General features: G+C 32.2%; 4 protein-coding genes and 3 long non-coding RNA genes across 8 annotated transcripts; 2 read left to right on the top strand and 5 right to left on the bottom strand.

The window, feature by feature from the left end:
• The first annotated feature begins 18,535 nt into the window (after window positions 1-18,535).
• On the top strand, window positions 18,536-21,080 carry LOC25497052 (myb family transcription factor IPN2). Of its 2 annotated transcripts, none has more exons than XM_013596615.3 (6): window positions 18,536-18,882; window positions 18,994-19,070; window positions 19,380-19,446; window positions 19,567-19,633; window positions 19,817-19,859; window positions 20,147-21,080. In XM_013596615.3, the coding sequence occupies exons 1-6, from the start codon at window positions 18,705-18,707 to the stop codon at window positions 20,840-20,842; spliced, it is 1,128 nt and encodes a 375-aa protein (XP_013452069.1). In that variant the 5' UTR covers window positions 18,536-18,704; the 3' UTR covers window positions 20,843-21,080. The 2 variants fall into 2 exon arrangements, with proteins under 2 accessions (XP_013452069.1, XP_039686561.1); XM_039830627.1 differs by having other exon boundaries at window positions 18,559-18,882; window positions 19,380-19,437.
• Window positions 21,081-39,058: 17,978 nt separating this feature from the next.
• On the bottom strand, window positions 39,059-39,572 carry LOC25497054 (uncharacterized). Its single transcript, XR_003013350.2, has 2 exons — window positions 39,441-39,572; window positions 39,059-39,332 (listed from the first exon to the last, which is right to left on the bottom strand). It is a non-coding gene; the product is annotated as an uncharacterized lncRNA (long non-coding RNA).
• An 11,377-nt stretch (window positions 39,573-50,949) lies between these two features.
• On the bottom strand, window positions 50,950-51,764 carry LOC25497055 (uncharacterized). Its single transcript, XR_003013086.2, has 3 exons — window positions 51,620-51,764; window positions 51,451-51,519; window positions 50,950-51,344 (listed from the first exon to the last, which is right to left on the bottom strand). It is a non-coding gene; the product is annotated as an uncharacterized lncRNA (long non-coding RNA).
• Window positions 51,765-52,311: 547 nt separating this feature from the next.
• LOC120578374 (uncharacterized) lies at window positions 52,312-53,288 on the bottom strand. The gene is made up of 2 exons (XM_039831058.1): window positions 52,456-53,288; window positions 52,312-52,381 (listed from the first exon to the last, which is right to left on the bottom strand). Exons 1-2 carry the CDS (start codon window positions 53,286-53,288, stop codon window positions 52,312-52,314), a joined length of 903 nt encoding a protein of 300 aa, XP_039686992.1.
• A 7,301-nt stretch (window positions 53,289-60,589) lies between these two features.
• On the bottom strand, window positions 60,590-61,361 carry LOC25497056 (uncharacterized). The gene is made up of 3 exons (XR_003013055.2): window positions 61,205-61,361; window positions 61,054-61,095; window positions 60,590-60,950 (listed from the first exon to the last, which is right to left on the bottom strand). It is a non-coding gene; the product is annotated as an uncharacterized lncRNA (long non-coding RNA).
• Window positions 61,362-101,266: 39,905 nt separating this feature from the next.
• LOC25497057 (uncharacterized) lies at window positions 101,267-105,271 on the bottom strand. Its single transcript, XM_013596620.3, has 3 exons — window positions 104,840-105,271; window positions 103,925-104,272; window positions 101,267-102,089 (listed from the first exon to the last, which is right to left on the bottom strand). The coding sequence occupies exons 1-3, from the start codon at window positions 105,158-105,160 to the stop codon at window positions 101,595-101,597; spliced, it is 1,164 nt and encodes a 387-aa protein (XP_013452074.1). The 5' UTR covers window positions 105,161-105,271; the 3' UTR covers window positions 101,267-101,594.
• An 11,056-nt stretch (window positions 105,272-116,327) lies between these two features.
• On the top strand, window positions 116,328-117,216 carry LOC25497058 (uncharacterized). Its single transcript, XM_013596621.2, has 2 exons — window positions 116,328-116,476; window positions 116,697-117,216. Exons 1-2 carry the CDS (start codon window positions 116,419-116,421, stop codon window positions 117,023-117,025), a joined length of 387 nt encoding a protein of 128 aa, XP_013452075.1. The 5' UTR covers window positions 116,328-116,418; the 3' UTR covers window positions 117,026-117,216.
• Window positions 117,217-121,896: the final 4,680 nt, after the last annotated feature.

Genomic DNA, 121,896 nt, shown 5'->3' with positions numbered 1-121,896 from the left:
CAATGTTGGCTGTGATTAGGATTATTTGAATCTCCTCTATTTACTTGTTGGATTTAAAAGATAAGTCCTCATTTTGTTATAAGATAAGGGTTCTATTTAAGTGATGAGTTCGTGGGACAGTATGCCCATCTAGCTGTTGAGTTGCACATAATTCACCTAAGGTTATACACAACACTAAAGGGTGCAGATTTTTCAGTCCAATAGTGGTAGTCAGTAGGCCAACATACGGGATATTACAGTGGGTCATACTCTCTCGGAGGTAATTGAAACATTAAAGAATTGAGATTCCTAAATTGTCATCTCACGACTCAAAGTTTGTCTATGAATCTTAGAAGTTTAATCACATACTCACTACCTTAGAAGTTATACAAACGGATAGCCGTCTGTCATCTACCATACTAATGGGAAAAAAATAAAATTCAATATGGAACATTTGAAAAAGAGAGTTCGCTCGATTCTATAATTGGACATTGGCACTAGGTATGCCATACTCACAAGGTCAATGAAAGCATTATGACTATTACAAAAGAATATTAAGTAGAAATTATAACATAATTGAATAAGAAACTTAAATTAAAAAATTCAACAAATAAATAGAGGTTCATCTTAAAACCCTACCCAATTAGGGTTTAGCTACTTATGGTAACAAAAGACAAAATTACAAAAGAAATAAACTAGAGACTAAGGTATATGAGAGAGACTCCTCCCTTGAAGTTTCTAGTGCTTGCCTTCCCATTGAACCTCTTTATGTTTGAATGAATAATTGTGAATAAAAGGAGTTGTATTTATAGGTTGATTTCCAAGTGGATTTGGGCTGAAAATCTGGGCTTTTGCACCAAACCTGTAGCCAGAAAACAACATTGATCTGTTTTTTCCGGATGCGCATGTGCCCCATGTATGGGATAACACCCCTTGCAAGTGCACCTTCAGCGGTGCAAATATACACTGCTTTGACGCACCCCCGGGGGTGCAGACAACACTCATGAGGCTTCTGGGTCCGATTTCTTATGTGTTTGTGCTTGTTTCTTGGTCTTTTTGAGTGTTTTCTTTCTTGGTACTTGTCTTGTGACTTGGAATACTCTCTCTCTCTCTCTCTCTCTCTCTCTCTCTCTCTCTCTTGTAATGTCTTCAGAGGTGTCTTGAATCTTCATTCATTATATTCCTAAATCAGGACGTGGTGCTTTGCTTCGTCGATTTGCATAATTTTGCATTGAATTACATCAAAAACACCTAAGAATTGCTTGGTTTCAGAAAAACTAGAATTACATGATTTGAAATGAAAACATTACAATATGTCTGGTAAACCATAACGAATCGTTCTAAAACTTTTATAACTTGGATCAAAACTTAACTGAAAGGATTGAAAAATATGTTAAAAATGACGTAAGATGACCTATCATCACAACCCCAAAGTTAAATTGTTGCTTGTCCTCAATAAGAATAGAAAATGAATTTTAAACTTTGCATATTTTTCAAGGAAACCATGAAGGTGAGAAAAACACAAGAAGGGGGGTTGAATTGTGTTAGATTTTTCTTCTTTTTAAATTAAGTCCAGGGTCTGATAGAGTTCAGAATCTTGAACAATGTTCAGAGTCTAATGCGATAGATAAAGTAAGGATAGAGAGAGAAGAGAAAGACATAAAGCAATTATCCTGGTTCCTTCCACAATCCGGAAGTAGTCCAGTCCCCCTTGCACTTTCAAGGAGATTTCACTAAAATCATGTTCTGATTACAAATGCTCAAGCACACAAGCAAGATACTTCAAATACTCAAGCATAGAAACAAGAAATTTCCTATGCTCAAGCACCAAAGCAAGAGACTTCTAAACAGACAAATTACAAAGAAATAAGTTTGGTTTGAACAATTGATATACAATCAGTGGTGTTCATAATACAAATCAAATAAAGACTCTTAAGACTCTAGAATTTCTAAGATATGACAATTGTTAAGAAATTATAAGTGTTTGATGCACAAAAATTTCAGCAGAGTTTTGGCACATGTTAAAATGTTGTTTAGTCTCTACAAATCTTTAAGTCTTCATTCCTTTATATAGAGGTATGAAAGAGACGTTGTAGAAGTGTCAGCACATCAAAGAGTCGTTGTAGAAGCTTGATCAATCACCAATGATCCGATGCTTGATTTGGTTATTGTCCTAAGAGGGAATAATTTGAAATTCATTCCTTTTTTTGGAGAATTAACCAGCGTAGACACATATGTAGCTTGTACTATGCGCAGACATGAGTGGAGTAGTGGTTGTACAATTGTACTATTGCGATTTCTCTGACCATTTTTCAGTGGATAAACATCCAATGTCTTTTAATTCCTCTGAAATAACTTGCTCCAAGCTTCTATTCTTTCTAAAAACTTATGTCTTCCAATGATAATATAACTAACTCCAGGTTCAGACTCTGATGGCTTTAGACTCTGATTGTCAGCTTATGATTGTCTTAAGACTCTGACTTCTTCAAACTCTGACTTGCAACATTTGCTTCCTTTGAAAATTCTTTTGCTCCTATATGTTCTTCCAGAACCGATACCTTGTTTTAAGACTTATAAATTTTAGTCTATGGTCCTGTATACTTGAACAAATATTAGCATATTCAATTGAACTTTTAATATATTGTTGTCATCAAACCTAAAGGTGGCAATGTCAAACACATTTTGTTCCAACAAACCATACTTTTATGAAGAGGTTGATAAGATCAGTGTCTCCTCTCATTTCCAGACTTGACTAACTTACCACTTCATTGCAAGCGGAATAAGCTTAGAGAAGATAGTTCATACTCTCAACCACACTATTTCCCAAGATACACATATGTATCTCTTAAAGCCAATAGAGCTAGTCACGAAATTTTCCAACTCTAGTCGTCACATGAATGTACCTTGCTATAAATTTGAAACAATTCTAAACAAACATTCAAATCATGTTATACACACACTTTGAGGTCTTTTAGGGTTGTAACATGGCTTAAGTTAAGGTGGGATTTTTTTGGAAAAGTAGGCTATTAAAATGATTTGGAGTTAGATATAAACCTACATATTCTTATTAATTACATTTAAGGATTTCCACCCACCTTGCTTGAATCAAAACATGACCGGTCAAAGTATAACTTTTTATCTTTTTCTTTTTTTAATAATAATAATATTTTTTCAAAGACCAAATTTTTTGATGTTTTTGCCTCTTGAATTTTTTCTTTTTCTATTTTTTTTTGTGTAGACCCATATTTTTATGGTTTATCTACATTTTTTTTTTCATTTTTTTGATGAATAAGTTATGCTGCTACCCCACCTCAAACTTAATTTTAAATCATATACAAAGTTATATAATATTCTATATCTATCTCTAAAAGAAATCAAATAGATGATATTAATGTTCAAAACTTGTGACTTGACTTATCACTTAGTAACAACAAAACAAATTATTTTATGAAGACCGAAAGGGGTTAACAAATGATGATGATGATGATGATGATGATGATGATGATGATGATGATGATGATGATGATAATAATAATAATAATAATAATAATAATAATAGTAATAGTAATAGTAATAATAAGGGTGGCTTGAAAAGGCTCAAGGCATCAAAGAAAATTTCCTCATGTGCAGTATAACATGACCGATAGTCCGTAAAGAAAGGTCGTAAATTCGAGCAAGAATAACATTCTCATGAAACACTCAAAATAAAAAGAGTTATAATAGAAGGGTGGAATGTATATTTGGCTTAAAGTCCAACCAGATATGCTATACAGAAAAAGAGGTGGTGATATGATGAGTATCTTTCCTACCAAGCCCTAATAGTTATCGCACTCTTGAACTTCAGAGGGTAAGCTAGCCTTCTGCTGTAAATGCTCTGAAACAACTTTCTAAGACTATAAAAATTTAAAACTTGAAATGTAAAAGTTATATATGTTATGCAAAATTTAAAATTGAAAATAATATCGAGGAGTAGCAAAAATTAAAGCAAGTAATTGTTAAGGACAAGAAATATTAACTTATTAAAATCTTAACTTCAGCGCTGTTTTACGTCTCGAGCCTGACGTGTATGTTTACGTTGCATCTCAAAGATACATATCTTTCACCTTAAACATTTCTTCTTGATTCCACATATATCGTTTAAGGCTCTGTCCATTTAGCTTGAAAGTATCATTGCAAGCAGGATCTTCCAATTCGACTGCTCCATATGGTGAGCCTTTAAAAGGGCCTTTTCATTTGGATCACAATTTTTCTTGGAATAGCTTAAATTTGAAATTAAAGAGCAAAACAAGTTGACCTGGGTAAAACATTTTTTTTCACCAGGTGTTTATCATGATATGTCTTTGTTCTTTCCTTATAAATGCGTGCGTTTTCATACGCATTTAATCTCATCTCTTCTAGTTCATGCAGTTGAACGATCCTTCTTTTTCATGCTGCTTTTGTATCAAAAGTCAGAAACATTGTTGTCCGATATGCTTTATGCTCGAGTTCAACCAGTAAATAGCATGCATTTCCATAAACTAACTGATACAAAGACACTTTCAAAGAACGTCGTCCAACTTGACAGCCAAATCCTTCCGTGAACTATTTATTTTTTATATTTTTTAGAATTAGCTTTATTTGTCTATTTGACACTTCGACCTTCCCACTTTTCACACCTCTTTTAACTTCTTAATCTATCTAATTTATATTTAAAATAAAAAATATTTAATAGAAATACTATATTAATGTTGATATTTTGAAAATGATCATGAGTTTTTAAAATTTTAACATATCGACATTCTTATATCGTTACACAAAAAATTTCTTCTGCAAATGTACGCACATAAAATTCATAACGAGTGCGACACAAATATTAAAATAAAAAAGTCGAAACAATACATTAGTGTTGATATTTTAAAAATTGTCATGATTTTTCAAAATTTTATCATATCGGTTTTCTCACGTTAATACATAGAAAATATGCTTCTACAGATATAAGCATATAAAATCTGCAACGAGTGCGGTGAAAATATTTAACAATTTTTTTCTATTAAAACAATCTTAAATAGAAACACTACATTAATGTTGATATGTTAAAAAATAATAATGACTTTTCAAAACTTTCACTTATCAATAAATAAAAGTTGCTTCCGCAAATATAAGTACATAAAATTCAAAATGAGTGTGGTGCAAATATTTTACGGTGTTTTGCTTATAAAATGAAAAAAAATATTTAATAGAAACACCACACATCACATTAGTGTTGATATTTTCAAAATAATCATGAGTTTTCAAAATTTCATAATTTTGACATTCCGATATTGGTATATATAAAACTTCTTCTATAAATGTAGGCACTTAAAATTCACAACTAGTGTGACGTAAATATAACAGGATTTTACATGTAAAATAAAAAAATACTTAATAAAAACACTACATTAATGTTGATATTTTGAAAATAGTCACAAGTTTTAAAATTTTATCATATCGACATTCTCATATAGGTAAATAAAAATTTTCTTCCGTAGATATAAATAAGCACATAAAATTAAAGAGTGCAGCGCAAATTTATAACGGTGTCTTACATATAAAAGAAAAAATTAATAAAAAAACAACATTAATATTGATATTTTGAAAATAGTCATGAGTTTTGAAAATTTTATCATATTGAATTCTTCATATCAAGACATTTGTTTTTTCATATATATAAGCACATATTTAACTGTGTTTTATATATAAAATAAAATAATTTAATAGAAACACTATATTAATGTTGATATTTTGAAAATAATCTAGATTTTTCAAAATTTTATCATATCAACATTCTCATAATAGTACATACAAATTTTGCTCTGCAGGTGTACGCACACAAAATTCGCAACTAAGTGTTGCGCAAATATTTAACAATGTTTTACATGTAAAATTAAAAAAAAAGTAGAAACACTACATTAATGTTGATATTTTATAAATTGTCATGAGTTTTTAAAATTTTATCTTATTGGTTTTTTCTTATCAATACATTGAAATTTTTCCGCAGATATAAACACATAAAATCTGTAGTAAGTGCGGTGCAAATATTTAACGGTGCGTTGCATATAATGATTTTTTAAAACTTTCTCATATCAATATATAAAAAATCGCTTCCATGGATATAAGTACTTAAAATTTGAAACTAGTGCAGTGTAAATATTTAACGGTGTTTTGCATACAAAATATTTTTTTTTAATAGAAACACTACATTAGTGTTGATATTTTCAAAATAGTTACGAGTTCTCAATAATTCATCATATTGACAATATCATATTGGTATATAAAAAATTTCTTCCATTGATATAGGCACATAAAACTCTCAACGAGTGCGGGAAAAATATTTAACTATATTTTACGTATAAAATAAAAAAATACTTAATAAAAACATAACATTAATGTTGATATACATCTTTCGAAATTAGTCACGAATTTTCAAAATTTTATCATATCGATATATAAACAATTTATGTCGTAGATATAAGCACATAAAGATCACAAAGATTGCGGCGCAAATTTTTAACGGTGTTATACATATAAAATATATAAAAAATTAATAGAAACACAACATTAATGTTGATATTTTGAAAATAGTCATGAATTTCATAATTTTATCAAATAGAATTTCTCATATCATTACATAAAAATTTGCTTGTGCAGATATAAGCTTATAAAATTTGTAACGAGTGCGGTGTAAATATTTAACGGTATTTTACTTATAAAATAAAAAAATTTCTCAGAAAAACTACATTAATGTTGATATGTTAAAAACAATCATGAGTTTTAAAAAATTTATCATATCGATATATAACAAACTTCTTCCGCACATATGAACACAAAATTCGCAACGAGTGCGATGCAAATATTAAACTATGGTTTTTTTTTTTTTTAAACTATGGTTTTTATATAAAGCGAAAAGGGCGATTTTTGGCTGATGGTTCTCTGCTAGGGTTTGGCCGCGTTCCCAATTGTACCACTCCGCCCTATGTAGCTCGTTTTGCCCTAGTTGATTGGTAGTTCTGTGTGCCTAGTCATGTTTGACTGGCAGGCAGAGCTTGCTCCTCCTTCCACCCCTGCGGCGACTCCATCCTGCAATAGTAATGATGCTACAGCTGTCCCGACACAAATTGTTGCTCCTGCACCGATTGCTGCTTCTGTGCAGTCTGCAAAACCCTCCTTCGCACAAGCTTTACGTGGCACTCCGTCAACGGCTGATCCTCTCATGTTGCCCTCTATCCGTGGAGAAACGCTATCCATATCAATTACTCCCACTGCTTACTCCAGGGGGTTAGATTTCTGTAAAATTAACCTCTGTGGTCGTTTGGTATTAAACAAAGGTGACAAACCCTATGCAACCAAATACATGACTGCCAAACTTCAGAAATTATGGAAAGTCAAAGGACCATGTCATATGCTTTCCCTTGGCCGAGGTTTCTACGAATTCTTTTTTGCATCACAAGAAGATATGCGTACGGTTTGGGCAACTGGCACTGTAAACTTGAAATTGGGGCTGCTCAGACTTTTCGAATGGACCAAGGACTTCAACCTACACACTCAAATACAAACTCACACGCAGGTATGGATTCGGTTGTGGGAACTCCCACAAGAGTATTGGATGGAGAGGACTCTATATGAAATTGCGGGCGCGGTTGAGACACCGTTACTGATTGATAACGTCACGCGGAACATACTTTATGGACACTATGCACAGATACTCGTTGATTTGGACATTTCAAAGAAAATATTTTACGAGGTGATGGTCGAATGTGAAGGTTTTGCTTTCCCCATTTCTATCGAATACGAGGGTCTCCCAGACTTCTGCACCCACTGCCATAGTATTCGTCACAACATTAATTCATGCTGTCGCCTACACCCTCAAAGAGCGGAAACACATGAGCACCATACAGACGTTGGAAAGAAAACTATTGATAACGGGAAGCAACCGGTTCATTCATAAAGATCAAAACAAACGTGGAAGTCTAAGGATAATCTGGAGGGCATTGGATCTTCAAAGGCCTTTGCCTCTGTGGACATTAGTCAGCAAGATGTTTCTATTCCCAAGAGGGTATTGTTGGACAAGGATATTACGGTTCCCACAGAGCAGCAGGCTACAAGCATAGTCCCTCATTAGTTGGCAGCCACGCAATTTACAAATGAGGAGGATAAAGATACAAACAACGGATAAAGATACAAACAAAGCCATACCAAATGACACAACTCAAATGGCAGTACCTCATAATTCTGTCAATAAAGAGTTTGAAGCTACTTACACATTTGGGGATCAGACAAAAGTTACTACAACTCGCACCGACCGGCTACCTAGCACTTCTCTACACGTGTTGGAGGAGATAGATGCTGAGGAGAACATAGTTGATCGGGAAATGAGCAAGACTCCACTGCTGTAGATGTAGAGCCTTTCAACTCCAACACGCAGCAAACAATATCACAAATGACGCATAGGTAAATTTATCGTTTCAGGTCCCACCCATACATCAATAAGTACACAGCAGCAGGAATATACATAATGGTCATGATTTATGGGCCAGAATCCGTGAGTATGACCAACGAATGGCTGATGAAGGCTTCACTCAAGTTTTTACAAAGTCGCAGAAGCAAAATCTTAAAAAGCAAGTCATTGGCAAGCCCTATCAAACCCATGCAAAGGGTGGTCCTCCTCCATCTTCCAAATGATTCTGTTATATTGGAATGTCCGAAGTATTGGTAATGTCGATACCAAAATTGCTTTTTCGTGAAGGTAACAGCTGTGCAGTCAAATTGGCGAATATGGGTCATGAGATTCAAGGTTCTATATGGTTAGAAACTCTTCTAGACAAGTTGCATATGGATTTCTACCGCGACAGAATTGATCTTCCCAATTATAGATTTCCTTAGTCATTTATTTATTTTGCATTGTTTGCTTTTCTGTTTTGAGCGTTTTGGCCTAGTCCCCCCTCTCTCTTTGTACATACTTTTTCCCCTACTTTTTATTGGGATGTCGGTGTTGTCTCCTGATGTCTGTCTCTCCCTGCTTAGGAAAAAAAAATACATAAAGTGAAAAAATATTTATATAAACACTAAATTAATGTTGATATTTTAAAAACAGTCATGAATTTTCTAAATTTTATCATATCTATCTTTTGATATCGGTATATAAAAATTTGCCTTCGTAGATATAAACACGTAAAACTCGCAAATAATTTAGTGTTTTAAAGCTATATCACCCTTCCTTAAGTACTCTCTGATCCAAGTTAATTATTCTCATTGCATGAATTTGTTTTACAGCTATACAAAAGGAAGAACGAAAATAAACAATTTATTGGATAACAAATTACTTAGTGGTTTTTTTTTCTTCTCTTTTTAGAAATCAAATGTCTCTTTTAAATAAGTCAAGGACCGAATAATCCATATTTCGCAATGATTCAAAATTTTCTCAATAATACAAAAAGTTGTTTATTTAGAGACTAAATTAAGTCTAGTAGTTTTTCTTAGAATTAAAATAGATATTTTTTTTATAAGGCAAAAACAAAAAGACATGAAAACGAATAGTGTCCAACTAAGTTGGTACCCTACTCTAATCTATTGCCAATTGCTCATTATATTATTTAAAAAGGGGAAAATTGCATAAAAACGGGGGGACATAAAACCTGACCCAGATAATCCAAGTGGATCCACCCTAACGGGTAATACATAAAAAAGATCAACAAAGTAAATCCAACCCGAGTAAACTCTAACAAATGAACACCGTTAACGATAGACGTTTGTGAGTCTATAATTTGGTGAATGAATCGATCGTCAACACAACATTGAATCACGTATCATCAACTTCATGCAACAACGACAACAAGCATTAACGACTCTTTCGAGTCCACACAGTCCCATGTCAATCAAGGATGACTTAGATACGAAACCACAAATAGATTCTTGAGAGTGGGGGGTGGATTCGACTACCAACACTGTAATTAGCGAATCCACACGCACAAACTATTTACTGCTATATGATCAACAACAACTTAACAACCATGGCCCAACCACAATACCGCAACCACTTCCAAAGAAAGGAAGGCGGCGACAGATTCGAATGACCCACCAGAACCAACCCACTCGACGGCGAAATAGAGGATAACAAATAGATCCTTTTGGGTTTCAACAAAACCACCGCATAACATCACGATGATGAATTCCCACTGGAACCAGCAAAAAGAATCAAAACACCTGACACACCCTCGGCCCTTACGGGTTATTTGAACCAACACACAAACAAAAACCAGATCGGTGGTGACAACCATTGATTAACGAAAACCAACAACTCAACAACCACCACCCGTGGCAGATGTGGTACTAGTTGAATGGAAACCAACGACGCAGATCACCATGAGAGCCGTAACGAGGATGGTGCAGAGGCACGATACCGCTCGTCGCATCACCGTCTTATGCTAAAAAAATAGATCTTCACTCTAAAGTTAATTAATGAAAATTAATTTGATGATATTTTACTAAAAAAAAAGGAAAATTTGATGATCAAAAACAACTGAATAGTAGATAAATATTTGCCTTTTTATTTCCAAGCAGCTTGAATTGATATATGCTAGAAAATTTGTAACCAAAGTTTGATTATGTCAAGTAAGTGAGATTAATGTTCTAAATTTGTATAATATATGTCATCCATTTTAATCATACACTCAACCTCCAGTATAATCCAAGTTTCATGGCGCTAAAGAAAGATGCCAATTTAATTTGGGGGGTAGGAGATAGGGAGACTTTCCAAAAGATGGAATTAAACATAAAGACGGGACCCATAAGTTCACATTGTAGAGGAATATATTCATACGGTGGAATATATTCATTTCTAGCCCATAAAGATGCTTGAAACTCAAGCAAACAGGTCCTTAGAACACTAAACCCAACTCACTTTTATCCCATAGAGTTCTACCTTTTTAAACTCAACAAGCGAAAAGTGAAGTCTAGTTGCTTTGTTTGGTTAAATCAAATAAGATCGCAGAAACTATTATAGTAATTATAATCATACTTTTATAAAAGGAATAATATGTCCATAACAAGTTGGGTAGTTTGCAAAACAAATGGGAAATTTGTGTCACAATATTACTGTTAAAAAGTTTAACGGCAAAACTCACACATACTAAATAGTGAGAAGTGGTGAATTGTCGGATCGAACTTGCCTCCAATATATAGTGTTCTTGCAATCTTTTACCATACGATGAGTTGTACTTACGAGATTATGATGACGGTATAGTAGTATTGCCTATGAATCGAAACAAACTTAAAATAACCTTAAAATAACCTAAAGTTAAAGTATGCATGAGAGAAGAAATACGAAGGCTATGGAGAGTCTTAATCATCTAGATTTCATTGTTTATAAAATTTACTAACACTTGTAAAACATGTATTGGGTTTTGATGGTTGGTTAATTCATATGATCTAGTCAAAGATTACTAATTGGTGGGATTCTTTTTGGCAAATTTTGACGGTTTTGAATAAAATGAGAGTTGAGAATTTGGCAATTATAAACTATTTTGTTTGTATATAATCAAATTTACACATTTTGGGCCCGAATCTTCCTTTTATTGTCAAAGAAGAAAGCATTTATTCTCCATTTTGATTTGAATGAAAAGAATGCATTTAGCTTTTTATTTGAAAATAAAAGGCCCAAAAACTTGGTAAAGTGGAAATAGTATAATTAATTATAAATTATATTCAGAATTAACTAATTTAAAAACAATTAATGTTATATATATATATATACACACAATTAATTCTTCTAATAAAATATATAAACAAATTCCTCAAAATATATATATATATATAAGTCTGTTTTTTTTATTTTTTTTTAGTAAAGTCGTTTAGTTTTTTTTTTCTTCCATAAGCATAAATTTCCTATATACTACCTACCTATTCCAAACTCATCAATTAATGATGTCAATTATTATTTTATATTAATTACATTGGTATTACATAAATTTTACTCCAAAGTTGTAAGATCCCTAATTTAAAAATTAATAATTATGAGAGTTGAAAAAATATGCACTAGCAATTTAAAGTTTTCGTTGAAAAAAAAACCAATGAAAAAAATTACATCAACAACAATAATTAGAAAAAGGAAAAATATATCTATTGTAGTTAATAGAAAGAAAAAAATATAGATTAAATTTTTCCTCTAAAGTTTGTCTCTAATGTTAGTAACAAAGAAATAATTATAAAAAAATTCACTACGACTTTTTTTTTTTTTTTTTGCTAAGCAGGGAGAAAGACAAACATCAGGAGGCCGCACCCACATCCCAACTAGGTTGGCACATCGGGAAGCCTCCACACTACGAATTTAGAGACCAATTTAGATACCAAAAATATCAAAATAGCCACTCTAAGGATTTGACAAATTTTGATAAATCACTCTCTAATTATTTGTCACAAACTCATTTTGCAACTGATTTAAAGACCAAAATACTGATGAAAATTCATTTGTTAAATTGGTCTTTTGATCTCTAAATTGGTTGCAATATAAAAATAAAATAATAGTGTAATTTTTTTTTTTGAAGGAAGTGTAATTTAAATTTTTAACTCTAATTATTGCCATAGATTCAATCTTTTAATTGTGGTTAAAGTTTCATTCACGTCTCATTTTTATTCAATTTGAATTTACTTTACTTTTATTTGTTTGGATCGAGATGTAATGAATGCATTCATATACATGTATGATAAGACAAACTTCAGTTTCACGAAAGTTATAAGGCTATGAGCTCTAAAAGCTTGATAGAATTAAAAGGTCCCCCCACTCTCCTAAATTCAAAAGCTCCACATAGCAATATCCTTATATATTGATGTTTACATCCTCAAATATTACCAACCACATGCCCTAAAGTTGGGTTCCATATTACGTTGTTGTTTTGTGCTTTCTCATCGTGCATGGTAACAAAACAAATTTGGTTGTTGAAATTTGACTTCATTCTCTTTATTTTGAAAAAAATATATATATACAAACTCTTATCTTGAGTGAGACCTATTGAGTCAAAAAAAAAAAAAAAAAAAACTTGAGTGAGACCCCGTAGACATCTCTCAAATTTAAACTCCATTTCGTGTAAAAAAGAAAACGGTTATTGTAAATCTTATCATGAAAAGAAATTCCAAAATTTATGTCTATTTATGGAAGACAACAAAAAGAAAATGATTACTTAATTCTCGATAAGGAATATGTCTTTCGTGATCTCTATGAATTTAGGTATTCTATGGACAATACTAGGTAATTGTCGAAATAATTAATCAAATGAATTGTTTCTCGATTGTTATATGCACTTAATTTGTAAGATAATTCTCAAATTGGAAACTTGATGTTTGATTGCTTTATTCTGTGGAAGTGAAGGTTAAAAGTTATATTCTACATCCAAAAGACCATGCACGCTTGAGGAAAAGAACATACATACAAATGCATGCTCATGATCACTTCCATGGCTTCTTTTAGATTCTTGTTATATTTTTGTACATTTTTCCTTTTATTTGATTTTTTTTGTCAATTTGGATAAGGATAGTACACCATTAAATGCATGTGTAGTATTTGTTAAGTAAATTGAATTTATGGTTGTTTTTGATGGAAAAGTAAGGGTTACTCATTTTTTGAGCAACAAAGAATTAACAATTGGGAATAAAAATATTTAAAGTACAAGAGATACTCAACCAACATACAATTCATAGATCAACACTCTACTCCCATAATATGCAGTGCCCTCTTTGTCTTAGCAAAATATATTTCCAATATTTGATTTGAATATGTAACAACTGTTTCGAGAACCTTCACCTTCAATCTTGATGATATTCTATTGTATTTGGTAGCTTGACTACTCGGACTCTCTGATGTTTCTAGATCTGTTGAGATTTGCAAGTTTCTAGTCGTCTAGTAGTCTTACACTAGTATTTGATGCTCGAAAGAGCTTTTATGTTTGCTGTATTTTTAGGGAGCTGTTCACACTTGAATTTTGATACTGTGTTGGTGGTCGATCCATTCGCCTAACTTAAACCCTAATTATCTGTTTTCGCAGAAGTTCACTTTCATATAGTTTTGTAATAGTAAATCATAAATCTAAAAAATAATCCACTTAATATTTTATAAGTATTTTAATCTTATGAGACTATTAATATTAAAGGTTTCCAGAAAAAATGAGTAAAATGATATCAAGTCTCACTTATCACATCACTAAATTTGAAAATCAAAGTCATTAGATAAAGTAATCATATGTCACAATGTTAAATATTCATAATCTTAAAAATGGGGAGATGAAAACAATTTGAGAATCAAAATAAGTATAATTTTCTAAACAAGATGTTACAGAGCTAAAAAATATGTATGTAACAATCACAAATTGAGGTTATTTTCTTTAAACTACAATTGTCTCCTTCAGTCTGCAATATGTATGTAACAATCACAAATCACAAATACCAAAGAATCAATACATAATTAACAACAACTTAATATCATAAAATCATCGAGTTAAATTAAGCATCAATACATCCCACAATGTCTAACAAGTGAAGTCACAATTCAAGTAATGATATCACTACAAGAAAACAGCAAACTAGTCTCGAATTTTTGCGTCGGTCCCCAACACCAACGCTACTAGTGCCTGACTAGAGTCGGCCTAACCCACTCTATTGCTGAATTCACAATTTTTTTTTAATTTTTCGTTAGTTTGTTCACAAAGTTAAAGCTTAAAGTATGCATAGCAAACCGACGCTACATTAGCCTCGGATGCTAGAGAGCCGACTCTATCCAGTAGCTTCAACATTTTTAGCCTGCCCCAACCCTGACGTTAATCTGACGCTAAATTACTGCTAGCGTCCGCTTTATCCCTTTTAGAGTGGGTTTATGTCCGACGTTAAAACGTCGTTTTCTTGTAGTGTATTCATTCTCTTAGATTATACTTCTTCTCTTTCTTTGGTTTTATTCTACTTTGAAGTACTTGATAAGGAGGCCGTTACACTACATCACCTCGCAAGTGAACGAACAAGTCAATGTTCTCATATGTAGATTCCCCTAACTCAACCAAAGACACTTACACGCAATATATAGGCTATGTGTGTGTTTCATGGCAGCTTTTGGCATTAGGAAATTACCCACTAAGCCATTTAGGAATTCCCCATCAATATAGGTCCAATGTACACAACCTCTCCTCATGGTTAAATTGTATTCTTCCATGATTTGGATCAATTACAATATAACTCCCTAACAATGTTTAAATTTGTCAAAACAAACTTTCTAAGTCATCTAAAAAACTTGTAACCAACTTTCTAACCATGTTTTAATCTCAAGTAACTTGAGTTAAAACCATCTAACTTGAATTAAAACTAACATTGTTCCTTAATTCAAGTTTTCTAGCTTCACCCTTCCAATCAAGCCTTTTAGCTTGTTAAACCTTTCAATCTTCACAACCTTTGTAAACAGATCAACAAGCTACATTTCAGTTGAACAATGTATGACTTTGAGAGCCTCTTTGTTCACTTGTTCTCCAAGAAAGTGGAACTTTACTTCAATGTGTTTTCTTTTTCCATGCAGCACATGATTTTTGGTTAAGTTTATGGAAAATTTATTGTCTATAAGCAATGCAATGGGCTTGCATGCTTTAATCTTTAGTTCCTTTAGCACAAAGTCTAGCCAATCTTCTTGACATGCTGCTAAACACTCTGCAATGTACTCAGATTCACAAGTTGAAAGTGCCATTATAGGTTTCTTCTTTGTACACCATGATATAAGAGCATTCATAAATTTGAACAATTAGCATGAAGTGCTTTTCCTATCTTGCCTATCTCCACACCAATATACATCTGAGTAGGCAATTAGCTTTAAAATAGCTTCACTGATACATTTAGGAAACAATACACCACAATCTAAGGTTCCTTAGAATTTCTAGGTTCACTCATGAACCTGCTGATTATAACCACATCATAAGCTATATTATGAATGCTATTGCACAAATATCTCAAAGATCCTACATATTTTGCTTGAACAATGTAAAATCAACTAGCTCTTCGTTATCATCCTTTGCAGTTTTACATTTACTTCAGCCGGTGTAAACGAAGGATTGCAGTTCATCATATCGAGCCTTTTAAGAATATTAGAAGCATACTCCTTTTGATGCATAACCAGACCTTCAGAAGTTTCAGTGAATTCCATACCAAGGAAGTATGTTAACTTTCCTAGGTCAGTCATATAAAACTCTTTCATCATCTGACCTATAAAAGCTTATGTCTCGGCCAAATTGCTACTAGTTATTATTAAATCATCAACATATAAGCAAATGAGTATCAAATCACTAACTTTGCTATTTTTCACATAGACACCATATTCAGCTTTGCATTTGACAAAGTATTGCTGCACAAGAAAGTTGTCAATCCTCTTATTCCAGGCTCTTGGAGCTTGCTTCAAACCATATAGAGCCTTATGTAATCTAAATGCCATATCTTCCTTTTCTTTGACTTTGAACCCTAGAGGTTGTGTGACATACACAACTTCATCTAGTAGACCATTTAGAAATGTTGACTTCACATATAAAAGCTACAAGTGACAGTTCCTTCCACGAGCAATATCAACTATCAATTCGACTGCTGTCTCAAGTCTTTCTACAAGAGCATATACTTCAATATAATCAAGTCTAACTTTCTGCTTAAAGCCTCTAGCAACTAACCTTGCCTTATGCTTAGCTATCTCACCATTCAGTTTCATTTTCAGTTTAGAAACCCGTTTCACATCAATAGCTTTCTTATTTACTGGTCACTTTGTAAGCTCCCAAGTATTATTCCTGCTTATTGCATCTAACACTTCTATCATAGCAATTTTCCACACCTTATCAGATAATGCAAAATGCACAAAGTCCCCTTCCTCATTCACTTCATTATTAGGAATGACTTCATGATCAGCTAGTCTAGAAGATGCAAAACTTTGCCTTTGTGAGACTTAGATGTTTTGATCAGCTGTTATGGGAGGCTCCTGCCGAGTCTCATCTTCTTGTTGATACTCAGCAATGCAAGCTAGGGTTTTTTTTATGAATTTAGGGTTGTGAAAATTGGGAGAAATTAGAGAAGAAGAAGAGTAATGATTGTTATAAATTGTGATTCTCATTAAACCTTTAAAAACTATTTACAACATGCTTATATATAGAGCTTATTTACATAACTTAATCAAAACAAACTTAACTAATTTGTTAACTAATAGCTAAGTCATCTAACAAACTTTTAACCAACTTTCTAACCATGTTTTAATCTCAACTAACTTGAGTTAAAACCATTTAACTTGAATTAAAACTAACATCAACATCTCAAAAACCTCGGGTTTTGTTTAATCCTCCCTTTAACATAAAAAGTAAATGTCAATATAATTTTTTTAATGGCTAATATCAAGTTAATTTGATTTATATATGTATTGAGTTATTACTCGCATAATCGAGTAGTAAAGTGTAGGTAATAATATACCACTCATTCAACAAATCAATCATAAAGAAAAATTAAAAAAAAATCCGTCAGATATATGATTGAAAACTTTTTCATGGTAATGACATAAAGCCAATACTTTCCATTATTACCATAGTAGCTGAGAGGCCACTGATATCTTCGTACTAATAATTATGCTAAAAAGGGTGTCGTACCACGAAATACCCCATTCATACATAAACAGCCAAAGAAGAGATTATGTCCATAATAATGCTTTAACCAAATATTGTTCAATATTTCATGTAAATAAATAATGTAGCCATGAACACTATTGTCTATACATATTGTCCATCATCATCATTGCTTGAGGGCCTCCTTCATGATGCCTCAAAAAGCTCCATATCTATACATATAAAATTTAATAAAGGGTGTCTCTATTTAAAATTAATGTAATAAACTATACATGCATGGTATAATAATTTTAATGGATTTTTTTTTTTTTTTATATCATGTGCAAACTTGCGTAATATAACAAGTTAAAAGAAATTATTTAGAAATTTGTACACTTAATATTCAATACATATTTTTATAATAAATAATTATTGTTTTCAATAAAATTTAACATTTTTCGTTGTTTTAACCCATTCAATATTGTATATGATAGACAACCCATATTTTAATAGATAAATATTACTTCAAAATTGAAATAGGGACCAAAATTTAGAGACAAAATATGCCAAAATCCAATATGGTCATTAATTACGAGTTAGAGATTTTAAATTTGATTACAATTTTATTTTTCAATTTTCACGTTCTCGTCGTTATTTCAACTTTTTATTATATCAATGAAACATTAATATTTAGCTTTATTAGAGGAAACATAATTTGTTAAAATCATTGATAAAATTCTAAACATCCTTCATAATACTTATTCGGTGTATCAAATCTTACCATTGTACCACACTTTTGTGAACACATGCATGATATAGTAATTAACAAGGTGGCAATGTTAGAGAGAGAATAGGGAGTTAGATGTCTTTTTATAAAGTAAGGTATGCATGTTAGAATAGGTTAACTTTATTTCTTTTTATAAATAAATAAATAAAATTCATAATATTAAATACATTCTTTTAAGTAAGGCTATAGTTAGTTCCTTCTCACTTGCTTTATACTTTGAGAAGGTTAACAAAAACCATTCACTTCCATTTTCTCTTCTTCAAAAACGCACCATATTCTTCCCTATTTTGCATCCGCATTTGTTCTTGAATCTCTGCGGTATTCTCTTCACAGAGATGGAAAGAATGTTCCCTCCAAAGAAGCCTTCAACTATGAATTCACATGATAGACCCATGTGTGTTCAAGGTGACTCAGGTCTTGTTCTTACAACTGACCCAAAACCTCGTCTTCGTTGGACTGTTGAACTCCATGAACGTTTTGTTGATGCTGTTACTCAGCTTGGAGGACCTGATAGTACTATTCTTTCACTACTCTTTTTCTTTCTCTTCTCATGCACCTTTTTTGTTATTTTTATATGTTTGAATCAATACTAAGATATTTATGATGGTTTCTTAAATTTTTCAGAGGCCACTCCTAAAACTATCATGAGGGTTATGGGTGTGAAGGGTCTTACCCTTTACCATCTCAAGAGCCATCTTCAGGTTTGAATACAAAAATGAAAAAATAAAAATTTCATTTGAACTTCTTTTTTGCTTTTTTCTTTACAACACTTTAATATGGACTCAGAGATCATCTCCTACGATGCAGAGGTGCAGCAAAATTTACTTGTACAAAAATTTGCAACCGCATACAGTAGTATGTTGTTTGAGTTAAAAATTATTTTGCTGCACCGGTGCGCAGTGTGAGAGATGATCCGAGTCCCTTTTTTTATGATTAATTTTTTAGGTTTGTTTGATGTCTCTCTCTTAATTTATATCCTTTTTCTTTTCTTTGTTGTTTGTACTACATAGAAATTTAGGCTTGGAAAGCAACCCCACAAGGAATTCAATGATCACTCAATTAAGGATGGGATGAGAGGTGACACTTCTTTCTTTTCTTCTAGGTTCCAAATCTTTTTTATTTTATTTTTTGAACTTTATGATCCTTACACATGATTATGTATTATATTTATATTGACAAGATCTTTATATATGGCAGCTTCAGCTTTAGAACTGCAACGGAATACTGCTTCCTCTTCTGCTATGATTGGCCGCAACATGAATGAGTATGCATTCCAATTCCCTTCTTCTCACTATACATCACTTATTTTAATTTGAACGAACTTGTATGTAAAGAAAATTTTGAGAGAATTTTCAAAATTCTTCTTGCTCAAGTTTTTGTTTTGAATCTTTTTCTTGGGGGGTGGAACTCTTTCAATTAGTAACTCACACAAGGTTGATGTAATTAGGATGCAAATTGAGGTGCAGAGAAGACTACATGAGCAGCTTGAGGTAAACACACAAACTTTACAAAAGCTCTACAAAATCTTTTTATAAGTGCACATATATTTGGAATCTTGGCGAGTTTGACGAAATTATAACGGTGGCACCGTGATTTTGTTGAACCTTCTAAGTTCTAAGTGCATATTTTTCCAAAATTAAACCTAGATCCTTTGCAACCAGTTGTATGGTGCAATCAATTGTATATACAGTGCATCCGGCTTTAGAGAATCCAATTTGTTGCATAATTAGTATTTTCAATGGACACGTTCTAACTTGAATTTAGTTGTATATTTCAGGTACAAAAACACCTTCAACTAAGAATTGAAGCTCAAGGGAAATACATGCAAAGTATATTGGAGAAAGCTTATCAAACACTTGCAGGTGAAAACATGGCATCTACAACTAATAACTTAAAGGGTGTTGTTGTAGGACCTCATGGAATGGCTGAAATGGGACTATTGAAAGAATTTGGTTCACCTCTTAGTTTTTCATCTTTTCAAGATCTCGACCTATTCGGAGGCGGCGGCGGCGGTGGTGATCAACTTGACCTTCAACAAAACATGGACAAGCAAACCCTAGATCATCATGGATTTATGCAAATCAATGAGAATTTATGTCTTGGCAAGAAAAGGCCTAACCCTAACACTAACCCTTATAGCGGAAATGGAAAAAACCCATTAATGTGGAGTGATGATTTAAGGCTTCAAGATTTAGGGACAGCTTCATCATGCTTGGATGATCCTTTCAAAGGTGATCAAATACAAATTGCACCTCCATCATTGGATAGAGGAAGTGATATTGAAACTATAGATATTTATGATACAAAGCCTTTACTTCAAGGGGAAATTTTAGGTGAAAAGAAATTTGATGCATCTATGAATAAACTTGAAAGACCTTCACCAAGAAGAGGGCCATCTCTTCATGCTGAAAGAATGAGTCCTATGATTAGTACTGGTACTATGGCACAAGGTAGAGGTTCACCATTTGGATAAAAATTAGTTATCTAATGTCTTTAGATTATTTGATAATTAATTATGTTTATGTAATTGTTCCTTTGTTGTGAAACTCTCTTAGGTATGATATCTAGGGTTTTAAATTTGGTCTTGGAAATTATCATGTTCTTATGAGGTATAATGCCTTGCATGGCAAACCAAAGTTTCAATTATTCTAACTATGATATAATTAAAGCACTTTAAATGTGCCTAGTTAATGTGAGCATTCTCACTTGTATGTTTTACTTTGCATCTTTAATATGGTCATTTTATATTAAATTTTTTGTTTTAACAAATTTAGGTGAATGCTTGTCTGCATGGTGTTATGATAGATGAGAAAAACTCGAAGCAAGCATATAAACTTTTCTTCTTTTTATCACCGATGATTTTTCTTTGTACTTTTTCTCTTGGACCCACTTCTAATGTTTTTTATTCTGACACTATGTGTGGAACATTCCCTGCGTCACTCTTAAGCAGTTTTTTTTCCTATATATATATATATTTTCTTCCAAGAAGTGAGATATTTTGTACATTAAAATCGGTAGGATGACATATATATTATGTCATAGGAGTCATTTACTGTTACATTGATTTTATGAGGTTTGAAAATAAATGAAATAAAATTAAAAGTAAAAAATTAATTTGAAATGAAAATATGAGTAATATTTTGTCATTCAGAAAATAAAAAAGATAATTTTTTTATTATTATAAGTAAATATATTAATAAGAGTACAAAGGTAGTACAAATCTCGTATATAAGCTAAAAAATTCAAGTAGTACACATCTTGTATATAAGCTAAAAAATTCAAGGTGAGATTCTCTATATTTTCCACCAATTACAACAAATATAAAATTAGTTAATGATATAATTATTGATATTGATAAAAAAAATCTGTTTAAATTGAGTTTCTTTAGGCTTTTAAGGTGATGATGACTTTGTTCAATACATGCAAGTCATAATTAGCCTTTATACATATAAGTTAAACACTAATCATTTGAAGTTAGTTGGTACAAGTTAGTTACTCAATGATTGAAGACAAATCTCTTGGGAAAATATAAAAACAACCAAAATAGGTTTATTTTATCTATTATATTTTATTTATATTAAAGAGAGACAAATCTTAGAGTACTCAAGGCATATATATAAATTGGAATATAGAAAGATATTGCAGAGTGAATGGAAGAAAGTTAAAAGAGAGAATAATCAACTTTAAAAAAATGCCAAGTCATTTTCAAGTGAAGAGGTACACTGCCACATGATCTTAGCTTTCTCTTCAAGTTCCTAAGGGATATGAAGTTGAAACCGACAGAGAGTATCTGTCTTTCACTATCTTTCCTCTTCTTTACTGCTCTATGTTCTTTGAGAATAACATGATCAGGACAACATGGTTGTATCTTATCACACAAGATTTCACTTCAAAATTTTAATTCTACCTTCTATTTTTGTCTAATAGGAAATTGCTTCCTTTACTAACTTTGTTTTAATAAAGCAAAGAGTGAATGCTACCGTAGTAGACTAACATGTGATGATCTAATACTTTGGTCTAGATTTAAATCTTGAATTTAAGTGTGCAAAAAACAAATATATACATAATTGGACTAGTAATAATATGCTAGGTTGATGATCTCTTGTGAAAATTATTTTTTTGGGGAGATCCTACTCTTGAAAAGTAAATACTCTTATTGTAGTTGCATGTGATAGTACGATAATTGATCGTTTTTTATTCACAAGAGAGGAGTTATATGGAGATGATTTCATCAAACAAATAAGGTGATTAATTAGCAAAGTAGAAAAAACAATATTTTTAAAATTTTGATGTATAACATTGGGCACGTTAGGAAAAAATAGGAGTGCTTATACACAGACACGTATAGGTGGCATACACCCCTTAAACCCCCACACATAAATGCAAGATGTGGCAATGTGGGTCCAAAATGACTACATATCCTTTATTACACATTACCAAAATATCCTCCCACATAGTGTGTGTACAAGAGTGGTATGGAAAAAGGATGTCTATCTATATTTTCCCTTTACTAACAGTCCACTTCTAGTTTTTGTTTTTTAGGTATAATAAGATAAACAAGAATCATATTACTTACTCATTGAGGATTTACAATGAAATTTTTTATGTCTAAATAAAGGGCATAATTTCACATTTAAACAAAAAGTTACATTAAATATGTGAATGTTAACAAAATATCCCTTTTATGCATTTTCCATATTACCTAGTTATCAAGCAAAAGGAGGGAGTAATAAAACCTTTAAAATCCAGAGAGAGATTAGAAAGAAAAAAAAAAGGAAGGACAATCCTTTTGCTGATATGTTCTTTAGATAATATGTAGTAATCTTTAGGTACATTTAATTCATAGATTTATAAAGACCCTATATGGGTAGCTTTGCCTTCCAGCTTGTTAAAACTTGCTTTAAAAGAACTATAATCAATATATAAACAAGCATACACACATGCATAAACCTTCACCTTGTCTCCATTTCCTTATTGTAAATTAGAACCATGACCATGAAGCTTTTCTTTCCTAAGAGATAAAAAATAAAAGGGTTGCGCTGTTACCTTTATTGGTTGCAGAGAAAATTTTAAGGCACACTGCAAGTTGTTAAAGAAAGCTCTCTCTTGCTCCACTAATGTAGTACTCAGAGAGAGAGAGTGAAATAGGAAAAGTTAATAAAGCCTAAAGGGGTTAGGAAGAATACAACGCACTTCCATGCGTGCAGTTATCGAGGAAGCTTCTACCTTTATGTGCTCAAAGTTATATGAGTCTTAACATTTAAAGGTGAAAGAAGATGGCATCATCAAATATACCACCTTTGTTTTTTTTTGTTTTTTGTTTATTGCTATTTCAAAGCAATCTAACCCATGTTGATTTTGGAAATAGATCTTATATAACTGACAGGGGTTTCTTTTGGAATTAATGTATGGTAGTTGTGCAGTCAAGCATGCACGTTCTTCCATGCACATGTATATCATTAGCAAATTGTTGTTGAACTTGAAAGGTATTGGGGTAAATCAGTCATGTGCTCCAAGGAGTGATTTCTTCAGAAAAAAATTACGATTTCATTAAATACTCAAAAGAGTGCTAAGTCACATACACATGATAGAGACGTGTCTGGTCTAAGGGCCAAGTCACCAAACCAAGGTTTTAATCCTCAAGATTTTTTGTTAAAAAATTTCTAAAACAAATCAATTTAGTTATAAGTATATATTATATATTATGATATATTAATAATCAATATTTGTTAAGTTTAGTTGGTCAATTTTTAGCTATATTATAAATTTTTAGGACTAACTAAACCAAACAAATATTGATTATTAATATGTCATATTATATACTTATTTTCACTCCTTCACTCTTAGAGCTAAATTGATTTATGAAATTTATTTTCATCTAAAAAGGCTATAAATATTTCACTCTTTCTCGCAATTTCTTTCTTTTACTTGTCATAGTTAGATAGGTTAGTAAAATACTTGTCATGGTTTGAAGTTAAGTTTGGGATTGCTGTTTGGAGTTAACAACATTCTAAGTTTAGGGTGGGGTACTAGTAAAACTTGGTTTTCAAAAGAAAAAAAATGAAAAAGAAAAATGTAGGTTAAACATCAAAATGATGGCCTAAAAAAAAAAAAATAGAAAATCAAGATTAAAAAAAAAGTTTAGTCTCTTAGTAAAAAAGGAGTTCTACTAGTGCCTAAATTGTTTGAACTGGCTAAATAAATGAAAGCTAGTACCTCATAACAATGGTTGTGACACAGTTTGAGAAATAAGTTAAAGGTTTAGATGACAAAGATCGTCAAAGTATTTCAAATAGGGAATCCTTAGGAACTAATTAACTCCAAAGTGCTTCTTTGCCTACTTTCCCAAATATATCCCACCTTAACCTCAGCCACGTTATAACCTTGAAAAGTCCTCTATATGTGTGTATAATGATATAAACCTTGAATGTCTATGTATAATTGCTTCAATCTCATAGCAAGATACAATCACATGACAAGTAGAGTGTGGTAAATGCTTTGACCAGTGCCACAAGCTTTAGAAGATACATATGTGTATCTTGGAATCATATGTGGTTGAAAGTAAGAGTATCCTCTCTAAGTTTGATCCACTTGCATTGAGGTGGTATGCTACTCAAGTTTGATAGTGGTAGGAACGAAAATTTTAGCAAAGCCTCCGGAAAGGCATGTTTTATTCTTTTAAATTCATGTGAATTCTAACTTTTTGCTATTGTGTTACTTAAGTTTGGGGTTATGATGACAGAACATCATATGACATTTTGGCTATCTTGTTAGTACTTTTTCTTTGCATTTGAAGACAAATAAGATGAGATTTAGAGGAATTGTCAATGTTTGAGGAACATGTTATATTGTTTTCACTCTAGTCGTTGTAATTTAGTTTTAGCCTAGATCATGCAACTCCATAGGTTTTTTAAGTGTTTTGTAGCGAGGAATCATGTAAATTAACAAATCAAGACATCACGTGAAGGATCAACGATGAAGAATTGAAGATCAAGGGTTCTTAGAAGGTCGTTGAAGACAATACAAAGTGAAGAAAATTCATTTCAAGTTCCTAGGAGATTTTAGACGGAAGAAAGATCGAAAACAGGATGGAAATGTAAGAAATCGCACCTGCGGGGCTGCCTCAGGTGCCCCTGTGCCTGTACCATGCATCCCTACTCATGAGATATCATTCCTTGCTCCCTAGGCACCCATGCACTCCAGCGTCTATAAGCAAAAAACTAACCACTTTTTTCTTGTTTTCCAAGCTAGATCGGCGGATAAAACCCAATTTTCTTCTCTTAATCCCTAAGTAATCTCATTTTATAAATGAAGACCCTTGCAGACTATTTTATACATTCAGAAAATTTTGACGGGGAAGGTAAATGTCAAGCATCAAAGTTCTAAGGCAGGATTTCTCCATCTTTTGTTCTCTCTTGGGTATGTTATTCTATTGTTTTCTTATGATGTTTGTTGCCATGAGCAACTAAGCCTCTTGATTAGGGTTCCACGATGAACCCCTTCTTAATTTGGAATTTATTAATAAAGTTTTTATTTAGTTTATGCTTTTGATTGTGTTGAGATTTAAATTAGAGTATGCCCGTTCATTAATGCTTCGTCAATTGGTTAACTACTATTGTAACCTTAGGGATTAATCTGTAGGATTAAAGTAAGCACTGACAACCCAAAATTTTATCAGTTCATTGGCTTTTCTAGTTACTACGTTTATAGAGGTTAGGAAGTTAAAGTTTGAGTCTTTTTCGTCATCACTCCTTTCTTTAGAAAAACGTAGTACATAACTCTGGTTGGTTCTAAACAAGTTATCTAAAGAAACTAGTGCAGGTTTTACAGTTGGGATTCATTAAATTAATGATGCGCCACATAAGTTGTTTGATTTCTTAAAAGATAATTTCAATAAAAGCGAAGGGGGGATTCAAGGAAACACTAATCATCGTTACTCATCTTAATCACAAAAATATAATCTTGCATTGGGCAGGGAAATTCACTGCAATTCTATTCACTTTTATTTACTTTCGCTTTTGATATAAGTTTTATTAGTTACTAAGTTGAACGACAATCCCTGCGGAGAACGATAAACTGACTACTTTATTACTTGTTACGATTTGATGCACTTGCCAATTTCGTCCATCAACAACTCCTCTAATTCTCATCCTATTTGTCTTTAAATTCAAAGAAAAGTACTAAAAACATAGCCAAAAATATCATATGATGCTCCATCATCTGAGCAAAAGTACTAGAATAAGAACATACCTTTTGCTCAGATTGTCACTCATCCCACCGTCAGACGTAACTATATTACCATTTCCATGCAAGAGGAACAAACTTAGAGAAGATACAATTACTTTCAACCAAATAAAATTCCAAGATACACGTATATACCTCCTAAAGCCGGTGGGGCTGGTCAAGGCATTTGTCACACTCAGCCATCATGTGATTGTACCTTACTATGAGATTGAAGCAATTCGAAATAGACATTCAAGGTCTATATCACCATACACACTGGAGGCATTTTCAAGGTTATCACGTGGTTGAGGTTAAGGTGGGGTATATTTGAGAAAGTATGCTATGAAACACGTTGGAGTTAGTTCCTAACGATTCCCTATTTGAAAAACTTAAAAAAAAATTGTCATCCAAACTTGTAACTTCATTCACAAGCTGTGTCACAACCAATGTTTATGAGGTAATAATTTTCAGTTTTAGTCAGTTCAATTATTTGGGAACTAGTATAACTACTTTTTTTTAAGAGACTAAACTTTTGTTTTTCTCTCTTTATTTTCTATTTTTTTTGTAGACCATCATTTTGATGTCTTATCTACATTTTCTTTTTCACATTTTTTCCTTTCATAACCAAGTTCTAATAGTACCCCACCTCAAAATCTCACCAGTTATGCTATACATAATTGTAATGGTGCCTTTTTCTGAGTATCTTCCACAGCAAGCTCCAAAATTTATTTTGCTCTTGAACTTTAGAAGTAAGCTAGCTCTCTGGTGACAATGGTTGGAATAATTCTCCAAGTCTAAAACAAATTTTTTATTATTTTTGAAAGGAAAAGTTATGCAATTCATGTAAAAATAATGTGCCTAGTCGCGAGTTAGCAATAATAAGAGAAACATATTATGAGATGGAGCTGCTATGAAAAATAAATGACTGAAAATTAAAATATGGGTTGCCTCCCATTCAACGCTTGTTTAGCATCTCGAACTTGACTTATTTGTGTAAGGTGAGCTTGAGAACCCCAAACCTTCAGGTTCCTTCTCTTCTTCTTCCTCGTCTGAACAATCTCCTTCATAATCTGACCATTCATAGTCTTCTTCTGGTTCTGACTATCCATAAGCTTCTTCAGACTATGAGTCTTCTTTAGATTTCGACCCATCAGACTATTCCACAAGGGCTTTGAATGTTTCCCACATTGTCAACATGCATGATAGCCAAGTCGTATGCATATGATGGTGGAGTCACCTTGTAGCATTGATAAGAACTGTTAGATCTAATGAAAACCTCCTTCTTCTCAAAGTCAACCAAAGCTTTAGCAGTCACCATTAATGACCTTCCTAGAATCACCATGTCGTCTTGCTCTCTTTTATCCTGTGCAACAATAACATCGATTTCAAATTAAAATCCATCAATATCAACCATCATATTTCTCACCATACCTACAAGTTTTGTTTCACTGCCATCTGCAAGACCAGCATTCATAAAACAAGGTCGTAATGTTAATCCTCTAACCTGGTTGAAGGTGGATAGCGACATAAGATTGCCATCTACTCTTAGATCACACAAAGCTTCTCCTACAAAAATATTCCCTACAGTAACAAGGAAATTAAAACATTCAGGATTTCCTTCTTATCGTGGTACCTGAAAATCATGAATCGACAACAATTTTGGGTTAGAGAAATAAAATCTTCATTAGAGGGCTTCTCCTTCAGCTTCAGGATCTCCTGCAAAAATTTCATACAACAATGACTCTTTTCGACAATTTCTTTGATGGGTATATTTGCTTTAATCTTTTCTAAAGCTTTAACGAGCTCTTGAAAATTTTCATTTTTTTTATGCTCACTAACTTCTACTCCCACGCCAAGAATCTTGCCTCCTTTAAGATCATGTTGTGTATCTTTCTCAACTATTGTCTCCGATACTTCAACATCCCCCTTGTTTTCCATCTTCCTTCTATTTTTGTTTTTCTTTAAAGGCTTCTTTCCTATCATAGACATCACATCCATGGTTGGTATTATTTTCTCTTCATAAGTCACATCCTTAACTACTTCCTGAGTACTAGACTTAACCTTACTTATATTCTCCTCCTCAATCAAATTCTCCTTAGACACTTCCTTTATGGCCTCCTTCTTACTTTGATTACTTAGCTCCTTACTCTTCCAGTTTTTATCAAACCTTATTATCCACCATTATGATTCCCTTTGTTTCATTTGGCGGTGTGCCATTCTTTATGCTTATTCGATTACCCGAAGTTCACGTTGTTTGGCTAGAAATCTGTTTGTAAATCTTAGATAAATAAGGTTATGTTCAATAGCATCAATGGTAGACGATAGACTTTTAGCAAGTGTATTAAAAATATATCGAAGGAATAAAATTTATAAGTTCGTATCTACAGGGACTATTTCAATTTCTACTCGGCAAAAGCGTTAAAATAAAGGATGTATTAAATTTATGGGTTGCCCTAGGCAGTTGGATTCGGTTGCATAAAACTTAAACAAAGTAAATAAAAGGTTTGATAATTGGATTAAAACAGATGATCAAGCCTTTCGAATCCTCTATTGCTTACTGTGAGTAATTTGGCTCTCTTCTCTCTCAAAGAAGTTAACCTAGCTTTTCGACGGATTAACTAAGTGGTTTTGATCAATCTCTTGACTCAAAACCCTTTCCTAAGTTATAATCTTTTAATCTCTTAAACCGATTGAATAACCACGGAAGCATGGTGAGAACGTTAATCCATAAGTCATAATTCTCAATTTCTTATCTCTAGGTTCATATGTTGAATTAAATAGATTTACTATTTCATGATTAAAATATAGGGTTAGTAGTCATTCAATTCCTAAGATCAATTTATATGGTTGAAAAAAGCATTAATTAAGCACAAATAATTATGAATAAAGATTAGGGTTTCATTGATGTTAAAGAGAGTTCTTAACAAATTACACCATCACAGATCGCAAAGATTTATCTCATAGCTTAATTAATCTAAGAGTTTAGCTACTCATAACAAAACAATCAAATACATAGAAAATAGTGAACATACATAAATCAGAACCAACTATGAGTTGGGTGAGATCTACTGCGTGTTCTGCGGTTTCCTGGTGCCGTCTATGCTCTATTTAGGTCTCCAAAATCGCACCCTAAGCTTATGGTCGCTTCTGGATTTTATAGACACAAAATTAGGGTTTCAGAAAGCCCACCATCGTGCCACGTTACGAGACCATCGTGGTACGATTTGCTCATTAATCCTACATGGCAGCAAATTTACTCAACCATCGTGGCACGTTACACATCCATCGTGCCACGATTTTTCCAGCATCTTCAGGTAAATTCCACGCTTCAAATGTGCCACGATTCAGGTCCATCGTGACATGATTTTTCCAGCATCTTCAGGTAAATTCTTGCATTTTTCTCCAATTTGTGCAAAACTTATCTTTTATGAATCTTGGGCTGATTTAACCATGTATACAAGCATTTGACTCTCAAAACATTACAAAAAGGACAAAAATATAACTAAAAAACTAGTGTTGATGTACTGTCATCAGCAGAGTGATATTAATGTCTTATAGAGTTTCTAGGAGTACCTGTATTTTATCTACTTTTCTTTCTCTATTTTTTATATTTCTCAGTTGGCACAATTAAGGGGCTTAATTTACTTACCTGGTGTTTCAGATTGTCACCTCCCTCAATATTAGATTCTTTTCGACCACTTTCCTCATTCACGATTATCATGCACTCCTCACTTCTTAAGTTTTCAAGAGTTGTGATTTGTGTACATATTTTCCCAATTTGAGTTTCCAAATTCTTAATTGAAGCATCAATGTTTCTTCTAGATTCTTCTTGGTTCTTTGAAAGAGATTCAATTTAATTTTGAGTGACCTTCATGTACTGGTGAAGAGTTTCTTCAAGACTTTTCATTGGTTGTTGTTAGTTGGTGGCTTGAGATGGTTGAAAATTATTGCTTTCACCAAAAAAGAAATTTTGATGATTTGGCCAACCAGAATTAAAGATGTTAGAGATAGGGTACCTTTGCTTCCTAGCAACAACTCCCATGTATTTCACTTTTTCCTCGGATAACCTTAAACTTCCTAGAAGACATGTTCCAGTTTCATGAGCTTGCTTGCAAAAGTTGCATCTGATGCCATTGATTGACAGCTTCACCACCTCTTGTGCTTCCAGCTTCTTAGCCATTTCTTCAATTATTTTGGTAAGAAGCTTGTGTTTTCTAAGCAAAGCATCATAGGTTTTGAGTTTCAGCAATTCTTTCTTTTTCACAACATTCTTATCATTACCTCGAGACCTATACTCGTTCAAGGACATTTCGTCAATAAGTTCTAGAATCTCAGCGACTGTTTTGTTCTTCATTGAACGACCTGCAGAAGCATCTAAAAGCATTCTAGTTTGGGTTATCTCCATTTCAAAAAAATTTCCCTAGGCACCCCTTAAGTAGCAACTTATACCTTTCCCATGCATCATAGAGATTTTCTTCGTCTTGTTGAAAAACGGAAATTTCTCGCGTCTTTACCATGTACTTTATAGCTGTAAAAAAAGTGGCTGAGAAAGCCCCTTTTTAGCTGGTCCCAACTGGATATGCTATCACTTGGAAGTGCATTCAACAAAAAATATCATATAATGCTCTGTCATCAACATCATCATGAAATTTCTCAAGAATCTTGAATGTGGATTTGGAATCTATATCTCTCAACTAGTGTGCAATTTTTCTTATGACAAACATGCCACAAGTCTCTCCCGACTAGAAGTGTCTTGTGTCATTGGGGGAGTTATTTTAACTCTTACTTTCCCTTTCTACAATGAAGATGAAACCATTTCCCATTGACTAATGTTATGTCCACGTCCAGGGTTTAGTGATGTTCAAGAAATGTGTCACAAGGTTGGTCTAGAGAATACTTCAAAGATCTCAGCAATCTTAGTGGCTGAAGTAGGCATCTTAGCTTCGTCGGTAATATGGATGGATCACAACTCCTTTGAAGTACAAGATCACAAAGTATATCTTTATTCAACTACATGTTTACAAGTCTTCATTTGGAAGTCCAACCTCCCACTCCCCTAGAACAACCTGTGAGGTGTGTTGGAATAAAGGGGATGGAGATGCAATGATTCTCAATGTGGACGGAAGTGCTCTTACTAATCCAGGGAAGGAAGGCTTTGGTGGCTTGGTGCGTAAGCATGATGGAACATTTCAATTTGGTTTCTATGGGAGTGTAGGTTTGTCTAATATTCTTCATGCTGAACTTTTAGTGTGCATCAGACTTTGTTGGCAGACGAAATTTAGGGAAATAATGTGTTTATCATATTCCTTGCATATGGTTAAACTTGTCACAAAGGGAACATCTCAGTTTCATCATTATGCTAATAAGCTAGAGATAATTATAAATTTTCTTACATAGAGATTGGACAATATATCTCCATCACACCTTTCGTGAAGGAAATGCTTATGATGATGTGTTATCAAAGCTCGGAACTAATAATGTAGATCATCTAATTGTGCTTCAGGAGCGTCCATCTAGTTTGTCATCAGCTTTGCTAGCCGATGTTGTGTAAGGATGTAATTCTTTTTTTCCTTTTTATTTCTTTTCCTTTTCTCATGTGACAAAAAAAAAAACTTCTAGAAAATGAGTTAAAGGTGCACTCTTGATTTTAAATATGTATTGTTTTTTTGGGATTAATTTTGTATAGCATGTTAGTCCAATTTTTTATTGGTATTAAGAAATTTAATATAGTTGTCAATCACCACTAACAACACGAATAAAAGTAAACTTGCTTTTAACATGAACCTTGAAGAAGTTTAAAAGGTGCGCCTCAATATTTTTAGTATACTCCATCGTTTTAAAATAGTTATCTCTTTATAATTTTTTTATTTTTCTTAAAATAATTGTCATTTTAGAATATCAATGCAATAATTATTATTTTTTCACTATCATATCCTTATTTATTGAATTTCATTAAACTTAACCACTTCACTAACTACAACAAGTAAATGTATTTTAATAAATGATACTGATTTTACCATTGAAATCAACACAATTAATCATTCATTTAAATATTGTCTACAAATCTTAAACGACTATTATTTTAAGATGGAGGAAGTATATATAATTGGGGAAAAAGGCGTAGCATTTTACTTAAAATAACGAGGTTCCATATTTAGACTTTTGGAATGATTGTTCAAATTGATACTAACTCGTTATTTAGTGGAGATCGTTAACTACTTGAACTCAATTACCTCGTTTCTTTTTTAGTTTCAACGCACCCATAGAAGAATGTTGTAACAAACTGAAAAATGGTCGTTAACTACTTGAAACTCAATTACCTCGGTTCTATTTGTGCTTCATATTAAAATGGTACAAATCTACCTTAAAACTATTTAGGAGATCCCTATTAGAAATCTCAAATATAAGATGTATACTATTGGGCAAAACCCAAAATATGAAGAGAATGCTAACGATTGCGTTATGCATATTATTAGCAATTGCCAATCTAATACAAGCGGTTATGTTCAACTACTTCTTTTTTCTGTTGAATAGAGTTCAACTACTTTCTTTTTCTTAACAATCCCAATCACAACTTTGGGTCTCATTAAAAAATGTTCACATTATTTCTTAACAAAAAATGTTCACATTATATATCTCAATCAAAGTAAAGAACATAAACTTCTTTTGTCCCCACAACCCTTTCCTCCCTCCTCACAAACACTCAAAACTTCCTTAAGTTCATAGGCTAGAAAGATTCATTCTTTTGTGTTTTTAATTTTCAAGTAGAAAAAGAAACCAAACAAAGAAACAAGAAAACATACATGACATAGCAAAATCTACATAACATGTTGTAGTCTTGAAAGTGCTTTGTCACCCGGAACATTGCCTACTTGTTGGCCAATTAGAGGATTCAACTTATCAAATTAAATTAAAAGTAATGTTGGGATGTCATTAAATATTATACTATATGCTTTTGTTATAAAGAAAAAGAAACAGGACAAGGAAACAACTTTTGATTAAGATAGGATTACGGTAGTTTCGTAGTTTTGAATTGACGATATTAATTACTTGCTCTTAAATTTTATTTTCTTGTTTTTCCCTGTTTTATCATCTCTCTTCTTTTGGGAAGCTTTTTTTTTTTTTTTTTTTTTTATAAAAGCTAAACATAACTTTTAAAAAATTGTTCTTTAAGCTTCGGAAATTGCTCTCACGTACTCAAATTTACTTTCACTATCTCCAACGGCAACTTATTGTCGTTCTCTCCTTAACATTTAGCTTAAGAGCGAACGACAGTTAACTGCCGTTAAAGGTATTAAGATAATTACTGAGTGCGTAAGAACAATTTCAAAAGCTTAAAGAGGAATTTTCCAACTTTAATAGAGAAGTTTGTTTAATATGGATCTCTTTAAAATGGTTTAAGAGTGAATCCTTAATCAATTTTAGTAAAAATAAAAAATAAAAAAAATCAATCCTTTGAATATTTTTTGAATAAAATCTTTTGAAAGCAATCCTTTGAATATTTTTTGAGAGTGTTGGATATGTGGAACTAAAGTGAACTGATTATTAAGAGAGTGAATTGAGAATTCTAGCAAATGGATATCATTGTGCAAGAAATTATGTTATTCATCAATTGAGTTTGTTACAGTGGTGATGGTGAGTTCTATTTATACGCTATCTCAAGTGTAAGCTAACTATGATGATCTACTGCACAATATATGATAGCCTTTCTAACTGTCATAATAGAAGTACAAGCTTATGTGACAAGTAAGTTAGAGCTATGGTAGATGACTTGTTCCTCAAGTAATCTCTCTTCTTTTTTCATTCTTAACGGTCCCCCACAAGTTCCTGCTCGATATATGAGCCCGTTTGTTATAGCTTTTTTTTTTAAATATATTTTTGTAGTGTAATATATTTTTGTTATAACTCTTTTAACAAAGAAATTTTCAAGGAAAACATCAAATGAAAAATCCCTTTGAATAGCTTATCTTAAAATGTCATTCTAAGTATTTCAGCATTTTGTTATAATTTTTTTTTAAAATCTAAAACAAACGGGCCTATTTCTACCATGCCTAACATGGATAATAGAGCAAGAAATGGTTTCCGATGCACTGACTTGGTGAAGAAGTCAGCTTCTTGTTCTTCACTTGAATTAGGAAGAAGTTTCATTGTTCCATCTTGAACTTTGTCTCTTACAAAGCATAATAGTCAATTCTAGATAGCGGTGTGTCGCGGATGACCCCAAAAGTGGGATAACATGATAACATATAGCGGTATGACAAATAGCAGTCACTGATATTTAATTAGATTTTGGAAAAATTACATGAATAATACCATAAAGTATAAACAAAACTGTATTTAATATAAAATTTAAAATAACACTCAAATATCATTAAACATTGATAAATCAAAACACTGAAATACAAAAGACAGATGAACAAATAAAAAAGTATAAAACAAGAGAAACCATAAAATAAAAGAAAACATAGGAAGAAAAAAATAACAGAGAAAGATATAAGAGATCCTCAAGTCGTGTTTTTCAGTTGGAACATAAAAGAGTGTGTTTTGTGGCGCAGCTGAGAAGAGAAAAAGAGTTGAATAATGTTAGGGTTTACGAAATCCATAAAATGCCCTAAAAAAGTTTTTAAAAATAGGGTCAATTTGAAAATTTCCTACTAAAATCAAATGGCGGCTGAAGCGGCCGCTATCCGCTACCCTCCGCTTCACCGCTATATCAGCTGAAGCGGTCACTATTTGATTATGCACTGCTACGATGATTACCCTAGAGGTTAATCAAAGTTACGCTATGCGCGACCGCTATTGACTACTGTTATAAAGTCACAATCTATTTCGAGATTCTCTGTTCTTTCATGAAAAACTGAATTGGGTGCAATGTGTGATGCACTATGATTATCATAGTACAAAGAAGAAACCAAGGAAGAAGCATAAACTAGTAATGGATCTTTTTGTATATACACACCCTTTCCAGTCAACATCAGTGAAAGAATAACCCCTTTCCAAGACAACCCTTCGAATATTTATAACTCTACATGTAGCATTGTAATGAACTTTTGTTTGTGCTAATAAAAAATGATTGGACTGCTGTACTACAAAACAATTTCTTTTTTTAGGGGTGTACTACAAAACAAATATTTTGTCTTATATTAGTCAAATACAGAAATATGCTTGTAAGCATGTGATATGAATATATATCTTCGTATAATTGTTTCCCATCGTGGTGCAACTTGATAGAAAGATCCATAGAAGTAGTAACAAGTTTGGAGCCAAGTAATCAAAAGTCATAGAGTAGACCCAAGAAGTATTTCCTTTGAAAAACATAAGTAACAGGTTAGAGTAAGCAACATCAAGGCCAAGGAAATATTTTAGCTTTCTTAAATCCTTGATTTTGAAAGTTTAATCAATCATGGTGTTAATCCTTGTAATTTCGGTAAGTTAATTTCTAGTTAAGATAATGTCATCCACATACACAAGTAGAGTAGTGAAAGATTAGTTGATGTATGAACAAAAAAAAGTATGATCTATAGATGCCTGAATGTATCATTGTTGAATAAGAGAGATAAAAAGTTTTTCATACCATTTTCTACTAGTCCGATTTAAACCACACAAGGATTTTCTATTAGTCTTGATTTGCCGATTTGCATGATTTCTTTGTGAATTACTTCAAAAACCTCCTAAAATTGCTATGTTTCGGGAAATATAGACAAAATTACAAATTATAGACAACATTACAAATTATACTAATTCCTCCCACAAACCAAGTGTAGTCCAGTCTTGTTGCATTTCAAAAGGATTTTCACTATAATCTCTAAAGGTTACAAATGCTAAGGAACACAAGCAAAAGACTTACAATGCTAAAGCACACAAGCAAGAGACTTCTAATTCTCAAGTACAACTGAAAGAGACTTCTCGCTATCTAACTTAATCAAATAAAAGGTTGTTTGATTTTACACTTGATATACAATCAAAGGTGTAAACAAATACAAAACAGAGTAGACTCTAAGACCTAAGAGTTTCTAAGATATAAGGTTTATAAGAATTTCTCAGTTAAAATTGCCCTTTGATTTTAACTGAGTAATGACTTTTTTAAAATGTACGGAGTCTTGTTAATTTATTCAAGTCTTTAGAGTCTTTGTGAAGCTTGATCATAGAAATTGGTATGTTTCTTGATTTGGTTAATGTTGTTGAAAAGACTTTTGAAATTCCTTAGTTTCAACTCCAATTATCTGTTTCATTCATTTTGTCCTTTGAATTTGATAGGCACGTGATTCAGAATAAGACAAATTGTACTTGGTCAGTTGTTGAAAGCGACCCTTCTTCAGAAGAATACAAAGTTAACATGTCATTGAATCTTTAGAGTATGATGTCTTTAGATTTTGATGCTCTAGAGTCTGATATTCTACAGCCTCTGAGTGCGATTCATCTTCTGATCCAAAGGTTGACTTCTGGTAGACGATTCTTCAGATCTTCTACTAAGTCTTCAACTTCTCTTGTGCTTCAAATGTTATCGTATATGTTCAAGGGATTATGGAATTGTAATTAGAACAAGGGAATATGAGACAAGGGTTTAACCTGGGCTATTTTCTTAATTATCGTAAACTATAGGAACAATTATACGGTTTAGATTCAGATTACCGATTAGTGATGAACAAATGATTCGAAAGACCTTATCCTTTCTCTTAACTTTCTTACATCAAACTTTTATCTTTCAGTTGTTTATTCTAAATTGTACCAAATTCAATTGGCTAAGGCATCAGAATTTTGATGAAATTGCTAAGTAGAGATATGAACAGTCCCTGCGGATACGAGTTTAATTATCAGCGATATAATCTATAGTACACTTGCTAAAATTGTATTAGGAACCATCCATATTGACTTTGATATAACCATCAGTCAGTTGGTGCTAACGAACATGATGAAGGACAGGAAAATCCACATGTCGAGCAAGAGCATTAATCATAGAAGAATGATATGAGAAAAATATTATTAACTAAAACCCGATTATCCTTCTTAATATTTTGAAAAATATCGTCATTTATATGCCTCCATATCTCCCAACATATAACTATGAAAAGTGAACTTGTCTTAGTCATAGCATGATGCTTGAACCAAATCTGACAATTGGTAATAGAGAAATCAGTCGGATAACAGGAATCAAAATAAATCTATACATACATAGGTTTAGGGCAATCAATCCTTGTGTATAGTGTGCCTTTAATATAGTCTTCTCTTATAAAAAAAAAAAAAAAAAAAAAAAAACTTTGTATTTGATAAAAAAAAATAAATATGATTTTATCCCTCTTGATCAAAATACGTACTTTGATAACTTTTTTTTTTCTTTTTGAAAGGATGCACTTTGATACCTAAAAATAAAACTTAGTACTGTTTGCCCGACTTTTTTATAGCTTCTCTTTTGTTTTAAGGAGAAGTTCAGTCAAACACAAATTAAAAAAGCCCTTAAAAAAATTAAGGACTTTTTTTAATGAACAAAACCAATGTATAAGGAGTTTGAGAAAATGTAATAAATTTCAAATAGAAGAAAAATAATATGTTTTTAAAAATATTATTCATTTATTATATCTTTTTATGATCAATGCTTGCAAAAATAAAAAATTAACAAAAACTACAAAAATAAATCAAATTACATATATTAGTTTAAAGATAAATTTTAAGTTTTCTTTTTACAAGATAAATTTTAAGTTAAAAAATTATGAAATTATCTAACAACTTTAACTTTATTTTTAAAGAACTTATATATTTCCTTAACTACATAGTTATTTTTGCTGAAATTTTAAGAGATATTTTTGAAAATAAATTGAATTGGTTTCAAAACCGTCGATAAATTTTTACCTTGTTTATTATCTTCAAATGAGTTTGGAACTCAATGAAAATTAAATTAGGAGGTTTTTTTTTTATATTGTATTACGGTAAAAATTATTATCAATAGAATTTATCCGTAAATTTCAACATAACATGTTTTTAACCAAAAAATCTATATTTTTTTTTGTAGTGTGTGTTTCAAAATTTTTTAAAAATTCATTTTGTTAAAAAAAAAACATTTTTAGCCTCAAAATGATAAGTTATTCCTACTAGCCTCTAAAAACAAGGAACTCAAGCGTAAAAGTTTCAAGTATTAAAAAATTATTTTAATGATAATAAACAAACAGAAGTAACTTTGGATTTTTTAAAAAAACTCAAAAAAATAATCTCTAAATTCTTTTAACCTAAACACTATTTTTTAAAAAAGCTGAAACAAACACACATTTTATTTAATTAAGGGTCTTGTTAACAAGTGCTTCCGAGACATTCTTTAAGGATATCAAATTTATAAAATATTCTTTAAAAAAATTAAATGTTACAAATTTCAATGCATTGATTACATAATTTTTCATAAAAACTTACTGTTAATGATTCTTAAAGAGTGTCCAGGGGCACTCGTTATAAATATAACATAGATGGCAAGGGAAAAGAAAAGTAAATATAAAATCCATTTATTTGATACCACCACAATAATTAAATGATAATTGACACTCATATAATATTCTTGCAGATGGGAAATAACATAGATCTTTTTGCTAGTGCAAAAACTCATTCATCCACATAAAGCTTTTGTGTACTTTGTTGAAGCTGGTACTCTTAAAAACCAGTTGGGCATAGACACCGAAAATCAATACACTTTATACGACAAGAAGAACTACACTTCTTTATCACACAATCAGCATCAGTAATACATCCAGCAAGTGCTATTATGAAAAAGAAGAATAAATCAGATTTGTTAAAACAAGAAAAAAAATATTGTGTACAAAAAACAACGTAAAGAAAGACAATTGAAGGGTAAATATTTTTTTTACCGTCAACTTTGGTTGGAACTACAAATAGGAAAATAAATAGAAACATTGTGTAAATAAATTTAATGATTGCAGCCATATATTTCCCCTCTTTTTATGTAACAGATAGAACAGGTTATTTTTCTTGTTACATAATAGAACAAGATTTGATCACTTTATAGTAGGTAAAAATCCTAATAAAATAAGAATATTATTGTCTCTTCAATTAATCAATTTGCTGTTTGTCCCTTCAGCACTTTTAGTAAGTAGGTCACGTAAACCACTGTCTAATTATAAGAGTTAGTGATTTTTAACCAAATTTTAATTTGTTTTTAACCTTTCATAAGAGAAAAGAGGGAAAATGTTGGATAATGTTAAAACTATATGCAACTGTAACATCTCGAAAATGTGATTTAGGCAACTTAGTATTTTTTTTTATTATTTTTTGGATATCATGATATTGATATAATTAATGTTTTCAGAGGCGTTTATCAGGGGTACATAAAGTGTATTGTACCTTCTCAACTGGATTTTTTTCATTCGCAAGAGTCAAATGAATTTCATATATTGCATGATAAATTGAGTGTTTTTTTTGTTTTTTTTGACAAAAATAAACGATATTCATTCATTCAAATTGATAGAGTACATCGATACAATATAAATCCAAATTTGCTAAAAACAAAAAGGATGAATCTGTGAACCAACTCACAGCATCCATGTTAATAGCATAAAACGGCAAAGTACGTATACCTACAAATATGACTAATATGACTATATTCATGTCTCCGGATCTGCAACATTGACGACGCCAAAGCCATTGTCATTGATCGGATTTGCACTTGCTCAAAGCTAATCTTTCAACCTGAATCAAATAAACACCGCATTAAGACGGGAAATCAAAACAAACAGAGTCGTTCAGAGACGACGAAATCACAAAAGCAAACGAAAGAAAACAGAAAATATGTGAAATCACTTATTCAATTAGGATAGAAGAAAAAACAATTCAGAGGGGTGATTTTTGGGTCAAAATTGACCCTAAATCACCCCTCTGAAAAGAAGAAGAAGAAAATGGTAACGACTAGGGTTTGAGAAGGAGATAAGAGAGAGAGAACAACACTATGTAAAGAACACTTCTTGATAAATTGAGTGTTATATAGATTAATAATTGTAATAATTAACAAATTACAAAGGAGTTGGATAGTTTAAGTGCTTTGAGTTAAGAGTTAAAGAGTTAGAGGTTCAAAGTTCATGTTATGCAAGGAGAACAAAAAAAATTAACATAACAAATCACAAGATGCATTTAGTCAAAGCTCTGTTTGGTCAAAACAGTGAATAGTTTATAAGCTCGCTGATAGCTGATGACTGATAACTTATAGCGGATAGTTGATAGCTGATAAGCTAATTAAAGTGTTTGGTAAAAATTAACGGTTCAACTAACTGATAAATATAAAATAACATAAAAATACATTCCTGATTCATAATAAAATCTATATTAACTAATAGTATTTCAGATATTTGAAAAAATCTTGTTTTTTACAAAAATTGGTAATTTAAGTATTTATATATTATTAAATTAGTTTCTTTTTTTTGCTAAAATTTATTTTGAATTATTTTTCATTTCAGCTTTTATGCTTTATAAAAAATTAAAAGTGTAAAATTTTATTTTAAATCAAAATACAAAATAATATACCCATAAGAAGATACAAAAAAAAAAAAATTGCTAAAGGAAAAAAACAAAAATGCATATATATTGAAGGGACAAGTTGTATATATATACAACGATAACATTTTTTTTAGAAAAACAAATTGCTATAAAAAAAAATCGTATATTAATTTGAAGTGCCCACTGGGTGTTGTACCTTAAGGTAATAGCCTCATTTTGTTTTAAATTATAAGTAATAATATTATTATTATTAAGGGTAAAAGTGGATTTTAATTAAAATAATAAGGGTAAAATTGGAATTAAAAGTGACACGCTATAAGTTATAAGCTCAAACGCTACTTGAAGTAGCTTCTGAAAAATAGTTTATAAGCTCGTGAAATAAGCTATAAGCTCGTTGTAAAAAACCGTTATCAAACATAACTTTTTTTATCAGACGAACTTATAAGTTATCCGCTATAAGCTCTTTTTTGGGTGTTACTAAACAGACCCTAAGATAAAAAAAATAACATAACAAATCACAAGATACTAATGGACACTGAAACTAGGGGTGTATGAAAGTTCTAGTAAGGAGGGAAAAAATTAACATAGCAATTAATATACTAACATTGATTATACAAAATTTATTAATTAATTAACAAATCATCTAGTATAAGCTATTAAATAGTATAAACTAGGGGTATATGAATTACAATAAAAAGAAATAAGAACAGGGTCGATTCTGCCTTCCGTTGCATCCAAATTTTCCTCTTCTCTATTTCCTACAATTATTCACTGTTTATTATCTCAATAAACTACATTGATTTTGAAATTGCATAAATAGTATTAAATTATATTTGATCAACTATTGTTAGTGTATAGGTTAACAAGTTAGTTTGACGGATTGTGAGTTGGTTAACCTAACTCACTCTATAAATAAGTCTCTTATCATTATATCATGACTCATTCTTTGGTCGATCTATATTTATTCCATATTAATCTCAAGAAGTACTCTTTCTTTCTTTTATTCTTTTTTATCATAGTTTTTATTTTATTGAACCACAAAGATTGGCAAGACAAAATAGAAATAACCAAGTTTCTGCATACTATGAACAGTGATTCGCAAGATAAAAAAAAAAAAAAACAAAGGGCGTCGTATAAAGTCGGAACACCCAAAAGAAAATACAAAAATTAACCACCAACATCAAAATCAAAACATAACCTCTTTACAAGAGCATAAACCAAAACTAAGCCAAATTCTTCAGCCTTCATCGCGAATGAACACCAATACTAGATCCAAACTACTATTTCCATTGCTCACAATCCCTCAGGAAAACCAACCGATCCACCAAATCCCTATAACAACACCTCACATATTCTCTTCATAAGTTGAGCCAAATTAAACATCTTAAAATCACTTTATTTAGACACTCATTCAAATTCCACCATCAATTGATCTCCAATCCATCGGAGAATACAACAAGCAAGCCCAAAAAACTTAAGTCTAGAAACTGACTTCCGGTCTCGAAGCAGAAGCAATTAGCCCACCAGACTCCATAAACAAATAATTACGACATCCTTCAAAACTCCTAACCCACCGGAGAATACATTGCAACTAGCCCAAAATCTTCATTCTATACAATAATTTGTAATTTCAAAGCAAAATTGATCGACCTAAAAGAATCCATAAGACGAATCCCTCAGAAAGTCAACAGTTGAGTGATAGCATAAACAAAACCAGTTTGCTCATTGTTATGTATCATACAAACCTGGCAATATTTTCTATCAAAACAAACTAAGTACGCTTCAGACGAAGGATATTTTGGTACTTTCATGCAGAGGGTATATAACTATCACATGGCTAAAAGTTTTCATTTTGAGATGGACTTTCTCTCTCTAGGTTAGAGAAAATCAGAATTGTGCTCTCCCTCCTCTTTACCTCACGCCTTCCCTCTCTCCCTCTCTTCTCCAATCCTTCCAAAACTACATTCCTATGACGATTATGTTTAAGTTGTGGTTCCCTCATGATCATGGAGGTTTGTTATAGCTTGGGTTAACTCATTTTCCATCTTGATCCTCATAAGAAGAAACTCAAGAAGCTTGGGTTTGGTTTGGAAAGAAGTTGGAAATTGGAACTTAAAGCTTGAAGCTTACGATGGAATCAGCTGTTCATAAGTGATTTCTCTAGATAGCTCTTTCCTTGGGTTAATGTGTGTAATTGGGTGAGAGTCTATATTATGCTAGATTTATGAATTAGGAATGTAGTGACCCATATGTGCCATAAATTGCCAAAAACATGTTGATTGTTGCCATGCATTCCAATTTATACTGTTTTTATGTGTTCTGGATGTATAATGAGCATTAGGGACTTGAAATTGAGGTTTGTGATGCTAAAACACGTTTCTGCATTTCTGGAACTAAAGAAACACGCCATAAGCAAGTAAACTCGCTTAAAGCGTGTAAACTCCAAAGCCAACTCACCATAAGCGAGCCTGGGGCAAGTTTCACAACTTTTCAAAAAGTTGTGGACTCGTCTTGTGGTCCAGTAGTGTCGTATGAGGCCGTTTCTTGCAGTCTTTTCCAACTTATGAACCCCTCAAGGTCAAGTGTCTAGTGTACATTACTACCAAAGATTTCATTAAGAGAAATGCATGGGCACACATCAACATTCTTCGGTAATATATGGTACACGAGAGTAAGACATCACGACTCATGTTCGGGTAGCAAATAAATGTCTTTATAGACCCTTGACTTAGATAGTCAAGAATAACCATGCTATTATGTAACCTAAGCACATTAGGTCTAGGTCACGTATGAACAAGAGCAAGCACGTAATCAATAAAGTAAGTATAGGTTATATGTCTCTTATGTACGAATAGCTCATGTAAAATATGAACATGTCATGTCTTTCGTTATCCACTCTAGGGGGATACGAGAGGTTCACGTTAGGGGGACGAGATACGCTCTGCAAGGTAGGCCCGCACAACATTAAGAGGAATCCGGTGTTAATCTCCGATAGGAATTTCACCGATCATGTCATGGAATTATATTCCGGGGTTACTCCACTCGGGATTAATCCATAAAACGGACCAAGATAATTATGATTATTCAACGCTAACCTCTAACATAATAGGAATAACTCATGCAACAAGTATATGATAGGATTATGTTATCACACATATATGTATATGCTCCTGCAACAAGTTCATGATGACACACTGTTGACGATCTAGGTTTTCCCCCGATCATCCAGTCAGGAATATGTTATGTATATGATATGATTAAGCCATGATATTGATGGTTTTCAGACTTAGCGGTCTTAGTTTCCCCTGACCGCCATGATATGCAGAGCAAGTAGTAAGACTTGTAGACTAAGTATATGTAGAAGCTTATAATGACATTAGTACTTGCACAATCGTTTGAGTATGCAAGATTTCACAAACGTATAATCAACCGAATGGTTGTGTTGTAGACATGTGGTAACTATAGGTTTCCCTGAGGTTTCCTATAGCCTAGGATTAGGTAGAACTCACTGAGACATTATGTCTTATCCCAATCCTTTTATGTTTCAGATCAGCAGGTTTTGTGGCAAGAGGCAGTAGGCGGATGGCTGAATGGATTATCATCAAGTACACGTTCATATCAGTCAAAGATTATTGTTATGGATTCAAGTGTTTAACAGAAGTATGTATTGGATTTCTTGGATTTAAGTATCAGATGTACGAACTTGTATAAATGTTTATATTCATTGAAGCGTTTATGTTGTAAATTTTAATGTATCCAGTACTAAAATAACACACATGCTAACTATTCTAGATACATTTAGTATGGGTGTTACATTTGGTATCAGAGCAGGTCGATTCAGATCGTGCCATGAGTCATTAAATTTCAACTAATGTAGTGGGGCCATTGGGTTCCGGATATTTATTCTAAGTGTCGTTACTAGCTGAGCCTGATCAACTCAATCTAGTATATGACAGTTAGAAAAGATGTCTGAGAGCTGAATATGACCTAGGAGGAACGAAGTGTATAACGGAGATGAATCAGGAAGTCAGAACTCAGAACAAGTGATGGTATGGAAATGCTCAGTGCCAAAAGGTGGCCGATGGACTGAGAAGTTGAAGATAGGTTCCTCCGGAACATCGAGTGATGTTAAGAGTAAAATGGAGTACCCCAATAGTGTTGGACACATTGTTGAATAGTACTTCGTATGTGGAAAAGTGAAAGATTCAAGAGTATCCAAGGATTGATCTGACACCGTACTAGAAGCCGTAGTTGAAAAGCAGGAGTGTGATATAGAGAAAAGTTATACTCCTGAACGCAGATTCAAGGTTACAGGATAAAGAGAAACTTAGGATGAGGAAGTCAACATATATGGGATAGAGTTAGTAAGCACTCAGAAAACAGTGGATTATGTATGGAACTAAGGACTTTGAACGCTTAGAATGGATGACATTCTGATGACTAGTACGTTAAGTTAAGCAACTAGGTGATAAGTAAACTCTTGGGTGGTATACGAAGTTAACTTCTTATGAGGTAACTAAGTAAGCAACATAGTTAGCCAAACTCTGTCAGAGTGACCGCACCTCCCGAATCTTAAGTGTCAGACCTATGAGTCAAGAAGTGGAATGTTATGGAGCATGAAAGTCAGGATGAATGAATATTTAAGTGATGGAAGGACATTTCACGAATCAAGGTAATTTCGAATGCATGCCCAAGGATAAGAGATGGAATCAGATTTCTCTAGTATTTTTCATGAGGTAGTAAGTTGGGTGGACTAAGAAAACACAAGTGCAACAGTAAGTGGAAAATAGAATCTTTAGGGTGGATTGAAACGAGAGGTGATCTCTCGATTCTAGGGAATTAAAGAAGGAATAATAAGTTAAGAAGGTTCAGTAAGTTAATGGATGATTGAAGTCAAGCTACCATGATGGTGGGTCGAGGATGAGAATATGTTAAGGGTCAGCCGAGATCTTTGGATTGAGTCTTGAGGTTCTAGTATATGATAAGTATCGCCAATATGATGATGTTAAGCAAAATTTAAGTAGCAAGGGTTTATGTGTCCTTTGATGGTACATTCATGTACAAGTTATTTTGAACCTAAGGAGTAATCTATCGGTTATGATATATCCTAAGGGTCGAAGTTGCTCAGAAAGAATCTTAAGTGTGAATACCACAATATCAGGAATGGGATAATGCAAGTAAGCTCAACCATCAAGTATGTAGTATCTATTCAAGGGGAAAGCGGAACGACTACATGATACGTAGGTCTGATGAGCTAACCTTATGAAGCAGTGAGAAGTGCAAGCTAGCCCCTCTGGTCGCGGCATGTGAACTCCCAGGATAATTTGGAAATTTGATAACAATGTAGCAATGAGAGTGTGAAATTTCACGAGTCTCACGGATTAGTGAATATGGCTACAGATGACTGAGGAATCAGAGTGGCACAACAGAAATTGATCGGCAAGGAATTAATAGAATACACAAAGCCTTGTACTTTGGAATATGAGTTTCATGAGATACGATAAGTAGTGGTCAGTCAAGCTGGTAGCCGTTTCCAGTGAGAAGTGTTAAGAGACGAGTAAGAAATTTTTGAAGCGCCAAGTTCAATAATGAGAAGACTCAAGTAGTCGATGAAGATGCAGTAAGAGCATGATAGACGTAGTTCTACCTGAGTAAGTCAAGAGAGTTTAGAATACACAAAGCCTTGTACTTTGGAATATGAGTTTCATGAGATACGATAAGTAGTGGTCAGTCAAGCGGGTAGCCGTTTCCAGTGAGAAGTGTTAAGAGACGAGTAAGAAATTTTTGAAGCGCCAAGTTCAATAATGAGAAGACTCAAGTAGTCGATGAAGATGCAGTAAGAGCATGATAGACGTAGTTCTACCTGAGTAAGTCAAGAGAGTTTAGAATCGTCTCTAGTATGGTAGTCCAGTAGTTCAGCTCAGTAAGCACAAGGAATGTCAGTCAGCTAGAAAGGAGTCGTGTGCGAGGCAAAAGAATGAATGTGATATCCAGAAGGCTTTTCTCAAGGCTCAAGGTAACGTTTGAAGTAGCAAGTGTAGTAACATGAAATTGAAATGGGAAGACGCCACTCAAATAAGATTGACAGTATCCAAGCCTTATCTAGATGTGGAATACGGACAGTCCAACCTCGGTGTTCTTGAAATATAGAAAAGCGATGTCGTGACGCAAGTTAGAAATCTTCGTGACCTATGTTATGTGGTTATGTATGTTTAAGCTATATGCGAGATAAGAGGAAGATGAGATTATTAGTTTCTTTATACTAACAGTTGGGAGATGTTGTTCACAGACGAAATCATGTATTCTAAAGAAGTAGGTGTTAAAGAGGTATTAAGATGTAAGAAGGATAGAAGCTCAGCATAAATAAAGGAATGTTTTATGTACTCATTAGGTGGTGTACTAACACTCGGAGAGAAACCATGCTTTATGTATTTGTCAAGTAATATATTTGTATTCAGATATGATGTGTGGACTGTGCTTGTTAATTAGACATCCTTTAAATGCTATTATGAAAAAAGAAGAATAAATTAGATATGTTATAACAAGAAGAAAAAAAATTGTGTATAAACAACAACGTAAAAAAGGACAAAAAAAGGGTAAAAAATTTGTTTACCGTCAACTTTGGTTGTAACTGCAAATAGGAAAATAAATAGAAACATTGTATAAATAAACTTAATGATAGCCATATATATCCCCTCTTTTCATGTAACACACAGGATAGGTTATTTTTCTTGTTGCATAATAGAACAAGATTTGGTCATTTTATAGTGGGTAAAAATCCTAATGAAATACGTATGTTATTGTCTGTTCAATTAATCAATTTGTTTTTGGTCGCTTCAGCACCTTAGTAAGTACACGTAAACCATTGTCTGATTATTAATTTTAACAAAGTTTAATTTTTTTTTAACCTAGAGATTAACAGAGATAAATGTTGTAATAAAAATCTTCTTATCATTCAAAGACATTTGGGTCTTACCAAAACTTCTACTTTACCTTTAGGAAATTGAAAATCATAATTCACAAAACTTATTTGTTTGCTATTGATAACAAAAATTAGGAAAATACATTTTTAAAGCAAAATTGGGGTTAATGCAATTATTTATATATTTATATATAAGTTTAAAGATATATATTGTGTTCAAAAAAAAGTTTAAAGATATATGCAAAGCATTTACCATTTTTACAATTAAACAATAGAATAATGTGGAGTGGCTTAAACTAACTTATTTTTTATTGTCATTGCTACTATCTTCCTTCCATGTACACATATGAATAAAAAAAAATTAATACCAGTAAAAAAGAAACAACTTTAACTTTTTTTTTTTAACAAACATTAACTTATTATAAGAAACAAAAATACAGTGATACATGTACACATCTCATATTCCGTAACAACACCCCATTTTCATCTTCTCAATAATGTCCTTACCTTTTTTATCAGGTATACTAACTTCTTCTTTCTTCCTAAATCTCTGTTGTTTATTTCCTTGCATTCTTATTGCGTCATGATGATGGAAGGCACGGTCGGATCCCTATTGAGACACCAGGTGTCGTGGCACCCCCTAATAATATATATATTTTATATAGAAAACTACTATGGTATCCCTGAGACACTTTTAGTTCACACTTGTTTTGTCTGAGTCTCTCTCGGTACCCCCTCTCCACTCCCTCCTCACATATCAAAACGCGATTCTCACCTCTCATGGTCTCCCCACTCTTCACCTTCGGCAACACGACGGACGACGGCAACATAAGTGCATTACGGCAGCGATGTGGAGGCAGCAGCAGCACGATGCTCCTCCGAACTCTCATAGACGTGACCTCAGTTTGTTGTTTTCTTGATTTTCAGTTCAGGTTTGTTCTTCTCCCTGTCATTCTATGTTTCATTCCTTTGATTTTGATTCCTTTCATTTCAGTTTGTTCTCTTAAAAGTTATAATTTCATTCCTTTGGTTTGATTCCTTTCACTTCAGTTTGCATGAACCCTAGAAATACAAAATTGGGGGAAACAAGATCCTTGATTTTCTATGTTGTTTGATTCAATTCTATTCTATTCCTATGTTGCTGATTCAATTCAATTCTATTTTTAGAACTTAGAACATAGTGGCTTAATTCATATTTTGAACAAGACATGATTATGTACTGATTATTACTCTTTGTTTTGTGTTCTTTTATAATGTGTTTTTTTTTTTAATTACTTGCTCAAGTCATTGTTCATATTCACCATTTCTAGTTTGATTTTGTTACTTGTAATTTATGTGTGAATTGTGCATTTTGAAGGAGTATGAACAAAGTCAAACATAAGAAACTTGAAGCATTTTATAAAAGAATACTTTATGTCCCTGAGGAAGATGCAAATTGTATAGCTTCAACATCAAATCTCGAACAGAACCCTTCCGGTGATCAAACAGTTCAACCGGACGAGCAGCCTTGCAAGATTCAAAGAGCCTTGTAAGTCTTTGCTAATTTGTTTAAGCATTTTATTTAGTTGCTCCGGTTGGTTGGTCGGGTTCCAAACTTGCATCATGGAGCATATGTAGCAGTCTGGTGCGATTGTTTTTCTATTCTGCACATGGAAAGCATCTGAGTAGGCTGGTTTTGATCCTCTAAGTTTAGGATAGGTTATCTCTCTAGTTGGTATATAGTATATTTGGAGCTTTAGTCTCGTGTCTGAGCTATTGCGGTGATATTTTTTGGATGAAATTGTATATAACTTTTATGAATTTCAATTATAATATTTAGTTCATATTTACCGCACCCCCAATATTTTCGGCAAGATCCGCCACTGATTGGAAGGGGTAATTATCCTTCATTTTGATAGTTCCCTTGAGAGTTTGTGTGGTGAGGAAGTTGATTAGATGTTTGTTGATTGGGATTCTGTTCATTGAGGGAGATTTATGTTTCTTTATTTCATGAGATAAAGAAAATTAGTAGAAAAAAGAAAGCATGTGAAAAAGAATTTGAGAAGATAAAAACAATAAGTATATGTGTTTTGTCCGTGATTGTATAGGGAATAGTTAAGTTGCTGGTAATTTTACTTGTTTTTTAAAGGAGTTAGAGATTGTTAGATACCCATTTTACCAAAAATTAAAGTAAATTAAAAAAAAATATATATCATACTTTAAAATGTCTAATAAGCATGTATTTCATCAATTTAACATAACACATCTACAATTTTTCATTGAAACTTGCCATCAAAGATTAAAAGTGAAAAGGTGTTTAAAATAATAGAAGTTGGATGAAAAAATTCTCATGAAACATAATGACATTCTAAAACTAAATTTTAATATCAAAAATTAAACAAATGACATCCAAAAAAAAAAAAACTAGTTCATCATAATGTTCTTACCATCGGGTACTCTACATTGAGTTTGATCATCACTTTAGACTAAAAGAAACCACATATGATATTGACATCACATATTCAGCCTAAATCTTAAGACATTAGGTATATTGGTCATATCATTATTATGTTGCTCAACATCAACTGTTGCTTTCAATGTCGAACTTTTACTCACATTTAACACATTAATATCTCTCCCACTCGCGCTTCCGCTACAATGTCGAACCGAGTTATTGAAGACGGGTCATCTTACATTATTCGTAGTATGTTTTTCAGTCGTTTGTAGTGGGTTTTAGCAGCAAAACACAGGAGTATTAGATCAATTTCCTATAATTTCGATACATTTATACTCTTTTTATATTCGAACTTGTAATTATTTTCTTCCCAATACATAGCAATTTTAGGGTGTTTTTGATGTAATTCACGAAGAAATTATGCAAATCAGGCAAAGCAAGACATCCGAAGATTTATGTGGTCCATGGAAATATGAAGAATGAAGAAACAACTAATTGGAGGGAAGAAAACGTATAGAGTGTCATTTGTAAATTGTTGTTACTAGAGAAACCTTACTTTAATACATATAGTAGATAGATAATAGATTATTTTCTTAGAGTACAAAAGCCATAACAACAAGTGAAAAGAAAAGTAAACATAAAATCCATTTATTTGATATCACCGCAATAACTAAATGACAATAGACATAGATCATTTTGTTGAAGCTGTTGTTAAGAGTCCCACATCGGTTAGGAGTTGGTCTGATAATTTGTTTATAAGTGGGGGCAATCCTCACTTCACAAGTCAGTTTTGTGGGGTTGTGTAGGTCCAACCAAGACGCATCATGCATACACACCTAGAATTAAGACAAATTCCTCGGCAATTATCGCACTCTGGATGCTTACATTCGGCATCACTAATACATTCACCTAATTTATGAAAAAGAAGAATAAATTAAATTTGTTAAACGAAAAATAAGAATAAATATTGTTAAAACAAGAAAAATATTGTGTATAAGTCGTGTTGATTTGAAACCTCGTAAAATAGGTATTGGTTTGGAACCTGGGAGTGGCATGTTTCTCAGGGTCTCATGTGTGATTCTTCCTGATGTCAATTTAAGTAGGTTAATTTAGCTTGTTCAAAAAATATTGTGTATAAACAACAACTTAAAAAAGAACAATTGAAGGGTAAAAAAATTGTTTACCGTCAACTTTGGTTGGAATTACAAATAGGAAAATAAATAGAAACATTGTATAAATGAACTTAATGATAGCCATATATTTCCCCTCTTTTTATGTAACACACAGGACAGGTTATTTTTCTTGTTGCATAATAGAACAAGATTTGGTCATTTTATAGTGGGTAAAAATCCTAATGATATACGAATATTATTGTCTCTTCAATTAATCAATTTGTTGTTTGTCTCTTCATCACCTTAGTAAGTAGGTCACGTAAACCATTGTCCGATTATTATTTTTAACAAAGTTTAATTTGTTTTTAACCTTGCATAATTGGAAAGGGGGGAATTGTTGGAGGGGAATGATGGATGGTGCGAATGCATTGCAACAAATATCGACGAAAAGCATTGAAATACCGTGTTTGTAATAAATTGTTTTTTTTAACAAGCAAAAATAGATTATATTAACACTGCCATAGCAATCTTCACAGCACAAGATGTACCGAAAAGACTACTATAAAAGATACAAGTTGTTCTAAATAATTACAAGAAGTGGTTAACCAATGCCTAAACACGACATGGGGCTCGACCACCACAAATGACCACCAAACATAAAAACAACCTTATGTGCTTTCAACCACTATAATGAATAGTATTTTACTTTATCTAATAATTGATCAATAGAATTTTCTTTTTGTTGAAAAATCCGATGATTTCTTTCATTCCATATAACCCACGTCGTGAGTAACCGAATAAGTTGTAGAAAGGATCTCCGGGATTTCAATCCACCTGTATAATGTGAAAACTGAGCACAATGATTTAAAATATCACAATGATCAGCCCCATCAAAGCCAATCCAAGACCTCACTAAAGGCCATAAAGAACCAAAGTAGCTGCAAGACAAAAATAGATGTCGTGCATCTTCCAACATGCCGCAACCTGATACACATAAACACGCCTGAAAATCCAAAATACCACGGGTTGCTAAGTTAGACTTAGTGGGAAATCGATCACGAAGCAACCGCCAAGCAAAAATAGACACCTTAATCGGAACATGGTTATGCCAAACCAAATCGTCCCAAAGCATATCCTGCGGAATCTCCTGATTAGTGAGCATATCATACACACCGCGAACCGAGTACCTATTGACGGGATCCGGTTGCCACTGCCACACATCATAAGAAAGAGGCTGCAAAGAAACATTAGTAAGTAACAACCTACACTCCTCTAAAAGCTCCTCCTCCCACACCCACAAAGCCCTACGCGACTGCCACCCATCACCTGTCGTCCCCCAACCAAGAGAAAACATATCTTTAACAGTTATTGATTTATTCAACGCTAAACCAAACAATCTGCTAAATCGAATCGGGAAAGGGACATCACCACACCAACGATCATGCCAAAACAAAGTACCCTCACCATCACCCACACGCCTAACCACACAACCCTCAAACCAGCCATCACCGCCTCCACTGATCCCATCCCTAATCCTACGAACCTCCATCCACCAAATAGAACCACTCCGGCCCCCATCCTCCAACCTCCCATCACGCACACCATACCTAGCAACCAACACCTGATACCATAACCCTCTTCTATCAACTAATAATCTCCGACACCATTTCCCCAACAATGCCTCATTGAACTCTCGCAACTGCCTAACTCCTAACCCCCCGTACTCCTTTTTTATATGCATAATATATTTAAACAACTTTTTTAGTAATATATCATTATCATTTAACAAAATACTCGAGATTATAAACACTATATTATTATATATATTAGAAAAATTAAAGACTTTTTAATATCTAGAAATTAAAATTGTTATTTATGTGTCTTTATATTCAAAAAGTATGGAAGAAATAATTCAAAATTTTATTTCAAATACAAAGACACATTTAGGATCATGTGACACATTTAATTCTTATAAAATTAATGTTATAAACTCTTTTTATAAGATAGTTTTCTATTTAATATAGGGGCAATATATTATTTTAAGAGGGAACAATGATTAAAATACAAAGTATTTAACAAGTATAACATGATACTAGTCGGGAGAGTTGCCCCCAATTTAATATAAGTAGATATGTCACTGCCTGCACACAGCCTTGGTATCATGACGAGAAGCAATTTTAATGCTCGTGAGATAACTCACTCCCGGAACCTTCATGGTCAGAGCCGTTCTTAAAATTTTACAGGTCGTTGGCATAATATGAGAAAAGGACCCCTTATATAATAAATCATAAATTTTTTTAGTTTATTGTTGTGTTTTTTTAGGTCTTTATTTTGTTTTTTTCTTTTCACTTTTCACTACGAGATAAATGTTTTTTAGACAACATCTGAAAATAAATCAAATACTTCATAAACATTAAAACAAAATAAAATATCATAGAAGTAGAGAACAATAGCACCTGCAAAGTAAATTGAAATTTTAGCACCTAAGAATAATAACACCAAAAAACTTTACATTACTATATGTATATCATGATCAAAATGTGTCTCACATCGGTTTCATGACCATGAATATACCTCGCATGATTTTACATTACCTAAGACTACTTTACAAAGCCCAAAAGTTACTCAGAAGGCTGACCTCATTTCCGCACCTCCTGAGGAATGTTGATTCTCCTATACAAATTGAATGCGAAGTCTTCACACTCAATCATTGCTTCATCAAATATTCTTTTAGAGAGGTCCATATCATCAACGGTGTGAGCATAGTGACCGAATGTCCGTTATAGTTCTCTAGCTGCCTTTTTGTTATGGTTTTGAGGATGTTCATGGTAATGTTTTATTCTAGGTAGTTAATAGAAAACTGGTTAGTTATGTTAAAAGTACCCTAGCTAATATATGTCTAATCATCTACAATAGCTAGCTACTCTTAAGTTTAGGTATTTCTTTTTTTCGAAGGGAAGTTTAGGTATTTCTTACTATTAAAGTTTTCTGATGACTTTATGTTTTTAAAACACTAACTTTAGGGTCTTCACATCAGCTTCTGATAAATTTCAGATTCTCGGTGATCTTCAGACTCTAATTTGCAACTTGACTTTTGTCCTTTCATAATCAAAACTTTGTTTTAAAACATGTCAATTTAGTCTATGGTCCCGCAAAAACTTTAGCAAATGGTCCCACACTTGAATAAATATTAGAATATCCAATTGAAACTTTAATACTTTGTTCCAACACAAACCTCCACCGTAACCGTTTTCTATTACGCGCTCCTCCACCATAACCATTCTTAGTTACATGTTCCTCCACCGCAACGGTTGACAGTTACTGCTCCATCTACTGAAGTAATAGTTGGAACTCATATGAGAACCATCGATAACAATAGATGACGCCGCTTCCGTTCCCACAAAATTTCGCAAAGGTGGTGGAAAACCTCCTGACTATTACGATAGTGGAAGTAGTGGTTCGAGGTAAACCGTTAGGCCTCCATGGAGTGAAAGACTCTCCCCCACGCCAAATCCATCAAAGGAAGAAGGATTACTCTCCAGAGCTCCATCACAAGATCCACCGCAAGAGTCCCATCACCAGAAATATAAAGGAGTATCCTATCCCTCACGTTTTTTAAAAACTGCCTAAGTTGGAGACTTACAATGGCATCACGGATCTTGATGAACATGTAGAGAACATAGATAGCGTCCTCGATTACCATCAGAAACGAGGAGCGGTGAAATGAAAATTGTTCATGTTGACGTTGAGGGGCGCCGCCATGACCTGGTTCAAGGGGCTGGAGCATAATTTTATCAACTCCTAGAGATAACTACACGACGAACTCGCCTCTCACTTCATTGCGAGACAGGAGAAACCAAAAACCACGACCGCACTGAAGAAAGAAACCCTCGGGGGTACGTCGAGCAATTCACACGTGCTGGCGTAGATTTAATGGCGCGCAAGACAACTTGAAATGTTTTATTTTCGAAAACAACCTCAGTGATGATTGTAAGTTTAAGGAAGGGATGTAACTTAGATCTTCAAAGGATATGAGCGACCTATTAACCCGCGTTCAACCATACATCAAGTACTAAAAGAAGAGGTTGGCGGAAGAGGCATATAAAAATAAGCAGTCATGCAAGAACAACGACGAAAAACGACATTTTTTGGGGAAGTTGTGGAGAAATTTTTACTCAATGTTGTGAGTGGCTTTGGACAGGTACCTTTCCCAAATATGACTAATATTGCTCTTATTTTGAAAGGAGACTACCAAGTCGCAATGAATGATTGAAGACATATTGCTTTGTGTAATGTTGTTTATAATATTGTTGCCAAAGTTTTAGCAAACCTGTTGAAATTAGTATTGGATAAATGCATCTCAGATAGTCAATCAACTTTTCTTTCTGGGAGGTCTATCTTAGATAATGCGATGACTGCTATTGAAATAATTCACTAAATGAAATCAAAGGTTAAAGGTAGAAAAGGGGATGTTGCTTTAAAACTTGATATTAGCAATGCTTTTTTTTTTACAAAAGCAAAATTAACTATTATCATTAATTAACCAATGTTCAATACAAGAAGGATAAGAATAATAAATATGGTGACTAGCCCAAGAATAAGCCGCCCTAGCTAAAGCATGAGCAACCATGTTCGCTTGTCTGCTAACAAAATTCACCTCGAAGTTGGAATGTAAAGATAACTGATAAATAATACTAGAAACAATAGCATAGTGTTCTGAATCACCATGACCTAGAGACGATAGAGCTTGCACTAGAGTAGCTGAGTCGGACTTGAAGACAACCCGGTCCCATTTGTTCCCATCAACAAAGTGAATGGCATCGAGTAAGGCTACTGCCTCCCCCTCCAAAACTGTCATGTTTTCCCGCTGCCATTTTGTTTGAGCCCGAATAAGTTGCCCATGGGAGTCTCTAACACAACACGAAAAAGATGTAATATGGTTACGATCGTGAAATGCGGCATCCACATTGCACTTCAACCATGTCTCGTGCGGTTTCTCCCAAACTGAGTTGTTAGTTGTTACCTTGCACTCTATGTTTCCCGTGTTGCATAGCCGGTGGTGAGTGTTGTTTATGAACCTCCTGCCATTGTTGCCATGAATCTAGTGATGTCCTACCAATACTTGTTGAAGTATGATGATCGTCATTCCAAATAACATCATTACGTGCAGCCCAAATTTGCCAAAGAAGTAAAGCCACCCGACCAGCAATGTCTCGACTTTCAGAACAACATATGTCAAAGACAAAATTTGCCAAACTGCTCAAAGTGCCAACTCGCGCTTGCAGCACGGTCGAAAGCCCTGCCCAATACCAACACTCATGCGCCACCATATAACCCACAAAAATATGTTAATCATCCTCAACAGCTCTATCACACCAGGGAAAGATCACCTCACATTGTACATGTCGTGATTGTAGTCGGAGACGCGTTGGAACACACCCCCTGCAAATCCTCCATAACAAATTACATGCTTTATGAGGGGAATTTACCTTCCATATTCTATGCCACTCTCCTTCAACATGGAATCGATCAGTATGTAACAACTCCATCATAGCCAATTTATAACCAGTTTTAATAGCATACCTCCCATTACGTTCCATCATCCACACTATTTTATCATTCTGAACTTCCGCAAACAGTGGGGTGTCGAGAATAGGTTGCACCATATCATCTGGAAACAAAGATTCAAGCTTATCAATATCCCAAACCCGTTCCTCGTCAACTATCAAATAAGACACACACAAACTATGCAAAACTTGGATTTGTGGGGATTGAATCCAGCTACCATGAACACCTCGAACCCATGGATCATTCATCACGCTCACACGAATTCCAAATATTCTGCCAAGCAAAGCTCGGGTTATATCCGAGTTTAGAACCCAAAAATGAAGAATGGGGAAAGTAGCTCGATTTAAAGACTCTATTAACCAGAGATTAAAGTTTAGACAGAAAGCTCCACCCTTTCTTAGCTACCATAGAGATATTAAAAGCTTTGAAATTTTGAAATCCCATTCCACCAAATTCTTTAGGGCATGCCACGCGTTCCCATGCCATCCATTTAATCCCTCGGTTGTTACTCCTTCCTCCCCACCAAAACGCATTGATCATCTTCTCAATATCATCTATAATTGAATTCGGCAGAAGATAAATACTCATTATGTATGAAGGAATAGATTGTAACACAGATTTGATCATAACTTCCTTGCTCGCCTTCGATAATGCCTGTCCCCTCCAAGCATTTATTCGTTTCCAGATATCATCCTTGATAAAAGAAAAAACTGACCTCTTATCTCTACCAATCATCGAAGGTAATCCCATATACTTGCTGGTACCCATGACATGTCGGACACCAATAATGCGTGTCAAATCCTCCTACGTCGCCCCACTCATATTGCGATTGAAAAACACATCCGACTTTGATAAGTTAATTTCTTGTCCAGATGCTGCCTCGTAAATTTTAAGAATAGTAAGTAAACATTGTGCCTCCACCACATTAACCCGGCAAAACAAGAAATAATCGTCTGCAAACAACATATGGGACACCACAGGTGCGCCGCGACATACTTGTACCCCATGAATATCACCTATATGAACTGCCTTATGTATTAGAGTCGATAGGCCCTCAACCACCAATATGAATAAATATGGTGATAACGGATCACATTAACGCAACCCTCAGCCGGGTACAATAGGTCCCACCCTATCAAAGTTCATAAGCACCGAATAAGTAACAGAACTAACACACATCATCCACTAGATCCATTTCTCATTGAACCCCATTCTCATAAGCACACCACGAAGAAACCCCCAATCCACTCTATCATAAGCCTTGCTAATGATATTAGAAAAACTTATGACATGATTGATTGGAGTTACCTTCGAGGGGTTATGACAAAGATGGGGCTTTCTTATCGATGGGTTAAATGGATTATGATGTGTGTTGAAACGGTGGATTACTTTGTTCTTGTTAATGGTAATGCCACAAGTCAAATCATCCCAGGAAGAGGTTTAATACATGGAGACCAATTATCCATATATTTGTTTATTATTTGTGCTGAAGGTCTTTCGCTTATTCGAAAAGCTCAAGCGAGGGGTGAAATCAATGGTGTGAAAAATTGTAATAATGCTCCAATTATATCTCAACACTTATTTGCTGATAATTGTTTCCTCTTTTTGAGAGCCAATGTGGACCAAGCAATTAAAATGTGAGCCACTTTATTTACCTATGAGAGAGCTTCTGGTCAGACAGCGAGCCTCCAAAATCAGAGATTTTTTGTAGTAGAAATGTTATAACTACATATCATAATAATATTGCAAGCATTTTGGACATGCATGCAGTTCTAGTTACTAACAAATATTTGGGGCTCCCTTATACGAAAGGCAGGAGCAAAAAATCAACTTTCAACTTTATTAAAGATAGAATTTGGAAGAAGATAAACTCATGGAGTAGTAAAAATCTTTCAAAATCCAATAGTGAAGTTCTCATTAAATTTGTGCTTCAATCTACCCCTACCTATTGTATGTGTTTTTTTCACTTCCCATGTCTCTCTTCAATCTAGATATGTTAGGAAAACAGGGCTGAAGACTTATGACAAATCATGATTAGTTTGTAGCTAGACTTTACATGGCCAGATATTATCCTATGTGCAATTTCTTTGAGTCGACTTTAGGACATAAGCCTAGCTTTTTATGGCGAATTATACGTAATTATAAATTTATTCTCAAAGTTGGAATCAGATGGAGGATAGGTGATGATGATGATATCTCGGTTTGGTATAACAAGTGGATTGCAACTGATGTTACACTTATCCCACATGTTGATGGAGATTTTTCTCTAGCTGATCTAAGAGTCTAGGATTGCATGCTACATGAACGCAAGGACTGGAATCTACCTTTCTGGCAGTCAATTTTTTTTATCACCAGCTAGTTGAACATATAGTGAACACACCGCTCTACCCATCAGTAACAGAAGATCGACTCATCTGAAAAAAAGAAAATCATGGCGAATACTCTTTTCGTAGTGCATACCGTTTTTGTGTGCAAGAATTACTTGATACATTCCATTTCAAGGTACAAGGGTCTTGGAATCTAATTTTGAAGCTCAGGATTCCTCCAAAGGTAAAAAAATTTATGTGGCGAATTTGTAGAAATTGCTTACCAACTTGTGTACGTTTAAAAGATAAAGGAGTCACATGCTTTATGAATTGTACATTGTGTACGGTGGGCAATGAAGATACACTTCATTTATTTTTTCAATGTCCAAGTAGCTTAAATGTTTTGAGCATGCCTCCTTTCTTTTCTTTTATTTCTATTTTGCTACAACAAGATACGGATAGGAAGAATACTATGTTCAAAGCATTACAAGATTTATCTAAGGACGATACGACTTTATTTTGTTGTGTGTTGTAGAGTATCTGGAAATAGAGAAACAACAAAGTGTGGAATGAGGTAGTTGATGCTCAAGTTTATGTTGTCGAGAGAGTAAAAGTTATGCTTCATGATTGGCAAGATGCACGTTGGATTTTTAATACATCTTGTGCACAACCGCGACAAGAAGGAAATGTGAAATGGATCAAACCAGCTGATTAGAGTGGGAATATGAGTTTGTATAAGGGATGATACATGCACTTTTGTTTTGGCAAAAACTGAATGATTTACTCCAGTTTGTGAGCTACATGTTGGTGAAGATCTTGGATTGTTATCAGCTTTAGAATGAGTTCATCACTTACACTTAGGACCTATCGATTTTGAGCTTGATGCGAAAAAAGTGGTGGATAGTTTTTCATCTGCACATCAGGATGTTACAGAATTTGGGATGATTATCCATAATTGTAAAACTATCTTTGAACAATACTATGTCAACTCTAGTGTTGAGTTTGTGAGGAGACAAACAAATGAGGTAGCCCATAGATTAGCTAAGACGACCACATCCTCAACTAGTATCCAGATTTTGATAGAAACACTAGATTGTATTGAACACATTTTAAGTAATGAAATGATATAAACTTCTTTCACTAAAAAACCAATTGGAGGAAAGTTTAATGTATAATAGAATGATATTTGTAAATTATTGTAATTAGAAAAACCTTACTTTAATACATCTAGTATATATTGTAGATTATTGTCTAGTACAAAAGCCATAAAGGTAACGGAAAAGAAAAGTAAATATAAATCCATTTATTTGATATCACCGCAATAACTAAATGACAATAGCCATAGATAGATCTTTTTGCTAGTGCAAAAACTTATTCATCCATATAAAGTGTTTGTTGAAGCTAGTACTCATAAAACCAGAGGCATCATAAGGGGCATTGACACTCAAAACCAACACATCGTTTATTACAACCAGGACTGCACACCTCGTCCACACAATCGGCATCACGAACACATTTACCAAATCCTCCTTCAAAAGAAAAAATATAAATTAGATTTGTTAAACGAAAAAGAAGAATAAATATTGTTAAAACAAGAAAAAATATTGGGTAAAAGTGGTATTGATTTGGGACCTGAGACTGTACTCCTTGTTGAGGGATCATGTGTGATTCTCCCTAGTATCAATTTAGGTGGGTTAATTTAACTTCATCAGAAAAAGAAAAAAAAATTGTGTATAAATAACAACTTAAAAAAGAACAATTGAAGGGTAAGAAAATTGTTTACCGTCAACTTTGGTTGGAACTACAAATAGTAAAATAAATAGAAACATTGTATAAATAAACTTAATGATAGCCATATATATCCCCTCTTTTTATGTAACACACAGGACAAGTTATTTTTCTTGCGTTACATAATAGAACAAGATTTGGTCATTTTATAGTGGGTATAAAACCTAATAAAATACGAATATTACTGTCTCTTCAATTAATCAATTTGTTGTTTGTCTCTTTAGCACTTTAGTAAGTCACATAAACCACTGTTGGATTATTATTTTTAACAAATTTTAATTGGTTTTTAACCTTGCATAATAGGAAGGAGGGAAATTATGGATGGTGGAAATGCATTGCAACGAATATCGACGAAAAGCATTGTAATACATTGGAATACCGTGTTTGTCCATTATAATTACTATATCACCCTTATTTGCTCGGTTGTTTTGAACAGTCGTCAAATTTCGTGACTATATAATGTTGGGTGAAAATTGTAACATCTCAAAAAAAATATTTAGGAAATTTAGATCATCCATAATAGTGGATGCTTAATCTATTTAACACTACCACATTAAATAAACATCCTTATTGTGGAGTAAAATACATGGTTGTCTGTGGAGAAAGGTGACTATGGAAGCACACTCTCTCTTTATTTTTTATTGGTCCTATATAATAAATCTTAATAAATTAAATAAATTTTGTTGAAATGTAATGATATAAAATTATTTATGGGACCTATTTAATAAGTTGTTTAGTAGAGGCACATCTGTATTTCAAATGTAAGAGTCAAAAGAACTTCATGTATTGCATGATAATTGAGTGTTATATTAATTAATTAATAATTGCATACTAACATTTTTTAAGAAGTTGGATAGCATAACCGCTGTGAGTTAAAAGTTAAGAAATTGAAGGTCCAAATTTCAAGTTCTACAAAAGGAGAACAAAAAAATAACATAACAATTAATATACTAACATTTTTTATTCAAAATAAATAAATTTAATAAATAAATTTACTAATTAACAAATCACAAGATGCATCTTATTATAGTATTAACTATTAAGTAATATGCCACCACAAAAAAAAAATTATTAAGTAATATAGATGATGTCATCACAATATCCAAACACATTCAAATATATTCGGTTTTTTGCGGTTTTTAATTTTTTTAGATCGATTTGAATTTGAACACCCTTAGATGATGATGCACACACTAAAACCGGAGTGTAGGAAAAAACAATAAAAGGAAATAAGAACTGAGAACTGGAGTGGGGATTTTTGGAGGACTCTTTTCTATTTTGACTTCCCAATTTCCTCTTCTCTATTTCCTACAATTGTTCACCGTATATTATCTTAAGAAACTACATTGATTTTAAAATTGGCATAAATATTCATTACTCATTCTTTAGTTTTTTTATAAAAACAAAACTATATTCATTCATTCAGATCGATAAAGTACATCATTCAACACCACTAAAAACGTAAAAGATGAAATTTATCATTACTTATTCTTTTATCGATCTATATTTATTCAATATTAATCTCTCTTTCTAATCATTTATTTTTTTAATGGTAAAATTTATTAATAACCAAGTTTTTGCATAAGACGTTGATAGATCGGCAAGACAAAAAAAAACAATCAAATGACACCGTATATAGGCGGAACACCCAAAAAACAAATATAAAAATTAACCACCAATACCAACACGCCAACACCAAAATCAAAGCATAACCTCCTCACAAAAGCATAAACCAAAATTTAGCCAAAATCCTCGCCCTTGATCGCAAATGGCCATCGATACTAGATCCAAACTCCTATTTCCCACTACTTGCAACCCCTCCAAAAAAACCAACCAATCGACCAAAACCATACAATAACACCTCACATTCACTTCGTCTGAAAATCATATCATTTAGACACTCAATCAAATTCCACCATTAATTAACCTTCGGTCTGTCGGAGAATACATGCTTAGTGCAGAAAAATACACCAGGACGCCCCGAGCATGGACCACGTGCCTCGAGGATGCCTAGGCGCCCCGAGTATTGGCTAGGCACCGCTAGTGAGCAAAAAAATGCACTTGGGCTCCTCAAGTATGTGCCAGGCCCCCCGAGTATTGCAAAAATACACATGGGTGCCCATCCATGCGCCCTAGGCGATAACTGATCTTTTGCTACTTTTAAGTGGAAAAAGCCCGATTTTTAAGCTCAACTTCAGGTGGAAACTCTCCCTATAAATATTACTCATTCATAATTTCTCATAAGAACAAAGCGGTTTAAGAGGACGGCACGCACTAGGACCTTCAAGGGAGGAGTTTCTCTACTCACTCCAAGTATCTAGGGTATCTTTTTATTTCTTTCGTAATTTGTCTTTAGTTATCATGAGTTACTAAATCTTTTTAGGATGGGGTTCTATGATGAACCTCTATTTTTTGTTTTATATTTCATTTAATATAAATTTTTTATTCAATTATTTTTGGGTAATTTGGAAGGTGGCATACTTAATATTGGTGCATAACTCCCCTAATTAGGAAGTAACTAGGATATTGAGTACGGTAATTAGCGAAACATAATTAATTATGACTTAAATCAGCTCAAAAACTTCATTCTTCTTTCATCCTTGGTAAGGAAGACGAGATAGGGTTGTCCATTTGCAGAACTACCGAGAGAGAGAGAGAGAGAGAGAGAGTGTTGATGTCCTTTTAAGATTCAAATGACAAGGGTACATTTTGGACACCGAGAATTTAGGAACCCTAATATCCGTCATTGTTTCAAATACCTCTGAGAAAGTAAGAACTTACACGTATCTCTACGTGCGTAAGTGTACCTCCCCACATTACTGAAAATCCTAAACGCTAAAACACGTAGAAACTCCGGTGGAAGGTTGCAACTGATAGCTAGAGGGGGGGTGAACCCAAACCTTTGAGAGAGTAAAACCCCACACGTACATACACGTGTGATCAGCAGGTGCAACTTGACAGCTGATAGGTAGTTAAATTTCATGAACTCGTCAGTTAGGTAGAAAATGCTAAAAACTGAATAAGGCTTGACTGTTAGCTAATTCCAACAAATGAATATAAGAGATTTGAAGAATCCCAACTGTCGTTAACATCCTGCAATCAAAAACCATGTTAACTTATAAACTCTTGCTCTGCTGCAAACAAACTAAATTGCAAACATCTTTACTCTCTTTATCTTTATTTATTTGTTTTATTTCTTTCTATTGTTCCCAAATAAGTAACGTGAATTGCCTAGTTGGAACAACAATCCCAATCCATGTGGATATTATAATCTACTTATACTTTATTACTGGATAAACGATTTAGTACATTTTTCTAAATCCGACCATCACAATTCAATCAATAAATTAATGATGATTATTCTTGGCTAGACCCTCCTTACCTCATGGACAAACTACGGATTACCGGTGACCTTATTCCTGAAGTAACGAAAACAAACAAAAAAATTACCATATGTTTATGGTGAAATTAAATATTTCTACCTATGCCGCACATTAAAGGAATACGATTCTGTTAGTTACCCTAGACTCACTTGATTAAAAAATTGTTTTCAATCTTGGTGACTTGGGATTGATAATTTGTTGTGTAAACTGGGTATCCTCCACACGCAACTGTGAAGACTAATTCCTAGAGCATTGTGGGACTCAAATAGGTGGTAAGTTCTTCCGAAAAGTTTTAACGTTGCTACATGTCCAAGACTGAATTCGAACCCATGACATTGGTTAAGTTAGAAGAGACTCGTTCCATCTCATATAAGCGCTCTTGGATACTTGGGATTGATACTTTGCCACACCAAGGAAAAAAATCTATTTAAAAAAATTTATTATATGCAATCAAAGGCTTCATTTTAAAAAATAAGGCAAATGTATTACAAAAAAAAATATTTTAGCAAAAATTGTAACTGCATTTTAAAATAAAAAAATAATAGAATTTGCTTTCATTCCCATTTAATTTTAAATTGTAACTGCATTACAAATATATTTTAGCAAAATTTTATTTTATAAAAATTACAAACTTATCTTAAAAGGAAGTAAATAATTTTAGTATATCAAGTAATCAATGTTAATTATATGTCATGGGTTTTAATACATCAATCATGTAATCATAGTTTTTTACCAACGTCAACCAATCAAATTGTGTCATGACTCGCATTTTAATTTGTAAACCAATCCAATTATAACACACTTCACGTCTTAATTTGTAAGCCAATCGGATTTTAGCATGTGTCAATTTTTCATCATCATATCATATTACATGTTAGGGTTACGGGTTCAAATATAATTTGATGTATTTTTATCCTATTGGCTTATTTCATTTTTATCTGCTTATTTCATTCATACATTGTTACTAAATTCAAAAAAGTTGTCTTGGCACCAAACTACGAAAACATATTTGAGATCAATCATCCCAGTCAAAAAATCTTGGAGCATAATCGTGCAAATTTTATAAACCGTGACACAACCTTTTTCATTGGATATGGTTGTGCTGCATATGAATCCCCATGTAAACAATAGAAAACATGTTTTATGCGGATAATTGATTCTATTTATCGGTGCATCATATCCACTTGGGCTTTATTTGCGAGTTTGGAGGAGGAGAAGAGAGGGAGAGTTTAGAAAAAAAGGAGGAGCAAGTGAAAGAAATAGAAGACATTGGGAGGAGAGGGTTTTGGGAGGGTCATTTTTCTTCACAATACAAAAATCTCATCACTTGGGAAAACTCAAAAATTGTATTGGAGAAGGGTTTTAAGGGATTTTGGAGGGTTTATATGAATTCTTCAAATTTAATCTTTGTTATAATATTTTAAAATTAAAAATATATTAATTATAAGCATCAATTTATTAAAAAAAATTGCTCTTTCAAAAAATATGAAACATTTCTCCATTTTCTCCAATATTTTCCACCTTCCTAAGCCCTCTCCTCTCCTCCCCTCCCCTGCAAACTAAGCCTTAGAGTGTGTTTGGATGAGGTAATTGATAAATTTTAAAGAATTTAAAATATTAGGCAATTCAAATGAATCAATTAAATTACTTTCATTTCTCAATATTTTTGTTTGGATGGAGTAATAAAAAATTCCATTGTCATCATTTTGAGAAACTTTTATAAATTGAATTTTGTTTGGGCCAAATTTAAAAATTGAAATTAAAGGTCAATTTGTAATAATTTCAAAAAATTTGAGGGGTCAAATTATAATTTTTGAAAATCTTGAGAGGTCAATTGCAATTTTTTGAAAATTTATTGGGGTCAGTTTGAAATTTTTGGGACCAAAATGTAAAATTTGAAAAATTATAACAATGAAAAAATTTAAAATTCTCTAAATTTAACTTGAACAAAATACTTCATAAATTTGCATCATTTTAAAAATTCTTTAAATTATTATCCAAACAATAGAATTCACCTCAAAATATTTAAATTCCCTCACAAGTCACAATATTACATTACCTTAAAACATTTCCTCTTCCAAAAACACTCTCGGTGATTTTACCTTTAATGTCACTATAAAATCTTTATGTAAGAAGAAGAAGAAATAAAATCTTCCAGATTAACCCCTCTAATTGCATACTTTTGGCTGAAATTTAATTCTTATTCATAAACACCTAAAAAAAAGATCAAGAGTCAATTTGTTGTGACCAAATATAAAAAAGTTATCTCTAATCTAATGGCCAGTGAATCTGTGGTTACACATATCCACTTTAATGTCATAAATAAATGGCTTGCAAAATTTCTCAAGTATACATGACTCTTCTCTTTTCTAAAGATCATTAAAGTCTACTTCACCTCGTAAAAAAAATATTACAAGACACTTCTCAGTTGGCTATTCGGAAAAAATATTACATGGTATGATGGTACTTCTCATTTGGCTATTCCACATACTATGTGAATTACGTTATGTTTCTACAAGGAAAATCTATTTTATTGCTATTCCGAAAGAAAGAAAAAAAAGTCAATTATTGTGATGAAAATTTTATAATTAATTATCATTTTACCATTGGACTCCCTTTAACCAAATTGCATCATTAAAAAAAAATTCAAACAATGGTTTCCATATGGAGTCTTTGAAGCTGCAACTCTATTTCCAATACTTTATTTCAAAAATGACTAAAAGTCTCTTTAATGGGTTCCTTTATATAACCTTTAATATTTTTAAGATGCACACATAAATGTCACAATTCATATGCGTATGATATAACCTTTTTAAGGACTCTTCATTGGAGTTCATATTAGTGTATTACAATTAGAGTCATTGAATCATCAATAAGTATTTTTATTAATAAATTATAAAAAAACATGTGTACATGTGTGATCTATTTAAAGAATCCATATTAGTTTACCACCATTGTGGATGCTTTAAGAGTGTCCTCCTGGTAAAATAGAGTGAGTTTTTGTTGAAACAATGGTTTAGTCCATGGAAGTATTGAAAATAGAGCGAGTTACTGAAATTTTCATGGGTTAGTTAAAACAGATGGAGATTTAAGAGTAAATATTTCATCAAAAAATAGACTCAATAAGAAAAAAAGCAATATTATTTTAAAATATCTAATAAGCATGTATTTTTTTAACTCAACATAAGACATTTGTACTTTACGATTCTCGTTACCAAAGATCAAATGTGAAGGTATTTAATATAATATTGGCTGGATAAAAAAATTGCATGGTTGACAAAAAAAAAATTGCATGAAAGAAATGACATCCAAAAACTTATATTTGATATAATAAAATAAATAAGCAAATGACATTCAAAAACTAAAATAACAGTTCATCATAATGTTTGGAGTTCTCAAGGGGCCTACAATGGGTTGGGCAATCACATTAGACTAAGAGAATCCCCACAAGGTGAGATTGACACACATCTTCACCAAAAATTCTAAGAGGGATGTTTGTATTGTTTCTTTCATCAGAAGAGATAAAGTAAATTAGTAAAGGAAAGCAGGTGAAAAATGAATTTGAACTTGAGAGAAATGATAAAAGATAAATATAAGGAGAGTGTGTTTTATCTGTGAGAGTATAGAGAGAGTATATAAAATATAATGATTTGTTGTTAATTTTATAAATTTGTTTAAAGAGTTGAAAATCATCAGGTAATTATACTATCAAAATATTAGACTCATTCAAAAAATGTCATATCAATTTAAAATGTCTAATAAATATTTATCTTGTCAATTCATCATAACACATCTACATTCTTTTATTGTAAGATTTCCAAAATATCAAAAGTGAATGCACTTGAAATAATAGAGGTTGAATAAAAATATTTGCATGAAAGCGAAATGACATCAAAAAACTAACAAAACGAATCATCATGATATTTGGACTTCTGTGGGAGCCTATGTTAGGTTGTATTATCACATAAGGCTAAGAGAAATCACACAAAAACATAAGGAGAGTGTGTCTGTGATAGTATAGAACATATAATGATTTTTCTGTTAATTTTATGTATATGTTTATAATAATTTTCTGTTAATTTTATGTGTAACGCCCTCTCTAATTATTTGAATATTTTTAATGAGTTTAGAATACATTTATATGATTTGTATGATTTATATGATTTATTTTGATGAGTGATATTTTGTTATGATATATGTTGGTATTTATTAGTATAACATATATGTTATTTGATTTAGAAATATATATATGTTATTTGGTTTAGAAATATAAATGTTATTTGATTTAGAAATATATAAATGTTATTTGATTTAGAAATATATATATATGTTATTTGGTTTAGAAATATAAATGTTATTTGATTTAGAAATATATATATATGTTATTTGATTTAGAAATATATATGTGTTATTTGATTTAGAAATATAAATGTTATTTGATTTAGAAATATATATGTTATTTGTTATAGAAATACATATGATTTGTTGCAGAAATAAATGTGATTTATTATAGAAATAAATGTTATTTGTTGTAGAAATACACATGATTTGTTGTAGAAATATATGTTAATTTGTGTAGAGATATATGTTATTTTGTGTAGAAATATATGTTATCTGGTGTAGAAATATATTTCTTATTTGGTGTAGAAATATATATATATATATATATATATATATATATATATATATATATATATATATATATGTTATAGAAATATATTTGTTATAGAAATATAATTGTTATTTGTTGTATAAATATTTTATATATATATTAGAATAGAATATTGAGATTTTGGTAGGCAATCTAATATATTTTTGTACTGAATAATATATTTTTGTACTTAATATAATATATTTTGGTACTCAATTGATATATTTAATTACTAGATCTAATAGGTGCATTACTTGTTTCCAAAGTTTCTCACTTATTAGTTGTAAATTATCTCTATAAATAGAGAACTCACACAGTGCATTCTACACACCGAAATTCACAGTTGATACTTCCTGTGCTTTTCTTCTCTTCTCCCTCTTTTGACTTGTGTTGACGAGTCTTTCTTCTTTTTCTACTCCTTTCTGTCCCTTCGGAATTAAAAGTGTTCTTAAGACTATAATCCCTCTTCGGTTTAATATCCTTTTAGATAAGAGAAAGCGGTAGAGTCCTTCGTCGATCAATCCAAAGGTAAGGGTGAGACTAACTTTGCAATTCTATTAAGTATGTGAATCAATGGTTAGGTTTAACATGATGTAGGATGAGTTTTTGAGGAATTGAAAAGTAGGTTAAAATTGTAGAATTAATGAATAAACGGTGGAAACTTGTTAAAAAGATGTAGAAACTGTCCTTAGACCTTAGATAATGATTAAGATGAGTTGATGATATTTATAATGTTATATAATTAGATATATATTGCATGAATTATGTTTAATGATTGAGATGTTGATGACGTGTATTTGTAATTGTTATATATGATGATTATCATTATTGATTGATGCTATTTTGTTGTTGTGATGAATATGATTTACTTTGATGATATGATTAATGAGAGAATATTATATACTGATAATTAATGATTAAATGCATTACTTGAAATATTATTGAATGATCAAGATGTTGAAATGAATTGTTATTAAGCTTGATATGAATTGATTATGCTGCAATTGTTGTTAAACTAAGTTGCATGAGTTGTTGTTGATTATCATTTGATATTGTTATATCTTGAGATGTTTACGTGTCGCCTATGTTGCTGTTGTTGGTTATGTGAAATATTTATATGACTTATGTGGAAGATGTATGATGTTTAAGTTGTTGATACTTCATATTAATATTGCTATGTTATGAATTGCTTGTGCTGTTTCTGTTGCTGTTATGAACTGCTAAGTTGTAATGTGATTTATTGATTAAATGCATTACTCGAAATATTATTGAATTATATTAGGAGCTCTGTCCTCCGCACGATTATTAGTATGAATAAGTTGATGATGAACTCGAAATTATTGGATGTATAAGTGATAAGTTGATTAAGGTGTCTTGTTGATAGAGTCCATGCATTAGCATGTTGGAACAAAATGTGTTTCACAATGAACCTTATTAAGTTTTGATGATAACAAGGTATTAAAAATTGTTAATTGGTTATTACTAATAATTGTTCAAGTGTATAGGACCAAAGGCTACTCAAGTTATTTCAATAGGTCTTGGAAGAACAATGGAAAGAAAAAGAAATTCTGAGCATCTGAAGAAAACTGCTCCTGAAGCTGAAGTGCTTCTGAAGTAATGACGTCATCAGAAGCAGAAGGTCATCAGAAGCAAAAGTTTTCATCAGAAGCAATATCTTCACCAGAAGCTACGTTTGATCCTTTAATCAAACTGAAGATTCAAAGTAGCTGATTCTCAATTCAGTCTTATCCTAGAAGAACGAAGAATTGAAAGGGAGGTATCAACGGATATATGGATAGCACTGAGCACTTGTCTCTCGTTAATAGAGTTGACAAAAGTACAAGTGTACAACCACTACCTCCACTACTCTGTTTTCTGTTTACGCCACAAGACAAAACAACAGCCATGCCTGCAGAAGTTGTACGTTCCAGATGGGAATGAATTTGAAGCTTATTCTTCAAAGGACTACACCCAAATCAGGCAAAGGATTACTGGTGGATAATCAAAGGATTTCAAACGACTCTTTAGACGTGCTGATTATCTCAACGTCTCTTTCACGCCTCTATATAAAGGTGTGAAGACTTGAAGATTAAAGATAGAGATACATAAGTTCAAAAGCGCCAAAACTCTGTCAATTTGATTCTACAAAGCACACTGAATTTCTGCACTGATTTGATATATCTTAGAAATTCAAAGTCTAGAGTCTTTACTGTATTGTATTGTGAACACCACTGATTGTATATCAAGTGTTCAAGTCAAACTCAATTCTCTGTATTTTTGTTTGATCAGAAGTCTCTTGCCTGCGTGCTTGAGCATTAGAAGTCTCTTGCTTAGTGCTTAAGCATTGGAAGACTCTTGCGTGTGTGCTTGAGCATTTTTGTGAAGTCTCATACTTAGAAAGTATTGAGCAGTTGTAATCTTTGTGATTATAGTGAAATCTCCTTGGAAGTGCAAGGGGGACTGGACTACTTCCGTGTTGTGGAAGGAACCAGGATAACTGTTTGTGTCTTTGTCTTTCTTTTCTCTGCTCTGTTCTTTTCCGCTGCAATCTGACTCTGATCATTTCATCAGAAGCAATCAAACTGCTTCTGAAGTTTTATCATAAGAAGTATTTTTTAAGAGAAATAGAAAACACAATTCAACCCCCCCCCCCCCCCCCCCCCCCTTCTTGTGTTTTTCACGTTCAATTGGTATCAGAGCTTGCTCTGTTATCACAACACTTAACCGTGTTACAGTTCAAGATCTATTAGAAAAACATGTCTGGAGATGAGGAATCAGTTACTACAAAATACACAAGTGTCAAGCATGACTATGATACTGCTGACAAGAAAACAGACTCTGGAAAAGCTCCAAAGTTTAATGGAGACCCAGAAGAGTTTTCATGGTGGAAAACAAATATGTACAGCTTTATCATGGGATTGGATGAAGAGCTATGGGACATACTGGAAGATGGAGTTGATGATCTGGATTTGGATGAAGAAGGAGCTGCTATAGACAGAAGAATACATACTCCTGCTCAGAAGAAGCTTTATAAGAAACACCACAAGATAAGAGAAATCATTGTGGCTTCTATACCTCGCACCGAATACATGAAGATGAGTGACAAATCTACTGCGAAGGCTATGTTTGCTTCTCTATGTGCAAACTTTGAAGGCAACAAGAAGGTGAAAGAGGCTAAAGCTTTGATGCTAGTTCATCAGTATGAACTTTTCAGAATGAAGGATGATGAGAGTATAGAAGAAATGTACTCAAGACTTCAAACTTTAGTTTCTGGATTGCAAATACTGAAGAAAAGCTATGTTGCTTCTGATCATGTTAGTAAGATTTTGAGAAGCTTGCCTTCAAGATGGAGACCCAAAGTAACTGCTATTGAGGAAGCTAAGGATCTAAATACTTTAAGTGTTGAAGATCTTGTTAGCTCACTCAAAGTGCATGAAATGAGTTTAAATGAGCATGAAACCTCTAAGAAGAGTAAATCCATTGCTTTACCATCTAAAGGAAAGACTTCAAAATCTTCCAAAGCCTACAAAGCCAGTGAATCTGAAGAAGAATCACCTGATGGAGATTCTGATGAAGATCAATCTGTAAAGATGGCTATGCTGTCCAACAAGCTTGAGTATCTGGCAAGGAAGCAGAAGAAATTTTTGAGCAAGAGAGGTAGCTACAAGAACTCCAAGAAAGAAGATCAGAAGGGATGCTTCAATTGTAAGAAGCCTGGTCATTTCATTGCTGATTGCCCTGATCTTCAGAAGGAGAAGTTTAAAGGCAAATCCAAGAAATCAAGCTTCAACTCCAGTAAATTCAGAAAGCAAATCAAAAAGAGCTTGATGGCGACCTGGGAAGATTTGGATAGTGAATCTGGTTCTGATAAAGAAGAAGCTGATGATGATGCTAAGGCAGCCATGGGGTTAGTGGCAACAGTATCATCAGAAGCAGTATCATAAGCTAAATCAGATTCAGAAGATGAAAATGAGGTATATTCTAAAATTCCTAGACAAGAACTTGTTGATTCTCTAAAAGAACTTTTATCACTGTTTGAACACAGAACCAATGAGTTGACAGATTTAAAAGAAAAATATGTTGATTTGATGAAACAACAAAAGACAACTCTATTGGAACTGAAAGCTTCTGAAGAAGAACTCAAAGGGTTTAACCTCATATCAACAACATATGAAGATAGACTCAAGATTCTTTGTCAGAAGCTACAAGAAAAATGTGATAAAGGTTCAGGCAATAAACATGAGATTGCCTTGGATGATTTTATTATGGCTGGAATAGACAGAAGCAAAGTTGCTTCTATGATCTACAGCACATACAAGAACAAAGGCAAAGGGATTGGATATTATGAGGAGAAATCCAAAGAATACAGTCTCAAGAGCTACTGTGATTGTATCAAGGATGGATTGAAATCCACCTTTGTGCCTGAAGGTACAAATGTTGTAACTGCCGTTCAGTCAAAACCTGAAGCTTCTGGTTCACAGGCTAAGATCACATCAAAGCCAGAAAACCTTAAGTTCAAGGTTATGACAAAATCTGATCCTAAGAGTCAAAAGATTAAAATTCTGAAAAGATCAGAACCTATTCATCAGAATCTGATTAAACTAGAATCTAAAATCCCAAAACAAAAGGATCAGAAGAACAAAGCAGCTACTGCTTCTGAGAAAACAATACCAAAAGGTGTCAAACCTAAAGTATTGAATGATCAGAAGCCACTCAGCATTCACCCTAAGGTACAATGGAGGAAAAGTAAAACCTCCAAAACTAACCCAAAAGGACCCATGAAGATATGGGTACCTAAATCTGAATTGGCTAAAACTGCAGGTGTGCCTAAGGGCAAGAGAGAAACAAAGGTCTTGGTACCTAGACAGCGGATGTTCAAGGCACATGACTGGAGAGAAAGCTTTGTTCCTTACCCTTACAATGAAAGATGGAGGAGAAGTGAAGTTTGGTGGCAACCAAACTGGAAAGATCATTGGTATAGGTACTATTGGTAATTCCTCCATCTCAATTAATAATATGTGGCTAGTAGATGGTCTGAAGCATAACCTATTGAGCATTAGTCAATTTTGTGACAATGGGTATGATGTAATGTTCAGTAAGACCAACTGCACACTAGTCAACAAGGATGATAAATCCATTACATTCAAAGGAAAAAGAGTTGAGAATGTCTATAAAATAAATTTCTCTGATCTGGCTGATCAGAAGGTAGTTTGCCTTCTGTCAATGAATGATAAAAAATGGGTATGGCATAAAAGGTTGGGACATGCTAATTGGAGATTAATTTCTAAAATTAGCAAGTTACAACTGGTCAAAGGATTGCCTAACATTGATTATCATTCAGATGCACTTTGTGGTCCATGTCAGAAAGGGAAAATTGTGAAAAGTTCTTTCAAATCTAAAGACATTGTATCAACCTCCAGACCCTTAGAATTACTCCATATTGATCTTTTTGGTCCAGTTAACACTGCATCTTTATATGGAAGTAAATATGGATTAGTCATTGTTGATGATTACAGCACATGGACTTGGGTAAAATTCATTAAAAGTAAAGACTATGCATGTGAAGTGTTTAGCAGCTTCTGCACTCAAATACAATCTGAAAAAGAATTGAAAATTTTGAAAGTCAGAAGTGATCATGGTGGAGAATTTGAAAATGAGCCATTTGAACTTTTTTGTGAAAAACATGGGATTCTCCATGAATTTTCTTCTCCTAGAACTCCACAACAAAATGGGGTTGTAGAGAGAAAGAACAGAACCTTACAAGAAATGGCCAGAACCATGATCCATGAAAACAACTTAGCTAAACATTTCTGGGCAGAAGCAGTTAATACTTCATGTTATATTCAAAATAGGATCTATATCAGACCTATGTTGGAGAAAACAGCATATGAACTCCTTAAAGGAAGAAGACCCAATATCTCTTACTTTCATCAGTTTGGATGTACTTGTTACATCTTAAACACTAAAGACTATCTGAAGAAATTTGATGCCAAGGCTCAAAGAGGAATCTTTTTAGGTTACTCTGAAAGGTCAAAGGCGTACAGAGTGTATAATTCAGAAACACATTGTGTTGAAGAATCTATGCACGTAAAATTTGATGATAGAGAGCCTGGAAGTAAAACTCCAGAGCAAAGTGAAAGTAATGCAGGTACAACTGATTCTGAAGATGCATTAGAATCTGATCAACCTTCTGATTCTGAAAAGTATTCAGAAGTTGAATCTAGTCCAGAAGCTGAAATTGTTATACCCTGATTTTGGACCTAAAAATACTCATTCAAATTTCCTTTTTAACACTGATATTTGTCAATTCTCTGTTATTTTACTCTGAATCTTTACTCTCTTTTTAAACGTATTTTACTGCCTCTGTCTTTTCTGACATTACAAGTCATTTAAGAACTCTCTGAAACGTCGCATTACTTTTCTTGCATTTTATTTCAAAAAAAAAATCATACAAAAGGGTATTTTGGTCATTTCCTGCAGTGGAACCCATTTTAGTCCCTGTGTTTGCCTCTGAGTCTTTTCAACCTGTCTGTGCGAATTATTGTTGAGTCTTTGTTTAAAAATCATTTCGAAAATTGCATCTGAGTCAGTTTGAGTCAGTTTAGTCCCTAGGGGCATTTTGGTCTTTTCCTGTCAAAATTTCGGCAGGGAGGTATTTTAAAATACCTCATTTTTGTAGCTGGTTCATTTTTAGTCCTTTTGTTGATTTTATTTTTTGGTTTCACTTTACGTTTTGTCCAATTTTTGTCCAATTTTTTTTTTTTTTGCATTTTAGTCCAATACTTTTCCAAATTGCATTTTTAAGTCCTTTTTTCATAATTGCAGATTAGTCCTTTTAATTTTTCTTTTTTGCAGCAATGTCCATAAGTCCAATTACAGGTGTCCCTCTTTCATTGGGTCTCAAGCACACTTGGCAGCCTATAAAAGGTGCAATTACTGTACAAGTCAGAATCAGAATCCATTAATCATACGCCACATCACAAACACCTGAGAAATTTCTCTCTCCATTTAGTTAGATCAAAATCCAGAAATCATCAAGAACACAGAAAAATCTCAAACCCTAATTCTTTTCCAGAATCAAAATCACCAACAGATTCATCGTTCCTTTTCAATTCTCAGAGATTCATTGGTGAATCTTCATCATCGAATTGATTCCACTGCAATTCAAGGTGCGAATTCCTCACCGGAGGTGAGAAACTCAAGCACCGATCACAGAGTTTGAGGGAGAAGAAGAAGAAGGAAAGAAACAGGAATCTAAACCGGTGAAGAAGAAGAAAGAATCAAACCAGCAAGAACACCGATTTATTTTCGGTTTTCATACAAAAATCAACAAGCAGCACCAAGATTCAAGTTTCTCAAAGATCTCTGTTTGAATCTCCAACTAAACCAGAGGTAAACACGTAAACTTCATCTTTCTTTCTCGAAAAGCATCAAAGCAAGTGAATCGTTACAGATCGAGAAAGATAAAAAGGATTTGAGCCAAGAGAGTTTCAAACCTATATTTTTTTTTCAAAACCGTAACACAAACTTCAGATCTACAACGATTCAAACCTTGCATGTAAAATCTAGTGCCATATTCGTGTTCAGGACAAAAAAGGATTTCCAAATATGTAAAAAAATTTGAAAACGGAGAAGCTTGCTCAACTCCGGCGGCGGCGCCGCCCCCCTTGGGCGGCCGGCCACCACGCCGGAGAAGCAAGGTTCACCGGAGAAGATGAAGTTCATCTTCATTTTCCAGGAACCGGTGAGGGAGGAGAAGAGAGAAGTGGGAGCTTCTCTCACTAGGATGAGAGAAGAGAGAGAAAGAACTTGAAAAAATGAAAAAAACCGGTGCTCACATGTATATATAAGCCAGTGAACCGGACCGGTCCAAGACCGGTCCAATCCCCTTCGTTCCTGGCCGTTGGATCTAGGGTTTCCTTCCCTGGATCAATCCAACGCTCCCTGTGAATCCGGATCCTTTGGTTTTGGTTTGGGCTTTGCTTTTTTCGTTTTTGCTCTTTTCCTGCTATCTACACCCTGTTTTTTTGCTAATTGAACCTCTGCGTGCTCAATCTTTTCTCTAAAAATTCCTAAAAAATTGTTATATGTTTCTTAATACATTTTAATACTTTTGTGATATTTTTCAATGGTTTAAAAAATGATAAAAATGTGTGTGTTATTTTTCTTGATTAATTTTGTGTTTGATCTAAGTTTGTGTATTTTTGTGGTATATTTTCTCATAAAATGTTGGCATGTGATGTGGATGATTGATGTGTAATTTCATGGTGAATATGTTGCTGATCATATGTATGTCTTGCTGATTGTGGATGTAGATTTTCATTTCTTTCTTGTTTTGCAAGTAATGTGTGTTTTTACCAAGAAATAAAGTGCAAAATGTCTTTAAAAATGTGTCATGATTCTTGGCTTGCATGTGTCCTATTTGTTCCCACATTATAGCTCAAAATCAAACCCCTTTAACATTGCTATAATGAGGGGATTATAGGTCATGTGCATGTCTAAGTGTCATAACCAATTTTAGGTATATTTTGCCATTTTATTTCATTTCATTACTTTTTTTTCTCTTGCTATTCTATTCAATTTTGTTTACCTTTCTACTATTTTTATGCCTTATGATACTAACCATTTCATCTCACATTTCATTCATCCCATAGTTTAGACATCATTTTTCTATTCATTTCTATATCAAATGGGTTTGTAATAATTTTAGGTAGATTAGTTCCCTTTTTAATTCCTTGCAAGACCATAGCATGTATTTAGGACTCAATGTAAAGGACTATGGACACTATAAGTGATGTACACCGACACAAGCACCGACACGCACACACGTTGCATGTTTACCGTTTAGATGTATGCTTAGGAAACGCGATTTTTAGACAAATGCCAATTTTCCAAAAAAATAATAAACCAATTCCATCACTCAAATTTTTCCAAACAAACCTTGGAGCCAAAACTCCATTGAATTTTTTCCTTTATTTTCTTAAACAAATCCAAATGAATCCTAATTCCTACTTAGACTTTTTTAATAATAACAATTGAACCAACCATTCACCATTTTTCTCTCTTATGCCTTTAAGGCCTCTTTCTCTTCTTCAAAACCATTTTCCAACAAAAACTAAAATCAACCAAACACACAAAAATATTTTTTGAGAGTGAACTACATGGAGTTTGATCCCTTAATTGGGTATGTAGGCATGAGGTCAAAACCTCTCCAAGTCCACTAAAATAAAACCTCAAACACTTTCTCCCCCCCATTCTTAACATAAATAAATTTCCTTTTTCATAAATAGCATTAAAAATAAAGCGTAGACATAAACTAAGAAAAACGGCTTCTATAGAGTACTATAGTCACCGCGGGTGCCTAACACCTTCCCGTAGTGAAAACGACCCCCGAACTTAGAATCTAAGGGTTTTTTCTCAATTTTGCCCTTCCCAAGAAAAAATAGAGAATATCAAAGATTGAAAGGTTCAAGCCTAATTAATGACTTGACACCCGAAAATCGCGATAACAGAAATCACTCCAGAAGCTGAGTCTAATTCAGAAGCAGAACCGAGTCCAATAGTACAGAATGAAAGTGCTTCTGAGGATTTTCAAGATAACACTCAGCCGGTTATTCAACCTAAATTCAAGCACAAATCTTCACATCATGAGGAGCTAATCATTGGAAGCAAAGATAGTCCTAGAAGAACAAGATCACATTTCAGACAAGAAGAGTCATTAATAGGATTGCTTTCAATAATTGAGCCTAAAACTGTTGAAGAAGCTCTCTCAGATGATGGATGGATATTAGCTATGCAAGAAGAGATAAATCAATTCCAAAGGAATGATGTGTGGGATCTGGTACCCAAACCTTTTCAGAAGAACATTATTGGAACAAAATGGGTATTCAGAAACAAGTTGAATGAACAAGGAGAAGTAACCAGAAACAAAGCCAGACTTGTTGCTCAAGGCTACAGTCAACAAGAAGGCATTGATTACACTGAAACATTTGCTCCAGTTGCAAGATTGGAAGCAATCAGGTTACTTCTATCCTACGCAATTAATCATGGCATAATATTATATCAAATGGATGTTAAAAGTGCCTTTCTTAATGGTGTCATTGAAGAAGAAGTGTATGTTAAACAACCTCCTGGGTTTGAGGATCTTAAGCATCCTGACCATGTCTATAAACTTAAGAAATCACTATATGGCTTAAAACAAGCTCCCAGAGCTTGGTATGATAGACTAAGTAATTTCTTAATTAAAAATGATTTTGAAAGAGGACAAGTTGACACAACACTCTACAGAAGGACTCTTAAGAAAGACATTTTGATTGTACAAATATATGTTGATGATATAATATTTGGTTCTACTAATGCATCTCTTTGCAAAGAATTTTCTAAGTTAATGCAGGATGAATTTGAAATGAGTATGATGGGAGAATTGAAGTTCTTTCTTGGAATTCAAATCAACCAAAGTAAAGAAGGAGTATATGTTCATCAAACAAAATATACAAAGGAGCTTCTGAAGAAGTTCAAGCTAGAAGATTGTAAAGTGATGAACACTCCAATGCATCCAACCTGCACCTTAAGCAAAGAAGATACTGGAACAGTAGTAGACCAGAAGCTATACAGAGGTATGATTGGTTCTCTGTTATACCTCACTGCATCTAGACCTGATATTTTATTCAGTGTATGCTTGTGTGCAAGATTTCAATCAGATCCTAGAGAATCTCATTTAACTGCAGTTAAGAGAATCTTCAGGTATCTGAAAGGAACAACTAATCTTGGACTCCTGTATAGGAAATCCCTAGATTATAAGTTGATTGGGTTCTATGATGCTGATTATGCTGGTGACAGGATTGAAAGAAAATCAACCAGTGGAAATTGTCAATTCCTGGGAGAGAATCTGATATCCTGGGCAAGCAAAAGACAAGCAACTATTGCTATGTCTACAGCAGAAGCAGAATACATTTCAGCTGCAAGTTGTTGCACACAACTACTTTGGATGAAACATCAGTTAGAAGACTATCAGATTAATCCTAACAGTATTCCCATCTTTTGTGATAATACTGCTACTATTTGTTTGTCAAAGAATCCAATTCTACATTCAAGAGCCAAGCATATTGAAATCAAACACCATTTTATCAGAGACTATGTTCAAAAAGGGATTTTAGATATACAATTCATTGATACTGAACATCAATGGGCTGATATATTTACAAAACCTTTATCTGTTGAAAGATTTGATTTTATTAAGAAAAATTTGAACATGCATTTTGTGTCTGATTGAAAAATTGCTTGCCTCTGAATAAGAAGTTTGGTTCTGAAGTCTATTCAGAAGCATCTGGTCCATCAGAAGCTCTTAACTGAGGTTCTGAGGAAAATGTGCTTCTGAAGATGACGTCAGCACTAAGACTTCAGAAGCGGTATTCTTTGCTTCTAAATAGCAAGGTTAGTGGGAACGTTGGCAGTTACTTTTTGTAACAGCTGTCCCATTACCCAAAAGGTAGTTTTCTGAAGAGTCTCTGACGTGGTCTATTTGTATTGGAGTATAACAAAAAGGGCAATGATGTTTTATTTGCTTTTTAACATACTAACACGCGCCCCCAATTTGTCATTAATGCTATGTTTGTTTGTCTCTTCTGAATTGCAAACATTTTACTTAAAAACACTAAGTCAATTCACACACAACTCACTTCACAACAAACACTTTCTATTTTCTTCTCAACCCTCTGCGAAAGTAAGCGCATTCACTCTCCCTCTCAAAACACCTCAGAACCCTAAAACTCCTTCAAATCATGGAAAGCTCAAGTTCTGCTGGTGGTTCATCGTCAAATATGGAAATAGATACTCCGGCTTATGAGATAAAAGGAAGAACCATGTCTATTGAAGAATGGGAGTTAATCATTCAAGCAGAAAATCCAGTGGATTTCGCCTCCTTAACACACCATGGATGCGACCTAGTAAGGTTCTACAAGAAGCAAAAGCTGATGAGTTACTTCAGTCTTTTCAATGGTCCAACGTATAAAGTTCTGGTCAGACAATTCTGGGTAAGGGCTTCAATCTTTGACATTGATGCTGCTAGACAGGAAGAAGCTCAACTGATTCTGGTTGATCCTACTCTTAAAGGAAAAACCAGAGAAGAAATGGGTCTACTCTCTTTCACCGGTACAGAGATAAGATCAAATGTCATGGGTATTCCTGTAACCATAAATGAGCAGGTTATTGCTCAAGCCATGGGAAGGGATACCTCTGGCAAGTACTTTGGAGAAGAGATTCCTAATCCAAGAACCAGCTCTTGGAAGGAAATTGTCAATGAAACCATTTATGGATCTAAGGTTGCTCAACCTTACAGCACCTTGAGCATTGAGAAGAAGTTGCTGTTGAAGATTCAAAATGAGAACATCTTTCCCAAAGGTGGAGGAAGTGATCAACCTTCACTTGGACACAAGGTTTTTCTGCATCACACCATCACTCAAGAAACCACGATGAATGTTCCCAAGTACATGTTCAAGTACATGATCAAGGAACTAAAGAAGAGTCAGATGGAGAACAGGAAGTTTGTTCCTTATGGAAGGCTGCTCTCTGTAATCTTTCAAGAAGGAGGAATTCTAAGTGCCTTGAAGGATGTTGGCATTTATGATAACCAGAAGCTGGGAGCAGTCACTGGGAAGATAATCAATGCATCAACTCTTGTAAAGATGAAATTGATTCCAGCAAATGCTCACAAGAAACTAGAATCTGATATGCATGAATCTGATGCCATATCTGATCTAGTCACTCATCACATCCCTATCTGCAAGAAGGCTCCCCTGGATGTGCAAAGAGCATACATCTTGGACTTCTACAAAACTTACAAGAAGAAGATCAGCTTGAAAGATGTTGTAACACCCCGTTTTCCCAACATAAAAATTTCATTTAATAATCAAAGTTATTCACGTAAACGGAATGCTACACTTCTTTTCATAAAATCATAAACTGAATAAATAACTATTTATCCTTTAAAATTCAATAACAAAATCTTTAATACTTCGCAGCGGAATTTATTCAATAACTAAAACCAGTCTTTGGCACTAAGGCCTCTTTACAATTATGTCATAAAAATCCATTCTAAAAAGATAGTTATAATTCTTCAAAACAATACGTAAGGAATAGAAAGCAATAACAAAGTTCCCATCTCGTTACGTATCAGAGCACCTAGAGACACTTGAGCCACCACTCCTACTAATTATTAATACCTGCAAGTTACTCATACGAAGAGCAACATTTTCAAGCAGAAGGGGTGAGATTTCACAAAACAATAATATCAAGCATATAATTCAATAATTATATTTAACAACATAAATAACTTCATCTATTAGTAATAATAATTCTTCATGTAATAATTCTTAATAGTTCAACCAACTTCTAATTATCATTTAACACATATTATCCAAATCGTAACAAACATAGATCATCACATCATAGTCATAGTTCATATATAGCATGACAACATCTTAATCCTAATTCATATACAACATAACAACATCATTAATTCATAATAATAATTATTCATCAAACATCTCATTATCAATTCATTAATAAAAGACAACTTATCAATTTAACATAAACATCATCAAGTACACTTAACAACTCATAGATATCATCATCACTAATAACTTTAAAACAACACAATATAATCATCTCTTATTAATAGTAATAATTATCTACATCATAACATAAACATCTTCTTATAATAATATAACCACAACGTAACATGATATTCACTTAATAATTATATATACATCATCTCGTCATAATATAATAATATAACAACAACATAGCATGATATTCATTTAATAATAATAATAATTATATATACATCATCTCGTCATAATATAATAATATAACAACAACATAGCATGATATTCACTTAATAATAATAATAATTATATATACATCATCTCTTCATAATATAATAATATAACAACAACATATTCATCTTCTTATAATAACAACATATTCATCATCTTATAAAAATATAATCAACACATACTAACACCAAAATCAACATCATAAATCTTCAACATAAACATCTTAAACATAATCATCTTAAACAATATCATCTTAAACACCATAGCATCTTTGATAAACAATTACCAAGTAATCACAACATTCGATCATCATCAATAACATAACATAATATTCACTTAATAATATTAATCATATATAGAACAACATATTCATCACTTAATAATAACACTTATATACATCACAACATATAGCATCATAATAACATCATATAATCAACATCGTAAACAACATCATAACATTATAATCAGTATCATATACAACATCATAACAACATAACAATATAACAATATCATAATCAATATCTTAAACAACATAGCAACGTAACAATATCATAATCAATATCTTAAACAACGTAGCAACATAACAGTATCATAATCAACATGTTAAACAACATAGCAATATTTTAGTCAACATCATATAATTCACATCGTATAATCTTCGTAGGTACTTCTTTAACAACACATGGGTAGAAGACAACTCGACAACTCATAGATGATAATTCATCGACAACTTAACAACTCATGGATGATAATTCATCAACAACGACTTTGACTCGACAAATGCGACAATGCAACTTAGACACTTATATGCATGTGGTACCAATCGTCATCATAAGTATTAATATACTTTAATCGTGCGGAGGACAAAGCTCCTAATCGTGCGGAGGACAAAGCTCAATGAATGCTAATGCATGGACTCTATCGACAAGACACCTTAATCAACTTATCACTTATACATCCAATAATTTGGAGTTCATCATCAACTTATTCATACTAATAATCGTGCGGAGGACAAAGCTCCTAATATAATTCAATAATATTTCGAGTAATGCATTTAATCATTAAATCACATTATAAACAACTTAGCAGTTCATAAAAGCAACAGAAACAGCACAAGCAATTCACAACATAACAATATTAATATAAAGTATCAACAACTTAAACATCATACATCTTCCACATAAGTCATATAAATATTTCACATAACCAACAACAACAACATAGGCGACACGTAAACATCTCAAGATATAACAATATCAAATGATAATCAACAACAACTCATGCAACTTAGTTTAACAACAATTGCAGCATAATCAATTCATATCAAGCTTAATAACAATTTATTTCAACATCTTGATCATTCAATAATATTTCAAGTAATGCATTTAATCATTAATTCACAGTATATAATATTCTCTCATTAATCATATCATCAAAGTAAATCATATCCATCACAACAACAAAATAGCATCAATCAATAATGATAATTACAACAATTACAAATGCACGTCATCAACATCTCAATCATCATATATAACAATTACAAATGCACGTCATCAACATCTCAATCATCAAACATAATTCATGCAATATATATCTAATTATATAACATTATAAATATCATCAAATCGTCTTAATCATTATCTAAGGTCTAAGGACAGTTTCTACATCTTTTTAACAAGTTTCCACCGTTTATTCATTAATTCTACAATTTTAACCTACTTTTCAATTCCTCAAAAACTCATCCTACATCATGTTAAACCTAACCATTGATTCACATACTTAATAGAATTGCAAAGTTAGTCTCACCCTTACCTTTGGATTGATCGACGAAGGACTCTACTGCTTTCTCTTATCTAAAAGGATATTAAACCGAAGAGGATTATAGTCTTAAGAACACTTTTAATTCCGAAGGGACAGAAAGGAGTAGAAAAAGAAGAAAGACTCGTCAACACAAGTCAAAAGAGGGAGAAGAGAAGAAAAGCACAGGAAGTATCAACTGTGAATTTCGGTGTGTAGAATGCACTGTGTGAGTTCTCTATTTATAGAGATAATTTACAACTAATAAATGAGAAACAAGTAATGCACCTATTAGATCTAGTAATTAAATATATCAATTGAGTACCAAAATATATCATATTAAGTACAAAAATATATTATTCAGTACAAAAATATATTAGATTGCCTACCAAAATCTCAATATTCTATTCTAATATATATATAAAATATTTATACAACAAATAACAATTATATCTCTATAACAAATATATTTCTATAACATATATATATTTCTACACCAAATAAGAAATATATTTCTACACCAGATAACATATATTTCTACACAAAATAACATATATCTCTACACAAATTAACATATATTTCTACAACAAATCATGTGTATTTCTACACCAAATAACATTTATTTCTATAACAAATCATGTGTATTTCTACAACAAATAACATTTATTTCTATAACAAATCACATTTATTTCTGCAACAAATCATATGTATTTCTATAACAAATAACATTTATATTTTTAAATCAAATAACATTTATATTTCTAAACCAAATAACATATATATATTTCTAAATCAAATAACATATATATTTCTAAATCAAATAACATTTATATTTTTAAATCAAATAACATTTATATTTCTAAACCAAATAACATATATGTTATACTAATAAATACCAACATATATCATAACAAAATATCACTCATCAAAATAAATCATATAAATTATACAAATCATATAAGTGTATTCTAAACTCATTAAAAATATTCGAATAATTAGAGAGGGCGTTACAACTCTCCCCCCCTTAAAAGAATTTCGTCCTCGAAATTCAAAGCACAAAAGTAATGAATTCAATTATTGCTTAAATATCTTAATCTATATTTAGCCAAATAGAAACTTCAACAAAATATATAAACCACATCAAAGTTAGTCAATCAAACATGATCACATAATAAACATAACTATTAATCAGAAACACAACAACAATCAATCAAACAACATAAAGACAGTAATACAATTGTTACTAAACTCGACACGACTCAACTACTTGGCCGGACGGACCGACCTGCTCTGATACCAATTGTAACACCCCGTTTTCCCAACATAAAAATTTCATTTAATAATCAAAGTTATTCACGTAAACGGAATGCTACACTTCTTTTCATAAAATCATAAACTGAATAAATAACTATTTATCCTTTAAAATTCAATAACAAAATCTTTAATACTTCGCAGCGGAATTTATTCAATAACTAAAACCAGTCTTTGGCACTAAGGCCTCTTTACAATTATGTCATAAAAATCCATTCTAAAAAGATAGTTATAATTCTTCAAAAACAATACGTAAGGAATAGAAAGCAATAACAAAGTTCCCATCTCGTTACGTATCAGAGCACCTAGAGACACTTGAGCCACCACTCCTACTAATTATTAATACCTGCAAGTTACTCATACGAAGAGCAACATTTTCAAGCAGAAGGGGTGAGATTTCACAAAACAATAATATCAAGCATATAATTCAATAATTATATTTAACAACATAAATAACTTCATCTATTAGTAATAATAATTCTTCATGTAATAATTCTTAATAGTTCAACCAACTTCTAATTATCATTTAACACATATTATCCAAATCGTAACAAACATAGATCATCACATCATAGTCATAGTTCATATATAGCATGACAACATCTTAATCCTAATTCATATACAACATAACAACATCATTAATTCATAATAATAATTATTCATCAAACATCTCATTATCAATTCATTAATAAAAGACAACTTATCAATTTAACATAAACATCATCAAGTACACTTAACAACTCATAGATATCATCATCACTAATAACTTTAAAACAACACAATATAATCATCTCTTATTAATAGTAATAATTATCTACATCATAACATAAACATCTTCTTATAATAATATAACCACAACGTAACATGATATTCACTTAATAATTATATATACATCATCTCGTCATAATATAATAATATAACAACAACATAGCATGATATTCATTTAATAATAATAATAATTATATATACATCATCTCGTCATAATATAATAATATAACAACAACATAGCATGATATTCACTTAATAATAATAATAATTATATATACATCATCTCTTCATAATATAATAATATAACAACAACATATTCATCTTCTTATAATAACAACATATTCATCATCTTATAAAAATATAATCAACACATACTAACACCAAAATCAACATCATAAATCTTCAACATAAACATCTTAAACATAATCATCTTAAACAATATCATCTTAAACACCATAGCATCTTTGATAAACAATTACCAAGTAATCACAACATTCGATCATCATCAATAACATAACATAATATTCACTTAATAATATTAATCATATATAGAACAACATATTCATCACTTAATAATAACACTTATATACATCACAACATATAGCATCATAATAACATCATATAATCAACATCGTAAACAACATCATAACATTATAATCAGTATCATATACAACATCATAACAACATAACAATATAACAATATCATAATCAATATCTTAAACAACATAGCAACGTAACAATATCATAATCAATATCTTAAACAACGTAGCAACATAACAGTATCATAATCAACATGTTAAACAACATAGCAATATTTTAGTCAACATCATATAATTCACATCGTATAATCTTCGTAGGTACTTCTTTAACAACACATGGGTAGAAGACAACTCGACAACTCATAGATGATAATTCATCGACAACTTAACAACTCATGGATGATAATTCATCAACAACGACTTTGACTCGACAAATGCGACAATGCAACTTAGACACTTATATGCATGTGGTACCAATCGTCATCATAAGTATTAATATACTTTAATCGTGCGGAGGACAAAGCTCCTAATCGTGCGGAGGACAAAGCTCAATGAATGCTAATGCATGGACTCTATCGACAAGACACCTTAATCAACTTATCACTTATACATCCAATAATTTGGAGTTCATCATCAACTTATTCATACTAATAATCGTGCGGAGGACAAAGCTCCTAATATAATTCAATAATATTTCGAGTAATGCATTTAATCATTAAATCACATTATAAACAACTTAGCAGTTCATAAAAGCAACAGAAACAGCACAAGCAATTCACAACATAACAATATTAATATAAAGTATCAACAACTTAAACATCATACATCTTCCACATAAGTCATATAAATATTTCACATAACCAACAACAACAACATAGGCGACACGTAAACATCTCAAGATATAACAATATCAAATGATAATCAACAACAACTCATGCAACTTAGTTTAACAACAATTGCAGCATAATCAATTCATATCAAGCTTAATAACAATTTATTTCAACATCTTGATCATTCAATAATATTTCAAGTAATGCATTTAATCATTAATTCACAGTATATAATATTCTCTCATTAATCATATCATCAAAGTAAATCATATCCATCACAACAACAAAATAGCATCAATCAATAATGATAATTACAACAATTACAAATGCACGTCATCAACATCTCAATCATCATATATAACAATTACAAATGCACGTCATCAACATCTCAATCATCAAACATAATTCATGCAATATATATCTAATTATATAACATTATAAATATCATCAAATCGTCTTAATCATTATCTAAGGTCTAAGGACAGTTTCTACATCTTTTTAACAAGTTTCCACCGTTTATTCATTAATTCTACAATTTTAACCTACTTTTCAATTCCTCAAAAACTCATCCTACATCATGTTAAACCTAACCATTGATTCACATACTTAATAGAATTGCAAAGTTAGTCTCACCCTTACCTTTGGATTGATCGACGAAGGACTCTACTGCTTTCTCTTATCTAAAAGGATATTAAACCGAAGAGGGATTATAGTCTTAAGAACACTTTTAATTCCGAAGGGACAGAAAGGAGTAGAAAAAGAAGAAAGACTCGTCAACACAAGTCAAAAGAGGGAGAAGAGAAGAAAAGCACAGGAAGTATCAACTGTGAATTTCGGTGTGTAGAATGTACTGTGTGAGTTCTCTATTTATAGAGATAATTTACAACTAATAAATGAGAAACAAGTAATGCACCTATTAGATCTAGTAATTAAATATATCAATTGAGTACCAAAATATATCATATTAAGTACAAAAATATATTATTCAGTACAAAAATATATTAGATTGCCTACCAAAATCTCAATATTCTATTCTAATATATATATAAAATATTTATACAACAAATAACAATTATATCTCTATAACAAATATATTTCTATAACATATATATATTTCTACACCAAATAAGAAATATATTTCTACACCAGATAACATATATTTCTACACAAAATAACATATATCTCTACACAAATTAACATATATTTCTACAACAAATCATGTGTATTTCTACACCAGATAACATATATTTCTACACAAAATAACATATATCTCTACACAAATTAACATATATTTCTACAACAAATCATGTGTATTTCTACACCAAATAACATTTATTTCTATAACAAATCATGTGTATTTCTACAACAAATAACATTTATTTCTATAACAAATCACATTTATTTCTGCAACAAATCATATGTATTTCTATAACAAATAACATTTATATTTTTAAATCAAATAACATTTATATTTCTAAACCAAATAACATATATATATTTCTAAATCAAATAACATATATATTTCTAAATCAAATAACATTTATATTTTTAAATCAAATAACATTTATATTTCTAAACCAAATAACATATATGTTATACTAATAAATACCAACATATATCATAACAAAATATCACTCATCAAAATAAATCATATAAATTATACAAATCATATAAGTGTATTCTAAACTCATTAAAAATATTCGAATAATTAGAGAGGGCGTTACAACTCTCCCCCCCTTAAAAGAATTTCGTCCTCGAAATTCAAAGCACAAAAGTAATGAATTCAATTATTGCTTAAATATCTTAATCTATATTTAGCCAAATAGAAACTTCAACAAAATATATAAACCACATCAAAGTTAGTCAATCAAACATGATCACATAATAAACATAACTATTAATCAGAAACACAACAACAATCAATCAAACAACATAAAGACAGTAATACAATTGTTACTAAACTCGACACGACTCAACTACTTGGCCGGACGGACCGACCTGCTCTGATACCAATTGTAACACCCCGTTTTCCCAACATAAAAATTTCATTTAATAATCAAAGTTATTCACGTAAACGGAATGCTACACTTCTTTTCATAAAATCATAAACTGAATAAATAACTATTTATCCTTTAAAATTCAATAACAAAATCTTTAATACTTCGCAGCGGAATTTATTCAATAACTAAAACCAGTCTTTGGCACTAAGGCCTCTTTACAATTATGTCATAAAAATCCATTCTAAAAAGATAGTTATAATTCTTCAAAAACAATACGTAAGGAATAGAAAGCAATAACAAAGTTCCCATCTCGTTACGTATCAGAGCACCTAGAGACACTTGAGCCACCACTCCTACTAATTATTAATACCTGCAAGTTACTCATACGAAGAGCAACATTTTCAAGCAGAAGGGGTGAGATTTCACAAAACAATAATATCAAGCATATAATTCAATAATTATATTTAACAACATAAATAACTTCATCTATTAGTAATAATAATTCTTCATGTAATAATTCTTAATAGTTCAACCAACTTCTAATTATCATTTAACACATATTATCCAAATCGTAACAAACATAGATCATCACATCATAGTCATAGTTCATATATAGCATGACAACATCTTAATCCTAATTCATATACAACATAACAACATCATTAATTCATAATAATAATTATTCATCAAACATCTCATTATCAATTCATTAATAAAAGACAACTTATCAATTTAACATAAACATCATCAAGTACACTTAACAACTCATAGATATCATCATCACTAATAACTTTAAAACAACACAATATAATCATCTCTTATTAATAGTAATAATTATCTACATCATAACATAAACATCTTCTTATAATAATATAACCACAACGTAACATGATATTCACTTAATAATTATATATACATCATCTCGTCATAATATAATAATATAACAACAACATAGCATGATATTCATTTAATAATAATAATAATTATATATACATCATCTCGTCATAATATAATAATATAACAACAACATAGCATGATATTCACTTAATAATAATAATAATTATATATACATCATCTCTTCATAATATAATAATATAACAACAACATATTCATCTTCTTATAATAACAACATATTCATCATCTTATAAAAATATAATCAACACATACTAACACCAAAATCAACATCATAAATCTTCAACATAAACATCTTAAACATAATCATCTTAAACAATATCATCTTAAACACCATAGCATCTTTGATAAACAATTACCAAGTAATCACAACATTCGATCATCATCAATAACATAACATAATATTCACTTAATAATATTAATCATATATAGAACAACATATTCATCACTTAATAATAACACTTATATACATCACAACATATAGCATCATAATAACATCATATAATCAACATCGTAAACAACATCATAACATTATAATCAGTATCATATACAACATCATAACAACATAACAATATAACAATATCATAATCAATATCTTAAACAACATAGCAACGTAACAATATCATAATCAATATCTTAAACAACGTAGCAACATAACAGTATCATAATCAACATGTTAAACAACATAGCAATATTTTAGTCAACATCATATAATTCACATCGTATAATCTTCGTAGGTACTTCTTTAACAACACATGGGTAGAAGACAACTCGACAACTCATAGATGATAATTCATCGACAACTTAACAACTCATGGATGATAATTCATCAACAACGACTTTGACTCGACAAATGCGACAATGCAACTTAGACACTTATATGCATGTGGTACCAATCGTCATCATAAGTATTAATATACTTTAATCGTGCGGAGGACAAAGCTCCTAATCGTGCGGAGGACAAAGCTCAATGAATGCTAATGCATGGACTCTATCGACAAGACACCTTAATCAACTTATCACTTATACATCCAATAATTTGGAGTTCATCATCAACTTATTCATACTAATAATCGTGCGGAGGACAAAGCTCCTAATATAATTCAATAATATTTCGAGTAATGCATTTAATCATTAAATCACATTATAAACAACTTAGCAGTTCATAAAAGCAACAGAAACAGCACAAGCAATTCACAACATAACAATATTAATATAAAGTATCAACAACTTAAACATCATACATCTTCCACATAAGTCATATAAATATTTCACATAACCAACAACAACAACATAGGCGACACGTAAACATCTCAAGATATAACAATATCAAATGATAATCAACAACAACTCATGCAACTTAGTTTAACAACAATTGCAGCATAATCAATTCATATCAAGCTTAATAACAATTTATTTCAACATCTTGATCATTCAATAATATTTCAAGTAATGCATTTAATCATTAATTCACAGTATATAATATTCTCTCATTAATCATATCATCAAAGTAAATCATATCCATCACAACAACAAAATAGCATCAATCAATAATGATAATTACAACAATTACAAATGCACGTCATCAACATCTCAATCATCATATATAACAATTACAAATGCACGTCATCAACATCTCAATCATCAAACATAATTCATGCAATATATATCTAATTATATAACATTATAAATATCATCAAATCGTCTTAATCATTATCTAAGGTCTAAGGACAGTTTCTACATCTTTTTAACAAGTTTCCACCGTTTATTCATTAATTCTACAATTTTAACCTACTTTTCAATTCCTCAAAAACTCATCCTACATCATGTTAAACCTAACCATTGATTCACATACTTAATAGAATTGCAAAGTTAGTCTCACCCTTACCTTTGGATTGATCGACGAAGGACTCTACTGCTTTCTCTTATCTAAAAGGATATTAAACCGAAGAGGGATTATAGTCTTAAGAACACTTTTAATTCCGAAGGGACAGAAAGGAGTAGAAAAAGAAGAAAGACTCGTCAACACAAGTCAAAAGAGGGAGAAGAGAAGAAAAGCACAGGAAGTATCAACTGTGAATTTCGGTGTGTAGAATGCACTGTGTGAGTTCTCTATTTATAGAGATAATTTACAACTAATAAATGAGAAACAAGTAATGCACCTATTAGATCTAGTAATTAAATATATCAATTGAGTACCAAAATATATCATATTAAGTACAAAAATATATTATTCAGTACAAAAATATATTAGATTGCCTACCAAAATCTCAATATTCTATTCTAATATATATATAAAATATTTATACAACAAATAACAATTATATCTCTATAACAAATATATTTCTATAACATATATATATTTCTACACCAAATAAGAAATATATTTCTACACCAGATAACATATATTTCTACACAAAATAACATATATCTCTACACAAATTAACATATATTTCTACAACAAATCATGTGTATTTCTACACCAAATAACATTTATTTCTATAACAAATCATGTGTATTTCTACAACAAATAACATTTATTTCTATAACAAATCACATTTATTTCTGCAACAAATCATATGTATTTCTATAACAAATAACATTTATATTTTTAAATCAAATAACATTTATATTTCTAAACCAAATAACATATATATATTTCTAAATCAAATAACATTTATATTTTTAAATCAAATAACATTTATATTTCTAAACCAAATAACATATATGTTATACTAATAAATACCAACATATATCATAACAAAATATCACTCATCAAAATAAATCATATAAATTATACAAATCATATAAGTGTATTCTAAACTCATTAAAAATATTCGAATAATTAGAGAGGGCGTTACAGATGTCCCTGAGGAGATGTATGGTGGTGATTTGCCTGTGGCCAAAGGCAGAAAGTCAAAGAAGAAGCAGATCACCAAGGAAGAATATCTTGCTGAGGATGCTACTGAGAAGGGTGCTCAGAAGCATCAGAAAGCTAAGAAAGAAAAATCAGCACTGTCCACTATTCAAGAGGAAGTGGAGAACTTAGATGAAGTCCCAATCATCAGAAAAAGGACAAGGAGTGCTCAAGAAACAGCAGAACAACTTGCTTCTGAACAACCTGCTTCTGAACAAGCTGCATCTGAAGAGCCTTAGAGTCCTAAGCCTCAGAGTCCTAAGAAGAAAAGAGAAGCTGCTCTTCAAACCATCAAAAGGAAGAGATCTTCAAGAAATCTGAAGACAGCTGAAGGACGAAGGGAGGAAATGTTGGAAGAGCTGCAAGAAAACTGGGAAGAAGACTCAAGTCCCAAGAAAGCAAAAAGGACTATAAATTCTGAGACTATAGTCATGCCCAATTTTGAAGCTTCTGAGGAACTAAAGCAATATGCTAGGGAGTATTCTGCATCCAAGATAGCAGAAAGGAAACGGATGAAGGAACTGTATGAGAAGCAAATGGATGAGCGTCTCAAGGCTGCAGGGTATGTGCCTACTCCTGACATTGCTGCTTTAGCATCTGAGTTAGAGCAAGAAACAGTTCAGTATGGAGCAACTCTGCTTTCACAAGCCTTGAAGAATAAGCAAGCTTCAGGAGCTACTTCATCAGAACCTGTTTCAAATGCTCCAGAAGCAGTTCATCCAGAAGCTCAATCTTCAGGTAATTCATCCAAACCTGATATCTATACTCAGATTCCTTCTCTACCCTCTTCACCCTCATCATCATCAACTGAATCAGATGACCAACCCCTTAGCCAACACATAGACAAACTTCTAAAAACCAAACTTACCAAACTAATAGAATTTGGAACACTTGACTATGAGCAAACTCAAATAGAATTTTCTAAAAATAGGATTAAACTTTGTGAGAAATTCAATTTGCCTGCTACTCATCCACTTTATCCAGAAATTCCAGAACCTGTTAGTGTACAACACCCTGAACCCAACCAAGAACCTAACCAAACAAACCCACAAAATGACCAAACTCCACAAAGAGCCTCTAAAGTAGTTTCAGAAGCAACTACTTCAGAAATCCCCCAACAACAAGAATCCTCAACCCTTCACAATCTAGAAAAACACTTAGGTGGTGAAATGCAACCTACACCTACAAAGGCCTCTAAGACAGTCCCTGGAAAGACTGTTTTAGAAAACCATCAAACAGAAACCATCCCTAAGCAAACTGTTCCTGAACAAGCTGCTTCTGAACAAGTTGCTCCTGACCAACAACAAACAGCTTCTGACCATCAAACAACAGAACAACAACAACCAGAACCACCAATAATTGACCTAACCTCTTCTGACCAACAAACAGCCTCTGACCAACCCTCCACATCTCATACAACTCAATCTGAACCTTCAACCATCCCTGACTCTATCCTTGAATCTGAGTATATAGATGAACAGTTAATCAGGCTTAGTGATGAGATTCAGACACTGATTCTTCGCAGAACAGTTCCTGTACCTCCTATTCACTATCTTGATCAGTGGATGGATCTCAAAAAGAGTTTTGATGAGCTGCTGGATCAGCTAAGCTCTAAGTGTGTCTCATCTCACTCTGCCATGCTGCAAAAGATGTTGGATGATATGCATGAAGCAGCTAAAGTGAAAGAGCTGAATTATGTGCCTCTGCTGGACATCACTCCTTTCTATCCAGAAGAAGAGTACATCACAAGGGCTGCAAGAATTCATGCTGGGTTTAAAAGAAGAATGAGAGAAAAGGATGAGCTACTTAAGAAGAAGGATGAGCAAATTAAGTATCTTTTGGAACAGATGTACAAGCAAGCCCAACCTTAGTTGCACACCCATTTATTCTTTGCTTGTTTTAATCTTTGTTCTAAGTACTTTAGTTGCCTTGCATCTGTATCTTAACTTTTCTATATATATATATATATATATATATATATATATATATATATATTATCATTGTTTCTGGATCTTGTGTTTTTCACCTTCAATATGTTTTACAAGCTTTAACTCTGATGATATTTACTGTTTTTAATGCTGTTTGTTCTGATATACTGTATTTTAAGGGTTATATGTTTATTGCTCTGATACTCTTTCTTTTGTTTTTATTCTTTTTATTGATGACAAAAGGGGGAGTAAATGGATAGTATTTTTAAGGCACTGAGCCCCACTATAACCACTTCTAAACTTTTTTAAATACTTCTGATATTATTTATTTTTATGAGTATTTTATTGAAATTTAATTAATAAGAATAGAACTCAGGGGGAGCTTACAAACCTCACCTTAAAGATCTATTAGACTCAGGGGGAGCTTACAAACCTCTATCCCAGTGGTCAACTTATTAATTAGATCAACAACAAATGAACTTTTTAAATACTATTGTTTGTCATCATCAAAAAGGGGGAGATTGTTGGAACAAAATGTGTTTCACAATGAACCTTATTAAGTTTTGATGATAACAAGGTATTAAAAATTGTCAATTGGTTATTACTAATAATTGTTCAAGTGTACAGGACCAAAGGCTACTCAAGTTATTTCAATAGGTCTTGGAAGAACAATGGAAAGAAAAAGAAATTCTGAGCATCTGAAGAAAACTGCTCCTGAAGCTGAAGTGCTTCTGAAGTAATGACGTCATCAGAAGCAGAAGGTCATCAGAAGCAAAAGTTTTCATCAGAAGCAATATCTTCACCAGAAGCTACGTTTGATCCTTTAATCAAACTGAAGATTCAAAGTAGCTGATTCTCAATTCAGTCTTATCCTAGAAGAACGAAGAATTGAAAGGGAGGTATCAACGGATATATGGATAGCACTGAGCACCTGTCTCTCGTTAATAGAGTTGACAAAAATACAAGTGTACAACCACTACCTCCACTACTCTGTTTTCTGTCTACGCTACAAGACAAAACAACAGCCATGCCTGCAGAAGTTGTACGTTCAAGATGGGAATGAATTTGAAGCTTATTCTTCAAAGGACTACACCCAAATCAGGCAAAGGATTACTGGTGGATAATCAAAGGATTTCAAACGACTCTTTAGATGTGCTGATTATCTCAACGTCTCTTTCACGCCTCTATATAAAGGTGTGAAGACTTGAAGATTAAAGATAGAGATACATAAGTTCAAAAGCGCCAAAACTCTGTCAATTTGATTCTACAAAGCACACTGAATTTCTGCACTGATTTGATATATCTTAGAAATTCAAAGTCTAGAGTCTTTACTGTATTGTATTGTGAACACCACTGATTGTATATCAAGTGTTCAAGTCAAACTCAATTCTCTGTATTTTTGTTTGATCAGAAGTCTCTTGCCTGCGTGCTTGAGCATTAGAAGTCTCTTGCTTAGTGCTTGAGCATTGGAAGACTCTTGCGTGTGTGCTTGAGCATTTTTGTGAAGTCTCATACTTAGAAAGTATTGAGCAGTTGTAATCTTTGTGATTATAGTGAAATCTCCTTGGAAGTGCAAGGGGGACTGGACTACTTCCGTGTTGTGGAAGGAACCAGGATAACTGCTTGTGTCTTTGTCTTTCTTTTCTCTGCTCTGTTCTTTTCCGCTGCAATCTGACTCTGATCATTTCATCAGAAGCAATCAAACTGCTTCTGAAGTTTTATCAGAAGAAGTATTTTTTAAGAGAAATAGAAAACACAATTCAACCCCCCCCCCCTTCTTGTGTTTTTCACCTTCATAGCATTTATTGAGCTTTGTCCTCACCACGATTAGGAGCTTTGTCCTCCGCACGATTAGGAGCTTTGTCCTCCGCACGATGAAAGTATATTAATACTTATGATGACGATTGGTACCACATGCATATAAGTGTCTAAGTTGCATTGTCGCATATGTCGAGTCAAGGTCGTTGTTGATGAATTATCATCCATGAGTTGTTAAGTTGTCGATGAATTATCATCCATGAGTTTGTCGAGTTGTGTTCTACCCATGTCTTGTTAAAGAAGTACCTACGAAGATTATACGATGTGAATTATATGATATTGTTATGTTGCTATGTTGTTTAACATGTTGATTATGATACTGTTATGTTGCTACGTTGTTTAAGATATTGATTATGATATTGTTACGTTGCTATGTTGTTTAAGATAATGATTATGATATTTTTAAGTTGTTATGATGTTGTGTATAATTGTTACTATTAAGTGATGAATATGTTGTTCTATATATGATTAATATTATTAAGTGAATATTATGTTATGTTATTGATGATGATCGAATGTTGTGATTACTTGGTAATTGTTTATCAAAGATGCTATGATGTTTAAGATGATATTGTTTAAGATGTTTATGTTGAAGATTTATGATGTTGATTTTGGTGTTAGTATGTGTTGATTATATTTTCATAAGATGATGAATACGTTGTTGTTATATTAATACAAGAAGATGAATATGTTGTTGTTATATTATTATATTATGAAGAGATGATGTATATATAATTATTATTATTATTAAGTGAATATCATGCTATGTTGTTATTATATTATGACGAGATGATGTATATATAATTATTATTATTAAGTGAATATCATGCTATGTTGTTGTTATATTATTATATTATGACGAGATGATGTATATATAATTATTATTATTAAGTGAATATCATGCTATGTTGTTGTTATATTATTATATTATGACGAGATGATGTATATATAATTATTATTATTAAGTGAATATCATGCTATGTTGTTGTTATATTATTATAAGAAGATGTTTATGTTATGATGTAGATAATTATTACTATTAATAAGAGATGATTATATTGTGTTGTTTTAAAGTTATTAGTGATGATGATTACATGATGATATCTATGAGTTGTTAAGGTACTTGATGATGTTTATGTTAAATTGATAAGTGTCTTTTATTAATGAATTGATATTGAAATGTTTGATGAATAATTATTATTATGAATTAATGATGTTGTTATGTTGTATATGAATTAGGATTAAGATGTTGTTATGCTATATATGAACTATGACTATGATGTGATGACCAATGTTTGTTACGATTTGGTTAATATGTGTTAAATGATAATTAGAAGTTGGTTGAGTTATTAAGAATTATTACATGAAGAATTATTATTACTAATAGATGAAGTTATTTGTGTTGTTAAATATAATTATTGAATTATATGCTTGATATTATTGTTTTGGGAAATCTCACCCCTTCTGCTTGAAAATGTTGCTCTTCATATGAGTAACTTGCAGGTATTAATGATTAGTAGGAGTGGTGGCTCAAGTGTCTTTAGGTGCTCTGATACGTAACGGGATGGGAATTTGTTATTGCTTTCTATTCCTTACGTATTGTTTCTGAAGAGTTATGACTATGTTTTTAGAATGGATTTTTATGACATAATTGTAAAGAGGCTTTAGTGCCAAAGACTGTTTTGATTATTGAATAATTTCCGCTGCGAAGTATTAAAGACTTTTTAGTTATTGAATTTTAAAGGATAAATAGTTATTTATACAGTTTATGATTTTAAGAAAAGAATGTGACATTCCGTTTAGGTGAATTACTCTGATTAAATAAATGAAATTTTCACGTTGGGAAAACGGGGTGTTACATTATGGATTTGTTGAAAGAGATGAAAATCACTAGGTAATTATGCTATTAAAATATTAGACTCATTAAAAAAAGGTCACATCAAATTAAAATGTCTAATAAAGATGTATCTTATCATTTTATCATAACACATCTAAAAAAGTTTATTGTAAGATCCCAAGTAATATATACCAAAAGTGAAGACACTTGAAATAATAGAGGTTGAATAAAAATATTTACATGTAAGCGAAATGACATTCAAAAACTAGCAAAACAAATCATCATGATGTTTGGACTTCCGTGGGAACCTATGTTGGATTGTATTATCACATAAGGTTAAGAGCAATAACACTAGTGATATTGACATCACATATTCCTTCATAGTCTTATGGCACTTTGTGTATGAGTCGTCTCACTTGTACGTTGTTCACATCTACTTTTGAATACAAAGTGGAATTAACTTACACTTCACACATTAATATGTCTCCATTAAGTGTCAGGAACTCCGTGTTCATGATCCTGCTACCTCCACAATGTTGAACCGCGATGTGATATCACCGTTGGTCTTTCTGGAAGAGCCTACATTAATGTAGATCGACAATTTGGAGAAAGAAAAATCACACAAGTGAGAATGACACCACCACATCTTCATCTAAATTTTTCAAGATTAAGTATATGATTTTTGTTGACTGACACTAGATGCATCACAATATTTTCTCTTTCAAATATGACGACATTCTAGCTCGTGCTTAACCGAGTGTCCATACAAGTTATTTACAAATTACTCCCATATACTTATTTATCATTATCAAACATTTGATTAAAGAAAATAGAGAAAAATGATGTGTAGTATCTCCAATGGTTGGAGTACTCTTTTCTTTTTTACATATCTATTCTTTATTGTTTTATATTTAAAACAAAAGGTTTAATCCTATGATCAAGATGGGTCTGCAGAGCTTTTCCTTGTTTCAACAACTTTAGTTCATTATTGACTACTTTTTTCAAAGAACAACGATTGCAAGAATAAAAAGATCGATCCACTTGCTACGATAAATTTGATCACAAAGCAATACACGATTCTGTAATCTAGTACACAAGTTTCATTGACAAAATATTTTTTTAGAAACTAAAAGGACAACTAATAAAAGACTAAAATATTTATAAAAAAAACACGAATTTTCTCTTTACGCACTGATGTATTACAAATGTTTTTATTTTTTTGAGAAAAAAAATGTTACATGAAAATCACTATTTTCTAATATCATTAACGGCACTAATTAGATTTAAATATAAATGCCAATCATTCAACCAATTAATTATATTGCACTAATCCATATCAATCTTATTTTTAATTAAATATTGTTCTTTAAAAAATGTTCCCAAAGTAATTTCAACAAAGTTTATTTTAATTATGTCTACTCTATTTTAATAGTGTTTTTTGTTGAAGAATTCACATAAAGTTGTTGAAATGTAAAAATTATTAACACGGGCAAAAATAAAAACAAAAAGCACTTAAACACATCGTTGATCAATATCCAACACTTTTCATCCAAATAATGAAGTACATAAAATATGTTCCATTCTCTTACCAGTTGATCAATTTATTCCATTCCCCTCTTGATTTTGTCATTTGAGCTTAATGACTTGAAGTACATAATACATACTACTAATTAAAAACTTAATTAACAAAAGCAAAGACAAAAAAGATTACACCCCCCACCAATACTTTAATTATACCCCCTCCAAAGTAAAGTTACAATTCACATTGCCTTTAAAAGTAAAAAAAAAAGTTAATAAAAACCTAATGCTACTACCTATGTTGATCTCCCAATACACTGCATCATTATTTTTTATTATCATGGAGAATTTATATTGTCAAGAATATCAGCAGGAGGAATGAAATGATCCATGGAGAGTCCAGGTACATTAAACATAACATCATCAATGGTCCAAATCTCTTCCATCCTGGTTCTACTATGCTGCATCGAGAGTTCACCGAATCGAAACACCGTCGCGATGGACCGACCTTGATGTGCAATCAAGATCCCATCAACGTCTCTATAGTCACCAATGCTACTACCTATTGTTGTCTCCCAATAAACTGCATCACTTTCTTGTGTTGGAACCCTAGTGAGATGTGAGTCTTCTAGGTATATGAGGAGTCCACTTTTTTGGCAAAAGTAGCCATATAGAATGTGCCTTATTACTTCTGCTGGTCCCTCACTTCTTTCTATCACAGTCTCACGATCTGCACATACCTTTAGGACGAAGCAATCAACGTTTCCGATTCGATTTTCACCTAAGCATTGTGCATTTGTGAATAAGCTTGCTGTGCTCTTTGGGTCCAAACCCTAATATTTGCACCACCAAAATACAAGTTGTTAAATGCATGTTCTTTTAGTATAAATCAAATTTCTTTGCTTATTAAAAAAAAAAAAACAGAGAAGACGTATTTGTTTCTATTTGGGACATTTACCCGAATCCACTTGGTATCTATCTTTTTTAAGAAAATACTAACGAGTGTTCTGACTATGCTTTAACAATCTTAAATGACAAAGTTTTGTGAAATTCTATGTATTTAATACATTTGGAAATAAAATATGTAACATTTTTAACGAATAGTTTATAAATGTAAAATTCAAGAGTATCTTGAGACATTAGTTAGCCAAACTTTTTTTAATAAGGTCGAAATTGATTGCTTATATAATACTCATAGATAGAAAAGATTGGACCAAAACTACACTAAGGATCTTATTCTAAGTCTCTATTTGGATTAGCGGTGGAGGCAAGATTTCCACTTCCTGACGCAAGATTCAACGTGGTTTTGTGAAGCTAAAATTTTTGGCTTCACTGCAAAAGTGATATTCTACCGTAGTTTTGTAAATTTTAACGCCTCTCCAAACATATACTAACCCTAACTCCTTATCATATTATAAATGTAATTAAAAAAAAATGGCTGCTCCTATAGGGAATGAAACGTTATCCTAGGCCAAACATTGTTAACAAAAAGAAACAAGTACAAATGTTAAAGGGAATATGAAGGTATGAAAGCAGGGACAATAATGTAGTGGAAGAAGGACTATTCATTAAAGTGCTAAAAGAAAAAGCAAAAGCAAAAGGATAATTCATTCTTTCTTCAGGGGTACCCTCTTACCTAGGCTACCCTGCAATAAGCAGCAATCCCAAGATCATGACTCACTAACTATGTACAATTATCAAAGATGACGTAAGATTGACAATCATGTGGCATTGTAATTTCCAAATAAAAAATTTCAAGTTTGTAATGTAAAGTAAGGGACAGTTTCTCTATCATTGTCAGCTTGAAATATACCCTTCAATATTCATTGGGATTTTGTTGTATTTCAATTTAAATTTGGTTTGAAATCTCTTTCTTTGTTTGGTACAAGCTACTTTGATTTGAACACTAGTGCTTTGTCCCCCTAAGGATCATATGAAATCTATCTACCACCCACCAACCAAGAAACCAAACACAAATATAGAATATACAAAACTATGGTTTAAATTTTGTTTGGTTTCTAAGACAATATAGACCAAAAGTCGTTTCTTGCTTTTATTAAATATGAAATTATCTTTTAAATAAGACAAGTTTTAACCTAAGTTAATATTTATCTTTCTTTTGGTTGGTTTGCTTGTCCATATGTTAGCACATCTTTTAACACATAAAGAAAAAGTTCATTTGAGTGCTTCCACTATTGGAATTGAACAAGCACACAATTATTCTAAGTGAATAAACAATTTTGTCATTGAAATTGTAATTGGTCAAAATAATCTCTTAAGTTTACACATTAGAAATTCTATTCCATCATATGAAAACCAACATATGAATCAAAAACATCTTTATTTTTTTCAATCATTAAAGAACATGATTTGAAACCTAATATAATGATGTGAGATTTGACATGAACATCGCATCACTTTACGTCTCTAGAGAATGAAGTATCACATCTCCGCGTTACTTGACGTAATTTTCTTATGTCATGGTAAAAAAATTTAAAATACAACTCCCAAGCTTTTATCTAACAAAAATTTAAGGTAACTCCAACCTTAGAAAAGTTACAATAACTTAATAGTTTGTGATAATAACAATAACTAACTAGGATTATATATGCATTAATGAAAGAGAAATGTTAACAAATATCTCTGGGATAGTAATTTATGGTTATACCTGAATAATGCGACGTAATGGGCGTTGTGGGCCTTTAGCAGCATGTGTACCTAACCAAGGGGTATGTCTCCACACAGTCTTACCATTACTACCAGCAACAATCTTATGGCCACCAACAACCAATTCAAGAGACCACATTCCTGGCAACATTTGCCAAAGTACAAAGCAACCATTTTCACTACTTCTTGTCCCTAAACACTTTACATTCTTTCCTGATGATATCTCCGTTTCACAACAAATCATCTTCACCATCCCTGTTGCATACATGTTTTTGTTCTCCTTTTGTTGTTTCAAACATCCTGTTGCAGCTAAATATTGTTGTATGATGTACTTAGCTGTTGATGTTTCCTGTTAAAAAAAAAGAAAAAGTTTACTAAATTAACCAACCTCATCTTACATGATAGGATAATACATAAAATAAATAACTAATATTAAAAAAAAAATTAATATAACTCACCTAATTTATGTTTAGTGACATAGACTTTTGGTTTTTATTTGTTAGAGAAGATATACCCAACTACTCTCATGTTAGTTTAAACAACATAACCCTTTAGTTATGCAAAATTATTTCGTCAGTTCTTGATTAAATAGTAAATTAAAATTCATGGTTACATATTCAAAATATAATCAAATTCTAAATAATTTGTTCTTGAGTTTTTTCATGTATGTTTGGATTGGTAGGTTTGACAAAATCACGCTGACATTGTAATTTTGTTGAACTTCTAAGATGTAACTTTTTTCAAAATCATGGTGGTTTCCCGTAATTCTGACGTTAATGTTAGATATTTTTACTTATAATTGAGAGCAAAGGAGTGAAGTACAAATGAGTTAAGACATATCTTGCAATTTCCAATTATTTATACAAAAAAAAAAATGTTAAAAAATGCAACATTATGATTAGTAGAGAGAGCTTACAAATGGGGTATCTTTGATATGATTGTGATGAATACTTAAAGCAGGATCATGATCTGAAGGAATAGGAGCCAAGGGACAACCTAAGACACCAAGCAATAACCTCAAATCTTGTGTCTTAGCATGAATGGTTCCATAAAATGATTGTGATGAAATGTTTCCACTAGGGGAAATTTTCTGAGCTTTGAACCATTCCCTTATAGTTTCCCAAGAGCTTTCTTTTTTGCCTCCTTCTTCTTGCATTTCAGGGTCAGGACCTTCCATCAATGGTGTTAATGGCTGTGGTGCCCAACTCTGACGCCAACGGGCTGATCTTGAAGCCATTCGTGTGGTGATGATTGTGTTATGAGAATGGAAGAATAAGAATGAAATGAAGAGGTTTTAGAAAGTGGATGGTTAGGGAGTTTAAATGAGTGTGTGAAAGAGTGAGAGTTACAACTTCTCTTATTATATACTCTTTTTTACAATAATATATACTTTGTCCGTACCACAAAATTATCATAATAGGTCATTTCATATTTACTCCTTTCGATAATTATTATTTTGTTAACCTTCTGATTCTTGTGATGAGAAATGAACTCTGTTAATTCAAAGTTTGAGGATAATTATAGTTTGATAAAAAATTATTTCAATTAAGAATCAAATTCAGATTCTCTTAAACCATTTGTTATTTTGTGAAGATTGTTAACTATTTGAATTTAATTGTTTGGTCTACTCCATCCTATAACTATTACAAGTAAAAATATGTCACAAATCATGGTGACTATTATAAATGAAGGGTGAAATATATTTTTGGTCTTTAAAAATATATAAACTTTTCGTTTTAATCTCTCTAAAAATTTTCTTATACTTTTAGTCTACTAAAAGTATTCCATCTTCACTTTTGGTCCTTCTTTTTAAGTAAACTCATGCAGAATGTCTATTTTTCAACAAAAAAATTCAAAATAGAATTTTTTATTAAATATAAAAATAGAATTTTTTATTAAATATACTTTTTATATTTTTGGCTGTTAAAAATTCATATTTAATCTATGTTTTGTTAAAAAATTATAAATTTTTCAGGAGAAATTTTTACAAGATTCTACACATTTATGTTCTATTTCATTAAAAAATACAAAGACTACACATGAGTTGATTTAAAAATAGGAACAAAAAATGTTGATTAAAAATATTAGCTCACAATAGTTCATTTATGAAGGTGATCTATATTAGAATTTCTCTATTAAATACATATATACTTAGAAAGGCTTTTTTTGACAATTCATATAGATTCAAAAAAGTTAATAAATGTATCAAACAATTTAAAATGTGACTTATATTTAAAGACAATTTTTTCTCATATTATATTTAGAAACACCAGAAGTAGGTTAAGAGGAAGAAACAAAAGAGACAGATTATCTGTTGAACGGCAAAAGAAAATGACATATTGTAATAATCCAAACCCACATGTTGGGCTGTCTATTGCTTTATTCCACTTGCTTTGGGACTCACTCTTGTCGTTATTTGTTTATTTTATTTTATTTTTATTCTCTCCATCGAGCTGATCAGCTATCTATTTCCCATGCCACCACCATTGGTTGGTCCCATGGGGATTGGCCTACCACCTTTGATCCATTGCTATCTAAAGTTTACACTTCTTTTTAAATTTTATTTAGAAAAGAACATCTAGTATCCAGAAGTCATAGCTCAACTGGTAAAATGTTAAAATTGTTAGGTCGGATGATATGATTGGAGTTCGAACCCTGATTCCTCCACTTGTGGTATACACAATTCTAAATTAAAATTTATGAGCTATACACACAGAAAAATTAAAATCGAAATTATTTAGTCAAACATTTAATTCTTTATATATGGAATTTGATGGTTAGAATGTAATGTTTTGGTACCCGTGTGACTATGTTATATTTGAAGTGACACAATATATCTAGCAAGGATATATGGTCTTAAAAACACTCTTAATTTTAAAAGGACATAAAAATAAGATGAAATAATAACGATCACTCTTGATTCCGAAGACATAAAAAAAAGAAAGACTTGTCAACAAGTCGAAAAGGAAAAAGAGAAGAAAAAAATTTGTAGTTTTAGAAGTCCTTTTCGGTGTGTTGAATGAATTATGTGAGCTCACTATTTATAGAGAGAATTCACAACTAATACGTGATAAACTTTGAAAACAATTAATTCATCTGATACAAAAATATTTCACATTGAGTACAAAAATATATTATATTGTGTACAAAAATATATTTTGTTATGTGCAAAAATATATTTCAGATAAAGTACCAAAATATATTCGATTGCATACCAAAATATTTCAATATGTGCACCAAAATATTTCATATTACGTTCCAAAATATTTTAGCAAAACTTGGGGAGTAAGAAAACACTTTCTAAAAATGATTAAACTGATTTAACATTTTTTTTTTTGGATAAATTAAGAGCAATAACATAAAAAGGAATAGAAGACATTCCAACTAAGTTGGGATATCTAGCATATTCCAATCATTGTCAGGTGCTCATATATATTATTAAAAAATAAAAAAAAGAAATACAAAAAATATTGGGGGACATAGATCCAACCTAGTAAATCCACACAGTGTAAGTCAACCCAAACGGGTGATACGAAAAAAAGAAAAAGAAAAAACACTAGTGGATGTTTAAAGTGCGGTGTATGGATCAAGTGTTAGCACAAAACGGATCCAAGAACCAACAACTTCCGGCAACAACAACAATAAACATAAGGTCTCTTTCGAGTCAAACAGTCCGACATCAAACAATGGATGAGCAATGGAACTGAACCACATCATAGCGATATAATGCGACCGCCAACACTGTAACGAATCCAATCACCTACAGTCTACCGCCCGATAATGATAAGTGCTCAAAAGTAATTTAATTCTTATGTTAAATTAGGTATTTTAGTGACTTGTTCTGCAAGTTATCTAAGGAAAAGCTACCAATTGTTGTACTTTTACCATTTATGCTTTACATGCCTGATTCCAACCCTTTTATGCTGGAAATGACAAGCAAGGAACAAGAAAGAAGCTCATGAACCAAAGTCTGCATGCTTAAGCGATCTCAGCTCGCTTAAGCGTGCAAGTTCCAGTAGTCAGAGCCTTCCACGCTTTCAGGACGCTTCCCACACTCTTACAAGATTCAAGATGCAGGCTTAAGCAACCTCAGCTCGCTTAAGCGTACGAGTTCCAGTGAGCAACTCTTCTGCACAATTTCAGGACGCTTTTGGTATGCTCATCTAAGATTCAGCTTGCACGCTTAAGCGACCTCAGTTCGCGTAAGCGTTCGAGTTCCAGAGAGCACCAAATTTTGCACGCTTCCAGTACGCTTCCAGCACGCTTAAGCGTAGCCCTTCATCTGCAGTGGATAAGGCACACATGGCAGTTCCTAAATGACAATCGAAAGATATTTTGGCAGCACGCTTAAGCGACCGTAGCACACTTAAGCGTGCAGACACGAATTTTGCCCATATAAATAGTTTTCTCTTCTCTTTTCAAAGACTTACTTATTGTTTTATTTCATATTTTTCTGGTTTTAGAGAGACTAGGGCTTGTCTAGAGAGAGAAACACATGAAAGTTGTTAGGAGTAGATTCTTACCAAGATTTGTTGAGACATCATGAATCTTAGCATGAAATCTTCATCTTTCTTTCATCCTTTGCTAAGCTTGCATAGACATATGTAGCTAAATCTACCCTTGTGGGTTTTGAGGTATTCAAATAAGCTATTATGTAAACTCTTGATCTTTTAATATATGGTTCTAGCTTATTTATTGAATATTGTTATTATTCTTGCCTTTAAAGCTTTATTTAAGATTTGAAATGTTATTGACAAATACTTTTGGATCTAGGATTAGAATAATAATCTATCTATGTTTTCATTCTAGACATAGTATTTAATCTTTCATAATCACTTTGTAATCAAGAACTTAATGCTTTTGGATCGTTTAATAGGTTAGGAAATCGTCGATTAAACGATCCAATCGACTTTGTGATTATTTAAATAGTTTGGAAAATCGACTTTTAAATAATCCATTAGAAATCACGACATCATTTGGACAAGAATGATGTTGAGTGATTGTAATAATATCGTTTAAAGAGGTAAAATCCGTTATTTGATCGAAAGATTGCAGTTGTTATGCTTGGTTGATTGTCTCTGACCCCAAAGCGAAATTTCCCTATCTCGTCTCGATTTACTTTTATGTCGAATGGTTAAACTAGTTTTACACCCAAACACTTAATATGATAAAATGATGTTGAAATGCTTGAGATATGTGCAACTCCCTGCAAAAATGATCCAATTATACTCACGTGTAAATACTTATATGACATGTAAAAATCTTACATCAGATAACAGTAAACTCTCGACCATTTCCAACCACGACTATTTCTAGCCTATCAGACCCTCAAGGGTTTTAGAGACCAACCACAAATAAACCAGATCGATACTGAAGATCCATATATAGCCACGAAGACCTACCAACCATCGTCATTGAGAAACCACAAACGCTTCGAAGATTGATTTTAAAATAAAGATGAAGTAGAGAAGGTGTCCCAGTTCAATATAACTAGTAACTAGATATAAAATGGATGAACACGATTCTTGTCTTTTTGTTGGAGTTGCTAGGGTGAGCAAATATTACATGAACACAATTCCAAAATAAAAATGAAGAGGTGCACACACACAGTATAACTAGTTTTTATGGAAGTATTTTTTATTTTTTTTTGGTCAAGTTTATGGAAGTATCATTATATATATATATATAAAGAAACATTACTATAAAGCATAAACAAACATGTATTTACTAGAAATTAAACAAATGTCTCAAACTCATGAAACTTTCATAAAGAAAAAGCGCAAGTCTAAATCAATACACTCAAACATCCAGAAGTCTTAATAAAAAAATTACATTCAATTGTGAAGAAATTGAGATATTACGAAGACTTGAAGCCAATTTTTTTTCTTTTTTTCTTTTGACTTTCATACCGGTTTTCGACCCACTAAAGGTGGGCGACTAATCCGACTCATGCGTAGATGCGCATTGGCCTAGTGTTGTTCCCCTGTGAATCGAACCCGTTATTCCCAGATACGTCCTTGGAATGAGCTCCTTGCCACTGGAGCCCAAGCAACTTGGTTTCTAGTAAATTCTTGATACACTAGATGATGTGAGAAAATCAAAGCATTCCAAAATGCAATAAATCCAAGTTTTTCACAGTCTGCTATATATAAGACAACTTATTTTAAAAAACCACACCAAAACAATAGATTCATCCTCAAAGAGTGATCGAATAAATGAAACCCTTCATCAACTTATAACATATTGGCTAACTTGGTTTTGTTGTTGTACTGAATTCTGAAGTAGTTTTTGTGGCACGTCTTGTGCTAATGAGACTCTTGTTGTTAATATAATTCCATTTTTGATTGTTCAAAAAAAAACTTATAACATATATCTTATTGAAGAAAATAGGGTCATTTTAACACAAATACACTTCAGATCGAATATGGTTATGATGTTCAGGTCGATCATAGCCAATGTTATCAACGAACCATAAGACTTCCTTGTCAAGACGGCAACCTAAACATGTGTCGAAACTATAGTCTTCATGGGGAAATGCAATCCAGACTCCTTTTTTTAGTTTTGGAGGTATGCAGTTTATACCTGCAGGCAAATAATTGCATACCATAGAGAACTCTAAACTTGGAGGCCATTGCCTTCCATGTCTCCAGCATCTGTCGAGTTCAATTGACTCCTCGATTATCCGTCTGCATTTGAATAGGCATCTTTTTTTCCATAACTTAGTCAACCAAGAAATGCCTAAGGTATACGTTTTAGGATCTCCAGAAAAGATGTATAACATTGTCAGCGCATACTTTGCTGCATCGTGACCTTCTGCCGCTGCTATTTGTAACAAGTCTTTTGCTAATCCAAAGTTTGTTGTTCTTTCACAAAGATTGATTAAACCGACCCTAAAACAATATTCCGGGTTTTGGCTCCAACGTAATCGAGTGAAAAAATTATCTATATCTTTGCGTTGAGGGTGAGCCGGCCACAACAGTAAGTTAATTTCTCTTAGTGAGCATGCATGCAAAACCTCTCTATCCTCACATGCTTTTTTTAATAATTTAGAAGTTCTCTTCGTACTCAGCAGGTCTTTCAGCGAGTTGGCTGCAACAAAAGTGGTTATAAACACTAAAAATGGTGTTGATAGATGAAATTAATTTTCATTTTTTTGACAAGCGACGATGGAAGAATGTTAAAATGCAAATTGATGGTTAGAATGCAATGTTGTGGTACCCGTATGACTATGCTATTTTCGAAGGAACAATATATCGAGAAAAAGTTTATGGTCTTAAGAAAACTCTTAATTCTAAAGGGACATAAAAAGGAGATGAAAAAAAGAAAGACTTCTCAACAAGTCGAAAAGGGAAAATAAAAGAGAAGAGAAAGGTTCGTAAGTTTCATAAATCTTTTTTGGTGTGTAGAATGGATTATGTGAGCTCTCTATTTATATAGAAAATTCGCAACTAATATATGTGATAAACTTTGAAAACAATTAATTCATCTAGTACAAAAATATCTTACATTGAGTACCAAAATATATCATATTGTTTACAAAAATATATATTGTTATGTACAAAAATATATTTCAGATAAAGTACTAAAGTATATTAGACTGCATACCAAAATATTTTAGATTGTGCACCAAAATATTTCATATTGCGTTCCAAAATATCTTAGCAAAACTGGGGGAGTAAGAAAACACTCTCTAAACATGATTAAATTAATTATTTAATTTAACATTTCCAAATTATAAAATATATAAATATTTATTTTTTTGTTAGTGCTTACTTCGTTCACATAATTATGTAGCCGCTTAGAGGTGCACCCTCACTATATAAATACCACTAATGTGTGTAATCCATCCGATGTAGGACATCTTTTTTTTTCTTTCAATTACTCGTTCTACCTAATGTGGACATTGTGTTTAGTCTTTTAATTCTCAATTTCCACGCATGTTCAACATGTATGTATCTACCGGACCTATATATTAGTGGTAAAAACGGAATTTTGGGGGCCTAAAAGATATTGAGGGGGCCTAAAAAGAAAACATCATGGAAGTTGAGTTGGATCTAATACAACTTTACTTAAGTGACCCGATAATGAAAACTTAACCTTGAATAAATATTTAATTAATATTATGAAAAGGGTCATGTTAATCAATAAGGAAAATGTTATCATTGAAAACTAAAAAATTAGCACTCACATGTCAGTCTTTTATGTATTGCATTTATATATACTAACGAAAAGGTTAAATTGTAGTTTAAACAAATGGTATCATTGAAAGCTAAAAATTTAGCAAATCATGCATTCCTTTTTTATATACTAACACTCATGTCAATCTTTATGCACTTTTCATTGCGCTAATATATGTAAATTATGAATGGTGATTTTTATAAAATTATTATTTTGATTTAAAGTAAACATATTAGATGTTTGTGAATCTTAAATTGTAACAAACCCACAAAATCATGTTTATCTCTTTCAATGAAATCAACAATAAAATAAATATAATATAAGTTCTTGTCGCGGTGATTTTCGGATATCAAGCTATTGGTTAGCGTTGACTCACAAATTTAGGACTCACCACCGATCTTTTATTTTTCCAAGGGAAAGGGGAGAAATTCAAAGGAAAAAAACCCTATTTTTAAGAGATCAAATGTCCAGGGTTTGGTTACGTTAAGGGAAGGTATTAGCACCCTAAACGTCTGTAGTATCCTATAGGAACCTATTGTTTTTATTTATCTTGTGCTAAATTATTAATTACTTGTAAAAGGCCTAAAAAGTCTAAGTGTGAATGGGTAAAGAAAGAAAATGTTTTTGCTATTTTATTGATTTGGAAACACAAAGTCTTTTGCCTACATACCCGAAGTGGGATCAAAATCTTGTAGTTCGGGGTAAAAAGCCGAGTGATTTGTTTTGGTTGATTTTAAAGTTTTGAAAAAAAGTTTTTGAGAGGATAAGAGGCCGAAATGGCATAGAAGAATAAAAATGTGATCGCTTGGTTTTGAAAATGTTTTTGAGAGGATAGGAGGCCGAAATGGCATAGAAGAATAAAATGTGATTCGCTTGATTTTAAAATTTGGAAAAGTAGTCTAAGTATGGTTAAAGTTGATTGAAATTTGATTTGGAAAAAGATAGGAGTCACTTGGTTTGAATTCCAAGGTTTGTTAAGAGATATATTTTTGTGATTTTAGATATTTGAATTTTTTGGAATTTCTTATTATTCTAACTAAAGTGAGCTAATTAAAGTCTACAAAAAAAAACTAAGCGTAACGGAATAAAATAAAGCGTGAGAGATTTTATTAGGATGTTGGATCCAAATAAAAGTCCCTTTTTCTTGGAATTAATCTAAAGTTTCTAGTTGTTTGATTTTAAATTTGGTCCTTGGTTTGTCCTTGATTTAGGTCTTGACATAAAGCGGAATAAATAAATATGTGTCGGTGAAGATTCTCATTTATATGAAAGGAGATAAAATTGTCTACTACCGGTACAACGGAAGCTTAATGAAAGACAAACAACAAGTTTTACCTACTATCGACATCATGATAGCTTAATGAAATGTAAAACGAAAGTAGATAAAATTGTCTACTACCGGTACGATGGCAGCTTAATAAAAGACAAACAACAAGTTTTACCTACTATCGACATCAGGATAGCTTAATGAAAGGTAAAACGAAAGGAGATAAAATTGAACAAACACTAGGGAAATTGTTGAAATGTATTTGTAAACTGATTGTTCTATGGAACCTGCCACTTGAAATATATTTGATTGGTGACATCTCTGGACCAGATACACTAAGGACAAAACTTTAGTGATACAGCTGAAGCAAGACATAGGGTGGTGAATGCAATTATGTATAATGATATTGTGTGCATGTTGTATATGCATGAATGTTTATATGCATGAATATGTATGAATGTATGTACAAATATATGTATGGGACTTGTATGACTGTATGATTGTATATAACTTGATGAAACAAGACGGGACAAGTAAGATGAACTGGCATCACAGTACAAACACTCCGCCATCTACATTGGGGATAATACCTTCAGAGAAGGATCATACCACTGATAGGGTAAAGCCCGTTAATCAAACCACTAATGGGGTAAATCCCCTTAATCAAACCACTGATGGAGTAAAGCCCGTTAATCCGAAGCCTGGCATAAGTCGCCATTTCTAAATCGACTCAAAGTGCTTTCTTGTGGGCACGCTTCAATAGTCATGCTTTTTTTTTTTTTTGAAAATTCGTAACTTTTGCCTAGACCGCCCTTTCGGGTTTTCAATCTTCCGAGAATATATTCTTTTTGTATGCCCCTAATTTTTTCCTGGACCGTCCTTTCGGGTTTTTAATCCACCGGGACGCTCATTTTTGCCTAAGCCGCCTTTTCAGGTTTTCGACTTAGCGAGCTTATTTTTTTTTCTCTCTATTTTTTTAAAGCAAATGACTATGTTCATCCTGCAAAGTTCAACTGTTCTTGAGACAGATGTTGATGTACGCTTCTCCTACTCACGAGTTCAAAGAAGATGTACTTGTTGTTTATGCTTTTCAAAAGACTTGAAAAAGTTTTAAAAGATTTTTTTTTTTGAAAATTTTTGCTTTAAGTATTAACATAAAAAACAGAAGAAAATATTGGAAAAAATAAATAAATGAGAATTTCAAATAAATAGTCACAGGCCCAAATTAAATTGATTAAGTGGTGGTCTGCCAATGGCTTGACTCCACGGATCTTTGCAAAGTTTGGAAAATGGTAATTATATGGGAAAAGTACATTGAACACAATAACCACTATTCTCCCTAACAACTTTGAATTCCACATTCAGAGTCTTTGATTTGCTTATGGTTGAAGTCGGAGGTCTTTTGACAACTGAGATGCCCCAAGTGATTCATGTCTGATTTAATGCAGTTACTTTGTCATGATCCTTAACTTTTGCATAGATCGCCCTTTCGGGTTTCAACCTATCAGGATAACTATTTTTCTGTTTTATGTCTCTAATTTTTGCCTGGACCGCCTTTCGGGTTTTCAGGCCACCGAAACGCTCATTTTTGCCTAAGCCGCCTTTATAGGTTTGCCACTTATCGAGCTGTTTTTTTTTTATTTTTGTTTTATTTTAACAAAGTATTTCTTGACTGCATCGATGTTCATAGGACGTACGAGTTCGTCACCGTCCTTTGTAATTAGTCATCCCTTTGTCCCTTGAGTCTGGTTGAAAAGATTATGTATATTCTGAACACAAATCCTCCCTTTTGAAATTCACAGGGACGAGCATTCTTTGTCGAAAGCTTGCTTCATCCTTTTGATATAACTGTTCATTACATAAGGCAGTGATGCATTTAAGTTCAATCAAGCTTAGCCTTCATCAGAGACTCTTATTGACGGTACTTCGACCTCCATGGGAGGCATGGCCTTTATGTTGTATACTGAGGGATGGAGGGGGGTTACCCATGTTTAAGTGTGCACTGAAGTACAATACCCATGCAAGGCCAATGGTAGCATCTCATGCCATTGCCAGTCTTTGTAAGTGAATGTCATCTTCTGGACAATCTTTTTTATATTTTGTTTGCAGCTTCGACGGCTAAGATGCCCTAGTAGGCGAGATATCTCATTGGGAAACTTTTCATCCTCCTTTTCTTCAGCCTCGGATACAAGGAACTCAAAGTTGGGGGAGAGAGTACAAGGTTAATGTGTTCAACGGGTTTATCAATGCATGATTTATTGTTGATTTTGACAATTAAATAAATAAAAATTATGATTACGAAGATATTTCAAAATGATTATTCTTCTTAGGTTTTTCGTATTACCGTTTTTCCAGAAAAAGTACAAAGTAAAACAAAGTCGGGATCAAAACGACTTTTTTTTATTAATGATGGAAATGCATAAAGCAAAAAGTCCTAAACAAGTTCACTTTCGTCTCGCGTGGGACGAAATGATTTTTTGAAAAACATAAAACAACAAACAAACATAAAAATTTAAAACAAAGAGTAGTAGAAAGAAACATCAGCAACGACCCAATTGCAGCTAAACATTCCATGTGTCAACATTAGGGAGGTATCAATATGTGAAAAGCTATTATTATAATAATTAACCGTATTATAAAATTCATATGGTAATTAATGAAAATAATAAAATATATTATTTTGACTAAAAACTTTAAAATAAGTTTTCACATTCAATGAATGTGCGTTATTATAGATACAAAATTTTGTCTCTGTATATTATGCATTATTTTTTTATTATTTTTTTTGTATATTATGTTTAATATTTACCTCTTTTCCGTCAAAAATAAAATGTGGAATATTTCTTTCAGTTTAGTTAAGGGAAAATAATCAAATTTACACTATATATATATATATATATATATATATATATATATATATATATATATATATATATATATATGTATGTATGTATGTATGTATGTATATGTACTATTCTTAGTTCAGGACTGGGCAGTTGTTTCAAGGATAAGTTCACAATCAAAACCACAAGATTCAGTAACTAAGCACCATGGAATCCACCTCCAAGTGTTTTATTTCCATCATTATCCTTACTTTGGCCATCACAGGTATGCTTTGATAATTTCTCTAAGGAATAAATGCTTGTAATTATGCATTTGCAAGAGATTTAAATGTACATAATTCATAATTCTTCCAAGACATGTGTAAAAGACCAAAATTGCACACGATTAAGAATAATAATTCCTCATAACCTAATATGTTTCATAAAAAATATGTGCAAAATAATGTGTTTTTGCTAATTTAGTTCCTAAACCCTAAAAATTTCAGGATCCTATGCTGCATGCCCGCTGAAAAGCCTCTTTATTATCGTAGCAAAAACTGGGGGAGTAGTAGGAGGTAAACCTGTATGGAAGGTTACTGTAATCAACAAGTGCTTCTGTCCACAAAGTCAAATAATGATTAATTGTAAAGGGTTTCAATCTTCAATGCCTATTGACCCTACAGTTCTTAAGAAGCAAGGGGATAATTGCCTCTTATTCAATGGTCATGCCTTGAGTGGAGGTGATGGTAATCAATTTGCCTATGCTTGGGATTCAGCCTTTAATTTTTATGCTGTAAGCTCTGTTACAGGTACACCTTGCAAAGGATCTCTCTGAGTTAGGTTCAACTTAAATTCTAATAATAAAAGCAAGGCCTTTATATTTGTTTTTAAGCTATATGACATTTATTTTTAAGCATTTGAAGTTTGTGTACTTTAAGACATGATCACAAATCAATAAACAGTAGTAAGGTTGTCGAACTTAAAAGTTAGCCAATATATCAGATAATAGTCGCAATTGTGATTTTATTTGCATTTCAAACGATTACGTTGAAGAATGAACTATGATTCTCGGCAATGAAGTTTGATGTTTTTATGAGTCTCTAAATAAATGCATAAACAAAAAGTAAACAGAATCTATATCTATATTTCTATATTATATAAATTTACGACCTTTCTCAAAAGATATTTATGGCAGGTTTTTTCTCATTTGACATATGGCATCTCAAGAAAAAAAAAATATATATATATATATATATATATGGTAGCTTTTTTCTCATTTGACATGTGGCATCTCGAGGCAAACCAAAGAACCTCATGAGCTTGGCATTAATGAGATGCAAATTTGTTTTGTTTTTTATTTTCATAATAGTAGTTTTTTTTTTTTTTAAAGAAATTTTCATAATAGTAGTGTGAGGCAATCTTCAATATTTTTGTTTTTAATGCTTGCCAAGCAAATATGGAATTTGCTAAAGAAACATATCAAATAATATCAGACAATTTAATGATACACTTTAAAAAAAAAATCAACATTTTCAAAAATTCAATTTGCTAAAGAAACATATCATTATGTACTGCTTAGTGGCTAAGATGTGACGTCAAATAATATTTGTCAATTTAATGATACACTTTAACAAAAAAAACATTAATATATATTGCTTAATGGCTAAGATATAAACTCAAATATAATTGGCTAGGTTAAATATTGTTATTTTACGAAATTATCCTTTAAAATATACTATAAATTAGACCTATTGGCTAGCCGTTTCTTCACATCATAACTCCAATGCGTATTTGTCTTTCTTTCTATTTCATTTCTTTTTCTATACATCTTCTTTGTATCTCTCTTTAAAATCCAAATGTCTCGAAAAATCGATTTCGTTGGTGATATATCCCCTTCGAAAGAAAATTGGAATATCAGGGTTCGAAATATTCGGTTTTGGTTTGTGAGAGATATGAACAAGGACAAACTCTCTCACTCATTGGAAATAGTTATAATAGATAATAAGGTTGTTTGACACCATTTTTGTTATCTTTTTATATCCACTTTTATATTAGATAATTTTTTTTTTGTTCATCCATTTGTTTCTTTTCATAATTTTTTTTGCTCAATCGAATATGATACTGTTGAATTCGTTCCTGATGTCTCCCTTCACATAAACAAACTTTGAGTATCAATGGTCGAATCATCTATATCTATATTTATCTATATCTATTTATATCTATATACTATACATTTGAGGGTTTTCCTCATCTTTATCTTTAATATATATATTTGCACTATTTTTTTTTAAAAAGTACACGTGGCAACCTATTAGTGAAAGAATTAGTGAAAGAATCATAATTGCATTTAATGTTTTCTTTCATCTACACACCAACATATTTTTATTTTTTTTGAGGGAATATACACACTAAAATGTCAACTGCTAAAATTCGGACGATTATTTATTGTACCATGATTGCAACCAAAAATTTTGGAAAACAAAGGGGTAATGAGTTTCTCGAATGCAACCGAAAATTATGGAAAACAAAGGGTAATGGTTTTCTTATTTTTTTAATAAACATTGTGACCTTATTGTGACTATCAATTAAAAAATTTATTGACAATTATAATCAACTTTAAAAATTGCTGTTTTGTTTTTTGAAAATTTTAGTATTTGTAAAATTGTTGCTACATTGTTTAAATTTTTTAGTGTTCGAGTTTATAATTTGACGCCACGATATTTGATAGTCACAATAATTTTTTTAAAGGTACACGTGGCAACCTATTAATGATATCTTTATCTCTATCTCTTCTCTATCATAATCATTTGCCTTAATTTTTTTAAGAGTACACATGTCACTTTGATGTTCTAAGTCTTATTTAATGATCTGCCATGTTGTAAAAAATATACATGTGTACACTTCATCATATAAATATAAGTTTCTTATTGGCTATTGTTTCATCATTGATCCACATCATCTCATATTTGAATTTGAATAAGCCATTTATTTATCATAATTCCGGACCATGATTTTTTTTTTGTCAAACCCATGATTTTCTATTAATGTATAATATTACCAAATCATGTAATTAATTGTATTTAATCACACATTTGATTTTTCTATATAAATTAATTGATTTGCTATTAAAAAATTGCATAACCAAAAGTAAAACAACACGATTTCTATCATTAGCCAATCAATTATCTCATTTTCGGTATCGAAACTTTAATTATTTATTTCCTTTGATTAGGTCTTTTCCATCATCATATCTTTATTGCCCTTGCGACCTTATTTTACTATAAATATAGCCTCCCATTGTAAACATTTTTCACAAATATTGATCTGCTTCTACCAATTTCTCTTTTTCTTGCACACTTTTTTGAAGAGCCACATAAGCAACTTCTTTTTCTTGCACACTATTTCAATACATTTTTGTACTATTGATTTTTTTTCCACGCCTTTGTATTGTTGAAAAGTAGTGTGCTATGCAATGTATGTATCAAATAATGACAATAATATTGATTGATTCCTTCCTTCAAAAAAAAAAAATTAATAATATTGATTGATCAATTCATACAAACACGACTACTTTTCAATTTTATTTTCGTAATATGCGCTGATGACGATAAATGGACACTAGAAACAAAACATGACAAAATAAATATTTTTAATTTCCTCTTTAAAAAGATCTTTAATTTCTTTAATTTGGTCAAGTGCACATTCAAATTTGTTCATTTTAAGTAAATAGAAATTGAGTCATAATTACTATAAATTAAAAAAGCTACAAATAAAAATAAATAATGATCTATCTAAGTAAATGCATTGATAACTAAAATGTCTTTCGATCTCTATTATAAACATTTTCCTTCCTTCAAATTAAAAGTACACATGACATCTTCATATTTATCATCTCATTTAATACTTTCTTATCAACCAATAAAGAAAAGGATAATGACTTCTTTCAAAAAATAAAAAAAAAGGATCATGACTCATTTGTTTTTCATGTTCCAATCAAAATGAAACATGACTCATTTGTAAATTAATACATTTTTTCCCTACATATAGAAATACGTTTTTCTCCCATAAAAAAGTTATAGTGTGTTTTTATTTGCATGATTGTAGATTATGGTTTTTTTTTTAATATTTGAAACTTAGTGCTAAGTCTACCTTTTAAGGGTTCCTTTGAAGAACATGTGACTCCAAATTTTGAGAATTGATTCAATTTCTCATATCAATCCACTATATATTTGTATATCTCAATGTATGTTGTTCAAATACGCAAGTTTATGCTAAGACATTCATGTTCTAACGACTTATCGCATAGATCTAATCACGTAACTTGAAGAATGTTTATGTACAAGAGACAAATTGATAATCCTTATTTGATAAGTCTATTGTTGGTGTTTTTTCATCTAAACTAATTGTAATGACCAATTCTAAATTCTATTGGAGTTTTTTTCCTTCAGATTTTTGCTCATTCCTCTTTGCATTTTTTATAAGATTTTGCGATGTTTGTCTGTTTCATTACCGTTTTCACTCATTCTATAAAGGACTTATTTTTTGTGATATATATATATATAGGATGACTCAGATGAGAGGACCATTTATAATGAGAGATGAGAGGGTGAAATAATGGCCCTTGGATTAAATCAAATGGTTGTAATTTAATTCTCACTTTAAAACTCACGTGACCCACTTTTCTAAACTTAACAAACATAACACGCGCTTCTTTTTCCACACAGTCTACTGAAACGAGCATTCCTTAAACGCTTCTGCTTCCATCGTCCTCCCTTCACCATGACTCTCCGATGTCTGTCATTCAGCCACTCACTTCATCTCCCCCTTTCTGAATCTTTTCTCATGCGTTTCTGTAACAATTATAGTTACCGGAGATCTGTAATTATTTCATCTGATGAGAGGATCTCATGTGTTTTCTTCATCTTTATTCTGAGATTTTATGGATTTTGAATGTGATTCTGGTTATTGTTGAATGATTTTGAAGCGTGTATGAAAGTCCACTCCACCACAACGACAGTCATAATCATCATCCTTCATTAATCCAAAATTGATTCTTAAAGTATTAATGGTTGTAGGACTTGCTTTTGTATGACAATACTACTTGAAATGATACCATCCAACTTTGTAGTGTTAGATGTATTATATTCTGATCAAGTACAATTTATGTACAACAATATAGCTTTACTTCCACTGCCCATTGTACTTGATTTAAATTTTGTTTTTCAATTTATGTAATTTCTATTTTAAGTGTATGATGAGATTCACAACAGTGTAATGTAATGTAATCAAATTCTTATTTTATATCAAATGAGGTGAAATTCTGCAGTCCAAAATTTTGTAGTCATTGAGATTGTATTTTGTATTGTAACAGCATTTAATATTGGCAAGTTATATATACATTGGTTTGACATTGGTTTGTTACCATGATGACTTGAAGTTATTATGTACAGGACAGCATACCTACTTTGTTACTACTTTGCAAATATAATGTCTTCTAGTTAATTTTGGCAAAAAAATAGGTATTTTGTTGTAAGCTGCATACAAGATACGTATGATTTTTTTTTTATTCCAAATCAAGGAACACATCTTTTATTGCTTATAATAAGGAAATCAAGCATAATAATAGGAGTGATATTTGGTAGCCAAATAACTTAATTCATTCATACACCAGATAAAAAAGACCCAATGGCTTTCGCTCAAAACAAA

The sequence above is a fragment of the Medicago truncatula genome, chromosome 2 (assembly GCF_003473485.1).
Source record: "Medicago truncatula cultivar Jemalong A17 chromosome 2, MtrunA17r5.0-ANR, whole genome shotgun sequence".
NCBI classification, from domain to species: Eukaryota; Viridiplantae; Streptophyta; class Magnoliopsida; order Fabales; family Fabaceae; genus Medicago; species Medicago truncatula.
The sequence above is the reverse complement of the archived record's forward strand: the minus strand, read 5'-3'. Positions and strand labels throughout refer to the sequence as shown.

What these genes read in the sequence shown, in the direction of transcription:
- LOC25497052 (XM_013596615.3), top strand. Translation starts at nt 18,705, where the DNA reads ATGGAAAGAATGTTCCCTCCAAAGAAGCCTTCAACTATGAATTCACAT. An exon ending in TCAGCTTGGAGGACCTGATA is followed by an intron (nt 18,883 to 18,993) that starts GTACTATTCTTT and finishes TAAATTTTTCAG; the next exon opens with AGGCCACTCCTAAAACTATC. An exon ending in ATCTCAAGAGCCATCTTCAG is followed by an intron (nt 19,071 to 19,379) that starts GTTTGAATACAA and finishes TGTACTACATAG; the next exon opens with AAATTTAGGCTTGGAAAGCA.
- LOC120578374 (XM_039831058.1), bottom strand. Translation starts at nt 53,288, where the DNA reads ATGCATATAAAAAAGGAGTACGGGGGGTTAGGAGTTAGGCAGTTGCGA. An exon ending in TCTTTATGGCCTTTAGTGAG is followed by an intron (nt 52,382 to 52,455) that starts GTCTTGGATTGG and finishes CACATTATACAG; the next exon opens with GTGGATTGAAATCCCGGAGA.
- LOC25497057 (XM_013596620.3), bottom strand. Translation starts at nt 105,160, where the DNA reads ATGGCTTCAAGATCAGCCCGTTGGCGTCAGAGTTGGGCACCACAGCCA. An exon ending in ATATCAAAGATACCCCATTT is followed by an intron (nt 104,273 to 104,839) that starts GTAAGCTCTCTC and finishes TTTTTTTAACAG; the next exon opens with GAAACATCAACAGCTAAGTA. An exon ending in CATTACGTCGCATTATTCAG is followed by an intron (nt 102,090 to 103,924) that starts GTATAACCATAA and finishes TGCAAATATTAG; the next exon opens with GGTTTGGACCCAAAGAGCAC.
- LOC25497058 (XM_013596621.2), top strand. Translation starts at nt 116,419, where the DNA reads ATGGAATCCACCTCCAAGTGTTTTATTTCCATCATTATCCTTACTTTG. An exon ending in CCTTACTTTGGCCATCACAG is followed by an intron (nt 116,477 to 116,696) that starts GTATGCTTTGAT and finishes TAAAAATTTCAG; the next exon opens with GATCCTATGCTGCATGCCCG.